Genomic DNA, 144,179 nt, shown 5'->3' with positions numbered 1-144,179 from the left:
GAGGACCCAGAACAAAGGTGTGCCCGCCCTTATATAGACATTTTAAATTTCCCGCCTTGGAGTCCAAGACCACCCCCAGAAACATCATACATACATCACAGAAAGGGAGGTCTACAGCAGAAATCTGAGTGTGTTGTTTACCTCCTGTTGTTGTTTATCTCCTGTCTGGCAGATTACCTGTTAATGCTTACTTGATTGGATACACTGGGGAGCCTGGCCAGTCTTTTGTAGTGACAAACACTTCGTTCCTGAGCCAGGTCACAGGCTCACCCTATTCATACACAAATATACCCTTAAGACAGGTTTTGTGAATGGGGAGGCTTTTCCATTTTCCTTTGACCTTGCAGAGAAAACATTTGGTCAGTTTGGGAGCCAAAATGGCTCCAGGACAGCTTTCCTGTGCTGCTTCAAACATGTGGCTTATATATTTATGTACGTGTTTGCTTGGTACATTTATGAACATTTATTATATATATAGGAACTTAATTTTTTTTAATTCCAAAGGAAACATCCCCTCTGTGCACACGGAGTTCCTGGCATTCCCCAAACTCCAAGAACTAGGGAGCTATTAATGAAAGGGATCACTGGCACCCGCAAACTGTTCCCTCGACTTTCTTTTCTGTTATCTGGGCGACATTCCACAGCCGAAGCAACTCTCCTGGGCTGTCTCTTATCAACCGGCTCAAGGGCCTGATAAAACCCTCCCTCCTCCTCGGAGGCACTGCCATGCTCGGCCTCTCAGCCGGCTTCCTGGGCTTTCTTCCTGTTTGGATTAAAAATAAAAGCCCAGCTGAGAAAGCACAATAACTCCTCGCACAGTCCGGAGAAACTGCTTTGCAGCCATTGCAGCTTCCAGGCACAAAGGTTGCTTTGTGGGAACGAAGGAGAGAACCTTCCCTGAGACAAAAGGAGACTTTCTTACCCAGAAAATCTGGCCCAGGCGACAGAGGCTCTCCGTATGCGCCCCCAAGCAAGTCCCACACAGCCGAGACCCCAGGCTCAGACCACGTGAAGTGGCTCGGTCGCACTAATGGGCACTTCATGCAGGACAAGGCTATCAGTGGCAACTGGGCGTGATGGTTGTGAGACTGCGTTATTTTAACAAGAAAATAGAAAGCTGTGTTACCAGAAAAATCCGAGGGCTCCCTTGGACAAAAACAAAGACACCAACCAGGATAACTTGGAGCAAAACAGCAGCCTGTAGGCTTGGCCTTTATTGAACTGTTGCAACAGGGTGTTCCCCTCACTCGCAGGAGAGAGGAAAGACCCAGAAAGATGGTGTGCAAGACCTTATAAAAACTTTTGAAATTCCCATCCTCTAGGTCAAGCCCACCCCCAGAAACATCAGGCATACATTACAGAAAGGAGGGGTTGACATCATGCATACATTACAGAAGGGGTTGACATCATGCATACATTACAGAAAGGAGGGGTTGAGGGAGGAGTTGTGGTGGTAACCTGAGTGTCCTGTCACCTGGCTGGTTCTTCCTTTCCCCCTGCCCATGAGTCACTTCCAGGAGACAAAAGGAGTCTGCAGTTTCCTGCCCCCAGAGGGAAGATCTGATCATTGTCCTTTGTTTCAGTCCATGCTGAATCCACTCCCATATGCAAGTTTTTTGTGATCCTGATTGTCTTCTGTCTGGGATCATCAGGGTTGGCATAGCAACTAAGCAGGGCTCCTGTGGATGTGCTGGGATGGTGAAGGGATTATGGCTGACCAGAACCAAGCCACCCCCCCCCCTTTGATAGTCCTTGTCATATGGAGTAAAATAAAAATGGAACAGTGCAAATCCGATGTATGGTTGATTTTCTATGAATTTATAACAGAAATGTGGCGTATGTAGGGTGTGAGTGTGAGTGTGTGTGAAGTTTGTACAAACAGAATGATTGGGGTGGGGGGGGGGTTCCTGCTACAGCTGCTTTATGCCACTGGGCTACAGTCCTTTCCTCTGCTTGTATTCAGCATCTAGGAACCAGAGCATTACAGTGGTACCTCAGGTTAAGAACTTAAATCGTTCTGGTGGTCTGTTCTTAATCTGAAACTGTTCTTAACCTGAAGACCACTTTAGCTAATGGGGCCTCCCACTGCCGCCCTGCCACCGCCGCACGATTTCTGTTCTCATCCTTGTTAACAGAGAAATCTGAGGGTTCCCTTGGACAAAAAAACAAGGACACCAGTCAGGAATACCAGAGCAAAACAGTAGCCAGTAGGCTTGGTCTTTATTGAAGACTGTCACAACAGGACTCCCACCTGCCACCAGGTGAAACAAAATGGAAGCCCAGAACAAAAGAAGACCCCAACTTTTATTAGTTACTAATCTCCCAAGCTACACCCCTAGAACTACATCACAACTACATCATTGACACATCACAAAAAGGAGGGGTTAAGGGAGGAGTTATGGAGGTAAACCTGAGTATCTTGTCACCTGGCTGGTTCCTCCTTTCCCCCTACCCATGAGTCATTTCCAGAGGACAAAGGGGAGTTGGCAGTTTCCTACCCCCAGAGGGAAGATCTGATCATTGTCCTTTGTTCCAGTCCATGTTGAATCCACTCCCATATGCAAGTCCTTTGTGACCTTGATGGTCTTCTGTCTGGGACCATCAAGGTTGTCAAGCCAACTGGGTAGGGCTCCTGAGTACGTGTTGGTACACTTAAGGGGTTATGGCCGTCCAGTATCAAACTGTCCCCCTTTGATAGTCCTTCCTTCATGGAGCAAAATAAAAGTGGACCGGTGTAAATCCAATGTACGGTTGATTTACTATGAATTTATAACAGAAACGTCGCGTATGACGTGTGTGAGTGTGTGTGTGTTGTGATTGTACAAACTGAATGATTGGGGGGGTTTTCCTGCAACATCCTGAAGCAAAGTTCTTAACCCGAGGTACTATTTCTGGGTTAGCGGAGTCTGTAACCTGAAGCATCTGTAACCAGAAGCATCTGTAACCTGAAGCGTCCGTAACCCGAGGTATCACTGTACTGCTATTGAAAAAGAGCCCGACCACCCCAAACTTCCTATGGCTAGTGCTAGACATTGAGAGACCTCTGATAATTCAACATTCGGTCTGTGAGCACTTAGAAAAGGGTGCTGTGATCAATAAGGTCCAGACGAATCTTGTTTCTTTTTTTTATGGAGTTACAAGCTTGGTGGATGAGGGGAATGCTGTGGACATAGTGTGTCTTGATTTCAGTAAGGCTTCTGACAAAATGCCCCATGATATTCTCACGAAGAAGCTGGTAAAATGTGGGTTGAATGAGGTAGCTGTTAAGTGGATTGGTAGCTGGTTGACTGACTGAACCCAAAGAGTACTCATTAATGGTTTCTTGTCATCCTGGAAAAAAGTGACAAGGAGGGCCTGTGGCTGTTCCACGTCTTTATAAATGACCTGGATGAAGGAATTGAGGGGACGCTCATCCAATTTGCAGATGACATCAAACTGGGAAGGGCAGCTAATGCCACAGAAGACAGAATCAGAATTTAAAATGACTGTAACAGATTGGAGAACTGGGCAAAAGCAAACAACATGAATTTCAATAGGAACAAATGTTAACATTCTGCACTTAGGCAGGAAGAACCAGATGCACAAATATAAGATGGGGGACACCTGGCTTACTAGCAGTACATGTGCAAAGGATTTAGGGGTCTAAGTAGGCCACAAGCTTAAGATGAGTCTACAGTATGAAGCAGCAACAAGCAAACAAACAAAGCTAATGCTATTCTAGATAAAGGTAAAGGGACCCCAGACCATTAGGTCCAGTCGTGACTGACTCTGGGGTTGCGGCGCTCATCTCGCTTTATTGGCCGAGGGAGCTGGCGTACAGCTTCCGGGTCATGTGGCCAGCATGACTAAGCCGCTTCTAGCGAACCAGAGCAGCACGCCAGAGTGGTACCTGTTTATCTATTAGCACTTTGACGTGCTTTTGAACTGCTAGGTTGGCAGGAGCAGGGACTGAGCAACAGGAACTCACCCTGTCACGGAGATTCGAACCGCCGACCTTCTGATCGGCAAGTCCTAGGCTCTGTGGTCTAACCCACAGTGCCACCTGTGTCCCTAATGCTATTCTAGGCTTTATCAAAAGAAGTATAGTGTCCAGATCAAGAGAAGTAATAGTCCCACTTATTCTGCCTTGGTCAGACCATATGTGGAGTCCTGTGTTCAGTTCTGGCCACCACCTAGAATCATAGAATCATAGAATCATAGAGTTGGAAGAGACCACAAGGGCCATCGAGTCCAACCCCCTGCCAAGCAGGAAACACCATCAGAGCACTCCTGACATATGGTTGTCAAGCCTCTGCTTAAAGACCTCCAAAGTAGGAGACTCCACCACACTCCTTGGCAGCAAATTCCACTGTCGAACAGCTCTTACTGTCAGGAAGTTCTTCCTAATGTTTAGGTGGAATCTTCTTTCTTGTAGTTTGGATCCATTGCTCCGTGTCCGCTTCTCTGGAGCAGCAGAAAACAACCTTTCTCCCTCCTCTATGTGACATCCTTTTATATAGTTGAACATGGCTATCATATCACCCCTTAACCTACTCTTCTCCAGGCTAAACATGCCCAGCTCCCTTAGCCGTTCCTCATAAGGCATCATTTCCAGGCCTTTGACCATTTTGGTTGCCCTCCTCTGGACACGTTCCAGTTTGTCAGTGTCCTTCTTGAATTGTGGTGCCCAGAACTGGACACAGTACTCCAGGTGAGGTCTGACCAGAGCAGAATACAGTGGCATTATTACTTCCCTTGATCTAGATGCTATACTCCTATTGATGCAGCCCAGAATTGCATTGGCTTTTTTAGCTGCCGCGTCACACTGTTGGCTCATGTCAAGTTTGTGGTCAACCAAGACTCCTAGATCCTTTTCACATGTACTGCTCTCAAGCCAGGTGTCACCCATCTTGTATTTGTGCCTCTCATTTTTTTTGCCCAAGTGCAATACTTTACATTTCTCCCTGTTAAAATTCATCTTGTTTGTTTTTGCCCAGTTCTCTAATCTGTCAAGGTCATTTTGAAGTGTGATCCTGCCCTCTGGGGTGTTAGCCACCCCTCCCAGTTTGGTGTCATCTGCAAATTTGATCAGGATGCCCTTGAGTCCATCATCCAAGTCGTTGATAAAGATGTTGAATAAGACCGGGCCCAAGACAGAACCCTGTGGCACCCCACTAGTCACTCTTCTCCAGGATGAAGAGGAACCATTGATGAGCACCCTTTGGGTTCGGTCAGTCAGCCAGTTACAAATCCACTGAGTGGTAGCATAGTCAAGACCACATTTTACCAGCTTCTTCACCACAGTTTCAGAAGGATGCTGACAAGCTGAAAGGTGAGCAGAGGAGGGCAACCAAGATGATCAAGGGTCTGGAAACTAAGCCTTATGAGGAACGGTTGAAGGAGTTGAGTCTGTTGAGCATTGGAAAGAGGAGACTGAGAGGAGATATGATCACCATCTTCAAATATCTCAAGGGTTGTCACATGGAAGAGGGAACAAGCTTGTTTTCTCCTGCTCTGGAGGGTAGGACCCAAACCAATGTCTTCAAGCTACAAGAAGGGATATTCCGATTAAACATCAGGAAGAACTTATTGACAGTAAGAGCTGTTCGACCGTGGGATGGAAGGTGGTGGACTCTCCTTCCTTCAAGGTTTTCCAGCAGAGGTTAGAAAGCCATCTTTGAGGGATGCTCTAGCTGAGATTCCTGCATTGCAGAGGGTTAGACTAGATGACCCTTGATGTCCCTTCCAATTCTACGATTCTATGATCCCCCCCCCCCCCATTTCTGGCACCTCAGTAATCTTCCATGCTCTGCTGCGTCACAGATCTCGAAGCCAGATCCTTTCGAAAACCTAGCCAGACAGTAACTAAATCAGCTGGTAATTTGTTTGCTCAGCATGCTGCCAGGCCACATGAGTGTAACTTTAGACGGTCTCCAGTTTAAACAGCAAAGAATACATATGTAAAAGGAAGAAAAAGGAACTCCCAATTATATATCTTAAGTGAACTTTATGAGCTAACAAAAACAACATTAAAAGATGTTGAACGTTCAGGGTGAGGGTGCGAGAAATCCATTTCTGGACTTTGAAGGTAATGTCTTAAAAGTTTCACTCATTTATTTGCAAGGGCTAGCGACTGCATATCTAATCCTGACCCCTAGCGGCCATAACTAAGCATTTCGTTAAAACCTCATTCATTCTGACACATAGGAGTCTCTGGGCTTAAATTTTGCTGTCTCGCTCCTGACAACCCTACAGCCACTGATTTGCCACGGGGTCAAGTTCAAGGTGCTAATCTTGGCAGGTAAAGCGCTAGTGTGGCTGCTGCCCATTGAGAGTGGCATAGCCGCCCTCAAGGAGGCCAACAGTAGGGGGAGCCAGAGGCTATAATAGGCAGAGGCAACTAAATCTAGATTTGTCCCCATCCTTTTGAGTTCTACGACTAGCAGAGGGCAGACCCAGAAGGGTTGGCGTGCCCCATTCTGCCGCCTGAGGGCTGCCCTGTCGCTGCTGCTGCCCCAACACTGTCACTGGAGAAACAGTGCCAGCATCATGCGCTCCATGAGCTCCCACAAGATTTCGACACCACTTTTCCGCCTTCTCATAAGTGAGGCGGGTCTGAGACTGAGATTGGTGGGGCCCTGCCCCACTGGGACAAAACAGAAAAGACTCCACTGTTAGGGATTGACACCCTGCTGTTTCTCCAGCCCCAGAGATTAATAATAATAATAATAATAATAATAATAATAATAATAATTCTTTATACCCCGCCCATCTGGCTGGGTTTCCCCAGCCATTCTGAGTAGCTCCCAACAGAATATTAAAAATAGAATCAAACATTAAAAACTTCCCTAAACAGGGCTGCCTTCAGATGTCTTCTAAAAGTCAGGTACAGTGGTACCTCTACTTACGGACGTGATCCATTCGGGGGTGCCATTCGTACCCCAAAAAGTCCGTAAGTAGAGCGCCGCTTCTGCGCATGCACATGATGTGATAGAGCGCTCCTTCACATGCACAAAGTGCGCAGATCGCTCCTGTGCATGCGCGAAGCGGCGAACCCGGAAGTAAACACTTCTGAGGTTGCCGCGTTCATAACCAGAAAAAAAAACGTGAACCTAACGCAACATGAACCTAACGCAACTAGAGGTATGACTGTATTTCCTTGACATCTGATAGGAGGGCATTCCAAAGGGCAGGCGCCACTACCAAGAAGGCCCTGTGCCTGGTTCCCTGTAACCTCACTTCTTGCAGGGAGGGAACCGCCAGAAGGCCCTCGGAGGTGGACCTCATTGTCTGGGCTGAATGATGGGGGTGGAGACGCTCCTTCAGGTATACTGGGCCCAGGCCGTTTAGGGCTTTCAAGGTCAGCACCAACAGGGAGCAAATGCGAGAGGTGTTTTGATTCCTCCATCAGCATACATGGCCAGCGGTGGGTGTGCTTGGCTTAGCAGGTTGTGGACTTCATGAGCCTGAGGTAAAGAGAAGCTAGGATTTCAGCCTGCTGAAGTTCCTCAGGTTCTCAGATCTGCAAAGCCTGAATATAGCAGACACCACAACCTCCTACACACTCCCTTGAGCTTAACCCCCTCCTCCCCACCCACTTCCGATTTAAACATGAAAGCAGCATGGTCTGATTCAAAAGCAAAAGGTCAGGAACCACCTAGGTGTCTACTGCTTTTATCCCCCCCCCCCCCCAGAACATCCAGGAAAACTTTTCCCATTTTGGTCGTATCTTTGAGCAGCTGGGTTTTGTAAGTCTGAAGAGAAGATTGTTGCTATTACGAAATTGAGAATCCTCCCTAGAACATCAAGACGGTGCAATTGTACAAATTCTGCTCTTTAAAGGTTCTCGGCTGAAAATGCATTTGCATGAAGAGATACGCCCCATAAGAGTAAATCAAGCTTCTTTTTGCAAGTGTATTTTGAGCCATCTTAACAGAACACCCGCAGGCCGGTCACAACAAGCAGACCGCCTTCCGTCTCTTAAGTCGTCACGGTCTCGCCTTACATCCCATGACCCGGGTTCAAGTTTCTTGGCTGCTCTCTCTGAGATCTAAAGAATCAGCGTTAGGGGTGGATCGGACAACGCAGAGGATGGAAACGTTTCCATAGTTGATGTAGGGGTCTTGTAAATGTGATGTGGAGAATAAATATAACCCTCTGCAAGGAGGGAGATCGTTGGGCAGAGATCAGAAAAATATCCTGATTCACAACCTCAGATCTTCCTACTGCAGCTGTTAAGTGAGGGCTGAAGGTCACCCAGGCTTCTAGCTGGTCACTGAGAGGACAGGATACTGGACTAGGTGGGTCTTGGGTCTGATCCAGCATCCAACTCTCCTTAGGCAGAAGGCCTTCTCGGTAGTGGCACCCACCCTGTGGAACGCCCACTCACCAGATGTCAAAGAGAAAAACAACTACAGTGTTACATACACTTCAGGTTACAGAGTTCGCTAACCCAGAAATAGTACCTCAGGTTAAGAACTTTGCTTCAGGATGAGAACAGAAACTGTGCTCTGGCAGCGTGGTGGCAGAGGAGGCCCCATTAGCTAAAGTGGTGCTTCAGGTTAAGAACAGTTTCAGGTTAAGAACGGACCTCCGGAACAAATTAAGTACTTAACCCGGGGTACCACTGTACCAGACTTTTAGAAGACATCTGAAGGCAGCCTTGTTTAGGGAAGCTTTTAAAGTATCTGGCTGGCAGCCTGTGCTGTGTGGTTTCATCATATTGGGGGGGGGGTCCTTGGGGTCCCCACTATCAGCTCATCTATCTCTGTTAACAGTACAGTCATACCTCATGTTACGTTTGTTTCATGTTACGTTTTTTCAGGTTGCGTCCTGCAGCGACCCAGAAGTACCGGAAAGGGTTACATCTGGGTTTCGCCGGTCGCACAAGTGCTAAATCGCGCTTCGCGCATGCGCACAAACACCAAATCGCGCCATGCACCTGCACAGATACAGCGCTTCAGGTTGTGGGCTTTTCATGTTGCGAAGGGGCCTCCGGAACAGATCCCGTTCACAACCAGAGGTACCACTGTATTCCCCACTCTTCTGCAGAAAAGAATAGATGCAGAGTGAGAATCAACCGATCGGCCAATTTCAGTTTCTCTCCTTTTTTCGTTTCCTGCCCGAGCATTCAGTTCCCCACATTTCCACACTTGTTTGCCGATTTTTCAATTCTGAACGAAAACGCACCAGCACTTTACTGCGAATTTCTCCTAGCACGCACATTTTTGACGCAATTTTGCCAAATATACCGGGTTTCCATCTGGGGGTTTGCACAAATATTGTATTTACATGCAGACTTCATATGCACCCTGCCACCTGGGCATTAAGGTGTCTCTTTGTCACTCTCCTGCACAAACCTTGGCTTGGCTGCTGCTGCTGTTATTGCTGCTGTTGACACAGCTGCCGCCGTTGTTCTGGGATATCCTGTCCTGAGAGAAAGGACCATGTCTGTGCAAAGAGAGGGGAACAGAGGAAGGAGGACAGTGATTGTATTCCAAAACTAAAACATCCCATGGGATTTGATTCTTTAGTAGGAGCTGGGGAAACATAAGGGCTCCCCCCTCCATTCCCTTTCTTGGTTCCCACCCAGTGCCGGATTTAAGTATAAGTGAAACATGTTGTAGCTTAGGGCCCCACTCTCTTGGGGGCCCCCAAAAAAAAAGATTAAAGGGAAAAAACCTGGATGTACATTTCGAAAATATAAGATAAAAAACCCAAATAAAATAAAACCTACATACAGCAACAGTGTTTTGTGTTGTGTAGGCTCCTATGATGTAAGTAATGGGCCCCGCCTGCTAGCCTGCTCCCTAAAATATTACTGGTTTACTCATTTCTATATATAGGGTGCCTAAATTCTGCACGTATGCAGAATATATGTATGTATGTATGTATGTATGTATGTATGTATGTATGCATGATGTATGGAAGTGAGAGTTGAAACCATAAAGAAGGGTGATCGCCAAAGAATTGATGCTTCTGAATTATGGTGCTGGAGGAGACTCTTGAGAGTCCCATGGACTGCAAGAAGATCAAACCTCTCCATTCTGAAGGAAATCAGCCCTGAGTGCTCACTGGAAGGACAGATCGTGAAGCTGAGGCTCCAATACTTTGGCCACCTCATGAGAAGAGAAGACTCCCTGGAAAAGACCCTGATGTTGGGAAAGATGGAGGGCACAAGGAGAAGGGGACGACAGAGGACGAGATGGTTGGACAGTGTTCTCGAAGCTACAAACATGAGTTTGACCAAACTATTGGGGGGGCAGTGGAAGACAGGAGTGCCTGGCGTGCTCTGGTCCAGGGGGTCACGAAGAGTTGGACACGACTAAACGACTAAACAACAACAACAAATTCTGCATGGACTGGTTGCATGGCCACATGTACAAATGGCTTTAGATACCTATTAGCTCCATAAATTAGCATATAGCATATATTCAACACAAAAAAGCAACAATTTGTTGTTGACAAAGGACAGCTGGACATATAAAGGGCCCCATTGCCTTCAGTAGCTTGGGACCTCATCAAACCAAAATCCAACCCTGTTCCCACCCTACTAAAGGTGCTGGTAAACATTCCACCTCCATGTTGTTTCTTGAATGTAAGAACAGCCTTGCTGGTTTTGACCCACAGCCTTGGGGAGAAACCGAAGAGAGTTGCAAACCCCATTACCTTAAAGTTGCTCATGACTGCAGGACATGGTGCCGGCCCTTACATTGGCCAGGACTCGGGCGGCACAGAAATGTGGCACGTGAAATGGTAACAACAGAAGTCCCCCCCCCCCAAATAAAAGAAAGACTCTGTTTGTGTATGCCACTACTAGGGCAGCCCAAACTTCTGCTTGCACAAAAATGGAGAACGGCCTTTCAAGATGTTGGAATGTGTGGAGTTAGCGGGTCTGACTAGTAAGACAAGAGAACAAGATGATCAAGAATACAAAAATGCTTGTAAAGTATTTTAGGAATCAGCATAAACAAGTGAACAGATTAACAGGACTTGAATAAATTCAGCAGTAGGAGACAAAGAGTAAGAAAAGAAGAATTTGGTAACTTAGAATACGCCGAAGAGAGGGAAAATAAAAGAAACCAGGAAGGAGAGGAAGGCAAGTCCTTGTGCGTTTTGCTTTTTGTCCTTATTTTTTTGCAATTTCTTTCTTTACAAGTCCTTTTTGAATAATATGCAAAAACACTACTACTACTACTACTACTACTACTACTACTACTACTACTACTATTTTAAAAGAACAAATGTAGCAAGTGGGCATGTTGCAGATCTCCCCGATACCCTTGGCTTTTCCTGCTTCGGATGAACTAAATTCCTCGGCTGACCACCAGAGGACAGCCAAGCACCACTTTTTCATTTAGCACCTTTCGCATTCACGCACTTGGCTTTGCAAAGCGACGGCTCTGTAAGGTAGTCCAGTTGGCATTGTCTGCATAATAATGTAACTGGGTGGGGTATGGTGAACCTGAGGACTGAAGACTTATGGAGCAGAAGTGCCCTGCAGCTGCCCAGGACTCAGTTTCAACTCACCTGTCACCCCCTGAGTAGGAGGAGCTTAACCCATTGCTTTCCAGAGTCCTTCTGCTTGCCTCCAGAAAACTAGCTTTCAACACTCAGGCTATCATATTTTCAAGGCTGGGCTATACATGCTTGATGCTCTGAGGCTTAAGATGGAACCATCACCATGGCCTACCTTCACGTGCATATAGTGGTAACAAAGAAAGTCCAGAGCAACCTAATATTGGGAATGCTCTGTTTATTATTATTAATGATCCTTCAACATCAACTTCGTTGGACTGGTCATGTTGTTTGGATGCCTGATTATTGTCTTCCAAAGCAACTACTCTATTCCAAACTTAAAAATGGAAAGCTTAATGCCGGTGGTCAACAAAAGAGGTTTAAAGACTCTCTCAAGGCAAATCTAAATATAAATGTAGCATAATAATAATAATAATAATAATAATAATAATAATAATAATATCTTTATTGTCATTGCCCCCTTCAGGGACAACAAAATTACTTGACTGCTCCATAAAAACACTAATTAAACAATTAAACAATACAGTATAATACAGCAAGAGAGATTAGATGACTTTCAAAGTCCGGGCTTCCCATTCAGGGCCGATATCGCTCCAGAGAAGAAGCTGTTCTTAAGACGGCTCGTTCTTGTCTTCATCGTCCTGTATCTCCGTCCCGACGGCAAGAGCTCGAAGAGACAGTGACCAGGATGCGATGGATCTTTTACTATGTCCAGTGCCTTCCTATGGCACCTTGTGGCATAAATCTGCTCTAAGGTGGAGAGTGGGCAACCAACAATGCTCTCTGCAGTGTTGGGAAACACTGGCCTACGAGCGCTCCAATTGGAGAACAGCCTTTATCAAAAGTGTTATGGGTTTTGAAGACACTCGAACTCAGGACACAAGGGAGAAATGTGCTAAGAGGAGGACACACTTGGCAAATCCACACCGTGATCAACTCCCACCCGAAAACCAATGTCCCCACTGTGGAAGGACGTGTGGATCCAGAATTGGCCTCCACAGTCACTTACGGACTCACTTTTAAAACCATGTTTATGGAAGGCAATCTTACTCAGATACGAGTGATCACCAAAGAGAGAGAAGAGACTTAATATTTAATACACTCATCTAGAGCACACATGGCTCTCTTGAAAAGTAGGCACCAAGTCTCAGTAAAAAGTACATTTAGAACTGCCCCATAGTGGAGATTTAAATAGGGTTGTCATACATCTGGGAGTTCCTGGACATGTCCTCTTTTGGGGGGTCCTGCATGCTTTTCCGGGGGGAATTTTACATTTTAAAGCAAATGTCCTGGATTTAAAAAAATGTTTTGTTTATTTATGCATTTATTTATTTTGTGCATGGGTGGTTCTTGGGCTCGGTGGCATATTTTCTGAATTTTTACCTTTTGAAATATGGCAAGCTTAGATTTAAGCCATCTGTTAAGCAGAGAATATTGGGGAATGCATTACTGAAGTACACTGTGTAGACCAGGAACCGTATGTGGCAACCTCAGGCTTTGAGAAGAAACCTCCTTCCTTCAGAAAGAAGCTCTTTCCCCAACCTTTTCTGGTTCATCTTCCTGTTAGGGGGAGGGCCATAGCTCACGCATAGAGCATCTCCCTTGGGTGCAAAAGATCCCAGGTAGGCCTGTGACTATATCCCCCATCTGGAATCCTGGGACTCGGCTAGACTGGAAAAGAAAAAGTGATTTATATGTCTTGTATATGTGAGTGGCTCTGTGGTCTAAAGCACAGAGCCTAGGGCTTGCCAATCAGAAGGTTGGCGGTTTGAATCCCCGCGGCGGGGTGAGCTCCCATTGCCCTGTCCCTGCTCCTGCCCACCTAGCAGTTCGAAAGCACGTCAAAGTGCAAGTAGATAAATAGGTACCGCTCCGGTGGGAAGGTAAATGGCATTTCTGTGCGCTGCTCTGGTTCACAAGAAGCAGCTTAGTCATGCTGGCCACATGACCCGGAAGCTGTACGCCGGCTCCCTCAGCCAATAAAGCGAGATGAGCACCGCAACCCCAGAGTCGTCCGCGACTGGACCTAACAGTCAGGGGTCCCTTTACCTTTATATGCGATATAACACTGTGCCGCCAGATGGTGCTGCAGAGTCCCATTTTCCCCCTTACTGGATTTCTCTGTTTAAATTTACACCAAGTTTAAGTGAAACGCTTCTTTGATGTGTCTAGATCCAGCCCTGGAGGGGTGCTGAAAATCAGTGCCAATAATCCTGAGCAGATACAGTATTGGTCTTTATAAGGTCCGTATGCTTAAAGCTATGGTTTTCCCAGTAGTGATGTATGGAAGCGAGAGCTGGACCATAAAGAAGGCTGATCGCCGAAGAATTGGTGCTTTTGAATTATGGTGCTGGAGGAGACTCTTGAGAGTCCCATGGACTGCAAGAAGATCAAACCTATCCATTCTGAAGGAAATCAGCCCTGAGTGCTCACTGGAAGGACAGATTGCGAAGCTGAGGCTCCAATACTTTGGCCACCTCATGAGAACAGAAGAGAAGAGAAGAGAAGAGAAGAGAAGAGAAGAGAAGAGAAGAGAAGAGAACAAGGAGAAGGGGACGATGGAGGACGAGATGGTGGGACAGTGTTCTCAAAGCTATGAACATGAGTTTGACCAAACTGCGGGAGGCAGTGGAAGACAGGAGTGCCTGGCGTGCTCTGGTCCAGGGGGTCACGAAGAGTCGGACACGACTAAACGACTAAACAATAACAACAAAGGCAGTTTATGAAAGTCCACTATGCCTTTTTGCTTCCTTCCCTCCCCCTGCAAGTAAACAAAATCCCATAATATTCCTTCCCCCACCCCTTTGGCTCACTAGAAGAGCTAGTCTCAAGAGGTTTCTCCTGTGATGGGGCTGAAGAAGCCTTGCAGGAGCAAGACGTGAATGTGTTTCTGATCTGCCTGGCTGAGCATCTCACGTCTTTTCTGCTGAGTCATTTCTTAAAGCAGCTCAAGATGGGATTTCCTACATTCCTCAATAACATCAGAGCGGAAAAAGACTGGGAGAGAGACCGCCCTGCCTGAAGGCCTCCAGAAAAATAACTGGTACTTGGGATCTTTTCTCTCTGCACAGCCCTCTCCAAATTTTCAGCTGCCCAGAGTGGCTGGGGAAACCCAGCCAGTTGGGCGGGGTATAAATTTATTATTATTATTATTAGCAAAAAAAAAATCCCCAGTTGCACAGCCTTGTGCAAAATTCCTTAAGCACTTCACAGTGAACAGCTATACTGTCAGAGCTGAGCCCTACGCCAGATGAAGGCCAGGGGAGAGACGTAGCTCTGTGGCAGAACATCTGCTTGGCTTGCAGACGGTCTCAGACTCAATAGCAAACATCTCTTGCCTAAAACCCTGGAGATCTCAAGGCGGTTCACAGCAACAAAATGCAAGATAAAGGGCAATGGGGTCATGGTATTGTGCAATCTGGCAAACAGTGTTATTGGAAAAAACGGTTGCAAAACTGAAAAGTAGCAAGAGGCCAAAAGAAACACAACCATTTTAATGCAGTTTGGTGTGATTTTATTGATCATAACGGTAAAAAGGTAAAGGACCCCTGGACGGTTAAGTCCAGTCAAATGTGACTACGGGGTTGCGGCGCTCATCTCGCTTTCAGGCTGGGGGAGCCGGCGTTTGTCCACAGACGGCTTTCCAGGTCATGTGGCCAGCAGGACTAAACCGCTTCTCGCACAACAGAACCCCGTGACGGAAGCCAGAGCACACAGAAACGCTGTTTACCTTCCCGCCACAGCGGTACCTATTTGTCTACTTGCACTGGTGTGCTTTCGAACTGCTAGGTTGGCAGGAGCTGGGACTGAGCAACGGGAGCTCACCCCATCACGGGGATTCAAACCACTGACCTTCTGATTGGCAAGCCAAAGAGGCTCAGTGGCTTAGACCATAGCACCCCCATAGTCACCTTTGACTGGACTTAAAAATCCAGGAGTCCTTTACCTTATTGGTTATACAAATAATGTGGCATACGGTGGAACAGGGCCTATAATTCACAGGACAGTTTGGCATACGTGAAGCATAGGTTTTCATTTTTCATTTTCTCCCTTGCTCCCTATAGATTAAAATTGTTATTGATACAAAAGACCTTTTACTAATGGTTAGCAATCTGAGCATACACCTTCTTATCATTTCATATCCCCAATAGCTATGATATATAAACTTTAACACGACTTTGTTAATATCTTCAGAAACACTTATCTGAGCGTAAAGTGTTGATTTATTTTAACTCTCATTTTGTGTAATGTTTGCATGCTGTATGTCTGAATGTCATGAATGAAAGTATATTTTAAAAGAATAATAATAAAGGGGGGGAAATGCAAGGCAAAAGCAGAGGTTAAGCCCAGCTGGAGCAGGGGACGGGAAGTATCTCTGCGCAAGTCCCCAAAGAGCTGCTGCCATGCAGTCCTTTGCTAGAGAGATGCTAAGAGGCAGTATCTTGTGTTTAAAGAGGAAAGTGTAGTGGGCAAGGAACCTGCTGTGCCCCATCATGGCCAGCAGGTGGCAACAGGGCTCTGGGATGGATCCTGCGCTCTCCAGACAGCCATCTCTTGAGTTGCATGCATGACACCAGCTTCTTACATAAGTGTAATGCCCGTCTCCCCGCCCACTCGCCATCACTTTTTCACAAGTCGGATCGGTTACATTATGTAACAGATAAATTCAAATGTTTCACGTTGCAGATAGCAAGGGGGGGTAGGTCAGACTGGCTTAGGTAACCGAGAGAAATGAATTAAGGGAGGGGGACAGAGAAAGGGGTTGCTAGATACCTTGCCTCTGAGGTTGCCAACTTTCCCCCCTGGCAGGGCTCCTGCACTTTTAACAGCTGCCCTTCAGGTGCAAAACGCCTGTCTACAACTTCATTAACATCCTTCTACAACTTTACTAGCATCAGTGAACAACACCGAACTTGTTAATATTTCCATGAACTTACCTAAAAATCTATTGAAATCAGACATTATAAGTTCATCTTAGGTTGGGTAGTTTGTAAGTCTCTGTGGCTTTGCGTAAAGTTTTGTATTTTTCTCAGAAGATTGATAAAGAATGTATAATCATTTTGGTAATTATTGTGTGTATATTAGTCGCCAACGTGTTGCATGAGTCGTACTACTATGTGGAGCAGCTGCTGTTAAGCAGCACTGGAGCCCTTCCGGGAAGAAAAAGTTGGCAACCCTGCTCAAGCCTTCAGCCTCCAACATTGCTTTATTTACTTGCTTGCTCGTTTAGTTTGCCCTGGGATCTTTCGCAGGGAGAAGCTCTTTGCTCCTATCCTGCGCTCAGGACAGGCGAAGAGGCTGGGCAATCCAGTCTTGGCATCCAATGAACTGTGGGGCACATTCAAGGGGGCACATTCCAAAGAACAGGAAGAGCAATGAAATATACTCAGAGTTGAGTGTGGAGTTCATGCTCTTTATTCAGCTCAGAGTAGTGAGGAGGAATGGAAGTTCCCCCGAAATGTCTGCTTTATATACATCCTTTGCACAATGGGCCCCACGTGATTGGCTAATTTTGGGATTCTCCTGTAGGCCAATCAGGTTGCGGATTCACTTCCACCCGGAGTTGGATTGGTCCTGCAGACAAATCAGAGTGCTGCATTCTGGATCCTATTGTTCTGGGACCAATCAGACTCCTGCATTCTGAATACCTATTGTTCTAGGGCCAATCAGACTGCTGCATTCTATATCCTATTGTTCTAGGACCAATCAGACTGCTGCATTCTGAATCCTATTGTTCTGGGACCAATCAGACTGCTGCATTCTATATCCTATTGTTCTAGGACCAATCAGACTGCTGCATTCTGAATCCTATTGTTCTAGGACCAATCAGACTGCTGCATTTCGGATCCTATTCAACTCAGTACATAACAAGCAAACTGTCTCTCGTGGACTGTGGATGTTTGACAGGGCCGGCGCAAGCAGAGGGCAGAGGGAGGCAACTGCCTCAGGCGGCCGTTGCAGCAGAGCATCTTTGAAGGGCAGAAGCAGACAGCGCTGTTGCTTATTTTGGCAATGCTACGTTGACAGCTTTGGGTGCGTCCTATCTGATCTTCTCCGGGCGAGGAACCCAAATTAGCAAACTTCATGGCCAAGGTGGGATTTGAACCCTGGCCTCCCAGGTCCCCATGCAACACTCTAACCACTACACCACTCTGCCTCTGTGATCTCCACTGAGCTTTCCCCCTCCCTAGATGGAGGCACCTTTCCTCATTCCGTCGCTTGGCTTCGCAGTCAGGAGTTGGCAGCCCCTGTGCCATCTATCGGCGAAAGCCTGGCTGAGTGCTCAAACGCAGCTTGCCTTCGCGTCGCTCCTCGCTCCTCTGCCAGCTCCCAGCAGAACAGCGGAAGAAAGCACGTAACCTGCAGCACGTCGACGCCCTTATTATATAATGGCTTTGAATTTCAACCAAGAACCAACCAAGCCACTGTTGGAGTCTTGCCATTCGCAAGCAGATCAGCTGGGGTTTTTAAAGAGTGTTAACAAGACTGATGGGAGGCAGGCCTGCCGGTGCCTGATAGTCGTCGCATTCAAAAATAGAGCCTCCATTTCCAGAACCAGTGTACCTCGTGGGGACCAGATACTGGGGAGCCAAACAACAAGAGGTCGAGAAACACTCATATTTCTTTCTCAATAAGATCTGTACTGTTTTAACTTCAAGATTATTATTATTAATCATAATAATACTCCGCCCATCTGGATGCGTTTCCACTCTGGGCGACTCCCAACAGAATATTAAAAACACAAGAAAATATCAAACATTAAAAACTTCCCTAAACATGGCTGCCTTCAGATAATTATTATTATTATTATTATTATTATTATTATTATTATTATTATTATTATTTATTGTTTATACCCCGCCCACCTGGCTGTTATTTCCCCAGCCACTCTGGGTGGCTTCCAACAAAATATTAAAATAGTCCTTCAAATATTAAAAGCTTCTCTGAACAGATGTCTTTTAAAAATCAGATAGTTGTTTATTTCCTTTACATCTGATGGGAGGGCATTCCACAGGGCAGGTGCCACCACCGAGAAGGCCCTCTGCCTGGTTCCCTGTAACCTCACTTCTCACAGGGAGGGAACTGCCAGAAGGCCCTTGGCGCTGGACCTCAGTGTCCGAGTTGAACGATGGGGGTAGAGATGCTCCTTCAGGTATACTGGGCCAAGGCCATTTAGGGCTTTAAACGTCAGCACCAACACTTTGCATTGTGCTCGGAAATGTCCTGGGAGCCAATGAAGGTCCTTCAGGACCGGTGTTATGTGGTCCCGGCGGCCACTCCCAGTCACCAGTCTAGCTGCTGCATTCTGGGTTAGTTGTAGTTTCTGGGTCACCTTCAAAGGTAGACCCACGTAGAGCGCATTGCAGTAGTCCAAATGGGAGATAACCAGAGCATGCACCACTCTGGCCAGACAGTCTGCAGAACATGTACAAACAGTGGTACATAGCCAACCCAGTTACAGAATTCCTGCATAAATCATGATTCTATAAAAATATGTGAATTGCTTTGTTTTGAGTGCCCTTGCAGTGCTTCACCTCTCTATGTCCCATCATACGAAGAAGGTGGGGTGAGAGAGTGATCCCCTTTATTTACACGATCTACACATAAACAAACCTCTCCATTCTGACGGAAATCAGCCCTGAGTGCTCACTGGAAAGACAGATCCTGAAGCTGAGGCTCCAATACTTTGGCCACCTCATGAGAAGAGAAGACTCCCTGGAAAAGACCCTGATGTTGAGAAAGATGGAGGGCAAAAGGCGAAGGGGACGACAGAGGACAAGATAGTTGGATAGTGTTCTCGAAGCTACCGGCATGAGTTTCACCAAACTGCGGGAGGCAGTGGAAGACAGGAGTGCCTGGCGTGCTCTAGTCCATGGGGTCACGAAGAGTTGGACACGACTAAACGACTAAACAACAACACACATAAACCACAGATTTATATTTTCCCAGTCCTTAATGACCTGGGCTCCCACACAACTCTCTAACCAACCAACCTGGAAATGGGAGCGGTTATTTCTCCCAGCGGTGAACCCGCCTGGTGCTATCAAGCCTTTGTTACTTCACTTTGCTTCCCCGCAACGTGATGCCGGATCCACGTGGATTATGTAATGCATTCATCCTCTCGAAAGGGAATTGGGAAATGTCAGAGGTGATTCCGCGAGGAGATACGGAGCTCTTCGGTGGTGGAAATTCTTCTCTGCAGAGCTGAAAAAAATGCCACGCCTGTTGCAAGGCAGAACAATTTGGGCCCAGGATGGAATGTGCTGATGGATAGCATGTCTGAACTTGTGCTGAGTCAGACAAAGAGGCTTGCACATGCATTCTGTTTTGGTTTCTGCCGTTGCATAAAACTGACACTTGTTTTCCGGGTTTATTTGCAACCGGTTATGGAAAGGTCCCCTCAGAGAGGAAATGTTGGATACTTTCCTTTTTGAATGGGGAACCCGTGGGCAGCGGAGTTCCACGGATACATTGGTGCACCAATCCACTCACCAACCATAGAATCATAAAACCATAGCTTTCTCCCGATTGAAGCGCAGAGTGCTTGAGGACCGGGACATTCACAGGGAAACCAAAATGCTTGTTTACAAAGCTATTGTACTACCAACCTTACTGTATGCTTATGAAACATGGACCACTTATAAACGCCATCTATGAGAGCCAGTGTGGTGTAGTGGTTAAGAGCGATAGTCTCATAATCTGGTGAACCGGGTTCGCTTCCCTGCTCCTCCACATGCAGCTGCTGGGTGACCTTGGGCCAGTCATACTTCTTTGAAGTCTCTCAGCCCCACTCACCTCACAGAGTGTTTGTTGTGGGGGAGGAAGGGAAAGGAGAATGTTAGCCACTTTGAGACTCCTTAGGGTAGTGATAAAGCGGGATATCAAATCCAAACTCTTCTTCTTCATCTTCAACTCCTTGAAAGATTCCATCAACGGTTTCTCCGAAAAATCTTACACATCACTTGGGAAAACAGGCGAACTCATGCCAGGTTACTGGAAGAAGCAAAGATCACCAGTGTTGAAGCAAAGATTCTTCAACATCAACTTCGCTGGACTGGTCATGTTGTGTGGATGCCTAATGATCGTCTTCCAAAGCAACTACTCTATTCTGAACTTAAGAATGGAAAGCGTAATGCTGGTGGTCAACAAAAGAGGTTTAAACACTCTCTCAAGGCAAATTTTTAAAAATGTAGTATAAACACAAACAATTGGGAAACATTTGTGAGTGCTCCAGTTGGGGAACAGCCTTTACCAAAAGTGTCATGGGCTTTGAAGAAGCTTGAACTCAGGACACAAGGGAGAAATGTGCTAAGAGGAAGAAACGTTTGGCAAACACTCACCATGATTAACTCCCACCCGGAAACCTATGTCCCCACTGTGGAAGGACGTGTGGATCCAGAATTGGCTCCACAGTCACTTACAGACTCATTGTTAAAACCGTGTTCATGGAAGACAATCTTACTCGGCTACGAGTGATCGCCAAAGAAGAAGAAGAAGAGAATCATAGAGTTCAAAGGTGTCCCTAGGGTCATCTAGTCCAACCCCCCGGGAATGCAGGAATCTCAGCTAAAGCATCCAGGACAGATGCCCATCCAATCTCTGCTTTGCCATCCCAGCTATGTTCCTGCCTCTTTGACGTTCTGACCTTCCTGTTCATTTTTCCTGGCTTCTTAAAAGTATGTTGTCCCATCTTTGTGTGTAGTTTCAGAACTAATCCAGGGGTGGCACTGTACTGAATAAAAAGTTTCTGTTTCCATCAGCAGGATTTTAATCTCACTTGTAATGTAACAAACGCTACGGACCATATGGACAGATAACAAAATACAGACTATGAAATAATATACCATTGAAAATGTTGACAATAGGACCCATTGTGGGGCAGGGAGTCTCAAGATTCTGAGAAATCTCTGTATTTAGTATTGTTATAAATTTGTATTTGTAAAATCAAATAAAAACAATTTTTAAAAAAGATATCCCTACCAAACAAAAAAAAAGTTCTATTTAAACATCAAGCAATAAATGTTTATGATTGATTTATGTTTAAATAAAAACTTTTTTTCCTGGTTGGGTGGTTTTGGGGAAATTAGGCCCCTCCTACACATACACAGTAGGCCAGCATTCATTCTGACTTGCCTGTAGGATAATTATTATTATTATTATTATTATTATTATTATTATTATTATTATTATTATTATTTTATTATTTATTTATTTATTTATTTATTTATTTATTTATACCCCGCCCATCTGGCTGGGCTTCCCCAGCCACTCTGGGCGGCTTCCAAAAGAATATTAAAATACTATAATACATCAAACATTAAAAGCTTCCCGAAACAGGGCTGCGTTCAGATGTCTTCTAAAAGCCTGGTAGTTGTTGTTCTCTTTGACATCTGGTGGGAGGGCGTTCCACAGGACGGGCGCCACTACCGAGAAGGCCCTCTGCCTGGTTCCCTGTAACTTGGCTTCTCGCAGTGAGGGAACTGCCAGAAGGCCCTCGGTGCTGGACCTCAGCGTCCGGGCAGAACGATGGGGGTGGAGACGCTCCTTCAGATGCTTACACACTTTCCTGTTAATCTTTCTTTCATTCAGGACTTTTCAATGCACTCCCTCGTCACTTTACTTGGGAAAAGTCTGCTTCTTGGAAAGCGGGTTGGTTTTGCCAGGGTGACAGAGCTCTGCACTTCGACTTAATTGTGCAAACCTAAATTTCCTGGTATGCTCTCGCACCTGCAAAATACTGACAGTCTGCATGGGTGCCACAAATCTCTTTGGTTTTGCCTCAGCAGATGCTAAGCACTAATTGGTTCTGTGTGCATCCTTCAGATTTTTCTTTTTGTGGCAGTTTAACCCACATTCATAACACTGCTGTAATTTTGAAATATAGAAGAATGACTGTAATGAAAGCTCTTTAAATACACTGATGTATGGCTTTGGGGGGACGTTGGGGGGCAATCTACTACTGAATATATCGAACGGAAGGGACACAGATGGCGCTGTGGGTTAAACCACAGAGCCTAGGACTTGCCGATCAGAAGGTCGGCAGTTCGAATCCCCGTGACGGGGTGAGCTCCCGTTGCTCGGTCCCTGCTCCTGCCCACCTAGCAGTTCGAAAGCACGTCAAAGTGCAAGCAGATAAATAGGTACCACTCCGGCGGGAAGGTAAGCGGCGTTTCCGTGCGCTGCTCTGGTTCGCCAGAAGCGGCTTAGTCATGCTGGCCACATGACCCGGAAGCTGTACGCTGGCTCCCTCGGCCAGTAAAGCAAGATGAGCACCGCAACCCCAGAGTCGGTCACAACTGGACCTAATGGTCAGGGGTCCCATCACCTTTATCTTTACTAGTGAATATATCCAACGGAGGGCTGTAAAGTCTGCTGAGAATCCAAAACAAATGCCGATCAATGAACAGGCTCTCCAGCAGGGTTTACAGGGTCCAAGTCGGGTGTTAAACCCCACACAAACGCACCATTATCCTTATGAAAGAAACCTCCACACACTCACCCCTGATGCCCTTATATCTCTGCAGTGATGGCTGTGGTTCTTAACTGTCCTATGCAGCTGTTATGAGTTAACTTAATAATCAGTAAATATCAAAGTGGTGGGCACACACCTACACGTGTGTGTGTGTGTGTGTGTGTGTGTGTGTGTGATGTATACACATCACATACAGTATAAGCATTAAGCTGCAAGGAACGTTCTGGGCTCATCCTCTGTTTGCTTATGCGGAGAATTCTTATTCAAATGACTTGCCCAGAGTTATTCCAGTTGACCCTCCGGGGCGTTTTTCCACGGCAGCACTGGCAACCAAATCGGAAGCCGTCCAGCCTGCAGCTGAGAAACAGGCATGAGTTGAGCCGAAAGGAATTCCACAGTGAGACAAAGACCATATGCCCCTGGAAATTAGGGGGGAGGTGCAACATCTTGTCTGCAATGGCTCCCAGCTTAAAGCATTCCGTCCTCCTTAGGAGCAATCATCTCCAGATGTTGCTCCTTCTGATCGCTGCTCATAAATGATCTAGTGCCAGAGAGACCCAGCAGGGATTGCTTGTTCTTTCCCAGAACCCAGCCTGATGAAGGATGGATTCCGGGCTGCTGTTTCCTGAGTGTTTGCCACCAGGCAAAGCTAAAGAGAATGCCCTGGAAGTCTTCTCAAAGAAGACCCCCTTTTCCCATCAGAGGTGCATATGGGCTCATCTGTACTACCTGTGACTATTAAGCTTCCTGTGCATCCATTAATTTTCTACTGTCTTCCATGCAGTGCATTGTGGGTGGCACTGTGGTCTAAACCACTGAGCTTGCCGATCAGAAGGTCGTGGTTTGAATCCCCGCGACGAAGTGACCTCCCGTTCCTCGGTCCCAGCTCCTGCCAACCTAGCATTTTGGAAGCACACCAGTGCAAGTAGATAAATAGGTGGCAGGAAGGTAAAATGCATTTCTGTGCGCTTTGGTTTCCATCATAGTGTCCTGTTGCTCCAGAAGCGGTTTAGTCCTGCTGACCACATGACCCAGAAAGCTGTAGACAAACGCCAACTCCCTAGGCCTGAAAGCGAGATGAGAACCGCAACCCCATAGTCTCCTTTGACTCGACTTAACCATCCAAGGGTCCCTTACCTTTTTACCTATAGTTAAACTATGGAACTCATGTCCACATGAGGCAGTGATGGCCACCAACTTGACATTCTCAAACCTTCTTCTTTTTGTAATATCCCTGGCATGAGAAAATCCAGACTGGAGGAGGGGGAAGTGTGAGAGCTGAGTGGAGGTTGGGGACCAAAGATGGACAATCTACCCAGACGGAACATGGCGTGTCTCCCACCAGCAGTACTGCCCCCCCCCCCCAACACAGCATACATCCCAACAACACTCTTTTAGGCTCCATAAATTGCCACAGTCATGGGTCAAAAGTACTCTGCATAGCTTAAATGTCAAATCCTATGCTTGAACCAACAATCTGCGAGAGCAACGGCATCTCTCTTTTGCATCATTTATTGTTGTGATAGAAAAACGAGGTTTATTTGTTTCATGACCTGCCAGTTACATCATAGGGTTTCAGGTTCCTCCTGCAAAAATGGATTAGAGATTTGAGGGGTGGAGATCCTTTTCAATGCTATGACCTTTTGCTCCCACTCCAGCCATGATAATATTGAAGCCTGTTCTTATTTGAAGAGGCAGGATGACAAAATAATGAGGCAAGAAACTTTTCATCCACAATTTGCACACCTTACGGGCCACCTTTAAAGAAGGGCTGGTTGCCAAATCTAAATTTATTCAGCTGCTTACCCTCTAGAAAGAAATAGCATCTATCAGAATTACCATATTGTACAGACCTTCACTGTATTTCTAGTATTTGGGGATAGAGTCTGCCTTAATTGGTTGGCTCCATAAAAAGGGAAAGAGACCCCTGACAGTTAAGTCCAGTTGTGAACGACTCTGGGGTTGCGATGCTCATCTCGCTTTACTGGCTGAAGGAGCCAGCATTTTTCTGCAGACAGTTTTTCGGGGTCTGTGGCCAGCAGGACTAAGCCGCTTCTGGCAAACCAGAGCAGCGCACAGAAATGCCATTTACCTTCCCACCGGAGCGGTACCTATTTATCTACTTGCACTTTGACGTGCTTTCGAACTGCTAGGTGGGCAGGAGCAGGGACAGGGCAATGGGAGCTCACCCCGTCATGGGGATTCAAACTGCTGACCTTCTGATTGGCAAGCCCTAGGCTCAGTGGTTTAGACCACAGCGCCACCTGCGTCCCTTGGCTCCATAATGCAGTCTAATATTTTGTATCCCCCAGAGACCTGTTAAGATAAGATTTCTTCACTCAAGCCTGTTGAGGTGCAAATATACCGTAAGCGTTCCCAAAGGTTTTTGTCATGTGGCCAAAACTTACAGGGGTGGGGGAGGTAAGGAATTGGTCTCTGAGGCCCATCTGATTCTTGCAGCCGATCTGGGGGAAGGGCCACAGTTCAGTGTGAGAGCATCTGTTTTGCATGCAGAAAATCTCAGATTCAATTCCTGGCAGCAATTTCAAGTAGGAATGAGAGACAGCCCTGCCTGAAATCCTGGAGGACTACTGTCTGTCAGTGAAGACAGTGTTGGCAATGGAGCACACCTCCAAACCAGCGGAGAATCACAGCGCCTGTTGTGGCTGCAGAGACCAGTAACTCGTAACTGCTGCTTCCCATGTTGTTTTTGCAGCAAAGTGACCTCTCCGTGGCGCCAGCCTGGGCAGCGTGGATGGAGGTCCTGGGCTGCCCAGACAACAAGACCCCCCCCCCTCTTAGCCTGGCTGAGGTGGTCCAAAGGGAAGTAGAGCAATATGTTTGGCACCAGCTTGACTGCAGGAGTTGCCAGAAGGAGGTTTACAAGATGTCTTAACTGGTTGAAGAGAAGAATACCACGCAGCAATTGCAATTTTCACCTTTTTGCACCAGGTTAGTTTGTGCACATACACTTGCTTCTGTAAACTGCATCCATGCAAGCAAGAGGCATGAACAGGGTGCAAGGATTCGCTCCAGACAGACCGAAACACTCAGAGTGCGAAGCCAGGGAGGGGTGAGGCCTGGTTAGAGTTCAGAGGGCCGGATGGAGAGAATGGGGTGGCCACATTCCTCACCTCTGTCCCACTTGAAACAGGAAGGCTTTAGGTGGGAATGCAGAGAAATTTTTAAAAAAGGGGAAATGATATATAATGAGTTGAAGAAAATGTTTAAAATGACATTTGTAAAAAAAACCAAAGCATTTTTGTTAGGGATTGTAGGACAAGACTTGCCAAGGAAAATAAAGAACTTATTTATGTACGCTACAACAGCAGCAAGTCTCTTGATAGCACAAGGATGGAAGAATGAAGAAACCCCGACAAAAGAACAGTGGCAAGAGAAATTGATGAACTATGCAGAACTGGCGAAACTGACATACAAATTGCGAGATAAGGACAACTGCGACTTCAAGAAGAATGGGAACTTTTTACAAACTACTGAAAAAGACAGCAAAATGAACTGGACTCCCTGGCAGGTTTTGAATAAACATACACAAATTTAGTGAGAGTTAACATAGTAGATAGATAATACAAGGATGTATACAATTTTACAATATGCAGAGAACAACATGAGTTGAGAAATCAGAGAGAGGAGCTGAGGGAAGTCTTGGGAGGGGAAGGGAGGGTTTGTTGGGGAGGTGGGAGGGAAAAAAGGGGGGAATAATGAACATTATTTGTTTTGATATATAAAAAAAGAAACTGGAAGGTTTTATCTCACTTCCTGCTTGGGCTCGCTCAACACTCAGTCTTGGTGGGCCAGGAGTGGCCCGTCCCATTTGACCACCTGAGGCAAGGTGGAAAAATGCCCCCGCTCCCTCCTTCGCCCCTCCACTGCAGCGTCACTTGCGAGGGTCACGTGGTAGCAGCTTCTGGCAAAAACCTGGGGAACCCTTGCAAGGTCTTGCAGAGCTCTTGAAGGACTCCTGAGAGATCTCACGAGAGTTCTGCAAGATCTCATGAGAGCTCGCCGGAAGCTGCCACTCCATGGCTCTGGTGGCGGCAGGGACAGGCAGGGCACTGGTCCTGTCTGCGGGAAAACATAGTTTTCATCAAGGATCAAGGTCAAGCTAGAGCCTGAGGATCCTGCACTGCCCAGGACACTGATTCTCAAACTTTTTTCCTCAAGGCCACACTTTCTGAATAGAAGATTGCTCACACCACATCAATTTTTTAAAAATGGATAACAAATACATTGGAAAAGGAAAAGAAACACAAAGGAAAAGAAAAGGAAATACAAAGGAAAAGAAACATGGAACACAGTATAGAACAGCGCAGCTACATAAGAGCACAAATCATTCCCGAAATATTTTTTAAAGTGACAACTAGGATTGTCCACAGTTCCACTTGATGCTCTTCATCTCATTTCTAAAAGATATTCAGCAAATCAACGTATTATTTTTATACTATACGATAGTGACATGTTTAGATTTTTGTTTGGCTGTCCTTGAATCAATCCGCCACACTTGCCTTCCTCTCCTGGCGCACCACAAACTTTGAGAACCACTGGGTTGGGTTGTTGAATTTTAGGACCTGGGTTCAAATCCTCACTCAGCCAGGCAGCTCGCTGGGTGACCTTGGGGCCCCTCACTCACTCTCAGCCTTACCTACCTCACAGGGTCGTTGTGTGGATTAAATGAGGCAAGGGAGGACCAGACATGCCACCTTGAGCTAGAAAGGTGTGCTACAAATGCAATCAGTGAAATGAAACAAACATTTCAGCCTTGACTGTTATCATTCCTTATTCATATTGGCCACACCTCTCTCCACAATGCAATGAATGAATGAATGAATGCATGAATGAATGAATGAATGAGAGATGCTTCTTTGGCCTTTTGATGAATGGCAGGGATACAGCCAACCTCTCTTGGGGGAAAGGGAGACATCACGGAAGAAGGTCAAGTACACCTGGGGCAGTTGCAGGATGAATCACCGCAAGCACGGTGCAGCCACGTCACTGCATTTTGACTGCAGTCACCGGGAAAATCCATGTGTCACCCTTTGCGCCAATTAGTCACCGAGATCTGGAGTCCATTCCCAGGATATCAAATACGGCAATTAGCCTCCAGTTCAGGAATTTTGCAACATTCTTCTGTGTGTATTTTTTTTTAAAAAAAAAAAAAACTTTGGCTAGGAGGGGAAAGGAAATCTTTTCAAAGGACACGATGTTCTGAGTCGGACAGAGGGTTGTGTTTCTTTTCTGTTTTATTTGCCGGGGCTTGGGCTTCCCGGAGGCATCCACCTACCGGCCCTTTGTTTATTTGCAAGCACTAATAGGGAAAGTCTTGCTCTTGGCTAGGACACTCTTTTTTAAAAAAATAATAATGACAACTTGGAGGGGGGAAGAGAACAAAAGGAGATAATTCAAATACATAATCGAAAGCACGTTTCTAACCACATCGATGCAGAAGCAATTTCTAATGAGTACACTCTAAGGTAAGCAGGGTTAAGGCTTGCGGCTTAACTTACGGAACTCCCTGCCACAAGATGTGGCGAGCACTGCCAGCTTAGAGCAGGACTAGATGTTCCTGTCATTCATTTCACATAAAGACAGTGCGGTGCAGTGATTAGCGTATTGGACACTGGCTCCCAGTACGTTTCCGAGCACAATTCAAAGTGTTGGTGCTGACCTTGAAAGCCCCAAACGGCCTCAGCCCAGTAGACCTGAAGGAGCGTCTCCACCCACATCATTCAGCCCGGATACTGAGGTCCAGCTCCAAGGGCCTTCTGGTGGTTCCCTCATTGCGAGAAGCCAAGTTGCAGGGAACCAGGCAGAGGGCCTTCTCGGTGGTGGCACCCACCCCGTGGAATGCCCTCCCACCAGATGTCAAAGAGAAGAACAACTACCAGACTTTTAGAAGACATCTTAAGGCAGCCCTGTTCAGGGAAGTTTTTAATGTGTGACATTTTAGTGTATTTTTGGTTTCTATGGAAGCCGCCCAGAGTGGCTGGGGAAACCCAGCCAGATGGGCGGGGTACAAATAATAAATTATTATTATTATTATTATTATTATTATTATTATTATTATTATTATTAGTTATGTCCAACATCTCTTGCCCAATCTATCATCACAGATTTAACTTGTTCGTCCTTTGTATGCCACTCCAACAATAAAGGATGGTTCCAGATCTCAAGGTGAGCCTAGCTTATCAGCCACATGCCTCATCAGCTCGCTTCCTCATTATTCCTCTCTCCTCCCCATGACTAATACAGGGAACACCATTCATGCCGATAAATCATCTGCTCCCTGCAAGATTTTCCAGAATTAACTAGACTCCCTTCCTTCACAGATTCCATTGGTGCAATGTCTCTGAAGAAATTTAGGCATGCAAACCGCAACGCAGGGTTGCCAAACGGCCCGATTGGCAGGGTTTCGGCTAGAATCTGACTACGCTGCATTCTTTCTTATGGCCCTATGCTTACATTCATTCTTCTTCTTAATCATCGGCACATTCGTTTGGTTCCCTCTTCCTTGGAATGAAGTGTGTCGGTTGTTCGGCATGCAAATAGGTCTGAGAAGAGGCTAGGGACTGGGTGTGTGGCTGCTGGCATCACAGTGACCCAAATGTTTCACAGACCACCGCTCTTCTCCTCTGCAGTCCCCTGAAAGGGGAACACATGAAACTGCTGGATAACGGATCAGGCCATTGCTCCATGTAGCTCAGTTTGGTAGTGGCTTTTCTGGGTCTCCTGTGGAGGTCTCACTCATCAACTGCTGCTTGAACCCTTAACTGGAGATTCTGGGGTGAGCTCCAAGCATCCCAAATGTCAATGTCACCCATTCCCTACCCTTCCCTCTCAGATTTCACTCAACAACAACCCTGCAAGGTAGGTTAGGCCAAGAGACAGTGACTGTCCCAGGGAACTTTGTTTCTGAGTGGGGATTTGAACCCAGCATCCCCAGGTCCTAGTCCATAATAATAATAATAATAATAATAATAATAATAATAATAATAATAATTTATTTATTTATTTATTATTTATACCCAGCCTATCTGGCTGGGTTTCCCCAGCCACTCTGGGTGGCTTCCAACAGAACACCAAAATACAATAACCTATTAAACATTAAAAGCTTCCCTAAACAGGGCTGGCGTTCCACAGGGCGGGCGCCACTACCGAGAAGGCCCTCTGCCTGGTTCCCTGTAGCTTTGCTTCTCACAATGAGGGAACTTCCAGAAGGCCCTCGGCGCTGAACCTCAGCGTCCGGGCAGAACGATGGGGGTGGAGACGCTCCTTCAGATATACTGGGCCGAGGCCGTTTAGGGCTTTAAAGGTCAACACCAGCACTTTGAATTGTGCTCGGAAACGTACTGGGAGCCAATGTAGGTCTTTCAAGACCGGTGTTATGTGGTCTCGGCGGCCAAACATAATGTTTGAAGACTGGGAAAGGTTGTGGAGGAAAGGGGTCAAATTCACTGCATGTTGTTGTTTAGTCGTTTCCGACTCTTCGTGAACCCAGACTCATGCTGGTAGCTTCAAGAACACTGTCCAACCATCTCGTCCTCTGTCGCCCCCTTCTCCTTGTGCCCTCCATCTTTCCCAACATCAGGGTCTTTTCCAGGGAGTCTTCTCTTCTCATGAGGTGGCCAAAGTCTTGGAGCCTCAGCTTCAGGATTTGTCCTTCCAGTGAGCACTCAGGGCTGATTTCCTTCAGAATGGATAGGTTGGATCTTCATGCCGTCCATGGGACTCTCCAGAGTCTCCTCCAGCACCATAATTCAAAAGCATCAATTCTTCGGTGATCAGCCTTCTTTATGGTCCAGCTCTTACTTCCATACATCACTACTGGGAAAACCATGGCTTTAACCATACGGACCATTGTTGGCAAGTTGATGTCTCTGCTTTTCTGCATGTACGGTGTTAAAGGAAAATGTTATGAAAATGATGTATAGATGGTACTTAACCCCTGTAAAATTAGCAAAGATTTACCATAAGAGTGATAATCTATGTTGGAAATGCAAAGAAGAAGAAGGTACCTTTTATCATATGTGGTGGACCTGTCCCAAGGTGAAAGACTTCTGGGAAAAGATTTATAATGAATTGAAAAAAATGTTGAAATATACATTTATCAAGAAACCAGAAGCTTTTCTACTTGGAATAACAGGTTTGGAATTGCCCAAGAAAGATGTCAGATTGTTTTTGTATGCCAGAACTGCAGCTAGAATTTTGTTGGCCAAAAATTGGAAATTACAAGAAGTACCGGTACCAACAGCGGAGGAATGACAGATGAAGATGATGGACTTTTGGGAGCTAGCCGACCTGACTGGAAGAGTCCATGACCAGAAGAGGGAGGAGTACCAAAAGGAATGGAAGAAATTGAAAGACTATTTAGCTAAATATGTTAAGATAACTTAATTGGAATTACTTGCTAGTATCAGATTGGCCTAGGATTTAAATATGGGATGTTATGGAATAATATGTTTAAAGTTAAAATGAAAAGAAAGAAAGAGGTTAATTGACTAAGTAAATTTTATGTGAAAATAGTTTTGGAAAACTGCTACAATGATACATATGGAAACTCAGCCAGGGGGCTTCAAGGAAGTCATCCAACAATATAAACAAAAGTGGAACTATTACAGTTAGGATCTATGTTTGCTTGCTTGCTTGTTTGTTTTTTGATGTTTTCTTTTTGTATCTGTTGATATGTTTGTTATAAATTTGGAAAATTAATAAAAATTTTGAAGAAAAAAAAGATATCTGGAACCATGCGTAAAAAAAGCATGAGGTGGAGCTTTGCTTGCACCAGTGCCAACTTATTCCCTTGAAACAAAGCATGAAGGATCCACTGACCATAGTCCAAGGCTCATTTCCTCGTCACTTGACAACCATTCTCTCGCTCTCATTCATGAAATCAGGAAGGGGTAAACATTTGTGCCTCCCTCAGATGAGCCAATGTCGTCCAGGTCAACCTGAGCAAAGACCCAGGGCATCACCATTGCGAAAACTCCACAAGCACCATCAGGGTGGGTCCTGTTTCTGTTCAGTTGCCTGGATTAGTGCCTTTGGGCAGCAATCCAGCCAAATGGCGCATGAGAACATAATTAATTGTCAAAAGTCTAAGCATGCTTGGTTTGCTCTTTGGGGGGTGGGATTATGGTCCAGACCTCCTGAGAAGCATAGCAAAGATTAACCACCGCTGTGCAGTGGCGTAGCATGGGTTACCTGTGTCCGGGGCATTCACGTCACCCAGGAGATTACAGCCACCGAGATAAGAAAAGGAGAGTCATTCCGTTTTCTGGAGAGGTTACTTCCTGGTTCGCATGGAGAAGTCATTTTCAATGGAGCCCAGCTACGGAAGCATTGGGTGTTGAAATTTTGTACCCCTAACAATTTTTCGCCAGGGGCAACTGCCCCTGTGCCCACTGCCCCAACGCTACGCCACTGTGGAAGCAGCTCACCTGACACTTTGAGCAACTATGCCACAGACACGATAGGCAAAGTATCTCCCCAAAATACCCCAAAGAAGGGCATGACGCACCACAACAGAGAACAGTTTGATGTTTTATAAAATTGTTGGGAGTCTTGGAAGGCCGTTAAAAACCTGTAGTGGGTGGATCTGGCCCATGGGTCTAGGTTCTAGAGCAGGAGGAGGGAGCAGCCAGACCACAGGCCAATCTTTTCCCACTAGGCCATTTCCCCCAAACTGCACTCACCCACCCATCTGCTGACATCACTGGAGCTACTTCTAGTAGGTTGTTGCAAAGGGTTTAAGAGTGTGGGGGCTGTTTTAAAGTATTTTGCAAGCTTTCCCCCCTCCCCCTTTAAGTCCCTGATTTTGGAAGCTTAAAGGGGAAATACAGGGAGACTTGGGGGGAGAGTGTGAAATCCTCTAAAATCAGAATTCAACTTAACATTTACCTTTCCAGTAATTATTATAATAAATTATTCAATTTATATACCACCCTTTATCAAAAGATCCCAGGGCAGTGTACAACAATAAAAGCACATTACAGAACAACAGTGGTAAAAACATAATAAAAAGCAGACTGACAGACAGCCTAATAATAAAATAGTCAGCATAATAACAAATATCATTCAAATATCATTCCAAAAACAGTTGACTGGCCAACCCCAGTCCAAAGTGGTTTGTGTTTTTCAATAGAATCTGCTATACATATATATTTGTTCATTCTTCCAAGATGTGCTCGAGGCTTTTCACCCTCGTGGTATTCTAATGCCTCCTAAGAAAATCTAATTATTTGTGCAAGGCAATGACTACAAAACCCATGATGCAGTGAGTGAACAACACGGGAGCAAAGGAGCTATTTACAAACAACTGATTAAAGCAAAATGATTAATGGCAACTGAACCAGATTGGGTTCAAAAGTCCTAACAGATTTTCCCAGAGAAGTCTGCTGCTTAGCATCAAGATTTTCTATTTCAAAAAAGTAGAATTTATCTTGTGGTTTCGGCCCAGCCACCAGATCTGTCATTTCAATATGGAGGCCAAATGGCCGAAATATTGGGAAATTTTGGAACAAGATGGAGACAGAATAAAATTGCAGAGCTTTGAAAAATTGAAAAACAAAGTGCGAGATTGGCTCCATTATTACCAAAAAATGGAGGCATACAATTTGGACAAAAAAGTTGGTTTCCAGGTGGAAAAATCAAAATTGAAAACAGAATTGTTAGATCCAAAAATCAAGAATTTGTCAAGAATGTATAACTTGCTGTTGAAATGGAACACTCAGGATGAAATGGTAAAATCAGCTATGATTAAATGGGCACAAGATGTTGGACATAATATAATGATGGTTGACTGGGAACAGTTATGGACCACAGGTATGAAATTCACGGCATGTAATGCCCTAAGAGAAAATTTAATGAAAATGATTTATAGGTGGTACATGACACCAGTCAAGCTTGCAAAAAATTTACCATTTGCCTGATAATAAATGTTGGGAATGTAATGAGACTGAAGGTACATTTTTTCACCTTTGGTGGACATGCCCAAGGATTAAGACATTCTGGGAGATGATTTATAACGAAATGAAAAAGGTATTCAAATATACCTTCCTGAAGAAACCAGAGGCCTTTCTCCTGGGCATGGTTGGCCAATTGGTGCCAAAGAAGGATAGAACTTTCTTTATGTATGCAACAAAAGCAGCAAGAATACTCATCGCGAAGTATTGGAAGACACAAGATTTACCCACCCGGGAAGAATGGCAGATGAAGTTGATGGACTATATGGAACTGGCGGAAATGACTGGCAGAATCCGAGACCAGGGAGAAGAGTCGGTGGAAGAAGACTGGAAAAAGTTTAAAGACTATTTACAGAAATACTGTAAAATTAATGAATGTTAGAACAATGTTGGAATGAAGTTATATGGCTTTAGCTGAAATGTTATAAGGAATTAAGTATAAATAGATTAATAGAGTGTTAAAGGAAAAAATAAGGTTAGAATGTGTTAAGATAATTATAGGATAGAAAACAGAGGAAGATGGAAAGGAATTGCTGAAACAATTAATAGAAGTGGAATACAAAAAGGGAGGTGTGAGGAGGTCGTGGAAATAAGTGAATGGAAGATAAGATATTGAAATTAATTGATGTGTTTCAAACTGTTTTTGTTTTGTTTTGTTAGTTTAATGTGTTAGTGTTATGTGTTAGTGTTATGTGTTAGTGTTAGTGTTAGTGTTAGTGTTAGTGTTAGTGTTATGTAGTGTCTTTGCATTGTATTGTATCGTCCATATTTTTTTCTTTTTTTATTGTTTAAATTGTTGGGAAAGCAATAAATATTATTTTTTTTAAAAAAAACAGATCTGTCATTTCAGTCGATCTTCTTCTTATTTTCTTAATCGTCCTTGTTAGGTTAACATGTTTGCACACTAGTCACATTTGGGTTAAGAATGGATTATGTGAGGTCTTTCAGTTCCTTTTTAAAAAAAGAAGAATCGCAACCTACAGGATATGTTTACACAAGCTAGGATGGCTTATTTGTTTTGCCTGATTTATGTGCTTTAGGGAATCCGGGCCTATTAGCCAAATACATGAGGAGCTTTGTTAATACTCCAGTGCTTATTACATCACTCACGGTCACCTCTTTCAAAAGTACCCATTCATCCAGGGCAAAGGACTTCCCCTTCGAACAAAAACAAACTGCGGACATGACCCACAGGCTCACTCTTTAGGTCAGAGTGGAAGGAAGTAGTCACACATCCTTCTTCTTTTCTCTCGGCCATTGAGATATTAATAGCCTTCCATAGTTTTTCAATGTTGCCACAAAGGGAGCATTGAGTATAGTAACATATTCAGGTCATAGAGCGCAGGTCTCTCTCAAGAAGTAAGAGCCCTGGCCGGCAGCTTGGGAATTAGCAAAAGATGCTGGCTTGATTCAGGCTCGAAATTTGGGAAAGCAGAGATTATAGGGGGATTCCCTGGTCCTGAATGGGGCAACGGTGCCCCTGAAGGACCAGGTGCACAACCTGGGAGTCATTTTGGGCTCACAGCTGTCCATGGAGGCACAGGTTAATTCTGTGTCCGGGGCAGTTGTCTACCAGCTCCATCTGAGACCCTCCCTGCCCGCGGACTGTCTGGCCAAAGTGCTGCATGCTCTGGTTATCTGGACTACTGCAATGCGCTCTATGTGGGGCTACCTTTGAAGGTGACCCGGAAACTGCAATTAATCCAGAATGCGGCAGCTAGACTGGTGACTGGGAGTGGCCGCCGAGACCACATAACACCGGTTCTGAGAGATCTGCATTGGCTCCCAGTACGTTTCCAAGCACAATTCAAAGTGTTGGTGCTGACCTTTAAAGCCCTAAACGGCCTCAGCCCAGTATATCTGAAGGAGTGTCTCCACCCCCATCGTTCAGCCCGGACATTGAGGTCCAGCGCTGAGGGCCTTCTGGCGGTTCCCTCACTGCGAGAAGCCAAGTTACAGGGAACCAGGTAGAGGGCCTTCTCGGTAGTGGCACCCACCCTGTGGAACACTCTCCTTTCAGATGTCAAGGAAATAAGCAGCTATCCTATCTTTAAAAGACATCTGAAAGCAGCCCTGTTCAGGGAAGTTTTTAATATTTAATGCTGTACTGTTTTTAACACTTGATTGGGAGCCACCCAGAGTGGCTTGGGAAACTCAGCCAGATGGGCAGGGTATAAATAATAATAATAATAATAATAATAATAATAATAATAATAATAATCGTCATTGGCTGTAAATTCCGCAGTCAGAATTACAGAACCATCCAACTCACACATATTTTTGGACAGGTTGTGCAGTTTGCATGCTTTGTTCTGACGGGTGTGGGCAGCAGAATGATCATGCAGATATTTACGGGCCTGCCTACCAGATACATTAAATCTGTAGAAGCATTTAAGCATTAGCACATTATTGTTCATGTTACCCCCTCCACAATACTCCTAAGAGGCAAGAGGGTGGTAGAGGGGTCACAGGAGGTGAATCCCTCCATCCCATAAACTCATCCCCTATGCCTCCTATCATTATTCAAAATAGCGGTTTGCACAACCCACTGAGACAACAACACAATGAAATTCAAGACAGTAACAACTGGGTGCACATTTATTGAAAATCCAGTTGAAACTATTTAGTTTAATCCATTCAACAAAACTGATGGACTTGATTCAGGAAAAGGCCACACAATGTCAAGGATACATGGAGCGGGGAGACAACTTTTCTCCGTGTGCTGCAGTGTCCCATGTGCCTTGGTGGTTAGAGTATCAGACTAGGACCTGAGAGGCCAGGGTTCAAATCCTCCCTTGGCCTTGAAGCTCACTGGGTGACCTTGGGCCACTCACTTGCTCTCAGCCTAACCTACCTCACAGGGTTGTTGTGGGGATTAAATGAGGAGTAAGGGAGAGTCATGTATACCACCTTGAGCTCTTTGGAGAAAAAGTTGGGGTGTAAACTCAATCAATCAATCAATCATAAACATTTTCTATGCCACTGCCAAAATTGCAATTTGCTGGAGCAGGGTAAACAACATATTTTTCCTCACAGTAAACAGCTGCTTCTGGGAGTGGGGGGATGTCAACAGGACTGTGGCATGGACAGCAAGGGTTAAATAACCCTCCCTATGTGCCACAGTCCAAATCAGTCCCCCTCCTAATGCTGTTTCTTTTTTAACAATTAATTGTTTGACCAGAAATTTAATTTGATGTATAGTTTTGTCATAGTTTCCTGTTTTGGTTCTAATGAAAAGCCCATTAGGACACAATAAGGTAAGTTGGTTATTGCAGCACCACGGAGAGATCCAAGTTAGCATCTTTCAGCACCACGGAGAGCTCCAGGTTGAGCCCACCTCTCCTGTACTCCTTTGCTAGACAGCTGCAGATGCTTATGAGGGCCAACATTTTGGCTTGAAGATAGCTGCTGCTCCTTTCCTCCCTGACCTCCCTGCATTGTTGAACTGCTGAGGTAGTGTCAGAGGCTCCTGATTTCTCAGGTTTAGGGTCCTGGACTCTGGTACTACAAGCTGAGACCTGAGAGGAAGACACAAGATTTGCCCACACTGGAAGAATGGCAGACGCAACTGATAGACTACATGGAGTTGGCCGAGATGACTGGCAGAATCTGAGACCTGGGAGAAGAGGCGGCGGAAGAGGACTGGAAGAAGTTTAAAGACTATTTACAAAAACATTATAAGCTGTATGAGTGTTAAGAAAGTGCACGAAAGGAAATAACATGGCATCAGCAGTTTAGATGAGAAATATATGAGAATAAGTGGAATGATAAAGATGAAATTTGAAGTAATGTTATGTATAAGCTAAGCAGTTAAGTATTTGATGAAAGCACTTAAAATATGAGGCATAATATATGAGAATTAGAAAATAAGAACTGAAATAAGGTAATAAATTGCGGTTTATAACTTTTTTATGGAAAACGCAGGAAAGGGGGATGTGAGGAAGTCTAGATAGTTATGAAAAAACAAAGTATGAACGGTGGTGACCCTTTCTGTATATTCTATGTTTACGTTTTTGTTTATTCATGTGTTCTTTGTTTGTTATCTACTGGTGATGGTGTTTTATATGTTTGGTGATTTTCTTTTGTTAAAAACTTGCAATAAAATATTTATTAAAAAAAAATACAAGCTGAGACCTGAGAGATGAGAGCTCTGGTCCCCATCCAGTCCTGAAGCTCCCCAGGTGAACTTGAGCCAGTCCTTGTCTCTCGGCATAACCTACCTCGCAGTGTTGTGAGAATAAAATGGGCAGAGAAAGAATTGCATATGCCAACCTGAGTTCCATGAAGGAAAGTGGGATATGCAAGGAATAAATGAAGGAATAAATAAAATACTATAGTGCATCACGTCCCCCGACTCAAACTAGTTCATGAAGAAAATCCCCAAACTCGGTTCCATGGGTGACTCTGGTTCATATCTATGTGGTAGCTTATCTTAAAGTTTTAAGTGTCTATATGCTTATCACATTTATAAATTTTAAATCTATTGTTGTACATTGTTTTAACTGTTTTCTTTCTGGGATTGTACCCCCAAGTGTGTTTTATAAGCTGGTCTCCGACCGTAATAAATTATCTATCATCTATCTATCTATCTATCTATCTATCTATCTATCTATCTATCTACTATAGTGCATGGCAGTTCTCCTGTTGTATTGCTATGTATACAAGCACACTCTCTTTTTGAAGGACTGTCCAGTCCAAGTTGGCTTTGAAGATAAAATAACCCCAAGAAGGGACACGTCATAATCTATATGCACTATCACATACATTCAGCTGAATGGATACTCCCTGGTCAAAGGCAGTCTACCTCTGAATACCAGGTGCTGGTGATAGACAACAGGGGAGGGTGTAGCTTTCACACCCTGCTCATGGGCTGATCGCCCTTGGAAATTTTGAGTTAGATCCCAACTTAAAGTTAAAGGTAAAGGGACCCCTGACCATTAGGTCCAGTCGTGGCTGACTCTGGGGTTGCGGCGCTCATCTCACTTTACTAGCCAAGGGAGCCGGCGTACAGCTTCCGGGTCATGTGGTGAACCAGAGCAGCGCATGGAAACGCCGTTTACCTTCCCGCCGGAGTGGTACCTATTTATCTACTTGCACTTTAACGTGCTTTCAAACTGCTAGGTTGGCAGGAGCTGGGACCGAGCAACGGGAGCTCACCCCGTCAAGGGGATTTGAACCACCAACCTTCTGATCGGCAAGTCCTAGGCTCTATGGTTTAACCCACAGCTCCACCCATGTCCCTAGATCCCAACTTAGTCATGCTTAAAGTAGACGTATTGAAATGCCAGTGCGTCCACATTTACTTTGGCACAAGTCCCACTGAATTCAATAGGACTTGCTTCCAAGTAACGATGCATAGAATCACTGTTGAATTTATCTTCACACTTCCAGAGTTTTCAGCTGTATACAATTATTTTCCATATATTCAATAAACGTTTTCCAATCTTCTTTAAACGTATGCTCTTCTTGTTCTCTTATTCTGTATGTTAAGTCCACACGTTGTGCATATTCTGTCAACTTAAGTTGCCATTCTTCTTTGGCTGGGACCTCCATTCAACAGTGTGAATAAGTTTGGATGGATGCAATAATGGAAAACTGATTGGTATAGTTTTTGTAAAATATTTAGGGACAGTGCTTTCTTCTGGGGGTGTGCAGAGGTACACATACTCCTAAACATTTTTGTGAATCTAAGTTTGGCCTCATTGAGGGCCAGTATTTCAATTAGTAGGAAAATGAGAGTGCCCCTAAACATTTTTTCCCCAGGAAAAAAAAGCACTGTGCAGGGATATAAGATATGTAAAATGAAGCATTGAAAAAGAAGAAGGGAAGTCATTGATATCGTAAGTATGTAAAATGTTTATTTGAAATAGTAAAACAGAAAATTTAATTAAAAATTTATTTATTTATTTATTTATTTATTTATTTTAAAAAATGCATAGGATCACTACCAGTGCCAGATTTATGTATAAGCTAAGCAAGCTATAGCTTTGGGCCCTACTCTCTTGGGGCTCCCAGAAAAAAATAAAGGAAAAAAACCTGGATGTACATTTCCAAAATATAAGATACAAAACAAATAAAATAAAACCCACAAACAGCAACAGTGTTTTGGTTTGTGTTGTGTAGGCTCCTATGATGTCAGTAATGGGCCCCGCCTGCTAGCCTGCACCCTAAAATATCACTGGTTTGCTCATTTCTATATATAGGGTGCCTACATTCTGCATGGACTGGTTGCATGGCAACACGTAGCATGCAGCTGCAGACTGCAGTGCAGCACAGTTGAATGTAGGTCAAGCTGTTGTACCTGTTATCTAATATTAAAGAGTGCTTGTAGACTGATAACATATTTTGTTATGTGCAAATGGCTTTAGATACCTATTAGGTCCATAAATTACCATATAGCAGGGGTAGACAACCTAAGGCCCGTGGGCCGGATGTGGCCCAATTGCCTTCTCAAACTGGCCCTCAGACAGTCCAGGAATCAGCCTGTTTTTACATGAGTAGAATGTGTGCTTTTATTTAAAATGCATCTCTGGGTTATTTGTGGGGCATATGAATTTGTTCATTTCCCCCCCCCCCCAAAAATAATATAGTCCGGCCCACCACATGGTGTGAGAGACGGTGGACCGGCCCACGGCTGAAAAAGGTTGCTGACCCCTGCCATATAGCATATATTCAACACAAAAACCAGCAACAGTTTGTTGTTGATAAAGGATAGCTGGACATATAAGGGGCCCCATTACCTTCAGTAGCTTCAAAGGTAAAGGTAAAGGGACCCCTGACCATTAGGTCCAGTCATGGCCGACTCTGGGGTTGCGGCGCTCATCTCGCTCTATAGGCCGAGGGAGCCGGCGTACAGCTTCCGGGTCATGTGGCCAACATGACTCAGCCACTTCTGGCAAACCAGAGCAGCGCACAGAAACACCATTTACCTTCCCGCCGGAGCGGTACCTATTTATTTACTTGCACTTCATGCTTTTGAACTGCTAGGTTGGCAGGAGCAGGGACCGAGCAACGGGAGCTCACCCTGTCGCGGGGATTCAAACCACCGACCTTCTGATCAGCAAGCCCTAGGCTCTGTGGTTTAACCCACAGCACCACCCTTAGTAGCTTAGGGTCTCATCAAACCTAAATCCAGCCCTGATAACTACGCTAGTGTGGCCACTTGCCGAAATTCTCATGGGTTAAATCCAGGATATGCTGTTTCCACGCACCCAGCCACTTTTGAGTTTCAGCCCATAAGCCCCCCACAAAGCGCTCTGTCGGCAATGCAGTCCCACTTCCCATGAGGCAAACCCACAGCCCATCGCTGATGCTGCTTCTGCATCAACCAGATTAGCTCTACTGACGCCAAGCACAGGGAGGTTGGTTTAAGTGGATTGCGGATTACGGTGGGAGTCAGACTCTTCCTGCGCTTCTTCGGCCTGGCAGGATATGAAGATGAACCACCAGTGATCCTGGCAAGTCAGAAAATGGGTGGGGAGACCGTTGAAATGATCCCTTCTGCTGAAAGGCAGGATTAAGAGGGTGACAGGTTAAACACAGCCGCAGCAGAAGCTAATTAAAGCAATCTGACTCACTGCCAAGCACCAGAAATTACAGATCAGGTTGGGTTTGGGTTTGGGTGAACTGGACTTCTCCACTCAAGCAGGGACCTGCAAATCCATCTATTGAAACCAGAGAGAGCTATTCCTGGCACCGGAGGGGTCAGCCAAAGTTCTGCATATTTTGTCATCCCATACAAGGGCAAACGACTTTCAGGGGGTCTCCGGTTTCATGCTCAATCATTCACAAACACGGTCGCCTGGAAGAGCCTCTGGTCACCAGAGACGACTATGTTTGTGGAGCATAGATCATCCCGGGAAAGAGTGACAAGTGTTGTTGTTCAAGGTCTTCATAAACGACTTGGATGTAGGAATTGAGGAGATGCTCATCAGATTTGCAGATGATGCCTAACTGGGAGAGGTAGAAGACAGAATCAGAATTGAAACAAGATTGTTAAAAGGATCTATTAAATTAGGAATTGTAGGTATTGATATTCCAAAGGAGCAGAAAAGACTTGTTATGTATGTGACGACAGCCGCACAGATGCTACTAGCCCAGAGATGGAAAAAAGACAAAGTCCCTACCAGAGAGGAATGGCAAACTAAGATTCTGGACTATGCCAAAATGGCAAAACTGACCGGAAAGCTCAGGAACCAAGAAGACCAAAACTTTTAATAAGGAATGGGAAAAATTTATAAGTTATCTGTAAGCAGATGAAAACATTAGCACGGTTATAATAGCACGTGTAATGTAGCAAATATTATGGACAAAACGGAGTGAGATAAATTGTGGATTACTGAATTATATGCAGCTGAAAAGGTGGACAATAGGACCGATGGAGGTGGAAAGTCTAGAGATTCAGAGTAATCTCTAAATATGGATATGTATTTGGTATTGTTATAATTTTATACTTGTAAAATCAAATAAAAATTATTTCAAAAAAAGAAAAGAAAAGCAGCCTCTAAACCAGATCTGGCACAGATTTGGCTGTCCTGTTCGAAAAGAGAATGGGAGGCTAAACAGGCACTGCTTTTCTGATGTGCCCTCCTTAGGGGAAAAAAAATCTATTAAAAATACAGATAATAACAAGAATAGAATTCCTTATTCAGATAGGAAAGGTGGCTTTTGTACAGCCGTGATGCCCATCACGTTTTGTTTTGTTTTCCAGAATTTAAGCACTGTCTGTGTCTGTGCAAGATTAGCTCAGTCTTCTTCTTCTCCCCCCTGAATTGGATATATGGAGAGCAAGAATGCAAGAGGAGGCGATGCCTAGATAACAGGCTGGCTTTTTAGGACATCCATTGCAGACTGATTGCTGTCAGCCTCAGTGGAATCAATGCCATTAGTCACTTCGTTTTCCCAGAGCAAACTGATCTATTGACATTCTGCCACCAAAAATAGTTCAGCAAAAATGCCGGCCCTGCAAAACACCCCTCCGGCATGCTGATCACATCCACATGGAGACAGAATCATGGAGCAGTGAGATCTTGGAAGAACCTTAAACAGGAGGACTGGTAGACAGAAAATATAGACAAATGGCTGTTCACTAGGGCTGGGCGATAACTGGATTTCAGTATCGTGATATATCACCAGCTAAACGCCACAATGTCTCAATATATCACGATATCTGAAATAAGGAAGGAACTACACAGAGCCAAATAGGACAGTGACCTGGGAACTGTTACTACTTAAGGTTCTAAAAACTGATAAATGATGATCTTATCAATCATCTCATGGTCACTTTTGTAGGGATGATTACGGAGTGGGGAGTGGGGTCTGGAGGGAGCACACTCCCCACCAGCAGGCAGCCACAGTCTGCCTGCACGCGTGACCTAGGGCTGCGGGGCACACCCCCCAGACAAGCCACAGCTGTCTGAACATCGTTCCCTCTGTGTAACCTTTTGCGGTCTCAGTAGTCTGTGGTGCCCTGTCTGTAACCTTTGTCTCTGAGACCTTTTGTCTCCTTCGTCATACACTGTGCAAGGGGAAAATGACGCTGTGGAACAGGTGCCAAAATAACTTTGTACCACCCCACGATCTCGGGACCGGAAGATGTGTAAAGGTCACAGCCCAAAATGTATCCGCCTGGTTTGCATATTTGTCTCAATAAAAGGAGGCTCCACAGGACTGACCGGCAGCTCGCTTCAGCCCACCTGTGCGCAGCTCACCTGCTTTATCAACTCCTGCCTCATGTCCATCACTTCACACTTTCAGTAGCTGTCCCAGATTATTTGTCGTTTATTATTTTGGACCCCTAAGTAGTAGCAGTTGCCAGGACGTTGTCCTGTTCGCCTCTGTATAGTTCCATCCTTATTTCAAACATTGTGGTGGGTTGCAATGTTTAGCTGCTGATAACACTGCAACGTTTAGCTGGTGAGCTATCACGATATTTAGCTGGTGAGTTATTGTGATGTTGAAAACCAGATATCGCCTAGCCCTTACATACATTGTGATTCACGATATATTGCCAGCTCAAATATTATGAACCAATTATCACAACGTGAACTTCAAACTGGTTTTGGATGATACATTCATACCTCAGAAGTTGAACGGAATCCATTCCGGAAGTCCGTTCGACTTCCAAAACATTTGGAAACCAAAGTGCAGGTTCTGATTGGCCGCAGGAAGCTCCTGCAGCCAACCAGAAGCAGAGAAAGCCCCCTCGACATCCAAAAATAGTTCGTAAACTGGAACATTCACTTCTGGGTTTGCAGCATTCGAGAGCCAAAAACGTTCAAGAACTAAGCTGTTCGAAAACCAAGGTACGACTGTATATTGATATACCACCCAGTCCTACTGCTAGCTATAGACTCAAGAGCTCCAGCTGTTGGCTAAGCTGCTGTGATGTCATGGAAAGTGGCATCACTGTGCGATGGAGCGCAGACAAAGGGCACAGCGTCAGCAACAGGAACGAAAGGTCAGTATGTCTTGGATGCAGCTCACGTTTGGTTTTTACACAGAAACTCCACAAAAAGGCCATGCTTTTTTCAGGAAAGGAGGACAGCGGGAGAAAGATGAGGGCTGAGAAGCTATTGGGAAGTGCTGGGCAGTAAAAGACTTAAAACTAAGGGCCCAGAGATTGGAAAAATTGTGTTTTGTTTCCCCACCTGCCCCACTCCTGGGAAGCTTCGTAAAGGAGCAGCCCCTCCAACTGTCCCAATTTTCCAGGGACAGTCCTGGAATCACAGAAACCATCCCAGTTACTGATTTGATCCTGACTGTCCCACTTTTCCTTTTTCCTCCCCTCCACGTATTGGAGAACCATTAAAAGTGTGTGGGTGCAAAAACGGAGTCCTGTTTCTATGGAAAATAAAATTCCTGCACCAAATGAAGCAAACTGTGAAGCTGGCATACAAAGCCCTTCCTATAATTTTGAAAGAAAAGGTCACCAATTCACTTTAAATTCTTTAATTGCAATGCTTCCGCGACCAGCCCCTCCTTAGGAAAATGCGGGGAGTGTTGATTCCTTTGCTGTAGACAAAGTCTTGCACTGTCTACTCAGAAGTAAGTCCCACTGTATTCAAGGTAACTGGGTAAAGACTGCGCAGCCTTACACTGCAATCCAAAGCATTTTTACTCAGAACTAAGTACCACTGTTCAATAGGATTTACTGTCTGGTGTGTTCATGATCATTCTCACAGTTTCCATCATCATCAACAACAACAACAACTCCTGCCTTTTTCCCTGGCAGGGACTCAGGGCAACTTACACTTGCAATTTTATTTCATTCCATTTATCCGTTGAAGGTGTTGTACACGATCCCTTCCCTCGCATATTTTTTCTTTGCGACAACCCTGCGAGGTAGATGGGGCGGAGAGGTTGCAATTGGCTCAAAGTGACCGACGTCGATGTTTACATGACATCTATGCGTGCAGCGAGAGATCAAACGCGGGAGCAGCTTCCTGATGTGGAATAGGACGTCGCTATTTTCATCGGAGAAATCCTGGAGGCTATGCAATAGTTTGGCTTCTGTGCTAGCTACGAAGCAACAAAGGAACAGCATGCTCCTGCAGAACACATTGTCCTCGGTGGGCTGCGTCAGCAGTCTGGCCCATTCTGTCACCGCGAATATATGTGGAAAGGCCGATAGCAACACCACAGGCAAGAGACGTCCTCCTGCCTGTAGCTCGGGGGCCCCCCACACTGCTGACTCCGTCCCCTGAAATCTCGCATGTGGAGAGAGGCCAGAGCAAGAGCAGCCGACAATCTTTTGGGCTATAACATAAGAACTAAAGCCCCCACTCCATGCACTTCGATTAAGGGTGCAGAGTAGGGATATATCAGCTGGTGCAGCCCTCCTGAAGGACGGGACGTGTTGGTCCTCTGTCCAGATGTTGGGCCATGGAAAGTCCATTGGAATGTGTTCTGCGAGACCCAACATCAAACTCACTGTGGGGTGTCACAGACCACTGCAGAAGGTGCTTTGTTGTTAGGGACCGTGCTGAGGAGGGCTGCACTGAGGAGGAATGGTGGGAGCCACAGTATAGATTTGGAACAGTGGTTTGCAGAGGGACATAGTTCAGAAATGCAGAAGCTGGGAAATACTGGATGGGGAATAGCTAGGAGAAGAAACACTGGAAGAGAGAGGGTTAGCAGATTCACAGTCTCTGGGCAGCATTCTCCAAGGCCACGGAGAGCTCAGAAAGTGGCAGGAGAGAAAGCACAGAGGGTACAACAGGCATAGGCAAACTCTGGCCCTCCAGATGTTAGGGACTACAATTCCCATCATCCCTAGCTAACAGGGCCAGTGGTCAGAGATGATGGGAATTGTAGTCACAAACATCTGGAGGGCCGGAGTTTGCCCATGCCTGGGGTACAAGCTCAGATTACAAGATGTAGAAGTGACGTAGATTAACAGGGACAGAAGGGGGTGGAGTCCTTAATTGGGAGCACTGCCATTACTAGAAGATGTGTTCTTTGTTCTCTCGCTGTGATTATTAAAGTTTCTAACTGGTAAGAAGACTCCTTTTCCTTTGTTCTGCTTATCTACTGCCACAGGGGAGGAAGTCAATTCCCTGAAGTCTGACTTTTTTGGGCTCGATGCATTTGACCACTTGGTTTTGTTTCAAACAACATAGGGGAAAATGAACCATGCTACATTGGACGTGGGGGACCTGTGGCCCTCCTAATGTTTCTGAAGTGCAACTCCGAGCATCCATGGCCATTGTTCATGCTGTCTGGGGCTCCCAGGAGGTGTTGCAGGCATCTGTCTGTCTCCAGGGGTGAAGTCAAACCACTGCATTAGCAGCATTAAAGAGCCCGGGGAGTGGTGATGGGACAACGATGAGTGGGAAGAGGAAGAAGAAGAAGAATAGGAGGTGTCAGAAGCTGAAGAGGTAACAGGACTCAGTGAGTTGGGAGACTCTGTGGCAGACAGCAGTCCAGAATCAGAGGCAGAAGCTGAAGCAGGAGAGGAGGAAGGCCCAGAGGCAGAGATGAGTCTGGTTGGTGAGGAGTCACGAGTGTCTCCTCCTGCTGCTGCGACAAGCTCCCCTCCCCACTGGTCTCCCAGAACCAGAAGAGGCATGAAGAGGACGGAGAAGTTAGCTTCACACAGTCTCAGATTGCTTGGGGGAAACCCTGGAGAGGAGGGGACTTAGGTAGCTGTGGACCTTCAGTCTCAGCAACTGCTTTATTGGGTCAAAACCTGCTAGGGATGAGGGGCTCTGCTCAGTAGGCACAACCAGGGCTTTTTTCAGCCGGAACGCACCAGAACGCAGTTCCGACACCTCGTCCCACACCACGCCTCACAAGAAAACTCTCCTTAGAGTGCAAGGAGGACATCTTGGAGAGGGTCTTCTCATGAACCAGAAGCACTGTGGGGGTTTAATGAGGCTCTTCAGCCTCCCGGGCTAACAACTGATGTGCGGGAAGAAGACTTTCCTGTGCCTCAGTTCTACAAGCTGCCCTTGTTATGTACTGAAGTTCTCACCCTGGGCCAGCAGGGGGATACTGTAGATAGTTATGCAAATAAGGGATCGAAAGTGACGTTCAGTGATTGGATAGTTTTAGAAAATTGTTACAGTTACATTGTACTGGAGCTCTATATAAGCAGGCTGACTGAACCCTTCAGTTCAGTTCTGTCCTGGCCTGTGAATAAACAAGAGCTGTTTGAAGAATCACTGTGTCATCTGATATGATCACCCACAACTTAACAGTCCTGCCTCTCCGGCTTGCAGGAGGGACAGGGCAGAGTTCCTGCACCTTTTTTCTAGAAAAAAAGCACTGGGCCTGACACTCCAGCAAGTCTGTGCAGATCACATTTTTGCTCACAAAGCGTTAACGCCAACTTGCACAAGGTGATTTACTGCCAGCTCTCTCCTGACAGCAGAGAGGGGTGTGTGATTAAATTAACATTTCTTGCTCTGCCCACTTTTGCTCCTGATTCTGCCCACCACTGGGATGTGGCCCCTGGAAGTTGGCCTAGGAGAGAATGTGGCCCCTAGGCTAAAAAAGAGGTTCCTACCTCCCCACTCTCTAAACCAGCCACGTTGGGAAGCATCCAGAGTTGAGCTACTGCTGGAATTGACCACAGACGACTGTTCATGAAAACAGCCTTTGGGAAAACCCCTCTCCTTTCTGGGCAGGGGATTCCCACAGGAGTAATAAGGTTCTCATTAGGACCAGGCTGTCTGGCTGTTTGGCCCTGTCTCATATCGCTCACACATCCCTCCGGCCAGAAAAGCCCTGTTTCCAAAATACAGCAATAAGAGGGAAAGCTGCTTGCGTCGTTCACAGAGACCAGTTAAGCTGAACCCTTAAGAACGGCGCTCTCCAAAATCCTGCTGATTCCCTGGGCTTAGGCCAAGTGCCGTCAGCTTACCTGTGTCAAAATCTCGGGGAGAGTTTGCGAGCTCTCCCAGTCGCTTATTACACAACAATGCACGGGGTTTTATTTTCCTGGCACAGAGGGCTTTCCTGTCATCCCAGATTAAAATGATGGTGGCTGAAAGGCTGAGAATTACACAGCAAGCCCAGGTGCTGATTTTGCACACCACTAAGAAGGGCTTGCAAAACTTTTGGCAGCAGAGTGCTACCCTGGATCTGTGACAGCGGTGGGAACTGCTGCCCGTATCCCTGTCAAATGATGTCTGAGAACAGGGACGGGCCATATTTTTTCTGCGTTCCTTGCAGTGGCAGCTAGGGCCATAACTCAGAGGTACAGCAATTGCTCTGCATGAAGAAACTCCCAGGCTAGAGCTGGGGATGTGTTTGTTTTTAAACTCACTTGCTGGTGCCCCTTGTAGAATCATAGAATTGCAGACTTGGAAGGGACCCCCAAAGGTCATCTATTCCAACCCCCTGCAATGCAGGAATCTTTTTTTTAAATGATATTTATTAAAGTTTCAAAAAAGGTTACAAAAATAAGAAAAAGGAAAAAAAGAAAAGAAAAAATACAAAACACAGAAAAATAAAAACACTTAAAAACAAATCAATCTCTCCATGTCTTGTCTTTCATTTACTTGTTTCCCTGACCTCCTCACACCTCCCTTTTTTGTATTCCAGTTCAGTTAGTTAATTCAGCAAATCCTTTCCCTCTTTGTTTTTATCCTAATCCTTTAACTTAATATATTGTAACTTTGGATTCTCACCTGTTAACAAACCATTTTTACATACTCCTTTGTAACATTGCTGCTTAAACCACTTAACTTCATTCTGACATCATTCTAACATTCATTAATTTTGCAGTATTTCTGTAAATAGTCTTTAAATTTCTTCCAGTCTTCTTCCACCGACTCTTCTCCCTGGTCTCGGATTCTGCCAGTCATTTCCGCCAGTTCCATATAGTCCATCACCTTCATCTGCCATTCTTCCAGGGTGGGTAGATCTTGTGTCTTCCAATACTTTGCAATAAGTATTCTTGCTGCTGTTGTAGCATACATAAAGAAAGTTCTATCCTTCTTGTTACAGATACTGTAACAAACTTTTTATAGAAGAATGGAAATGGTTTATTGAATATTTACAGATGAATTATAAACAGATAGAAACATTGGCAGGGTTATTGTAATAATCTGCAGTTCTATAAGAGTATATATTTAAAGAAGATGAATAAATGAGCAAATTAGGTCAATTTGGATATGCAGAAGATATTAAAAACAAATTTAAGGAACCGCAGAAAGAGGAGGATGCAAGTCAAATTTTGAAATGTTAAATTGATTGTAAAACTAATGAAATGTATAAACTTGAAAAGTATAAATAAAAACTTTTTTTTTTTTAAAAAAGGAAACATTTCCACCAATTGTGGAACTGGGCTTACCTTTTGCGTGTTTCCAGAGATGTTCTTCGTTTAGTTCTTCATTCCCCAAAGCTCTACCCAATGAATCACTGCCTTTGACCTCCAGAACCCTGGATCCAGCCCCCGGGTGTTGCAGGAGTTGACTAGAAAGGTTTGTTTTGAAGAGCAGACATGGGCTTCCGCCATTATGCAATGGCTTGCATAAATCACGGGAGTTGGCAGGCATGGAGTTCAAGCCTGTGATGCAACGCTATTCGCTCACACAAGCCAGGCTACCTTGAACTACCTCTGGAAGCCAACGCACGTCACGATGCGTAAAGCCAGGAGTCCACAGAGCAAATATCTTGAAGCGACATTTGCTGCAGAACTTTCGGCTTGGATCTGCGAGCATGAGAGCAGCAGCAAAATTCCTCGCCAGGCTTTTGGGGGAAAATTCAGGGGCAGTCCCTTCCACAGGAGGCCATCTCCTGGCAGCCACAACCCCCCTTGCCTTCCAAAACATCAATCTGTGCCATGGTCTGGCTGGACACAAAGGAATGGTGGGAGGCAGCAGCTGGGGAACCCCCAAGGGAACCCCCAGGGGGAGAAGGCTCAGAGCCCAGGGATTGGTGGTGGGACAACAATATGTGGTCAGAGGGAGAAGAGGGAGAAGAATGGGAGGAGGAGGAGGCATCAGAAGCTGAGGAGGGAACAGGGTTTGGTGAGCAGGACGAGGCTGTGGCAGAGAGCAGTTCAGAATCAGAGGCTGGAGAGGAGGTTGGTCAAGAGGCAGAGATGAGTCAGGCTTCTGAAGAAGCCAGGGAGTCTCCCCCTCCTGCTGCAACCCACTCCCATCCCCACTGGTCCCCCAGGGCCAGAAGAGGCATGAAGAGGGCAGAGCAAAGGCAAGGCACGTCGGCAAAGTCTCAGGTTGCTTGGGAATAGGGTTGCCACCTGTATAATACAGGATTGTCCCGTATTTCGATGTAAAATGCTTCGTCATATAGAGTTTTGTCCTGTATTTCAGGTTTTCTCTCTCTCTCTGCCAAGTTAGGGATTCCCTATGCATGTGTTTGAAAGGGCGCATGAAAGGCCATGTATTTAAGCTCTGAGTAGCCAAGCACTGGTGGCAACCCTCCTTGGGAAGGACCCGGGGGATGAGGAGATTTACGTAGCCAACTGTAGGAATCTGGGGACCTTCACTCCCCACAACTGCAAGATCTACCGGGACAAGTTCCTGCACCTCCTGAGTCAATCATGTTTCCTTGAATAAAGAGTTAGTTTCACTGATACCGGTTGATTTATTGCTGACCTGTTTCTGACTCCTGCTCCTGACGCTCTGCTGCATCATCATCCTGAGGAGGAGCAAAATGCAGTCCATACCCTCCAACATTTCTCCGATGAAAATAGGGGCGTTCCATTCCACAATTTACTATTTATACCCCATGCATCTTATTGGGTTGTCCCAGCAGTCTGGGCAGCTTCCAACATATATAAAAATATAATAAAACATTAAACATTTTTTAAAAACACCTCTTCCCCAGACAGGATTACCTTCAGACGGCGCGGGGGTTGGATAACTCCATACCCTCCGACATTTCTCTGATGAAAATAGGGACATCCTTTGGAAACACAGGACATTCTGGGATCAAATCAGAAACTGGGATGGCTTCTCTAAATCAGGGACTGTCCCTGGAAATTAGGGACACTTGGAGGGTCTGGCTCACCCCAATAAAACTGAGCCCAGGGCGACTGCCCCACTGCCACATGCAACACCACTGTGTGGCACCAGGAAAAGATGGTGAATCGGACTTTGATTTACCGTATTTTTCGCTCTATAACACGCACCTGACCATAACACGCACGTAGTTTTTAGAGGAGGAAAACAAGGAAAAAAATATTCTAAACGAAATAGTGGGTGTATGATTTTTTGTGGTTCATGCTGTGGCCACAGACATGTGATCTGACAGTGAGTTTGGAGTAGCCCAATGCAAAAATCCTGAGGATCCATGTGGATCCATGCTTTGTAACCACGTTTTTGCACCACTGCGGCCCCAGACAACAGTGGGTGCGTGATTTTTTTGGTGCAAGATGTAGCCATGGACATGCTATGTGATCTGATGGTGAATTTGGGGTGACCCAGTGCAAAAATCCTGAGGATCCATGTGGATCCATGCTTTGTAACCACGTTTTAAGTGGGGAGGGAAGGAAAAGCACTCAAGGGACAAGGAGCACGCATGGGGTGTGTGGAGAAGGATGCTGCTAATAATGAAGAAGGGGGGTATAAGGGGAGAAGGCTCCTCTCCTCTCCTGCTGTGCTCCTTTAAAGCAAGCAGGCTCTCTGTCCCTCTCCTCCCCCCCCCCCCACTCAGCGGCTCTTCTCCCGCTTTGCTGTTTCAAAGCGAGCCACGGAGGAGGGAAGGAAGGGGAACCATGGATCCACTGCTCACGACTGCAGCAGATCCCCACCACCACCCATAGGCATTCGCTCCATAACACGCACAGACATTTCCCCTTACTTTCTAGGAGGAAAAAAGTGAGTGTTATGGTGCAAAAAATACGGTATTTCATTTTCACTTTCTTGCTGGGGACATTTAAACTGCATGAAGCAATTCCATAGACCTCGCCGCCTCTAGCTGTTTCCACCATCTCTGTCTTGTAAAGGATGCTCTTCCCACCGTGTTGGGTGCCCCCTGGCACCCTCACCCCCCTAGACATGCAATAGAAGTAAAGTATGCTGTTCCAAAGGGACGCGGGTGGTGCTGTGGGCTAAACCACTGAGCCTAGGGCTTGCCGATCAGAAGGTCGGCGGTTTGAATCCCTGTGATGGGGTGAGTTCCCGTTGCTCGGTCCCTGCTCCTGCCCACCTAACAGTTCAAAAGCATGTCAAAGTGCAAGTAGATAAATAGGTACCACTCCAGTGGGAAGGTAAACTGTGTTTCCGTGCGCTGCTCTGGTTCGCCAGAAGCGGCTTAGTCATGCTGGCCACATGACCTGGAAGCTGTACGCCGGCTCCCTCGGCCAATAAAGTAGGATGAGCCCTGCAACCCCAGAGTCGTCCGCGACTGGACCAAATGGTCAGGGGTCCCTTTACCTTTTTATGCTGTTCCAAGCTTGGAGACCAATTGGATTTTAAAATGCTTTCTTTCCTATTCCAGCCACATTCTTTGACAAAGTCCATTCTGGGCCATCTGGCCAGTGTTAGGAAGACACGCCAGTTTTAGAGGCCCACTGTTCACCATACCCCCCAAAAGAGAGGAAGACACTGGACTTAGCAGCCCAGTTTTGCTCTCACTGATCTGCTCGCTGAAAGTGCTCAAAAGCAGATCCCGTATTTTGCATGTGGAAAGACCCTGGACTCAAACCAGTTTAAAAGGGAAGGATCTCAGATAACAGGGTTTGGATGGAAAGATGCTTGCCCAAAGCTGCAGAAATTATTATTATTATTATTATTAACCTCAACATGTGGGTGCTAGACCCTCCAAGTATCCCTATTTTACAAGGACAGTCCCAGATTTACAGAAGCCGTTCTGGTTTCTGATTTGATCCCAGAAGGTCCCCTTTTCCTTAGGACGTCCCTATTTTCATCGGAGGAATGTTGGAGGGTATGGAGTTATGCCACCTCAGAGCCAAGGAGATAAATAACTCTACACCCGTTAGAAGACATCTGAAGGCAGCCCTGTAGAGGGAAGTGTTTTTTTTAGAATATTTAATGTTTTATGATGTTTTTATATATGTTGGAATCTGCCTAGAGTGGCTGCAGCAACCCAGTCAGGTGGGCTGGGTATGAATAATAAGATTATTATTAGGGAGTAGAGAGTCCCTAGTTTCATCAGAGAAATGTTGGAGGGTGTGGGGGTCCCCCACCCAATTTGAAACTCTCCCAGACCCTGACGTATCTTTGCAAATGTGCTAGTAGTTTTATTGATGACACTGTGAGACTAATAATTTGCTGTTTGCATTGTTTTATGCTATTCTTAATCACTGCATTTATTATGTTCTTGATGATCATTTATTACAATTATATTATATTGGCTGTGATTAAAACAAGAATTTGTTTCTAAATGGGAGGTTTTCAAAGAATATCTGAAAAATAAATATAGCAGTTTAAATTCTGTTGCAGCATTCGAGGAACTTCAGTGATAGTTGCTAGGTAGATAGAAGAAATTAGATTTATTGAGAATAAGTTTAATTATGAAAAAAAATGTGTATTGGCAATACGTAATATGAATTTGAAATATGGAATAGACGGGAAGTTGGGTCTTTAGTGTTAAGACCAATAGATGTTTTATTGTTTGCCAAGAAAATTATGTGTCTATGGTTATTTTGGTAATTTGTGTGTAATTTGGTATTTGTGTTTTTCTGTGTGTGTTTTTTTCTTGTTGTATGTATAAATAAATAAAATTATCTAAAAAAAACAAAACACAAAAAAGAGACTAATAATTTGCTGTTTGCATTGTTTTATGCTATTCTTAATCACTGCATTTATTATGTTCTTGATGATCATTTATTACAATTATATTATATTGGCTGTGATTAAGAATAGCACAACATAAAAAAGAATAGCGCAACATTATCATATCATATCATATCATATCATATCATATCATATCATATCATATCATATCATATCATATCATATCATATCATATCATATCATATCATATCATATCGAGTTCCCACTGTCTCCCTGTGCGAAGCCTGCTAAAAAAAGGCAGCAGAATCGCGCCTGCGCACTACGGAGCGGGAAGCCACGCCACGGGGCGCTTTTTCCTTGCCCTTCGACGGGCAAAGCCTGTGGGCGGGGCCTGAGAAACGGGGCGGGGCGGGGGGTGAAGGGAGACGCTCGCGGGGCGGAGTGTTCCAGCATCCGGGTCCCTTTCCCGCTGTTGTGTGCCTGCGTTCCATCCCGCCTGGCATTGAGCGGCGCCTGTGCCTGTGAAGCGGCTGCCAACGTTCGGAGCAGAGCAGACTCTTCCGCCGGCGCGCAGGCAGCAGCATCTCCTCTGGGTGAGTAGCTAGTCCTGCGTGTGCATTGACCCCCCAAAAAACTCACCCCTCTTCTCCATTCAGGCTGGGGTGGGGTGTGTGAGTCGGGGTCGTTTCCAGCCTGCCATGCAAAAATGAGGTGTCTGGGTATTTTCCCTTAAGGTCTCCAGCCTTCCGTGCAAAAAAATGGGGTTTTGCAGCTTTCTGTATCTCGTGCAATAAAAAAATAAAATTTTGGGGGGTGCTCTGAGGTGTTTCTCTTTGCCCCTGCCTGCCTGCTTGGCTGCGCAGAGAGAGGGCAGTCCTGTCTGTGACTTACAACAAAGAGAGGAGAGATGCGCGTTGGGAGAGGGGTTGCTGTCTGCGCTGTCTTTCCCCTTCCCAGTGGCAGCATCTATGGGGGATTTGGGGTGTGGGGAGAGACTAGGAAGGGAGGAGGTGGGGGCCACCCGCCTGTCCTTTCTCTCTTCCCTCTTTGCCCCCAGTTCCCCAAGGAAAAGAGCGTCCGTCTGGGATGCCTTTGGCTCCAGCTACTGGTTGGGAGAGAGGCGGGTGGTCTGTCCTTGTGCGTCTCTGTGGGGCGTCCGAGTGGGGCGTCCTTTCTCCAGAGATGCTGGGTGGTCCTCTCTGCGCGCTCCCTGCTCTCTGTCTTCTTATGGGGCTGAGATGGGTCGGAGGTCTCTGTGAAGATGGCCTTCCCTGGGGGCGATGAGGGGGTAGCTGGGTCTTGGGGTACGGTTGGGGGTCCCATCTATAGGGCTGTGAGAAGATGCGACGGGGCAGTCTGTAGGGTAGTGCATACGGCTCTTGCCAGGGGGCGCTGTAGAGCCGTGGGGAAGGAATCTTGTCTCATCTGTGGGGCTGGGAGGGAAGACATTTGGTGGGGGGGTACCTGGAACTTGGGGGGTGGGATAGGGGGCCCTGACCTCGTATGCTCCCTGAAACTGTGCCTTTTTCATTCTCTGTATGGGGCTAAGCTAGACTTGGAGTCTGTATGGGGCTTCTGTGGGGCTGAGGAGGCATGTCTCCCCCCAGAGCAGCTGTGGGGCTTGCCATCCCCTTGGAGCCAAGAAGGTGTTTTCTATGGGGCCGTCCAGAAACGGGACAGCTGTTCTGCACAGCACACCTGTATTGCCATCCCTTCTGCGGAAGCATGTGATGCTGGCGTTCTCCGGATGATGTCTGGGTTGTTCCTGGGAACTGGGAGGTGGCCGTGTCGTGCGTTCCTTTCCTGTCAGGTTGTGGGGTGTGTGGGGTGTGTCGTTCCCTAAGGGGTTATTTGACACGTGCACCGCAGTTTGAGGCTGCTGTGGGGTGTTGTTCTGTGGAGCTGAGAAAGCGAGGGCAGGTGTGTTTGGAAATAATGTGGTATCCCTTAGGGGAGATGCCAACACGTCTTGGCAGCGTCGCGGCGGTGGATATATATATATATATTAATGAGTGTCCCGAAAGGGCTGGATCCGTTCTACCCACCTTGGCTTTGGGGGAAAGGCCAGGTCCCCAGGGCAGTGCCCCAGTTTCTAATTCCGTTGTTGCTGTTTTGTTTGGCCGGCCTCGCCAGGTTGCAATGCCCAGTCTCTCTGCTAGTCTGTGTTGAACTGGGTTATGCCAAACAGCATGAGCACCACTGAGTGGCTGCATGGATTTTCCCCTCTGGGTCCTGGATGACTCTTCCTCTGTGCTGAGCGCAGGCCCAGATATCTGTGGATGTGCATGCACTTTAAGCTGTGTTGGTCTGCCATAGTCAAAATAAAAAAATTCCTTCCAGTAGCACCTTAAAGACCAACTAAGTTAGTTCTTGGTATGAGCTTTCGTGTGCATGCACACTGTGTGTATCTGAAGAAGTGTGCATGCACACGAAATCTCATACCAAGAACTAACTTAGTTGGTCTTTAAGGTGCTACTGGAAGGAATTTTTAAAATTTCACTTCAAGCTGGTCCAGCCAGTGGCGTAGCGTGGGTTGTCAGCACCCGGGGCAAGGCAAGTAATTTGCGCCCCCTAACCCGTGGATTTGCGCCCCCTAAGCCTAGCCCCCAGATGTTGCGCCCGGTGCGGCCGGCCCCCCCTGCACCCCCCACGCTACGCCACTGGGTCCAGCTCCTCTTTTAAATGCGAACCATCCAGCCTCCCGTCTTTCAAAAGTTGACAGGAGGGCAAGTTCCCTGGCTTGTTTAAAGGCAGATCAGACAAGATTATAAGAGTGTCTTTTATATGTCTGGAGAGGAAGTTGCAGCAGTTCTCAGCGACTCCCCTCCTTTGCAAAATAGCCTTTGATTATAGAGTGAGCCAGCAGAGCACAGGAAATTCCTAACGCTGAGTAGAAGAGAGTCTGAAAGCACAGAGCTTAGGTTGTGGGGAGTAGCGGGGGGGGGGGGGGGAGCACCAGAACGCAGAGATTGCCAAAGTGGTGCACTCCAGATGTTTGCATGGTTAAAGGGGAATCGGAGCCCCCCCATCAACATCTGCAGGGCTTAGCCAACGTTAGAGACCAACCGCTGCCATAGGCAAAGCGTAAGAGTGTGGAAATTTACCCCGGGGTGTTTGCAGAGCAGCTGGTTTTGATAGCTTGAGGAGCCAATGTAGTTCTCTGGCCCCCTGATGCTGGCCTCTGCCACTCCCTTTTGCAAATATCACAAGAGATGCCAAAGATTTCCTGCGTGTGTGTGTGTATTTCTAAAGAAACTTTGGCAATTCATTTCGATTGCATATTGCTTCTCTCCGGCCTTCCCTTTTTCATCAGTAGTTCCTGATCGCGCCTGCAACGTGCTTAGCAACACGGAAAGCTGGCTTAGTGGCTCTGCTTGCTTGCAGGACTCCTTCGAAATGCAGAGTGCGCTTCCTACTGTCTTATTATCCTTGATTTTGGGTGTCTGCGATTCCCACAGATTCCTCCTTTTTGCTAAGTTGCCTGTGTTCTGCAAGTTCTGTTCGCTCTCTCGAAGTCCAGTAGGTGTACATTGCTGGAAATTTCCAGCTTTTTAAGAAATAACGTCATTCTAACAACAACAAAAGAGGCTTGTGGTTTTCTCTGGGGGAGTTGTGCAAAAACGCTCAGTGTTGCCGTCTGAGACCTCTCTTTCTTTCTTCTTTGATGATAGCTGTCTTCTCTGCATGGAGCCACATGGTGTTAATTTGAGACTAGATGTTTTGGTGAAATTAAACATTAATACATAGTACGTGGAGTAGATGTGTAGCTGTTTTAACAGAGCGGCGAGTTAATTTTCAAACACCAGCCACACTCTGGGGTGGTTTTTTGTTTTTATAAGTGTCGGCATCAATCGTTGGATGTTTTTATGGTAGACTTCTGTGGAACTGAGAGGTTCTGGAGAGCTGGTGTGGCCTAGAGGTTAAGAGGCTGAGCTGATATTTCTCTCTTCTCTGCCATGAACTCACTTGGTGGTCTTAAGAGAACCGGGCTCTCTCTGCCTCAGTCCCCCCACCTGGAAAATGGGAAACAATATTTTTGTACACGCAAAATTTTTGTGACTCAAAGGTGGAAGGTGGTTTACAAGTAGTCATATAAATAAAGAATGCTAGCTTACCTGACAGGGATGATGTGGCATCACAACTAGATGATGCATGTGAAATCCATTGAACACCTTGAAAACACTCTACAGGTGTTAGACATTATCGCCAACATGGTTGTTCTGATCTAAAGGAAACTTGGATTATTGAAAAAGGTAGAGAAGCAAACAGTTCTGTGTGCTTGGATCTACAAATGGGTTTTAACCGACACGAGTGGCACTGTGGTCTAAACTACTGAGCCTCTTGGGCTTGCTGATCAGAAGGTCGGCGGTTTGAATCCCCGCAACGGGGTGAGCTCCCGTTGCTCGGTCCCCACTCCTGCCAACCTAGCAGTTCGAAAGCACCCCCCCAAAAGTGCAAGTAGATAAATAGGTACCACTCCAGCAGGAAGGTAAATGGCGTTTCCGTGTGCTGCTCTGGTTTCGCCAGAAGTGGCTTAGTCATGCTGGCCACATGACCTGGAAAAACTGTCTGCAGACAAACACCAGCTCCCTCGGCCTGTAAAGCAAGATGAGCACCGCAACCCCAGAGTCATCTGCGATTGGACTTTACTGTCAGGGGTCCCTTACCTTTACCTTTTTATTTGCTTAATATTTGCATTGGGAACCAGAAGACCACATCAGTGCAGCAAAATACTGGAATGTCTCAAGACAAATGGGAGGAACAGCTTGCATTTTAAGTTCTGCCAGATTAGAGAGCCTGGATAGGTTGGTTAGAGCGTGCTGCTGATAATGCCAAGGTTGCAGGTCCGATCCCCGTATGGGTCAGCTGCTTATTCCTGCGTTGCAAGTGGGTTGGACTAGATGACCCTCAGGGTCCCTTCCAATTCTACGATTCACTCTGACCCTTAGCATAGAAGAACCGGGGTGGAAGATCTGACAGTCTTCCAAATGGGGCTCATGCTCCCACAACACAACAGAATCAGGAGTGAGACCTTTTCTGTGTAATTGGAACATTAATTGCTCCGTTGGGTCGTCTTTTCCACCTGTGCGCTTTGTAAGAACATCCAAATGACTTTCTTTGTGCCAATGTGCCGTCCACATGGCAGGTGGCAAAGCATGTGGATTGGGAGAATGCAGCAGTGATTGTGTACAAAACCCCTGTCTGGAGTTGTGCATGGCTTTTCCCTGCAGGTACCACTTTGGTTATTTGCCTAAGATCCGGCAGCCCAGCCACTGCTCAAGCGATGCTTGGTGTCCATATCTGGCCTTGCAAAGGGATATTCTTCCAGGTCACATTTGTGCAGCTCTGTCCCTACGGCAGTCGTTGCACGTCCAATGTCTCTCCAGCTTGCATTTATTTCCCTGCCAGACAGAACAGCTGACATGCTCTGTCCTGGTCCTCTTCTCTTGGCACGCTGCAATCTGCATGACGATGGCTAATAAATTAGGAATGTTTGGTTGCAGGGAATCCTCCCTCGGAGTTGAAGGCTAGGAAAGCCGAGCTTGCCTTCCCTTTCAGCCGTCTGATTACTGGACACGAGTTTAATTTCAGCTGCTATATTCTACACAAACAGATGATCACATGGCAGAAGTGTTCCTGGACTGTACAACTTCAAGCTGCAGGAGTGTGGGAGCATTCTGCTCCATTAAAATACATATATACTCCCTGCACATAGAAAACTAAGTGTCAGGGAGAAGCGTTCTAGCCTATCCTTCTGCCTGGCATGCTGTGAATGAGCGCAGGGGAGCCATTCAGACATAAATACATTTTCCCCCGACCTACAGCCTGTAGTGTAAAGATGGGTTAGATTCCAGATCGTTGGAGGTCCAGAGCTGATTAGAAATGGATCTAGCTTGGGTGCTTTTAGAGGGTATATGGAAAGGACTCTGTTCTGCTGCATGAATTGGACCATGAATTGCAAGGAGCTACAACTATTCACCCCCAACCAGCATTCGAAATTCGCCAGGAGTCAGGCGCATTTTGCCTCTGACTATCGCCCATTTGTGACCAAGAGAAGATGCCTGGTTCACCATCTGGAGGCACACGCCTGGGGATCCTTGAATCTACACACCCAGTAGAATTCTGTCCGTGATACTTTATCTGCACAATCAGAATGAATTTCAGGGACCAAAAAATCATGTTGAAAAACACGACTTCTGAGCCGCCTGGCCCAAGAATGGCAAGTGGACATTCCGTTTTGGCGACTGTAACCCAGGTTTAATGAGCCATTGGGCACCTAGCTTACATATCTGAGTTTCTAACACTATACCCTCAATACACACACTTTGCATTAGTATACTTTGTACTAGCATATAGAAGAAATAGGTAGCCTCCATTCTGTCCCCTAAGGAGTGGTGGGGAGGGGAACCTGTGGTCTTCCAGATGTTGCTGTATTGTAGCTCCCATCAGCGTGGTTGGTGATAAGGGATAATGGGAGCTGTAGTGCAACAACATCTGGAATGCTGCAGGTTCCCCACCCACTGTCCTAAAGGAAGCAGCACAGCATCTTGGCCCTTTGGACCTTCAGGGAGCCATGGGAGACTTCAGTTCCCATGCATCCCAGTTTTGCAGAATGCAATGTATATCCTATGAGAGCCAGTGTGGTGTAGTGGTTAAGAGCGGTAGACTCGTAATCTGGGGAACCGGGTTTGCGTCTCTGCTCCTCCACATGCAGCTGCTGGGTGACCTTGGGCCAGTCACACTTCTCTGAAGTCTCTCAGCCCCACTCACCTCACAGAGTGTTTGTTGTGGGGGAGGAAGGGAAAGGAGAATGTTAGCCGCTTTGAGACTCCTGAAGGGGAGTGAAAGGCGGGATATCAAATCCAAACTCTGCTTCTTCTCTTCTTCTTCTTAATGCTATGCTGCTGAGGAAATCCAGGCTGCAAGTAGAGTCTTCCGGAAGTAACGCAAAGAGACGTGGAGCAGGATACAGTGGAACCTCGACTTACGTACGGCTCTACTTACATACGATTCCAGTTATGACCTTCAGTAGGTGCTTCGGGGCAGCGCTGGGGCCTCTGCTGCCAGGGAGAGGGCCCCCATCCCATCCCTGAAGCTGTGGAAGAGGTGCCGCCTGCAAGAGGCACAGCAGGGCGCACTGAAGCCCCAAACCCGCCGAGGAACTAACCTGAGGAAGTCCAGAGAAGAACCTGGCCTGGCAAGGAAAAAAGTGACCCTGGCTGAAGTGAATCAGCTATTTACTGACCCTTGCCCCTCCCCCAGCTTGTAGCCAGGTAAGCCCACCCACCCTCAGTGCCTGTAAGAAGAAGAAAAAGTTTATTTTTTTCACCTACAATACTGTCTTATTTATTTTATAGTACAGTACATTGATTATAGGGACACGGGTGGCGCTGTGGTCTAAACCACAGAGCCGAGGGCTTGCCGATCAGAAGGTCGGCGGTTTGAATCCCCGCGGTGAGCTCCCGTTGCTCAGTCCCTGCTGCTGCCAACCTAGCAGTTCGAAAGCACTTCAAAGTACAAGTAGATAAATAGGTACCGCTCTGGCAGGAAGGTAAACGGCGTTTCCGTGCGCTGCTTCGCCAGAACCGGCTTAGTCATGTTGGCCACATGACCCAGAAGCTGTACGCCGGCTCCCTCGGCCAGTAAAGTGAGATGAGCGCCGCAACCCCAGAGTTGTCCACAATTTTACCTTTATATTGATTATTGCCTTAATTTTATGGGTCTATGGTCTTTTTAGACAGTAAAATCCATGTTAAATTGCTGTTTTAGGAGGTGTTTTTCATCATCAATTCACTTTTCCATTACTTTCTATGGAAAAGTGAACCTCTACCTATGTATGTTTCTAGTTATGACCGGACCTCCGGAACAGATTATGGTTGTAAGTAGAGGTTCCACTGTAGATTGCTTTGATGCTTCATTAGGGTTCCCTGGAACATGGGCGCTGGCATCTTCCCCCTGTGCCACTTGGGAATTAATTCCAGTTCGAGCTGAGAGGATTCCACTCAACCCTATGATGGACCATGCCATTGCTGCTTTAGGCTTGATGTGAAGACCATCACGACTTGCTCTTTTTCTGTGACATGACTGAAGGAAACAAAGGCTTCCCTGCCGTTGTACCAGTGGATTCCTTGACAACTTGCATCACTGGTTCGAACGTGTATTAAAGATTAACTAAGGCTGCGAGCATCCTTGCACCATTGAAAACAAAGTTATAAAACGTGCTCTGAGACCTTGTTTCGGAATGCAAGAGGTTTTTGGTGTCTCGCTTCCTTTGTGTATACAAGAATTTGCTACCCCTTTGCTGTGAGTGAGATATATATTGCATGTTCGGACACCAGTTCAGCTCTGTGCAAACCCCAACACACCTGGGTTATGGAAATCTTAGGCTGTGCACCTTAGCCCACAAACATGGTAATTTTCATTGGCCTCTATGTGGCTTGCTTCCAAGGAGATGTGCTGGGGAAGAACTGTAACTGAGTGCTAGGAAACATGCGAAAATTCCAATGTTCAATCTCACATAAAACCCCAGAGCTGTTGGCTGTTAGTGAAGACAAAACTAACTTGGATTGCTCCAGTGGTCTGATTCCACATAAGGCATCAATCCTCTGCTGGAGTAGGCACAAACTCCACTGGTCATCTCTCCTAGCGCTGCTTTAACAGTCTCAAAAGTGCCAAAGAAATTTCTTCTTTCTAGTATTGCAGTGGAATTGGCGCGCACGCCAGCATGCAAGTAACCATGCTTTTGTTTTTTAGCAGATATGGCCTTTAACGGATATGGTGCCACGGAGATTTCTACAGAGGTACCTTGGTTTACGAACTTAATCCGTTCCGGAAGTCCGTTGTTAAACCAAAGCGTTCTTAAACCAAGGCGTGCTTTCCCATAGCAGCAGGGGACTCAGTTTCCAAATGGAACACACTCAACAGGATAAGCTGGTCTCCGACCGTAATAAATTATCTATCTATCACTCAACAGGAAGCGAAACATGTACTGCTTCCAAGGCAAAGTTCACAAACCAAAACACCTACTTCCGGGTTTGTAGCGTTCTTCATCCAAGTTGTTCATAAACTAAGCTGTTCTTAAACCAAAGTACCACTGTACTTAAAGAAAGCACGGTTTTCCAATTGGAAGCAATTGCACTTGCTGTTTGTCATTGCATCTTGAGAACTGGTCCTTTCGCCCGGCATTAGGCACATACAAAGGTGCTTTCCATCAAGTCAGTGACTCTGCCGGATTTCAGGAAGTGGTCTCTCTCCCACTTGGAGATGATGGGGATCGAACCTGAAACCTTCTGCTTACAAGGCAGAAGCTCTTCCACTGAGCTATGCTCCTTCCCAGGCATTCCTGGACTAGACAGATCTCTCATTTGATTCCCCATATGGCAGCTTTCACCATGTGTATTATTAATTTTATTTTTGGCAAAATGTACCTGCCGCTCGACCGACAAAATACCTCCAAGCCGTTTGCATAAAATGCTGTGAAACAGATATTTAAAACAGCGGCGAAGGTGGACTTTAAAAACAAATAAAATTGTAAAAATAAAATTTCCAAACGAAGATAAAATGATTAGATTTTTTTTAATGTCCATAAATAATGTTTAGATTGCTTAAACAACAACAACAACAACAACTTTTTGGCAGGCATCGAACAGAACAGAGAAGGCAGCTGCCTAATATTAACATATTGATACTAATAAGGCAATATAATTGTAAACATGATGGGAGAGGGAAGAGGGAGCTCTGAGGAGCAGATGGTTCCCTGGTTTTTACTTCCTTTTGCCAAACCTGTTCTGGCAGGAGAGTTGACACGTGGCCATTGTGTGTTGATTTATCTGCAGTGCTTTCTTAAAATGTTCCTCCACGTGGCTTCTGTAACTCTTTCAAGTACTGTTCCATTGATGCATCACTTCCATCTATTCCCTTGTATCTCAGATTGCTTGCAGGACTTTGGAATCAATTCTGGAACTGGCGCTTAGACAGCTTCTTTTGCCGCATACTATGCGCTCGCTCACTCACGCAGTCACAACCCTTACGAAGAGACGTCATAATACATGTCTGATTTCACACCGGCAGAGGTCATGCTTTGGTTTAGTGGCGGGGTGAGGTTGACTAAGGTTTGCCTCGCATTTGACACCTTGTTCTGTCCACATTCTTTGTGTGTTTTGAATTATGTTGGTGGCTCGGGCGCAAATCAGCGGATCGGATTAACATTTGCTGTGCGCTGGTCTAACACCCGGCCCTGTGATCTTTCCCTGCTTTTCAGCAGCGAGGTCACAGATGGGGCTGTGCCCCATATAATCCGACATCCTGTTCTTGCAAGCAGGACCTTAGCCCTCTACAGTCCTACAATCTCCCAGTGTCTGATAGCTAGATAGGTTTATTGTACAGTGGTACCTTGGTTCTCAAACTTAACCCGTTCCGGAAGTCCGTTCCAAAACCAAAGCGTTCCAAAACCAAAGTGTGCCTTCCCATAGCAAGTAATGCAAAATGGATTAATCCGTTCCAGACTTCTAAAAACAACCCTTAAAACAGCAATTTAACACTAATTTTACTCTCTAACGAGACCATTGAGCCATAAAATGAAAGCTATAAAGAGTGTACTGCAGTCACACAATAAATCAATCAGTAGCTGAACTGGGTTCTTCCACACAGTCGCAAAAACAAAAAAAGAGAGCTGCAAAAACGAAAACGCAAAATAAATAGCAAAAACAGACAGACCTCAGCGTAACACTCAAAACGGAAGTGTGGCACTCAAAACGGAAGCGTAACACTCAAAACAGAGCACGTTCGGCTTCTGAAAAAAGTTCACAAACCGGAACACTTATGGTGTTTGGGTTCCAAGTTGTTTGAGTACCAAGGCGTTTGAGAACCAAGGTCTCACTGTATTGTTAGACGTAGGTGACTGGCGGCTGCTAGCCGTCGCAAAGATCCCACCGTCCTGTGCGCAGACTGGAGGGAAAGTTTGTGAGCACTGGCAACAAACTGTTGTCTCGCAGCTTGAGGGTGGTGCCTTTCAGATCGTTCAGACTGCAGCTCCCGCCATCCTTGACCACTGGCCATGCTGACTGGGGCCGATGGGAGTTTGGAGACCAACAATGTTTAAGGGTGTGTTATGGGAATCTCTGTTGTTTTTCCTGTAGCTGAGTAACATGGCTGCCCATGTGGAAATTAGGGTCCACGATGGAAGGAGGTGGATGTTTCCTGTTGCATTTGTGCAAATGGTGTCACCTTAGTAGGTAAGCACTGTACGTTTACCTGCTTTTCACTGCTCAGCTTGTTGTTGAAATCCGTCTGTCTCGGGAGACAATGGAATATATTTATTTATTTATTTATTTATTTATTTATTTATTGCCCCCCCCCAAAAAAAACAGGAAGAAAAATCATAACCAAATTAAACCATAAATTTTGGTTGACTTCCAACCACTCCCCCTCTTGGTTCCACTATAATATACCGTATTTTTCACTCTATAAGACTCACCTTTCCCCTCCTAAAAAGTATGGGAAAATGTGTGTGCGTCTTATGGAGCGAATGCAGGCTGCACAGCTATCTCTGAAGCCAGAACAGCAAGAGGGATCACTGCGCAGCAAGAGGGATTGCTGTTCTGGCTTCTGGGATTCAGAATATTTTTTTTCTTGTTTCCCTCCTCCAAAAACTAGGTGCGTCTTATGGTCGGGTACGTCTTATTGAGCGAAAAATATGGTACTTGTTTATGCACATCCATAAAACCTTATATAGTTAACAATCCAATTTTAAAACCTTCTTCATCTTGGCTGGTCTTGGCCTGGAATCCAATCTCCAAAGTCTTTCATTCAAACAATTCATCAAGTCCTGTACATCTCAAAATCATAACTTCAGGGTTTTTTAACAACAATCATTTCCCACAATTTCTTCAAATCTTTATATGTTTTTTACCTTTGGGGGTGAAGTCAAGTGGTTGGAACTTGCAGCGCCTGCTGTGGCTGCGGAGACCGAGAGACATGTTTTGTTGCAGCTGGGGCAGAAGAAGGCGTCCGGTTGTGCTGCTGCAGATGCGCCGTGACATTTCTTCTCCCTATTTTCCTCCAAGTGCTCGTTCCTCCTTTGGTCAGTGCTGTGCGTGGATAACCTGATGATCTGCCTCCAGGCCCTGCGGTCGCCTGCAAGGGGTTGACGTTGCCAGACTTCATGTCACGTTTGCAGGCATCTTTGTAACGCAGAGTTGGTGCCTGAAGCCAGCTCCCCATAAAACATATCCTTGAGAATCCTGACATCTTCCATTCTGTGTGCATGACCAAGCCAGCATAGATGTCGCTGAGATGGGAATGTGGACATGCTGGGAATGCGAGTTTGGGAGAGCGTGACTCAGTTTGAGACTCTGTCCTGCCATGTGCAAGTGGGAAATAAACAGGTACAGTCAAACCTTGGTTCCCAAACGCTTCCGTTTTGGAACGTTTTGAATGCCAAAAACCCGGAAGCAAGTGTTCCTGTTTTCGAACATTTTTCGGAAGCCGAACGTCCAATGCGGCTTCTGTTTGAGGACAGGAAGCTCCTGCAGCCAATCGGAAGCCTCACCTCTGTTGTCGAACATTTCGGAAGCCAAACGGGCTTCCGGAACAGATTACGTTTGACAACCACGGTTTGACTGCATCCTGAAAATGCCATTTCTCTCCAGTATTCTTTCCTCAGTGGGAAATGGACTCAGCTTACGTACAAAGCTATCCTTGCAACTTCCTCGTGATCGGAGGAGTGTGAAATGCAGGGATCAAAAACCGCCTCATTGCCGGTCCTTTCGAATGGAAATCCTTTTGCTGGAGGAGTTTTCCAGGTGTGCTTCCAGCTGTTCCTTGTCCTCAGCATCTGCAGATCCCACGCGAAAGGTACATGTTGGAAGGGAAGCGGCACATTGATTCATGCAGTCCATTGATTCGCTTTCCACTGTCGGCGAAGTATTGACAGCAGTAAATGGAAATTGTATCCTGTTGGGGATATATTAAATGCAGGCACATCATAAAATTCACACAAATGAACCAGCTCGACTTTATCTCTCTTCTTTGTTGACAAAAAGATTCTGCGGCAGGTGCTGTTATTATAAAAGCTATTCTGTTGTATATAAAAGTTAAGCCTTTCCCTTCAGCGGCGCAGAGGAAGGAGAGCGCGGTTTATGGAAAATCGGCTGCTTGGCAGATCGTGCTCAAAAATCTTGAAAGAGAAGTTGGAAGGCAATGATGGCATAAACCTCAGGGGAGAGGGTTTTTAAGAAAATGTTGTTTTATTGAGTTCTGAACAATCTAAACGGTACAATAAAAAGTAACGATGGCAGCAAAGCAATCGCAGCTCTCTTGCAATTTGTTCCATTAACTAAGACATTCTCTGAGAAGACAGAAACAAGGAGCGGAAACAAAGATGGACTCAGATTAGTTCATCCAATCTCCCTGCATGTGAGGCTGGGGCTTTGCAAGGTACAGATGAGGCACTGATAAATAGAAACCACGCAGTTAAAAACATATCTGGTTTAGCCTGGCCGTTGGTTAATCTGAAAGGTTTGTTTTTCTAATTACATAATGCCTTAAGGCCGTGGTTCTCAGACTTTTCAGTCTTGGCCTTTAGCCGTGGCCACACTTTAGAATCAAAATGTGCTTGCACCACATCAAAGTTTTTATGGATAAGAAATACGTCGGAAAACAAAAAGAAGCAACTCCTAGCCGTGCTTGATTTCTGCCATGGAACACAACTGCTTTATGATATGTTCATGGGACAGCCCTGAAGGCAGTCCTGTTTAGGGAAGTTTTTAATGACTGATGTCTTAATGTATTTTTAATCTTTTCTTGGAAGCCGCCCAGAGTGGCTGGGGAAACCCAGCCGGATGGGCGGGCTATAAATAATAAATTATTATTATTATTATTACTTATTATGGGACACCCAGAAAGTACAAAACAACACAGCTAAAAAAAGAACATGAATCATTCCCAAAATATAATTATAAACAAGCCTCTTACATACATACCTGAGGTATGTATAGAAAACACAGTGAGAGGTGTGAGCTTGCTTTTGCCAGGTAACCTCTGTATTGGGTCTAATTAGATCAATATAGGACAAATTAGACTTAGGCTAGGTCTAATTTGAGACCTGCTCATTTCTGATCTTTCATGTTTGTCAGAGTTGAAAATCCCTTTTCTCAATTTCCTTGGTATTCTTTGATGGTCTTGCTCTCATTTTGAAAAGGTATCTACCCATATTCTGCAAATAAAAAAAAATATTATTTTGATGCTACACTGAAATGTTTAAATGTCTCTTTGATTGTCCTTGAATCTTCCTGCCACACTTGCCATCCTCTCCTGACCCACCAGTGTGGAGTGCCATACTCTTGGAGAACCACTGGTTTACAGCAAAGGGATCCCGTGGCCATACAAATGTTTTTGGGACTGCAGCTACCATCATCCCTGCCCATTGGCTGAGTTGTCTGGCTAGGGCTGATGGGAGTTGGTAATCCAACAACTAGAGCAGGGCCAAATTTGGGTATCCAAGCTGTTTTTGGACTACGACTCCCATCATCCCTAGCTAGCAGGACCAGTAGTCAGGGATGATGGGAATTGTAGTCCAAAACAGCTGAAGACCCAAGTTTCGGAAACACTGACCTAGAGAGTCACAGGTTCCCCATCCCTGTCTTATAAAGAGTAGACTCAAACTCTGGCCTCTTGTGTCTCAGCTACGCATGAGAGTCCTGGGTTCAAATCCCAGCATCTCTAGGCAGGGCAGGGAGAGATCCTGCTCTGAGCTACACGGACCATTGTTCTGGCTTTGTATAAGGCGGCTTCCTAGGCTCCAAGCGCTGTTGTGTTGGCTTGAGCTTCTGTGATGTCATGGAATGTTCACCAATATCCCAGATGAAAGGGAACAGTGTCAGCCACAGAAATCTTAAAAGCAGACGCTAATGAAATGGGCAAGACCTGGAAGTGGGAGATGGGCTGGTGGCTGTAAAGTCAGGACAGTGGCAGAGATGCTGGTGGTCGGGGAATCAAGTAGGAAGAGGATCAAGTAGATGCAAAGGGACCCCGGGTGTGTGTGAGAGAGATTTCGCTGAAACAGCGCCTGGGAACAAGAAGGCATCTCTGCAATGTGTAAAGCAACAAAGATGCTTTGAATGGGATCTTTTGTTGTTGTTCTTTATAAGATATTTATTGAAATTTTACAGACAATAAAAAGTTACAAGATTAAAAATAAAAATAAAAAAGAATAACAATAATAAAAGAAAAAGAGATACAAAAATACAAAAACAAAGCACATAAAAAGTAAGAAAAAATTTAAAAAGAAATCAATATTTTCATGTCTTATATTTCATTTACTTGTTTCCTGACCTCCTCACACACCCCTTTTTTGTATTCCAGTTCACATAGTTAATTCAGCAAATCCTTACCCTCTATCATTTATCTTTACTCAATATCTTAACCTATTATAACTATATATTTTAAACCATTATCAATCCATATTCACATATTCTTATTAATCTTTTTACCAATACCGCTTATTTTCAATCCAACATCCCTTTAACCTTCGTTAATTTTACAGTATTTCTGCAAGTAGTCTTTAAATTTCTTCCAGTCTTCTTCCACCGCCTCTTCTCCCTGATCTCGGATTCTGCCAGTAATTTCTGCCAATTCCATGTATTCCATCACCTTCACCTGCCATTCTTCCAGGGTGGATAAATCTTGTGTCTTCCAATACTTTGCAAGCAATATTCTTCCTTTTTTTGTTGCATACATAAAAAAAGTTCTGTCCTTCTTTAGCACCAATTGGCCGAATGGGATCTTTTGGACTGGAGAGCCCCGGGTTTAAAGAAGCAGAGCGAATTACGTTTCACATATTAATATAATATCTGTGAAAGCTGATGCCACAATAGAGTGGTTAGTGCTTAAGATGCAACAAGGCTCTCTTGTTTATATTAATAACAATTCTTCGAAGTGCCTTTGGCTGTGGGTCGCTGGTTATATAACACGTGCATCAGCCTTGGCAGTTCACCTTGGGACAAGGAATCCAACAGAATGGATCTCTGCGCCTGGCCAGAATCAGCTGAAATAAATCCAAGGAAAACCCCCTAAGCTTCCTCAAACAGCGTTCAAGAGTCAGGCTTGCATCAATGCTCTCCAGGGACTGAGATAGGTGTCGTGTCGCCAGGGTGGATGTGGGGTTTTGGCAGATGTCTTCCCTCAAAAGAGTTTGCAAAACTGAGTGAGTGAGTGAGTGAGTGAAAGCTTGATGGATCCAATCTGGGAACTCACCCCTCTAACCAGCTACAGTCCCTTTGGATTCAAAGGCAAGGAGGGTGGCTGTCTTGGTTTTCAATACCGTGAGCAAATCCACCTCTAATTATCCCTGCAAGTAGAGATTAAATATCAACGGAGCAGGTGCGATTGCTGCTTGGAACACGCAGCTGGGATCTGGGATAGATGACCCATCTGTTTTTTTTTGCCAGGTAAGTCGTGGAAGCAGATGGCCCAACTGCCGTGAAATTGCCCAGCCTGTCTCTGCTAACAACAGAAACATCTCGGAGGGATGTCGTTGGTGGCTTGGCGCACAACTTGGGCACAATGCCGCACGTTCAGCCCTTGAGATCTTGGGTAAAGAGCCCACTTTCTGAAACTTTGGGATGCCCTTACCTGAGTAGATGGGACTGGTTTGATGGGCCAAAGTCGAAGCCATTTCCCAGAATGTCTAACCCTCTTTTAAAGCCATATAGGTTGGTGAGTGGGACGCGGGTGGCGCTTTGGGTTAAACCACAGAGCCTAGGACTTGCCGATCAGAAGGTTGGGTGTTCGAATCCCCACGACGGGGTGAGCTCCCGTTGCTCGGTTCCTGCTCCTGCTAACCTAGCAGTTCGAAAGCATGTCAAAGTGCAAATAGATAAATAGGTACCGCTCCAGCGGGAAGGTAAAGGGTGTTTCCGAGCGTTGCTCTGGTTTGCCAGAAGTGGCTGATTCATGCTGGCCACATGACCCGGAAGCTGTACGCCGGCTCCCTCGGCCAATAAAGCGAGATGAGCGCCACAACCCCAAAGTCAGCCACGACTGGGCCTAATAGTCAGGGGTCCCTTTACCTTTTTTAGGTTTGTGAGCATTGTTGTTTAGTCGTTTAGTCGTGTCCGACTCTTCGTGACCCCATGGACCAGAGCACGCCAGGCACTCCTGTCTTCCACTGTCTCCCGCAGTTTGGTCAAACTCATGCTGGTACCTTCGAGAACACTGTCCAACCATCTCGTCCTCTGTCGCCCCCTTCTCCTTGTGCCCTCCATCTTTCCCAACATCAGGGTCTTTTCCAGGGAGTCTTCTCTTCTCATGATGTGGCCAAAGTCTTGGAGCCTCAGCTTCAGGATCTGTCCTTCCAGTGAGCACTCAGGGCTGATTTCCTTCAGAATGGAGAGGTTTGATCTTCTTGCAGTCCATGGGACTCTCAAGAGCACCATAATTCAAAAGCATCCATTCTTCGGCGATCAGCCTTCTTTATGGTCCAGCTCTCACTTCCATACATCACTACTGGGAAAACCATAGCTTTGTTGGCAAGGTGATGTCTCTGCTTTTTAAGATGCTGTCTAGGTTTGTCATTGCTTTCCTCCCAAGAAGCAGGCGTCTTTTAACTTCGTGACTGCTGTAACGAAATTGGTGAGCATAGTTTAGCTGTATGAATAAGTCATTTCTTTTCTATGTGCCAGATCTTCCAACATTCAGCTTCATGGGATCTCCACCAGTCCTAGTGTTATGAGAGAGGGAGTGAAGTTTTTGGAGAGCCTCTGCACACTTTTTGGAGGAAGTGCTTTCTCTTTTGCCTCTCCTGAATCTTCCGACATTTTGCTTCATTGGACATTCCAGTTTTATGGAAGAAGGGGAAGACACTATTCTCTAGCTGCCTTCTCCACATAACTAGTACACTGAATTCTCTTTTCTGCTCTTATGTACAAGTTATGCGGGTGATAAAGACTGCATTATCTGTTGGCAAAGCTTTTAGAAACCGCCGCGCATTTCATTGAGGCCTAGTGTGTCAACAAACCCTTTTCCGGTTCCAAGATTTTGCAGCTTGCTCTCCGACGTAGGTAAATTCCATTTTGTCTTGCCTCCCATTCTTTCTACTCTAAGCCATGATGATGATAATAATAATAAAAACCATTCATTGTTCTATTTATGGCTGAGCCGTGCCTGTGCTTATTGGCCAGCCTCCAAAGGAGTTTCTTCCAGGTGTGCCCAGTCTTGGCTCTCAATTCCCCCCTTTCTGGAGCGATAGACGCCCAACCCTTATCACAAACTGCTTATGGGACTCCCTCCAATTTCAAATGCCACTTGCCATCTGGCACGGGCACCTCCTTTTCGAAGAACTGCGAGCCCGGCCTCCCTTGGATGTGGTTGCATGGTTCAGCAGATTCAGTTCATGATACAGCCGTACCGTGGATCCCCAACGCCCTGGAACTCAGACGTTTTGGCTCCCGAACGCCACAAACCTGGAAGTGATTGTTCCTGTTTGCGAACGTTCTTTTGGAACCCAAACGCCCAACGGGCTTCCACAGCTTCTGATTGGCTGCAGGAGCTTCCTGCAGCCAATCAGAAGCTGCGATTTGGTTTTCAAACGTTTTGGAAGTCGAATGACATCTGAAGGCAGCCCTGCTTAGGGAAGCTTTTAATGTTTAATAGATTATTGTATTTTAATATTCTTTTGGAAGCTGCCCAGAGTGGCTGGGGAAACCCAGCCAGATGGGCGGGGTATAAATAAATTATTATTATTATTACTATTATTATTACTATTATTATTACTATTATTATAATAATATTCCGTTCGACTTCCAAGGTACAACTGTATAGAGAAGTTTCCTTAGCTTCAGCCTTGTGGCCAACCTGGTGGCTTCCTGATGTTTGGGCCTGCAACTCTCACTAGCCATAGCAGGCACAGTTTTGTTGGCTTGGGCTACTGAGAATTGCAGTCCCAAAATACCCGGAGGGCAACAGATTGCACGAGACTGGTCTACTATTATGGACTGGCTGGATGCAGAACAATGGTGGTGGTGGGGAACCCCCAACAGAAAAAGGCTCAGGGCCCGGGGATTGGTGGTGGGATGGCGATGAGTGGTCAGAGGGAGAAGAGGGAGCAGACTGGGAAGAGAAGGTGTCAGAAGAGGCAACAGGGTTTAGTGAGCAGGAAGAGGCTGTGCCAGACAGCAGTCCAGAGACAGAAGCAGAGGCTGGAGAGGAGGCAGGGAGTCAAAGAGGCAGAGATGAGTCAGGCTGCTGAAGATGAATCCAGGGACTCTCCCCCTCCTGCTGCAACCAACTTCCCTCCCCCTGGTGTCCCAGGACACGGAGAGGAATGAAGAGGGCAGAGCAAAGAGAGACAAGGCATCAGCTTCTGAGGAAGAGAAGGGCAGATGAGAGGAGGCTTTAGCCTAGTTGCCACTGAGGTGGCCAGCCTGTGCTTGGGCTGTACCTGCTCAGGCTGCACTTAGGAGCTTGCATGTTGGACTTCTTTGCCATATAAGCAAAAACATTGCATGCAGAAAAGTAGCACATCATGGAGAAAGAGCCCTGACAGGCTCTCTTTCTGTGTGCATGGAATGTGTATGAAGAAGCAACCAACTGTGTGAGCCTATACTGCACTTCTGAATAGTACTATTTAGACGGAGGTTAACAAACCTGGGGGAGAAGGAAATATGGGGAAGGGAACTGGCGGAGGTGAGGAAATCTTGCATCGATTCGGAAACAGGCAGCGTAATCTTTGGCTGCTTGCCTCTAGTCATGTATCTTAATGCTTAAATGTGGAGTTGGAAACTGGGTCAGTCATGTCTAATGGTCATTACGGCCTCTAAAATATCCTGCCCAGCAGCTTCCTTTGTTAAAAATAGGATGGACTGTGGCTTAGTGGAATGTACATGCGGAATGTGCATTCCACGTTCTGCAGGTGGCATGTCCCGTGTTCAGTTCCTGGCATCTCCTGCTACCTGATCCTTCTGGCAGGCGATGCCAAACACCTGTGTCCCAAGGCTGTGGGGATCGGCTGACAGTCAGACTAGGCCAGTATCCTCTAGGTCAGTGGTTCCCAACTACGTACTGCAGACCACCCACTTTTCAAAAGCCAAGCCACGGGCCCCCTACTTAGGAAAATGTTGATATTTATGGTAGAGGGACCCCCCGGGTGGGTTATGTCCACCAATTGGGACCATTGCTCTAGATGTTGTCGACTCTAGCTCCCATCACCCCCAGCCGCTGGTCACTCTGCCTGAGGCTGATGGAAATTATAGTTCATTAGCATTTTGGGGGAGGGTGCCATTTCTGCTACTCCTGGTTGCATTGGGTTAGAATGATGGGACAATGGCTTGGCTTGTCAGCTTCCTGTGGTCCTAAGGCATCTGGGTGTACCTAAACAGCCTCTAAAGGAGCGTCTCCATCTCCATCGTTCAGCCCAGACACTGAGGTCCTCCTCTGAGGGTCTTCTGGCGGTTGCCTCATTGTGCAAAGTGAAGTTACAGGGAACCAGGCAGAGGGCCTTCTCGGTGGTGGCACCTGCCCTGTGGAACGCCCTCCCATCAGATGTCAAGGAGATAAATAACTATACAACTTTTAGAGGACACCTGAAGGCAGCCCTGTATAGAGAAGGTTATAATGTTTAATGTTTTATTATGTTTTTGTATATGCTGGAAGTCGCCCAGAGTGGCTGGGGCAACCCAGTTAGATGAACAAAGTGTTGTTGTTGTTGTTTATTTTGCCCCCAGACACACAGTTTTGTAGAAGAGTTGTGCTTGGGCCCTGCTTAAGAGTTTCCCCAGGCAGGCCCGTGCAGAGCTTGTCTGAGGCCAGAGATGGGAGTCTTGTTGCAATAAAATTGTAAACTCAAACAGAAAAGCAGCCGTTCCGGTTACATAAGAGGGCAAGGGAGCTCGGATAAACCAGTTTATTTTGCAACATCTCCACCGCAATATCCTTTACATAGCTGTTTATACACAAGAAGCTCAAAAGTTAGCAATCAACTGTACCTGGCGACCTGCTCCAACCGACTCGCAGTCCTTGGGACATGCCACCTCAGCAGCAGCCCCTAATCTGGTTTAATTTCATTTATTATCTATCATCATCATCATCTTTTATTATTATTAATTAGCTTTTCATTCACACAAATCGCAGAGCAGCTCACAAACGACAAACACATAATAGAGCATCACAAATGCAACTTGAATCACGTAGAATAATAAACAAGTCATCAGTAGCTCTGTTGGTTAGAGCGTGGGGCTGATAATGCCAAGGTTGCAGGTTTGATCCCCGTATGGGGCAGTTGCATGTTCCTGCATTGCAAGGGGTCAGCCCCGATGATCCTCAGGGTTCCTTCCAACGCTACGATTCTGATTTTTTTTTGGGGGGGGAACACTATTCACAAAACTACTAAAATCACAAGCTGAAGAGTACATGTTTCAGCAGAAGTTCGTATTGCTAGATTCACAAAAGTACTGCATCATTCATAATCTGCAAAGCAATATTAGCAACTTTAGGAAGCCAGCAACCAAAAATAAACCAAGCGTTGCCAAAATCGTACACTCAGCCTTCCCACCCCCATGACTCATAATCTTACACACCAGTTCATTAAAAGACACATGCGCCTAAAGGCTGGTGGCGGCAGCTCCATTCTGAAGGTTCCTCAGGCTGGAGGGCGGGTGGGAAAAGCCTTTGCCTGATCTGACGCAACACACTAGTATGCAGTAACGCAGCTGCAGATTTTACCATCAGAGCCTTGCAGTGCATACGGACAGACAGGGCGTTTGGCCCATTAAGACCCCGGTCAGCTGGGAGGCAGGGGGAAATCTTGGCACAACATTGTAAGTCCAGCAGGCCCCTGGCAGGGCACCCAGCCAGCTTAGATCTCCGAGGCCCGGGGCAAGTGTACCTGACTGCGGGCGTTATTTCTGCCATAAAAATAACAAAACAAGAACAGCAAGGATTGGGTGGCAAACCCAGTCCTCGCTGACCCATTTGCTACCTACCCTAGGCAGGTTACGGAGATGAGGAGAAAGCAATTGCCAATATTTTCATTGCTTACAAGCGACCTTTGTTCGGATGGTGGTATTTGTTTTATTTATAAGTGATTGTTCTGGTTTGCAAACGTTCTTTCAGAACCCGAACGTCCGACGGGGCTTCCGTGGCTTCTGATTGGCTGCAGGAGCCGCAGTTTGGTTTTTGAACATTTTGGAAGTCAAATGGACTTCCGGAATGGATTCCATTCAACTTCCAAGGTACAACTATACTTCAATTTCATTTTAAAAAATCAAATCAGTTTACAACAGGTATAATTGCGCGCGCGCGCGCACACACACACACACACACACACACAATTTAATATTGCAGATCACCAGCTAACTGAATTTTTTATTGATTGTCTGTGTAAGCCCGAAAGGTTTTCAGCAAATGTGCACAGGTTAATAATAGAGTGTCCTGCTGTATATTATGCTGCTGAATCCCAGTTCCTGGAAACTGCAGGAGGGGAGAGTGCTGGTTGGCCACTGCAGGATGATGGAGCAGGTGGACTGCTTGTCTGATCCTGCGAGTCTCTTCCTATATTTTAGAAGGCGTCTGCTGAAATCTCTGTTGGAGGATTGCACTGGGCAAGAGTGTGTCATTGTCACTGTCAAATGAGCCTCACCAGCTTAGGGAGCACGGACAACCAGCAACGATCCTGCAGGAGGTCTTGGGGATTAAGCTAGGATAGAAAGGGTAAACGACCCCTGACAGTAAAGTCCAGTCGCAGATTACTCTGGGGTTGTGGCGCTCATCTCGCGTTACAGGCCAAGGGAGCCAGTGTTTGTCCACAGACAGTTTTTCCAGGTCATGTGGCCAGCATGACTAAGCCGCTTCTGGTGAACCAGAGCAGCGCACGGAAACACCATTTACCTTCCCGCCGGAGCGGTACCTATTTATCTACTTGCCTTTTGATGTGCTTTCGAACTGCCAGGTTGGCAGGAGCAGGGACCAAGCAACGGGAGCTCACCCCTTTCGCAGGGATTCGAACTGCTGACCTTCTGATCGGCAAGTCCTAGGCTCTGTGGTTTAACCCACAGCGCCACCCGCATCCCGATAGAAGGGTTAGGTGGTCCCTAAGGCAGCTGGACCTAAGGGCCTCCAGCCTGGCTCTGTACCCAACTTGGTACAGTGGTACCTCTAGTTACTAACTTAATTCGTTCTGGAGGTCCATTCTTAACCTGAAACTGTTCTTAGAGGCGTGTTTTCGCTAGTGGGGCCTCTTGCTGCCTCTGCACCACCGGCACACGATTTCCGTTCTCATCCTGGGGCAAAGTTCTCAACTAGAAGTAACTCTTCCAGGTTAGCGGAGTTTGTAACCTGAAGCATTTGTAACCTGAGGCGTTTGCAACTCAAGGTACCACTGTATATCTTTCCTGATTGATCAGAGACTGATGCAAGTCTCACTGCATCCTGTGTCCACTTAGACAGCGATGACCCTGGTTTGGAGCACATGTGCTTGTCAGTCAACGGCCCCTTCTTGCTTCGTCAGGGCTCTTGCGCTCTGTATTAATTTCCAGCCTCGTCGCAGCTGCCCATCCTTTCGCGGCCAATGGGATTCGGGGTTAGTGGAGCTCTCTCTCTCTCTCTTTCGCCGCTTCTGTTGTTTTGCGCTTTATCTTTGAGCCGTCATTCTGTTTTTATTTTGTTTTCGAAACGCTGTTTCAATGTCCTCCTCCATTCAGATGTCCAGCTTTCTGTAAGTCGGATCTTTAACCAAAGGCAGGGAGGGCCAACGGAAGAGATTGAAGGAATTGTGCTTGGGGATCGAAAAGGTTCCTAATTCTGGTAGAATCGAGGCTTGGTTGGGTGTCTGGTCAACTTTAAAAGCGCAGGCTCTGCCAGGTTTATTATAACTGCAAAACACATTTGGTTTTTTGTGCAAAAAAAGGGGGGGGTGTTTTTGTGGGTCAGGTTTAACTTGGTGGTGCTACTGACTTTTTCACAGAGTGGTGAATGCTTGAAATGTTGTTCTCTTTATAACTGCATTTCCACTTGTACCTACTCATTCAGAAAGTGCAGTGCCTGTCTTCTTATATAGATATGTAGATATAATACATGTTTCAGGTGCTTTTTCGTACCGTATCCAGTGCTAGCCTTTTCCTGCTACTTGTATTTAATTTGGCTGGCTCAGTATTGCGTATCTTGAGATCGGGATCGCCTGTCATAACTGGCGTGAGCCGAAATATTTAAAAATTTGGACTAGGTGTGGGTAAAAAAAAAAAAAGCAGGTTTAAAATGAAATCTGGATTTATTTAGCTAAGTCATACTAAGAACTGAGCTCTTGAAATCTGTGGAATTGTCTGACTTAAAGGATCTACTCAGAGTATGAGTTATTTGGATACAGCCAAACACATTAAAAGTCTACACTTAGAACTTCTTAAGGTATATCAAACAGATTGAATTTAAACTCTTAGATTTTTTAAAAAAGGAAGAGAAAACTAGTCTGCTAACCTTCTTAATGGAGTGCTTTCCATTTTATAGGTAGTTCTGAATTCTAGGTTGATTTTCCCCCATTTATCTCCAGGAGGTTTCTGTTGCCAAATCTGCAACAAGAGATGTGTTGGGTTGGCTCGCTCTGCACATCATGACACCCTGGGTTGCGTAACAGAAAGCTGGTGTATCTGTTTTCATCTGGCACTATCCTCTTGCAAGTGGAGGGTATCGGGGTTATGAAAATTGCAGGGTTTTCATGTTTGCTGGATCAGGCAATGATTTTTTGGCGAACGCTTGCAAAAGACCACCGTCCGCCCCCATTGATGATGGAATTTTTGGCCGGGGTATCCCTGACTATCGATGGAAGAGCTTAATTCTCATTTTCATAAGAACCTCCCTCATTCACACTTCCATAAATAATATGCAAATCAAAGTGAAGCAATCTTCTGAAATATCACGCTTCTCTGAATTTTGCAAAAAAAAAATCATAATTTATTCAGCTGCAAAACGTGTGTATAAGGAGGAAGCCTACATATAAATGTATAAGTTAGTAAAAAAAATAACAGCATGGAATTCATTATGCCAGGAGAGATTGCTTGGGGGAAATGTGTGTCGTAGGCAAAATTGCATACAAAAGCATATAAATTTGAGGGAAAGCACACTAAACTCGTGACTTTTTAAAGAGTAAAATAAAGACCTTAAAGAAATGGCAGGAATGTGGTGACTGAGTATGATTGCAAAGGGGAAGAAACTGAAACAGATTTATCCATCCCTATCCCAGACCTATAGATTGTGGCCTTGGCTTGCGAGTGTTCAGGTTTTGTGCTAAGGTACAAATAAATGTACGTTTATTCTGGAGCCTCTGTTCTTGCGTCGGTGTGTAACCTGGCCAGCTGTGACTATTGCGCCCTTGCCACCTGGTTTGCGTGGGTGCTTTTCGGCTTGTGAAAGGCTGCTTCACCACATCCACCTACAGTTGGAAGTGCGACAGGGTGCAAGTCTGTAAGTGTTTGGGAAGTGAAACTGATTGTTCTAGCTGGGATTCTTGCATATAAACGTTTTGACTTGTCGACTGCACGTGCTCAGGTCGGTTATGTAATTTGGTACGATGCAACAAGAAAGTAAGTGGATGTTGTTGTGTTGCAATGGCGTCTTTGTTTATGTTTGATTTGGTCACACATCTCATTATTATTACTGTGTTTCTTTCCATGGGGTGGGTGGCGGGTTTGGCAGAACTACTGTGTGCAAATGGAATTTAATTGATGCTTGTCTTGGGGGGAAAAGTCAACAGTGAATACTTTTTTTGCAACAGCATTAACCTGTGTGCATTTTGGACACTCACACTTCTGGGCCAAAGGATTCCCCTTTCTGCTTCACCCTTCTTATTTATTTGGTGCCATCAAATGCCAAGGAAATAAACAACTATCTGACTTTTAGAAGACATTTGAAGGCAGCCCTGTTTATGGAAGTTTTTTAATGTTTGATGTTTTACCGTGTTTTTAATATTCTGTTGGGAGCTGCCCAGAGTGGCTGGACAAACCCAGCCAGATGGGTGAGGTATAAATAATATTTAAAATATTATTAAATTATTATTACGAACACTAGACTAAGATTGAGGAGCCTGAGTTTCATGTCCCACAGAGCTTGCAGTCTAAATATTTGATGCTGGACTGGTTAGAAATTCAGATATATAAGCTAGGTGCCAAATGATTCCTTAAACCAAGGTTGCAGCCACCAAAACGAAATGTCTAGTTGCAATTTTGGGGCAAGACGGATCTCAAATCTTCTTTTTCAAATGATAGACTGGCTGTGATTGATTCTCAGTTGAACATCTGGCTAGTTCAGATGACAACCTTGAGCTGGGTTAAGAGCTTTGAGAACTTGAAGAAAAGTCACTTGAACCAGGGACAGTCTACGTATATGTTGGCCTTCTTAACGGTGACACGGATCATTCATAACATAAGAATATTCCTCACAGCTGTGAGCAGGGCAGTGGGGCAATTGTCGTAGACGAGCTACAACAACTAACTATACCATTGTTCACTGCTCCTGCTCAGGCTGCACAGAAAAAGCAGTTTGGCTCCAGAAATTCATTCCAATTGTGCAGATAAAATATAACGGATGGAATTTTACAGGATGGGGTGTTAGTGTGTGAAAACAGTCCAGATCCAAGGGTCTCCAAATGTTGGAGATTTCAGGCACCTTCCTCGAAAGCCAGGTGTAGCCTGGTGCCCAGGTACCGTAATTTTCGCTCTATAGGATGCACCCGACCATAGGATGCACCTTGTTTTAGAAGGGGAGAACAAGAAAAAAAATTCTCCCCCTCTCTGCTCAGCGCCCCTTCAGCGAAGTGGCAGGAGAAACGGAGCCCCTTCCATTTCTCCTCCCGCTTCGCTGAAGGGGCGCTGCGCAGCTCTCCCTCTCTGCTGAAGCCAGGAGTCTTGCTCTCCCGGCTTCAGCAAAAGGAACCCGAAGCCTCCGGAGCGCAGCGGGACCTCTGGTGCACACCGACCCCTCTCGCTCACCAGGCTTCAGCAAAAGCAACGCGAAGCCTCCAGAGCACGGAGGGAGTGCTCCCTCTGCGCTTCGGAGGCTTTGCGTTACTATCGCTGAAGAGAAGGAGCTTGCATTCGCTCCATAAGACGCACACACATTTCTCCTTAATTTTTGGAGGGAAAAAGTGCGGCTTATAGAGCGAAAAATATGGTAATTTCAAACACTGGAAGTGTGGGTTGGTAAGGGACATACAACAATTGCTAACTTTATTGTAGCACTTTGGGGGGGGGGATGCATGGGTTTTTTCCCTCCCAGTCATCCAGAGCCACACTAAACTCTCCTGATTTTTGAAGCCAGAACTGTTTTTGGCTGAGGTCCTTCTGAGCTGGAACTGAATGAATACTTCCATATTGAATCTTTGTGGCTGGCCTAGAAGCTCCTATCGAGACTTGCAAACTTGGGGGTGAATTCAAGTGAAGGTTGGTGTAGTGGTTAAGAGCGGTAGTCTCGTAATCTGGTGAACTGGGTTCGCGTCTCCGCTCCTCCACATGCAGCTGCTGGGTGACCTTGGGCCAGTCACACTTCTCTGAAGTCTCTCAGCCCCACTCACCTCACAGAGTGTTTGTTGTGGGGGAGGAAGGGAAAGGAGAATGTTAGCCGCTTTGAGACTCCTTAAAGGGAGTGAAAGGCGGGATATCAAACCCAAACTCCTCCTCCTCCCTCCTCTAAAGTGATCCAAGTGCAGTGCTAGCTAAACAGAACTTGGTGATGGCAGCTCCTCAGAGCCGCAGCGTTGCACCTGCAAAGCACAGTTGCAATTTGCTTGTTTTGGTACTCCTGCTCCACTCGTGTGTAACGGTACCGAGAGAGAAATCTGGATGCACACAGACAACTTTCAAGGCTCTTTTTGGAATTAACTGCTGAGAGAGATAACTTGGCAGTGAAAAAGCACTTGCTATGAGCTGTTTTCCGTGAACGGCCTAAGTCTTTTATCTGTCCTCTTGTGGTTTATGTCTTGATGGCTTATAAAGCAGCTGTTTCCAAAACGTCTGATAGCTGAAGCACAATCCTCTGCACCGCTGGATGAAAACATCACTCCTTGCAGCCAAAAGTTGTTTTATTTTTAAAGTGTGTAACGCTTGGCCCATCCCCTTGGAGCATCCTCTGTCTTAGGAAAGGAGTATGCAGCTGCTCGTTACTAGTCTCTGATGAATGGCAGCGGCTGTCCACAGCCTCAGGCAGAGAACTCTTTCCAACATCAGCCACCAGGTCTCTCTTAACTGGGGGTGTCGGGGAATGAACCTGGAGCTCTCAGCATGCCAGGTCCATCCTGTTCCACAGAACTGTGGCGTCTCCAAATTTCTGCACGAATCACTGATGTGGATATCCCTGCTGCTTAGAACAAGGCAAACCCAGGGCAGGAAGTCATGCAGAGATGCAACAGCCAGTCTCCTCTGTGTGCATCCAATTCAGTGTGTGTGTCCTTGGTACCTGTAAAAAGCGTTAAGGCGAGTTGTAGGTCAAGCTAGGGAGTGGGAGACCGGAGCTGTGGGAGAAATTCCCCACGCAGTTTGCAGAGTTTGTAAAACCCTAGGCTGTTGTTTAGTCGTTTAGTCGTGTCCGCCTCTTCGTGACCCCCTGGACCAGAGCACGCCAGGCACTCCTGTCTTTCACGGCCTCCCGCAGCTTGGTCAAACTCATGTTAGTAGCTTCAAGAACACTGTCCAACCATCTCGTCCTCTGTCGTCCCCTTCTCCTTGTGCCCTACATCTTTCCCAACATCAGGGTCTTTTCCAGGGAGTCTTCTCTTCTCATGAGGTGGCCAAAGTCTTGGAGCCTCAGCTTCACGATCTGTCCTTCCAGTGAGCACTCAGGGCTGATTTCCTTCAGAATGGAGAGGTTTGATCTTCTTGCAGTCCATGGGACTCTCAAGAGTCTCCTCCAGCATCGTAATTCAAAAGCATCAATTCTTTGGCGATCAGCCTTCTAGCCGCATCATTAAAAGTCCCTTCTCAGAATGACGGATGCTTGGGGAAGACAGCCCAGCAGAGCTTCCCGGGGTGTTCGCATTGCTGCCACCTTTGAATGGTTTCTGAATTGCCTGGATCTGATGGCACGACGGCTACCTGGGACCTCCATTGTCAGAAAGAATGCCAGCCGCTGGAGAACACCTGTGGCAGAGAGCTGTTGCCTTCATGCCTCGCTCGGGGGCTTCCCAACAGCATCTCTTTGCTCATGGTGCAAAGCAGGATCAGGCCTTGGGTCTGATGCAGCAGGGCCCTTCTTAAGCCTGCTGAGCTTGCAGATCTGTGAGTGAAGCAAAATCCCGTTTTCGTTGGGGCTGAAAACCCTGAATCATTTAATTGCGACTCTCTCCTGCCTCTTCTCCCATACCTCTCGAGACAGCATGCATGGAAGATATTGGGTGGCCTCCCACACAGGCGCTGAGCAAGATCCCAGACCTGGGTGCCTTCAGGCTGTAGACTTGCAACCGGATCGTCATGGAATGCCGAGTCCCTGCTGTGTTGCCAGGCGCCCAGAACGTTCTCCTGGCATGTTTTCTCCTAAGCACTCGCCTCTATGACGCTGGTGAGGTTCTCAAGCTACCCCATACTATGGCAGGAATTCACCTTGGGCGCATGCTTGCACATCTCCTCTTCTTCCCCTGCCTTCCTCATTTATTTAAGCCAGGCAGCTGCGTGGGGATCCCAGAAGCTGTACCGCGGTGTGTGTGTGTTGTGTGCCAGTAATTTCAAAGCAGTGCAATAGATCATTCACTGCCCTAACTGCTGCTATATGTCTTGGGTCACGTCTGATTTCCTCAAAATAACTAGTCACAGCGTCTGTGCGTTGCCTGAGGTTTACACACACATTTCACAACGATCTTTTGTCCACAACATCTCCTGTTCCATATACAGTAGTATCTTGGTTGTCGAATGGCATGGCTCCCAAACAAATTGGCTCCTGAACGGCGCAAACCCGGAAGTGTTCTGGTTTGCAAACATTTTTTGGAAGCCGAACATCCAACGCAGCTTACACGGCTTCCAATTGAGTGCAAGAAGCTCCTGCAGCCAATTGGAAGCGGCGCCTTGGTTTTCAAACGGTTCCGGGCATCGAGTAGACTCCCGGAATGGATTAAGTTCAAGAACCAAGGTATCACTGGATAAACATCCAGATAGAGATTATTGCAGCCTCCCACAAACTACTGCAGCCCTCCCAGGTGCAAAGTTAAGAGAGAAGCCTGTCTGAAATCCCTGCGAGTCAGTACATACAATGCACCAAGTTAGTATTAAGACCACTTCGTATGTTCCTGTTGTCTTCTTTGTTGGAAGACGCCCAGAGTGGCTGGGGAGACTCAGCCAGATTGGTGGGGAACAAATAAATAAATTATTATTATTATTATTATTATTATTATTATTATTATTATTATTATTATTATTGTCTCTAGCCACCAGCAGGGACTGATGGACTTTGGAGTCCAACGTCCCATAGAAGGAGCCCTGCAGGGTGGCGAAAGGATAATTCTTTAGCTGTGGATTGTTACGCTGTAGGATCCTTTTGGCGCCGTTGATCATGGGAACGTTTGTGTGTGGCAGGCTAGCAGGGTGTGTGTGTTGTTTTGCTTTTTGGCTGCAAAGTCCTCTTTTTTAAAAAAAAATGCTGGCAGAAGAATGAAGGCCTCTAATTCCTTATAATGAGATCAAGGGCTTAATGGCTTAAAATGCTTAGAAAATTGTGGAGATTATCTTAGTCCCCTCGCCCCCTCCCTAGTCAAATATGACAGTGCAGGGGTGTCCATGCAGACAAAAATCCTGTCTTGCAAATTCTGCTCACCGGCAGTAAGGCGGTTCCCCCACCCTCAACCAGTGAGCGGAAAATAGAAAATTGTAATAATACCCTCCACCCACTCAGTTTTATGCTGCAGAAGGATGCAAAGTCCTCTGGTGCTGCAAATAACAACAACAGCAACAATTATAATAATAATAATTTATTTTTTGTACCCCGCCCCTCTGGCTGGGTTTCCCCAGCCACTCTGGGCGGCTTCCAGCAAAGATTAAAAATACATTAAAATGTCACACATTAAAAACTTCCCTGAACAGGGCTGCCTTCAGATGTCTTCTAAATGTCAGGTAGTTGTTTATCTCTTCAACATCTGATGGGAGGGCGTTCCACAGGGCGGGCGCCACTACCGAGAAGGCCCTCTGCCTGGTTCCCTGTAGCTTTGCTTCTCGCAATGAGGGAACTGCCAGAAGGCCCTCGGCGCTGGACCTCAGTGTCTGGGCGGAACGATGGGGGTGGAGACGCTCCTTCAGGTATACTGGACCGAGGCTGTTTAGGGCTTTAGAGGTCAGCACCAACACTTGGAATTGTGTTTGGAAACGTACTGGGAGGCAATGTAGGTCTTTCAGGACCGGTGTTATGTGGTCTTGGCGGCTGCTCCCAGTCACCAGTCTGGCTGGATTAGTTGTAGTTTCCAGGTCACCTTCAAAAGTAGGCCCACATAGAGCGCATTGCAGTAGTCCAAGCGGGACATAACCAGAGTATGCACCACTCTGGCGAGACAGTCTGCGGGCAGGTAGGGTCTCAGCCTGCATGCCAGATGGAGCTGGTAAACAGCTGCCCTGGACACAGAATTGACCTGCGCCTCCATGGACAGCTGTGAGTCCAGAATGACTCCCAGGCTGCACGCCTGGTCTTTCAGGGGCACAGTTACCCCATTCAGGACCAGGGAGTCCTCCACAGCTACCCGCCTCCTGTCCCCCAAGAACAGTACTTCTGTCTTGTCAGGATTCAACCTCAATCCATTAGCCGCCATCCATCCTCCAACCCTGCCCAGGGCTTTGCTTTGGAAAGGGTTTGGAAGCCAAGCCAAGCCATTCTTCCTGGATGCATCATGGACTGCAAACTGCAAACTCTTCTCTGTTGCAACTGCACAGGAAGCAAACATATGTTGTCACCGAATTGCATAAACGCAGCGGAGGCTCTTTAAGGGAGGCACAGAGAGTTGCAAGCCTTTAACGGGGGGGGGGTGGCTTTTGTTCGCTTGTAATGTTTATATGTCACTTTTCTGACAGTACCGGTCTCCAAGGTAGTTAACAATCAATCAATCAAATCTTTATTACAGTCATAGACCAGCATAAGTAGAGTGAAGTGCAATCATTTAAAATCTGTAAAACGTTTTGGAAAGCTAAAATTATTAAAACAGAAGGTATATATAAAAGACTAAAAGAAGGGTTAGGAGCATTAAACGGAGAATGTGGAAGAGCACAAAAGGTTAGTATATAAAAGGCTATGGCTATCAATTCACAGAGCTCTCTGATATGAGTGTTCATTAAATCTCTTTTGTGGCACAGGTCATCAAAGGTAGTTAATGAAATATCAAAGCATAATCCAGATAGCAGGCTAAAGTTTATTGTATTCTGTTATAGGCCATCAAAACAGCTATGTGAGAGCACTTGGAAGAACCCTAAGAAGCAATAGTTAACAGCAGTTAAAGGGGAAAAATTATTATTATTATTATACCACCCTTTATCAAAAGGTCCCAGGGCGGTGTACAACATTAAGAACACATTTAACGGAGCAAAAAAAATAAAAACATAAAACATAATAATAAAATTAATCATGATAACAGTCCCCCCCTCCAGCTTTAATGTACACATCAAATTAAATTACTCTTCCTTTTAAAAGAAAAAGGACAGAAGTTGCCTGACATCGTTCTTATATATCACTGCTGGAAAAGGATTTCTCAATAAAGATTTTGTGTTCCTCTTTGAGAAGCATGACTTGTATGCATGTCTCAAAAGGCAGAAGCTGGACTGTGTTGCACCCAGAATGGAGATCTGCAGTTTACTACAAAGGGCATCCTGAGCAGGGAGAGAGTAAAAGGGAAAGTTCATGTGTGTGTTCAGTGACCGCACACGAGGATACTAACCGTTGCAAAACTCTTTTTCAGTAGATCTTGCCTGAAGCTCCCCACCTCCCCAGAGCTGGCTATGCCTCCTCCTCTTCTGGCTCTTTCCCAAGCAATCTGAGACTGTGTCTGCTTGTTAGTACTACTACTACTACTAATTTATTTATTTATACCCTGCCCATCTGGCTGGGTTTCCCCAGCCACTCTGGGCAGCTCCCAACTGAATATTAAAAACACAATACAGCATTCAACATTAAAAACTTCCCTAAACAAGGCTGCCTTCAGATGTCTTTTGAAAGTAAGATAGTTGCTTATTTCCTTGACATCTGACAGGGCAGGCACCACCACCAAGAAGGCCCTCTGCCTGGTTCCCTGTAACCTCGCTTTTTGCAGGGAAGGAACCGCCAGAAGGCCCTCAGCGCTGGACCTCAGTGTCTGGGCAGAACGATGGGGGTGGAGACGCTCCTTCAGGTATACAGGGCCAGGGCTGTTTAGGGCTTTAAAGGTCAACACCAACACTTGGAATTGTGCTCAGAAACGTACTGGGAGACAGTGTAGGCCTTTCAGGACCGGTGTTATATGGTCTCGGCGGCCACTCCCAGTCACCAGTCTAGCTGCCACATTCTGGATTAGTTGTAGTTTCTGGGTCACCTTCAAAGGTAGCCCCATGTAGAGCGCGTTGCAGTAGTCCAAGCGGGAGATAACCAGAGCATGCACCACTTTGGCCAGACAGTCTGCGGGCAGGGAGGGTCTCATCCAGCGTACGAAATGGAGCTGGTAGACAGCTGCCCTGGACACAGAATGGACCTGTGCCTCCATGGACAGCTGAGTCCAAAATGACTCCCAGGCTGTGCACCTGGTCTTTCAGGGGCACAGTTGCCCCATTCAGGACCAGGGCGTCCTCCACACCCGCCCTCCCCCTGTCCCCCAAGAACAGTCCTTCTGTTTTGTCAGGATTCACCCTCAATCTGTTAGCTGCCATCCATCCTCCAACCGCCTCCAGACACTCACACAGGACCTTCACTGCCCTCACTGGTTCTGATTTAAAAGAGAGGTAGAGCTTTTGCTGCTGCCACTTCATGCCTCTGCAGGTTCTTGGAAACTAGGGGAAGAGGAGACCTTGTTGCGCCAGGATGGGGAGACAGCTGTGCCTCTTCACCACCTTTGGCCTCCCCCATGGTTAAGGGAGCTGGGTATGTTTAGCCTGGAGAAGAGGAGGTTAAGGGGTGATATGATAGCCATGTTCAAATATATAAAAGGATGTCACATAGAGGAGGGAGAAAGGTTGTTTTCTGCTGCTCCAGAGAAGCGGACACGGAGCAATGGATCCAAACTACAAGAAAGAAGATTCCACCTAAACATTAGGAAGACCTTCCTGACAGTAAGAGCTGTTCGACAGTGGAATTTGCTGCCCAGGAGTGTGGTGGAGTCTCCTACTTTGGAGGTCTTTAAGCAGAGGCTTGACAGCCATATGTCAGGAGTGCTCTGATGGTGTTTCCTGCTTGGCAGGGGGTTGGACTCGATGGCCCTTGTGGTCTCTTCCAACTCTATGATTCTATGATTCTATGATTCATGCCCCTCTCCTGCTTCGACTTCTGCTTCTGCTTTTGGAGTTATTAGAAAAAACATTATCTCCATGGATTTGGTTGTGCGAAAGGCCTAAGGAACAGAGCGGCTGCTTCCCAGTGGTCTTACTCCATGAAAATCAGTTGCCGAGACTGAAATTCCAGACACATGCTCACAGCCGTTCCCGTCCTCTCCAGGGCTTTCCCCATGCAATCGGAGACCGTGCCTGCATACGGACAACCTCTCCTCCGCCCTTTTCATGCCTTTTCTGGTTCTGGGAGAGAAGTGGGGAAGGGAGCTAGTTGCAGCAGGACGGGGGACACCACTCTTCTGCGTCCAACTCATCCATTACATCCCATCGCCCCCTAGCCAGCATGACAAGCAGTCACAGATGAAGGAAGTTGTAGCCCCACAAGATCTGTAGGGTGCCATGTTGAAGCACCCCTGGCGTAGCCAGGGCAGAACTAGTTGGGCCATTGGTCTGCTGTGGAATAAGACAACTTCCTGTGTTTACCACTGATCTCTGGCGGCAGTCTCTCCTGGCACCCTTGTTTTGCACTGTAATTCCCACCAGCCAGCAGTTGTAGCCAGAAACATCTCCAAGATGGCAAAAGCTGCTCTAGGGCGTGAACGTGTAAAAGCGAAGATTATTGTGGAGATTGTGTGTACTCTCCTAAACTTCCCCATCAAAATGCAGAATCTTGCTGGCTAGCGAAGGGGGGGAGGCGGGAATCAAACCTGCCCGTCTTGTTTGATATTTATTCTGAGTGTCGTAATCTTGGCTCTGACTCGGCCGCTAGGTGTTTCTCATTGGCAGAGGAAGGAAAACCATTCCTGCTGCCCAGGATTTTCTAGACATGTGGCGTGTGGGGTTTTCAAAATGATACGTAACAATGAAGGAGTCACGTTTTCAAACACGCAGTGTTGCCTTTTGTAGACAGGCTTGTGCAAAGTCATCTGTAACCCTGCCAACAATAGCTACCGTGACAGTATTTTTAGCAAGCTTGTTCCACGAGTTCGGTTTACAATGTCAAATATGTCAGTCTTACTGAAGCTGAGATGCCTCTCTGATTCAAGGCAACTCTTTTGTTATTTATATATCTATAATAAAGGTGGGGGTGCGGGTGGCGCTGTGTTCTAAACCACAGAGCCTAGAGCTTGCCGATCGGAAGGTCGGCAGTTCAAATCCCCGCGACGGGGTGAGCTCCCATTGCTCGGTCCCTGCTCCTGCCAACCTAGCAGTTCGAAAGCACGTCAAAGTGCAAGTAGAAAAATAGGTACTGCTCCGGCGGGAAGGTAAACGGCGTTTCCGTGCGCTGCTCTGGTTTCGCCAGTAGCGGCTTAGTCATGCTTGCCACATGACCCTGGAAAACTGTCTGCAGACAGACGTCTGCTTCCTCGGCCAGTAAAGCGAGATGAGCACCGCAACCCCACAGTTGTTCGCGACTGGACTTAATTGTCAGGGGTCCTTTATCTTTAACTTATGATAAAAGTAGCTAAGCTTGTTCATAAAAGAAAAAGGAAACTCCCAAATCCTGAAAGACCTACGTTGGCTCCCAGTATGTTTCCGAGCACAATTCAAAGTGTTGGTGCTGACCTTTAAAGCCCTAAGTGGCCTCGGCCCAGGATACCTGAAAGAGCATCTCCAACCCCCTTGTTCAGCCCAGACACTGAGGTCCAGCGCCGAGGGCCTTCAGGCGGTTCCCTCCCTGCAAGAAGCAAAGCTACAGGGAACCAGACAGAGGGCCTTCTTGGTAGTGGCACCTGCCCTGTGGAACGCCCTCCCATCAGATGTCAAAGAGATAAACAACTACCTGACATTTAGAAGACATCTGAAGGCAGCCTTGTTTAGGGAAGTTTATAATGTGTGACATTTTAATGTATTTTTAATCTCTGTTGGAAGCTGCCCAGAGTGGCTGGGGAAACCCAGACAGATGGGCGGGGTACAAATAATAAATTATTATAATATTATTATTATCATTATGGTTGGGCAACACCTGTCCAAGCAAAAGGTCTCAGAATAGAATCGCAGAATCATAGAATTGTGTAGTTGGAAAGGGACTCCTAGAGTCATCTATTCCAACCCCCTGCAATGCAGGAATCTCAACTACAACAGGGTTCCTCTCTAAACTTTGACCGTTACAGTAAAGAACTGTTCCACAGTAGATGGACCTTCATTGGAACTTATATGAGAAAATAAAATATTAAGCACAACATTAAAAAGAAAAAAGAAAAGTGCAAAAATTAGACTGGACATTGCAGGCATGAAGTCTCCATGTAGACTCCTCTCCAAGTTGGAGACTGCAGACAGAATTAGGCCTCTGGCCGATGCTGCAAGTATCAGGTTGCACCTAGAATTCTTGGATCAAGAAGCAATGGCTGATCCCCGTTTCTGAAAATATAAAGGCTGGCTGTGTCCCAGAACCTTGCATGTAACTCGAGACCTTCAGCGCCAGAGAGTAATAATTCAGCCGGCGCTCTCTCCCTCTTAGAACTCGGTGTTTATTAATTGTTTTGATGCTGCTTCATTTTCCGAAATACACACAGCAGCGCGAGGGCCAGGGGTGGGCTTGTCACTTGAGAGCGATCGCTAATTGACTCCGAGGGCTGCCCCCCATTTCTGTCCTCATTGAGTGTCGTCAGCTTGGAAAGTGGGGGACGCCAAGACTTGCGGCAAGGCATTTTTTTCAGTGGCGTTGATTTCTGTCCGTCGTCATCTCATTATTCCGTCAAATCAAAGTACAAGTCTGTCAAACTATTATTACAACTAAAGAGAAGGCGCAAGAGATAATGCGAATGACACACTGCAGAAGATTAATGATAGCTCCTGAAGTGAATGAAGACCTGGTTTCAAACACCTCAAGGGACATCGATTAGCCATCCCTGGTCAAGTTCTGCACTCAGGAAAGATTCTGCGCCTTGTGTCGTTTCTTCGTCATCCGTGCTGTGCTGCGTTTGCCATTGTGTATTATTGTCATCTGTGTAATTCTCTTTGGCTTTGTTTAGTCACGGCAAAATGCTCTGGAAGGTGCTGGCATCTTGCCCCCGACCTCTGAAAGTCACCAGCCGCTTCTTAAACTGTACCGGACGTTCCCCACGCATTCTTCACGCGTTATCTGAGCTACCGTAAGAGTTAGGGACTTCCTATTTGAAACAAAGCACGGTTGCCAGGAAGCCGTCCTTTTGTGCGTCACAAAGCCTTCGGTGTTCTTTCTGCAGTTCCTCGGAATCGCAACACACCTCTGGGGACACATCGGGGCTTCCTTCGCTATAATGGGCACAGCGCTTAGTGGTTGGGGCAGATTTCCTCTTTCGCGTTCCTCTTCTTATTTTCTTGCATTCTACGTTAGAGGGAACAGCTGCTCAGATACAGTCTCAGGAAAGGGAGGGCTGGTTCCACAAGCCCTTAAACGTAAGGACACCAGAAGAGCCTGCTGAATCACGCCTGCGGCTCTTTCTCCCTGTGGTTCCCAGAAAGTGATATTCAGAAGCGTTTCTGCCTCTGACCGCAATGGCAGAGCGTAGCCACTTGGCCAGGAGCCATTGGTAGCCATCCCCATCTCCATTAAATTGCCCAACCCTCTTTTAAAGCCATCCCAGTTGTTGGCCGTTGCTGCCTCCTGCAGCAGGGAGTTCCTTAGTATTTATGGGACCTCCTCTCCTGGTCTGCCCGCAGAGGACCTTAAGGTCCATGAATAATCATAGTTTAGAGGTCCTGGGCCCTAAGGAAATCAGATTATCCTTCACCAGGGCCTTCTCAGTGATGGCTCCAACCTGGTGGAATGCTCTGTCCCATGAGACTAGGGCCATGCAGGACTTGATCTCCTTCCACAGGACCTGTAAGACAGAGCTATTCCGCCTGGCTTTCAATTTGAACTTAGCCTGATCTTTTGTTCCCCTTCCTTCCCTCTCCCTCCCCTTTTTATGAAGATTACCCGCTCTGGGATCCCACAGCTAATTCCCCCCTGGTCTCCTCGCTGGCCCAAATAGGACTAATCTAGCCAGCTAGCCCTGGTGATCATCCAATGTTTATTGGGTGGATTTCCCCCCTAAATTGATTTTTGAATTGTGAATTTATTGTTATTCATGTTTTATACTGTATTTTAAGCTGTTTTTTGTTGTATCAATTAAAGTGTTTTAAATTTGTTGTTAGCCGCCCGGAGCCTGGTTTTCTGAACTGGGAAGGGCGGGGTATAAATAAAATTATTATTATTATTATTATTATTATTATTATTATTATTATTATTATTATTATATTATATTATTATTATTATTATTATTATTATTATTATTATTATTATTAGTTTAACCATATACCGTGTGAAGTATTTTCTTTTCTCCATCCGGAACCTCCCGAACCTTTGATGCCCACAAGTTGCAGTGTTGCAGACTACATCCATCTTCATTGCAGTGAAAAAGTACTTCTATTTTTCCCAGTCAGCTGTAGCAATTGATTTTTTCATGCGGCACCAACTTCCCTTCCACTCTGTATCTGCCCTGTCAGCTGCAGCGGCTTCTACTTCTCTGTTTTTTTGTGCTCTTTAAAATACGGGTGAATATTTAAAGGGGGGGGGAGGTAAGCCAGCTGTTTTTAATGTGTGTTTGTTGTTGAAGCAAATCCAAACATCTTCCTACGTGCATTTCTAAGCTGGAAAGGCTTCCAGTTTGTTTCATGTGTAAGTTAATATTTTTCTCCTTAGGTCAACATTCGTAGTGTCTAAAATGAGGTGGGACAAGGAGGAAAAACATTGATGTGAAACATAATCTAGTTACTTGAAAAGAGGAGTTAATGTTTGGACTGTGGGTCAGTTTCGCTTGCTTGAGGGACCATCTCTCTCTCTTATTTTAGTTCCCTCAACAGTATCCACCTTTCCTGTGTCATCAGTGGCATAACCCAGAGGTTTTCCAGATGTTGCCACGCTATAATTCCCATCACCCCTGATGGATGTCGGAGTCCAGGATTTTGTGGAAGGTCACTACCTCCCCATCCCTGGCACAGCCATTTCGTCCTTTCCCCCAACTATAATCAGAATAAAAAGCATGCATTTGTGTACATTCAATCTTTGCGGCATTTATTTTCCCCTCTCCTTGTTGTCTCACCCAGGGCTTTCCCAAACTTGGGTCTCCAGCTATTTTTGGACTACAACTCCCATCATCCCTAGCTAGCAAGACCTGGGATGGTCAGGGATGATGGGAGTTGTAGTCCAAAAACAGACCCAAGTTTGAGACACCCTGGTCTAGCATGTTGACCTGCTTAACACATACAGATGTAATGCGTTCCTGTTCAGCTTCCAAAATGTTCAACAACCGAGGCGTGGCTTCCGATTGGCTGCAGGAGCTTCCTGTGCTCAAGCGGAAGCCACGTCGGACATTCAGCTTCTGAAAACAGGAGCATTTACTTCTGGGTTTTCAGCATTCAGGAGCCAAAACGTTCCAAAACAAGAGGTGTTCAGGAGCCGAGGTTTGACTGTAACAGTAATCCATGGTTTGTTTAACAGACCATCACGTAAACCACCAATTGTCCTACAGATGATCAAAGAAACCATGGTTCACCTTCTCCAAAGTTTTGTTTTGCTTTGTAGCTGTTTGTGCCTTTGTAGTCAATAGAGCATCCAAGCTTGGGTTAGCCAAGCAAACTGTAGTTAAGAAAGGAAGCTGTGTGCGCCCATGACGCCAAGCCATAGTTAAAACTAGCCAAGGTTCCTAGTTCAGCCACTGGGGAGGGTTTTCGCATAACACCAAGCCATTGTTTAATAGACCAGGCCGTTTTTAGACTGCAGAGTCTTTCGAGGACAGAGACCTGTCCCTCTCTCTCGGATGAGGTTACTTCATACCGTTCCCCCATACACAGCTGACCCTGTAGAAAGAACAATAAGTCTTCTTGGTTTCATTCGCCTTCCTGTATGTTATATAATCTCCTGTCAGTTCCAAGGATGAGAAGTGATTCTAGCAGTTTAAAATCAATACTCCCATCCCTTTGTACGAAGAGACCCAAATTAATTTGTTCGGTTCCTCCCACACCGAAGAGGGTGTACCAAGGAAATTGCAAGTTATGTAAGCCCCCAGCTTGCAGGAGTGGTGACCTTCTGCTGATCACGCAGAGCAAGGGGAAGTTTTCCTTGCCCGTTATTCAGTATTCCTGTCAATCCTGACTTCTTCTGAATGGCACAAGCGGTGCCGTTCCCCGGCAGGCCTGCGATAAATGAAAGCAAAACACTGGATATGACTGTTTGATCTCTTCCTTTCCCACCAATCGCCAGAAAACAAAGAAAGGGAAAAGTGAAACCTTCAAGGGACAGAGTGGGAGAGGAATGGAGTCTGAGTTTGTTGATTCCGCTCCACATTGCAAAGCTAGGATGCATGATTAAATACCTTTTCCTGGGCAGATGGAACGTTTACCCTTGCTAATGGCAGACCATGCCTTCAGATCCTGCTTTCTGACCAATTCTGAATTATGGCTCAGGTTCTGGGTGGTTCGTGGGCTAACTGTGGCCCTCCAGGCATTCCCATCTGGCCCCCAGGGCTCTGCAGGCCACACCTGTCGCCAGCCCTGCCTCTCACTCTTGAGTTTCTTTTTCCTGTCTGGAACGTGCCTTCAAACTCTTACTAATACCTCTTCCGGAGAGTACAAGACTCTTATCCTAAGGGTCGTGGATTCGAGACCCAAATTGGGTGAAAGATTCTTGCATTTCAGGGGGGGTTGGACTAGATGACCCTTGTGGTCTCTTCCAACTTTACAATTCTGTGATTCCTTGTGTGGAGAGGGGTGTTTATAGGAACTAGCCTACTGCTGTTGTTGGCATCCATCCATCTCAAGAGACAGTGGAGTGACCTTCCAGGGGTGAAATCAAACTACGGTCATACCTCGGGTTACAGACGCTTCAGGTTGCGTTTTTTTGGGCTACAGACCCGCCGAAACCCGGAACTACCAGAACGGGTTACTTCTGGGTGACAGCGCTCGCGCATGAGCAGATACATTAAATCGCGTTTTGCGCATTCGCAGAAGCGCTACCCGTGCATGTGCAGACGTGCCGCTGTGGGTTGCGAAGCCCCGTTCGCATCCGGAAGCAAACGCAACCCACATCTGCGCGGGTCACGATTCGCCGCTTCCGCACATGCGCGTGACATCATTTTGACCGTCCGCACATGCGCGAGCGGTGAACCCCGGAAGTAACGCGCTCCGTTACTTCTGGGTTGCTGTGGAGCGCAACCCAAAAGCGCTCATCTTGAAGTATATTCAACCCGAGGTATGGCTATACTGCATTAACAGCACTGAAGTGACTTCCCCAGGGTGCAAGCCTGGGCAGGGTACATGGAAGTCCTGGGCTGCCCAGAAGACAAGGCCTCCCTCTCAGCCTCACTGATGGGGTCCAAAGGAAAGCAGAGGAATGCGTTTGACACCAGGAGTTGCTGGAAGGAGACGTACAAGGCGCCATCCAACCGCCTTAGGGACTTCAGATTTGTGTAGAATTTACTCCTCAGCATTTTCTTCTCCTGAAGATGTCCTGCAAGGCAGTGAAAGTTTAGGGTGAGAGTTTTCCTTCACCTAGATGGGCTACTTCCCCAGGTTGATGAGGAGATTTCACCCCTCCCATACCCAAGAATCTCCTGATGATCTCCTGATGGTCTCTGCTGACTCTCCAGAGAGGAGGAGGTGTGTCCTGCCTATCTACTTATTCTGCCCAGCAACATATCAGTCTGTGTGTGTGAGTGAGAGACAGTCAGTCAGTGTATCGGAGAAAGTGAGAGTGTTAGAGATTCTAGAGATAAGATTGCTGCTAAGTGCAGCTGCAGACTCTCAGTGTAGCATTGATTTATGCTTAGAATATTCAGCTCTGTATATAGTTTTGTATCATAGTTGTAGTTACAGAATAAAAGGAAGATATTTTACAGAGCTGCTCTCCGAGTGGTTTATACTCCGCAAGACTCTGCAAAACTCTGCTGCGCAACGACTGAAGTATTGAGACAGTGAATCCGGTGCTCTCAGCTCTGAGCTGTGAGTCCACAGCACTGTGACCTGTTCCTGTGAGAAAGGAGGTCTCTGGCGGTGCTACCCAGCTCGCCTAGCCCAGTCGGGGTTGAGGTGCATGAGTCCAGTTGGTGCACTGGCTTTCCAGGGCGATGCTGACAGTTGATAGTTCCCCATCTGCCCCTCACTTCCCTCTATGGGACACGCAGAACTGCCTTCTTGACCGTTGGACCCATTCTTGGTCTCATCTGGTCAATCCGCCAGGACCCTGTCTTTGCATGCAGGTAAATTCCCTAGCTCCCTGAGGGTTTGAGACCCATCGGCTACCCTCACCTGGTTTAGCCGGCCAGTTGAAGCCATTCCCTAGATGTGGCTGCTGTCGCATGCTGGCAGCTTCCAGGAGCCACAGGTGAGACCTGAGTGCAGGGTAGGCATCAAAGTTAGACAAACTACCCTAGAAGGCGCATGATGTGCCCATCACCAGAGTTGCTACCCCTCCTCTAACACCCTTTATTCCCCACTGTACAGTAGCCTACTGTACAAAGGTAAAATTAACACCTCCACCCACTTTTCCTCTGGCCCCATCCACTCTTGACATGCAGCCCCCAGAGAATTACCCAGAAAGGGAATGTGGCCCATGGACATTGCAGGGGGTTGGACTAGATGCCTGTTTGGGGTCCCTTCCAGTTCTATGATTCTAACTGAAAAGGGCTCTCCATCCCCGGTTTAGGTATTCAGGCACAGCCCTCAACCATTACGGAAAACAAACCACGGTTAAGTGTTACACCTCTTTGATTTTCAAGATCAATATTAGTTTATTGTGTAAATAATGGCCATTGCAATCGGACTTGGGTCACAGGCTGTTTAAACAGACAAACATATTCAAATTAACTCTTATTTTCTTCCTGGAAATTTCATCTCTATGTTTTTTCACTGCCACGGTGAAGCTGACCTCTTGCCATGCGGTCAGTTGTCCTTGAATGGTCAATTTTATTTTCATCACCGGCTCTTCAGCTTGCGTTGCCTGAGCAAATAAATCAAGTAGGAATTTATTCGTAGATAAAGCATGAGCTGTTCAAGGGAGAGGTTTTCCATCACTAGTACCCAAACTTTTTTCCTCCAGGGACCACTTGAAAATTGCTAAGGGTCTCTCTCAGTGGACCACTTAAAGGGATTTTTTGGTAATGCACTGCTGTGCTAGGTACTGTGGGGTTTTTAATTGTATTTCTGTTTCTTTTGTTATATATTGCATTACCATTCAACTTCCACAGAATTCAGATTGTAATACGATAAAATACAGTTTTAAGAACAAAGAGGAGCAGTAAAAATACCCCTAACAATGTGAATATTTGTTGCAATGGATGTGCCGTTTTCAACCATGAAGCATGTGGAAACAGTGTGGGTATTCCTGGCCCAGATGTTTCAGCCTTTCTATCCCATGGAAGTGAAGCAGTGTGCTGCAGTGGTTAGAGTATCAGACTAGGACCAGGGATAGTTTGTAGTCTCTGTTTCAGAAGGGTCTTTTTGTAATGTCTGAAATATTGAAACTTTTGAACCATTAAGGCTCGTTGCACAGAGATAAGCAACGCAACCCTAACTTTGTCTGCTCAGAAGTTAAGTCTTACTGAATTCAGTGGGGCTTACTCCCATAGAAGTGGGTCTGGGATTGCACCTCTCAGCATGGAAATAGCTTTCCAAAATGTCTAATACTAATGTGCCAAAAAAAGCCAGTGAAGCCTGGCTCTGTTCCATATCTTACTCAGTATTTTTTATTTAGTTATGATTAATTAAGAGCTGTTTGTAACTTTCCAACAAAATATCCATGACACAAATATCCTGCAAAGCACAAACATTTCCTTTATTTTGGTGACTCCTATACGCTTTTTATAAAAAGGCTTTTCCAGATCTAGACCTACACTCCAAAAGCTGCCTTTTACAACTGCATTTGGATTATTATTATTATTATTATTATTATTATTAATACCCCGCCCATCTGGCTGTGTTTCCCCAGCCACTCTGGGCAGCTCAACAGAATATTAAAAACACGGTAAAACATCAAACATTAAAAACTTCCCTAACCGGGGCTGCCTTCAGATGTCTTCTAAATGTCAGATAGTTGTTTATTTCTTTGACATCTAATGGGAGGACATTCCACAGGGCGGGCGCCACTACCGAGAAGGCCCTCTGCCCGGTTCCCTGTAACTTCGCTTCTCTGCCGCTGAGACCATATAACACCGGTCCTACATTGGCTCCCAGTACGTTTCCGAGCACAATTCAAAGTGTTGGTGATGACATTTAAAGCCCTAAACGGCCTCAGTCCAGTATACCTGAAGGAGCATCTCCACCCCCATCATTCAGCCCGGACACTGAGGTCCAGCGGCAAGGGTCTTCTGGCGGTTCCCTCCCTGCGAGAAGCGATATATTATTGTTGTTGTTGTTGTTATAGTGACATCATAGTGCTTTAAATGCACCGCGTGACTGTGGCCTTAAATTGATCAGCTGTTGGGTTTGCTGCGCATGCGTTTTCGGGGGTGTTGGAGGTGGATGAACGCAAACGTAGAGTGTGATGCAAAACCAGCTTCCAACAGGGCCAAAGTTGCCCTGGAGATAGCCTTTTGGTGAACTTGTCATTCGGAGGTTTGGGGTGGAGATAGTCGTGCCCTGCCTGCGTAGGACATTGGCCAATGCGTCCCCTCCCTCCCTCCTCCTCTCTCTCCCTCGCTATTTGCATTTCGTCAGTGCGGCCGGACGGTGTTGCAACTTTTACAGCGCCGTTTCCAAATCGGCCAGCTGGTAAATGGGTAACTTTTCTGTCCTGGTTGCATAGTCTCTCCTCCTGATCATAAGTGGTCAAGGCAGGAAGGGGGGCGGGGGGACGACAAAGAAGGACCACACACACAGGCCAAGTGTGTTTGAATGTAGTTGGCTAAGCAGTTGGCTCCTTACCTCTCTCGCCCTGACCTAGCCACTGTGATCCACGCGACGGTCACCTCCAGACTTGATTATTGTAACTCGCTCTACGTGGGGCTGCCCTTGAGACTGACCCAGAAACTCCAGCGGGTGCAGAATGCTGCAGCGAGACTCCTTACAGGGTCCTCACCGCAGGATCACATTCACCCGGTGCTATACCAGCTACACTGGCTCCCGGAGGAGTACAGGATCAGGTTCAAGGTGCTGGTTTTAACCTTTAAAGCCCTATACAGTGGTACCTCAGGTTACAGATGCTTCAGGTTACAGACGCTTCTGGTTACAGACTCTGCTAACCCAGAAATAGTACCTCGGGTTAAGAACTTTGCTTCAGGATGAGAGCAGAAATTGTGCTCCAGTGGCACGGCGGCAGCATGAGGCCCCATTAGCTAAAGTGGTGTCTCAGGTTAAGAACAGTTTCAGGTTAAGAACGGACCTCCGGAACGAATTAAGTTCTTAACCTGAGGTACCACTGTACAGCCTAGGACCCTTGTACCTGCGGGACCACCTCTCCTGGTATGTCCCATGGACGACCTTACGGTCTTCAAACAAAAACATCTTGGAGGTCCCGGGCCACAGGGAGGTTAGGCTGGCCTCAACCAGAGCCAGGCTTTTTCAGCTGTGGCCCCGATCTGGTGGAACGCTCTGTCACAAGAGACTAGGGCCCTGCGGGACAGAGCTGTTCCACCAGGCCTTTGGCCAAGGCACAGTCTGACCCCCTCCTTTGGTAATCCTCATAGAAATCTAGCCCAATGGTTGCCATTAATTTGATTCTGAATTGATTTTAGAATGAATTGATTTTAGAATGCTGTGTTACTTTTATTGTAGTTAGCCGCTCTGAGCCCGGCTTCGGCTGGGGAAGGCAGGATATAAATAAATTATTATTATTATTATTATTATTATTATTATTATTATTATTATTATTATTAACTCAGCTGTATAAGCTAGGTGCCAAACAGCTCTTTAAGCCAGGCTTACAGTCACCAAAACGGAACGCCTAGTTGCCATTTGGGGGCCAGGCAGATCTCAAGTTGTATTTTTCATTCTGCGTGGCTTTTGGCTTCCGGAAAGTCGTTTAACTGGACACTGAGTGAAGAAGCTCTCCCTTTGTCCGTCTTCCGCCGTTTCCCTCGGTTCTTGCCGGCACTGCGTTTTGTGAAACCACGCTGAGAATCTCTCCTCCTGCTTCCCCCTGGGGGAGAGAATAGGATCTGGGTCTTGGCATCGACCAGTGGGAACATAACGTAGCATTTTGGGATGATTGAGGATTAGATATTATTAGCTCTGTTCTGGGCATCCGTTTCGCCCTGGCAGAAATCCCATACATGAACCCCATGTTGAAACCTCATGTTGTTGCCGTGTTGCCTTTTTAACCGGGGAGTCTCCCAACCCCCCCATTGAAAACCTAAAAATTATATCCTAGGACGTGAGCCGACTTAAAGCCTCTCTGCTGCCTCTCCTCCCATACGCCCCTTTTGCTCAAGTTAAAAAATAGTTACTTAGAAATTGCTACCAGCTGGAGCTAAGCCTCTCTGAACTTTCCCCTTCTTCTTTAAATAACGTTTGTGGTGTATTCTTGGCCAGCGTTTTGACATTTCTTGGAACCAACAAATCTCTCTCTCTCTCTCTCTCTCTCTCTCTCTCTCTCTCTCTCGCACACCAACACACAACACATGCACAATTATTTCCTTTTCACAGAATTGTAGAGTTGGAAGGGACCACGAGGGTCATCTAGTCCAACCCCCCTGCAATGCAAGAATCTTTTGACCTAGGTGAGACTCGAACCCATGACCCTCACATTACAAGTCTCAAGCCGGTTCAAATGAGGTACATTTCATCTCTGATTTCCCTTAGACTTTCCTTAGTTTCTTTCTTATCTTTTCCTTCTCCCGTAATTCTTTTGGGTTTTGAGACACTCTCTCTGTCCGGTGCTAAAAATCTGAGGAAATCCTACATGGAAAACTGTATTTCCCTGTGCACAACAGCTGTTCCTTTCCAGTTTTCTGCAAAAGCAAAGGTTGGTATTCAGCTAACTTGTATTCAGAGAAGACCCATTGAAATCAATGGACCTAACTTGTTCATTCATTTCAATGGGCCTATTCTGAATTCTAAAAACTTAGTCAATTACCTCCCAAACTGTTTAGGCAGCTAGGGGGAGCGCACTTTGCTGAAGATGGGTCACTGCACCGATCCTGCGTTGTCATTTTGTTTTCCAAAGGGATAGCCATGTTAATCTGTGACAGCGAAACAAGCCCAGAGTCCTGTAGCACTTTTAAAGATTAATTTGTTACGCCTTCAGCTTTTCTGGAGTAGATTCTTGCCTCCTCAAAGGAACGTCCCTCCTTCATTTGCAGGTTTCTGTGTTCATCGAGGAATGTTATTTTTAATGTTTTAGCCAAAGGTAGGGTCTGTCTTTACTCTCCCCTAGGGCTGAGAGTGGGAAATGTGGTTGGAATTTGGCTGGGGATTTTTTTGTGGCAAAGTGGTTTTCTTTCCCTTGTGTCTGTGATTTGCTTTCCTTCAGATGGACAGGCTTGCTTTTGCATGCATTTAATTTGCTTGTGCTTTTTCTTCTGGAGGAGAAGAAGAGCTTGGATTTGATATCCCGTTTTATCACTACCCGAAGGAGTCTCAAAGCAGCTAACAATCTCCTTTCCCTTCCTCCCTCACAACAAACACACCGTGAGGTGAGTGAGGCAGAGAGACTTCAAAGAAGTGTGACTAGCCCAAGGTCACCCAGCAGCTGCATGCGGAGGAGCGGGGAATCGAACCCGGTTCACCAGATTACGAGTCTACCGCTCTTAACCACGACACCACACTGGCTGTCTGGTGGTCCAGAGCCAGACCAACCCTGGGCTCCCAACTCCCATCATCCAGTGTGGCCAATGGTTGGGGATGATGGGAGTTGTAGTCCAACTAGATATTGATGAGCGTCAAGTTGTCCACCCCTAATGCAGATCTAACATGGGATACTAAATGGCAGAGAAACAGGCATGCGGACCCTAACAGGTGTTTTCAAGCGTTTTCATCAAACCGCTAGGTTCTGAGGTTAATGTTGCCTCCTTTCCCAGGAAGGTACCAGTTCCTCTGGTTTGGGCTAAGCAGATGCATGTGAATTTTGAAATACAGAAGGTGTTTTGCCCAAGCCTGCAGAGAATTTGGCCCCACCATCAGCCTGACAAAGACCTACCTCAGGACATCTCTAGCCTTCCACGCATCAGCATTGTTGACCACACGCTTGAGGTGGTCAATGATTTTCTCTTCCTCTCCATGGATGCTGAGCTGGACAAGCAGATTGGCAAGGCAGCGACAGCTCGCATCTCCAAAAGGGCATGGGGGAATGTGATGCTAACGTCCAATTCCAAGATGAAGGTCTACCAGGTTTACATGTTGAGCACGCAGCTTTATGGAAGTGAGTTGTGGGCAGATTAGAACCGCCAGGAGCAGCACATGGCAGGACAGAGTCCCCAGCAAAGATGTGCTCTCCAAGCCCGGCATGCTCACACGTCTGTCTCAGCGACATCTGCGCTGGCTTGGTCATGTTCTCAGAATGGAAGATGGCAAGATCCCCAAAGATGGGCTCTTATGGGGAGCTGGCTTCAGGCACCAGGCCTGTTGGCAGACCAACTCTGCGTTTCAAAGACGTCTGCAAACATGACAACATGGCTGGCAACATCAGCCATGTGAGAATCCCTTGTGCGGTGCCTGGAGGGAGAGAGTCAAGTCGGGCAGTGACCGGAGGAGGAATGACCGCAGGGAGGAGTGCAGAGAGAATGAACTCCCTGTTGCATCTGCGGCAATACAACCGGTCCCCTTCGTCTGCCCCAGCTGCAACAAAACATGTCTCTCCTGTATTGTTCTCTACAGCCACAGCAGGCGCTGCAAGTTCCAACAGTTTGACTTCACCCCCAAAGACGCACTCCTCTGTTGTCTCCCGAGACAGTCGGATGCCAATCAGAAGGTGGCTGACACTCAGTTGTCAGGTATCTTTTTAGCGTCATAAGCTAAGTTTCCAGGGTTCGACGCTGACCACGATGGAACCTCAAGCCGGGTTTTTGAAAGCAACCGCAGGAAATCAATGTTAGGGCTGTGTATATCCCAAACATTCGCCTCGGGCACCCCCGACTCTGTTGTTGTCTCTCTGTGTTGTGGTTCAAGCAATATGGCTTTCAGTGTTTCTTACTTCTTGCAGTCTTGCACCCTGCTGTAATTTTCCTCTCTGCCACTGTTGAGCTGTTTTGGTATCTTTCTTCCTCTCCTTTTGATCTTCCTCATAGGCCAGCAGTCCTATCTTTCCTGCAGAGGTGTGTCAACTTCCACTGAAACAGATTGTGATCCGTGGAGGTTTCTAAGGAGAGTTTGGACGGCCACCTGTCATGAATGCTTTAGTTGAGATTTCTTCGTTGCAGGGGGTTGGAATAGATGACCCTTCCAACTCTGGGATTCTGTGACTGCTGACTTTCGCCCCACCCACCCCAATAGTCATTTGCTGACATACAAAGCTGAGGGGAGCCAAGGAAAAAGAATGGAGGCAGTTTGCAGGGTGGGGGGACAGATGACAGGACTGGAGGCAAGGAAGGGAAAAAAGAGACATTTTGAGTATGTCAACGGCTGACCACTGTTGGAGGCAGGATACTGGTCTCCTGTGGGTCTTGATCTGATCGAGAAAAGCAGTTATTGGGGTTCGAATCAACATCTTGAGACCTTACGCAATGTGAGTTCAGTCCTCAAATCAGGGTTTAACTTTGAGCCTCTTTATATACTGTTGACATATTTCCAACACGTTCATTCTGTGAAAAGTGCGAAGGGGAGCTGTGCTTTCACTGGTCCCAAGTATTAAACTACAGTGGTGCCTCGCAAGACGAAAAGAATCCATTCTGTGATTCTCTTCATCTAGCAGTTTTTTCGTCTTGCGAAGCTAGCCCATTGACGGATTAGCGCTATTAGCGCTTTTAGCGGCTTTTAGCGGCTTATCTGCTGATCGGATCAGCTGATAAGCGGCTTAGCGGCTTAGAAAAGGGGGGGAGGGGGGGAAACTGCAGGAACTCGCAAGACATTGTCGTCTTGCGAAGCAAGCCCATAGGAGATTCGTTTTGCGAAGCACCTCCAAAGCGGAAAACTCTTTCGTCTATCGAGTTTTCCGTCTTGCGAGGCATTCGTCTTGCGGGGCACCACTGTATTGATTTAAACTATTGGTGGATTGAAACACTGACCTTCTAACAAACGGATTACATTTATTTTCCTGTTGCTCAATCTTCAGTTATCGGTTTTGTTGTTGAGATCTCAGAGGACTTGTTAAGACGATTTGCAACTTCGTAATAAACAGAAGCCGCCTTTCCCTGTGTGGTGGTGATAATGACATCAGAGCGTGGGTGGTTGGTGATGACATCACGCTGTGTAGGCGGTGCTTATGGCAAAAGTGGGTTGGGCTATTGCACAGCCTCTTGGCATTAGGGCAGCCTTCTCTGGCCTGTTGCTTCCCAAATATTTTGGATCAGCCGCAGCCAGCATAATAGAGGGCAAAATTCCACCCTCCAGTCATTTGTTTTCTTCTTCTAAACTATTAACCATCAAGAATATAGCCTCTTCCACTTTAAATCTCTCCTTTCTCAACAGCTGCCTTGCAGAGGAAAAACTTGGAAAAGTTTTGACTCTTCAGCCAGTAATGTGTGGAAATATGCTTTCTTGTCGGTATCTGGTGGTTGTTTTTTTTAAAAAAGCCTCTTAATCTCTTGCCTCTGGCCAAAGGCAAAATTATCTCTGAAATGGTCGCAGAAATATTTGGCTGGTCTTTCTCCCGGGGCATTTTGGCACTCTTTATTTAAACGTTATCTCCTAAAGAGCATATTGAAGAATGTGACTCAGAAGAGAACGATCCCGCAGGTCGCAACGGAGTACATTTCCGAGTGTTTCTTTCATTCTCGGCTTTTTAAAGCATATTTTAAGAAGCATTTTTTTAAAGGGAAAAGAAAACATGTTTCAGAAGGTGGGGCAGGGTCTCCCTTGGGAAGAACTCCTGACAGCCTGTGTTAGAAGACGATAATCGGGCAGGAGGTTTATTTTTTGAGGGGAGCAGACAGACACTGCCAAGGGTTAATTTGTCCTAGTGAGAATTCTGCCTTGTTTTGTGTTCAGAATCTGGAAATCCCTGCTGTTCATAGAACAGCTGAATGGATTCAGTTATTAAAGACGCTTTACTCTGTTTGCCGTTAATGCCTAGATATTTCCTGGGTATAGGCAGTATTTGTGCCCCACAAACAATGTCTGGGCATGTCGCAAGTATATTTTCATTTAGATTTTGCAAAACCTAAATTTTTCTGACTTCTCCATCATAATTCTTAGTGTTTATGGAGCACTCTAGAGTGCTGTACATAACATCACTTTTAGGTAATCCTCACGACAGGCCGGCGATGTAGTTTAGTAGTGGTATTATCTTCCCTGTTTCGTTTTATTGTTATTATTTATTGGATTTGTATTCTGCCCTATACCCAGAGGTTTTGTAGGGGGTGGGACACCTTGCCCGAGGATCGAGCTCTGTGCTGCAACATAAACGCATCTCACACAACTCTGGAGGCAATTATATCGAGCTTCCCAATGACAAAATAAGACATCTACATTCCACCGAGTGTCCGTGTCTTTAAATAGAGCCTTTGCATAATTGCAGACAGAGTTGTGCTTCTTGATTTCTCTGTCTTCCTTTGCGTGGTGTTTGGCTGACGACGGAAACACGTGGCCCGTCTAGCACCGAGGGCTCGCCGGCACTCCCGCTTGTTCCGTGCCTAGAAAGCATGTGTCCAAGATCTGTGTCTTGAGACCTTTTTTCCAGTTGCCTCTCGGTGCTTTCCCCGCGAAAACCTGCTCTTTAGTGCGGAATTGGAACAAATGTCCCCTTGCGGAAAACCCGGCTGACGTTTGCTCAGATTCAGCGGCAGAGAGTGGGTGTCCCTCCCAGGGAAAGCGGTCAGACAGGCGTCTTTGTCTCATGATCTAAAGGAAAGAAACGGGTTGTTTGCTGGAACATGAAGGTTGTGGTGGCAAAGTGGGATGTGCTGGTTGTCTGGAACCTGAAACAGAGGACCTTAAGGTCCATGAATAATCATAGTTTAGAGGTCCCGGGCCCTAAGGAAGTCAGATTATCTTCCACCAGGGCCAGAGCCTTCTCAGTGATGGCTCCAACCTGGTGGAATGCTCTGGCCCATGAGACCAGGGCCCTTCAGGATTTAACCTCCTTCCATCAGGCTTGTAAGACAGAGCTATTCTGCCTGGCCTTTAATTTGAATTCAGCCTGCTCTTTTATTTCCCTTCCCTTCCCTCCCTTTTATGAAGATTACCCACTCTGAGACCCCACAGCTAATTCTCCCCTGGTCTCCTCGCTGGCCCAAGTAGGACTCATTTAGCCAGCTAGCCCTGGGGATTATCTAATGTTTATTGGATGGATTTCCCCCCTAAATTGATTTTTGAATTCTGAATTTATTGCTATTCACGTTTTATACTGTATGTTATGCTGTTTTTTGTCGCATCAATTTCAGCATCAATGTTGAGCCTTGTGGAAAGATAACTGCCTAGGTAGGAGAAGTGAAATATGTACATCATATAGGAGCCAACACAACACGAAACACTGTTGCTGTATGTAGGTTTTATTTTATTGGTTTTTTATCTTATATTTTGGAAATGTACATCCAGGTTTTTTCCCTTTACATTTTTGGGGGGCCCCCAAGAGAGTAGGGCCCTAAGCTATAGCTGGTTTGGCTTATACATAAATCTGGCACAGCCCACTTCATAAAAGAGCAGTGATAAGGCTGCAGGGATGTATTATGTGGAAGATTAGGCAACTGAGGTGAGCAAACACCAGGCCGAGCGCACACAAAACACACCTTTGCCCCACCTTGAGCAAAGTATTCTCGCACCCCTGGCCCCAGCCCCGATCCTCCGCAGCTGCTTATTCCTTCGGAAGCATGCCACAAATGTGGGTTGTTTGCAGTGTCAATTTGGCTTTTCGTTTTTAAAATGTAGCTGTTTCAGTCTTCATTATCATCATCATCATCATTGTTTTGTTTGCCGCCTTTCCATACTTGGAACTATGCTCAAAGCGGCTTAAAACACGACAAAATTTACATAATTACCAACATAGCAGAAGTCATAAACTATAAATAAAGCACATCAAAACATACACAACCAAATGGAAACAATTTCCACGTAAATCATAAGATTTAAGATACAACAACAAAAATAATAAATAATAATAAATTTTTATTTATACCCCGCCCGCCCCAACCAGAGCTGGGCTCAGGGCAGCTAACACCAGTAAAATTACAACTTAAAAAACCCCCAATTTAAAATACAGGTTAAAATATAATTTAAAATGCAGCCTCGTTTTAATAGTAGCCCATAGATCAAAACCATAAGGGGAGGGAAACATAAGGGTCAGACTGAGTCCAAACCAAAGGCCAGGCGGAACAGCTCTGTCTTGCAGGCCCTGCGGAAAGATGTCAAGTCCCGCAGGGCCCTAGTCTCTTGTGACAGAGCGTTCCACCAAGTCGGGGCCAGTACTGAAAAGGCCCTGGCCCTAGTTGAGACCAATCTAACCACCTTGCAACTTGGGGCCTCCAAGGTGTTGTCGTTTGTGGACCTTAAGGTCCGCCATGGGGCATACCAGGAGAGGCGGTCCCGTAGGTACATGGGTCCTAGGCCGCATAGGGCTTTAAAGGTCAAAACCAGCACCTTAAACCTGACCCTGTACTCCACCCGGAGCCAGTGCAGTTGGTAAAGCACTGGATGAATGTGATCCCGCGGCAAAGACCCCGTAAGGAGCCTCACCGCGGCATTCTGCACCCGCTGGAGTTTCTGGGTCAGCTTCAAGGGCAGCCCCGTGTAGAGCAATTTACAATAGTCAAGCCTGGAGGTGACCGTGGATCACTCTGGCCAGGACAGGGTGAGAAAGGTAAGGGACCAACTGCTTAATACGGCGGAGATGGGAAAATGCCACCTTTGCTGTGGCTGCAACCTGCGCCTCCATGAAAAGGGAGACGTCAAAGGTTACACCCAAGCTCTTGACAGAAGGCGCTGGCACTAATTGAGCCCCTGCAAGAGATGGGAGTTGGCCCCCCAACCCCATGTCATCGCAACCCAGCCAGAGGACCTCTGTCTTCGAAGGATTTAACTTCAACCGGCTCCCACGCAGCCATCCAGCCACAGCTTCCAAGCATCTGGTCAGAGTGTCCGGGGCCGAGTCAGGGCGGCCGTCCATCAACAGATAAAGTTGGGTGTCAATAATATCAATAACAGCAACAAGCTCTCTCAACACCCCTCTAGTCCAAGAATCTGTTCGACAGCCTCAGCTTTTGTAGCTGGAGTCAGTCCGCACTCCACTCTCCCAGGCCAGATGGGAAAGGGCCAGCCAGGCAAGGCGCAGGGCTCACAGCCAAGATGGTCTCATTTAAAACAACACAGATAAAAATTAAGAACAATTTAAAAGAGGAGCCCACCCCAAGCCAGGTGGAGAGAGGCAAGGGCACGACCCTTCAGACCCACAGCAGGCAATCCTCCATTCTTCTCGAGCCGTGTCTGAGGTTTTCGTGCCAAGTTTCCCTTCCTTTCAGTTTTTTCCTTGTTCTCCTGCAACTTCCAACAGATGCAAAGTGCAGAAAAGAGAATCCCGTTTTGTCTCCTCCTGGCTGCCTTCAAAGGAGGATTAGCCCAATTCAGGGGGAGATACAGCTGTCAATGGCTACTAGTCATCGCAATGGCTTTGTGTTCCTTCCAAGATCAGAGCCGCCATGCTACAGCAGGTGACCCCGAGGTTCCAAATTTCAGTGGCGCCTTGTGCGATGCCAAAGTTCAGTACCCCCCTCCCTCTCATGCACCATTCTAAACAGGGTGGATAAAAAATCAATTATTATTTTTTAACAAAATAAAAAAAATCCAGTTTTTTTTAAAAAAATTAAATTGGATTTTTTAAATTTAAATCTGGGTTTTTAAAATTTAAATCGGATTTTTAAAATAATATGCTTTTGGAGGAAAAATCTTTCTAAAGATAGTTTCCTTCTTAAGTTACATTATAGTGCAAAGGCTATTCATCAGGAAATAAGGATTTGTTTTAAGTTCTCCGTGTTGCTAAAACTCAGTCTTAATGTTGTTGTTGTTTTTTAAAAAAGATTGTTTAACCACATCAATTAACAAACATGGATACATATGCTATAACGTTATTGTTTTAGTTAAATAAATTGTTTAAATTGTTATTAAGTAAGTGATTATTTTTCTCCTTCCAATAAAGTACAGCAGAAAAGTTGTCTGAATATAAACAGTTAACTTATTAAGCCTCACAATAATTTCATAATCATCTGTCTATGTGTTTCTAATAGCGTAACCAAATCAGTATTTTTGGATATAACTGTAAAAACTGCTCTGAAAATTTATTATTCCAAAAATGAAACCTTCATCTGGTTGTAAATATTAAGATTATACCAGCAAGAATGACTCTTTCTGTAAAAAAAAGAAAGAAAAAAGATTTAAATCGTTTTGTAAAACCTTTATTGGCATCACATACAACATCCAAAACAAATCAATACAGAATTACCACTTCCCCAGTGGAACAAAACATTTGCTGAAAGAAAGGAGGCAGAGCAGTCTTATTGACTAGTGATTCAAATTGTGATTCAAATTGTGATTTCAATTGATTTGGTTTAAATCAAATCCACCCCGATTCTAAATCATAGCTGTGGCGTCCCCAACGACATCCCCGAGGCTCTGTGCCCAGGTCAACCGAACCAGGTAAAGGTAAAGGGACTCCTGACCATTAGGTCCCGTTGCAGACGACTCTGGGGTTGCGGCATTCAGCTTGCTTTATTGGCCGAGGGAGCCGGCGTACAGCTTCCGGGTCATGTGGCCAGCAGGACTAAGCCGCTTCTGGCAAACCAGAGCAGCGCACGGAAATGCAGTTTACCTTCCTGCTGGAGCGGTACCTATTTATCTACTTGCACTTTGACGTGCTTTCGAACTGCTAGGTTGGCAGGAGCAGGGACTGAGCAACGGGAGCCCACTCCGTCACGGGGATTCGAACTGCCGACCTTCTGATCGGCAAGTTACACACCCCTAAACACCCCTCTCTACATCCTGCCTCTGAATACTAACTTCTGGGTCTTGCAAGCAGGGAGAGCGTTTTGGCCCTCGCTTGACCTGCGTGCGGACATCCCATGGGGGCACCTCACTAGACCAGACATTCTGTCGACACACAGCCAAGTGCCAAGGTATGACCCGCCACGGAGGCCTCGCCCGGGTTCCCCACCCTCCTCTTTAACTTGGCACTGCAGTCAGAACCTGGCAACTTCTTGTTTGCATCCGTCTGTCTCGTGAGACAACGGAGGAGTGCGCCTTTGCGGGTGAAGTCAAGCTGTTGGAACTTGCAGCGCCTGCTGTGGCTGCAGAGACCGATACAGGAGAGACATGTTTTGTTGCAGCTGGGGCAGAGGAAGGTGTCTGGCCATTCTGCTGCAGATGCACCAGGGAGTTCATTCTCTCTGCACTCCTCCCACCGGTCATTCCTCCTCTGGCCACTGCTGTGGATGCATAACCTAACTGCTTGTCTCTAGGCACTGTGGCCGTCTGCAAGGGATTCCCACATTGCAGGGGTAAAGTCTGCTTGGGAGGCCCCCACTTCCTGCTCAAATTTTTGCATTGCAGTGGGGTTGGACTAGATGACCCTGGGGTCCCCTCCAGTTCCATGATTCTAGGACAGGCTTCCTCAACCTCAGCCCTCCAGGTGGTTTTGGCCTTCAACTCCCATGATCCCTAGCTAACAGGACCAGTGGTCAGGGATTATGGGAATTGTAGTCTCAAAACATCTGGAGGGCCGAGGTTGAGGAAGGACATGTTGTCTTACTGTGAGTTGAATGCATGCCAAGTAGGGTGCGTATTCCTGTGTCAGTAGACACAGAAACCCCCCCCCTTCCCCCCCTTTTTTCACCGGTCAACTTTATTCCAGGAGGTTGGGAAGCTGCAGAACAGCTCTGGCGAGAGATATTTTGCTCGAGGACTCCTAAAATTTGCCTGTTGGTTCCACCCAAAAATCACATACGTGCGCATTCCCTCGCACGGGGCGTGCAGCTAATTATTTGTTAACCAAGCTGCATTTATAATGTTTACCTCATTCATCCTCCTAACGAACTTAAGCGAAGTCAGGACACAGCCACTTGCCCAATTCTGACAAAGGAGCTAGGCTCTGAAATTGGATTTTCTCCAAGTCCAGACCTAATACTCCGACTCGCTTGTTCCCAAACCTTCTGCCCTTGCATTCCTGTAGGAGTTCCCTGTCCTGAAACAGATAGATTGATTTAAAGTCTTTATATACTTCTTTTCAGGCGGACCTCTCCAGTTTGCAGAATAATAATAATAATAATAATAATTTTATTATTTATACCCCGCCCATCTGGCTGTGTTTCCCCAGCCACTCTGGGTGGCTCCCAACAGAACACTAAAAGCAGAATGAAACTTCAAACGTTAAAAACTTCCCTAAACAGGGCTTCCTTCAGATGTCTTCTAAAAGTCAGATAGTTATTTATAAAAATTAGGCGATGAGACAAGACACGGAATTGTTTCTGCTGTTCCCTGCCTTTCAGGGGGTTGGTCTAGATGCCTCCTGGGGTCCCTTCCAGCTCTGTGGTTCAGGGCAATATTCATCTTCAGAAGCCCCTCAGTTGGAAGAGGGAAGGGAGCGGGAGGTTGACCAGGGATGGGATTTCACGTTTACAGGTGAACCCATCAAGTTCACATTTCCCGAAGCAATCTGAGACCCAAACCGCAGCAGTCCTTCAGAATTTGCACTTGTCCAACCGTTACGTGCAGTTCTCCCACCGGGTAACATGCGCAAAGACGCAAATGCTGGGGAAAATCTTGCATTGTGGGTTTCCCAAATGGATTTGTTAAATTAGGGGGAAGGGGAATTGCTTGCAAGAATGTGCACATTACGCAAGGTTGCACAAGCGTGTGTGTCCAATAGGACATGGCCATGCTAAAATGCCACTACGTTTTCAGTAAGATAAGAGTATATATATATATATATTTTTAAGCGATGATCGCAGACTGATGTGGAAATGTGGGGAAATGAACCTAAAAGATTGGAGAAACGAAAAGGAGAGAGAAACTGAAATTAAACAGGTTTGCCCAGGCTTCATGGTGGCAGCTCCCCTGACTATAGCTGTAAGTCTTATTAAGTCAGAAAATGGATCCAGGACAAAGTGAGGGGGGTCCTCTGTGCGTAGGTGACACTTGTTTTGCACACTTCGCTGTCAGGAAAGCTCTCACTCCCATCAGCAATACCCGGTGTGGCCGGTGGTCAAAAATGATCAGAGTTGTGGAATTGGCCAACGACTCTGTGAGGTAGGTTAGGTCGAGGGGCAGTGATTGCGGAGGGGGGGCCCTCCAGGTTACCCAGCGAGCTTCATGTCCCGAGTGGGCATTTAAACCCTGGTCTCTCATGTCTGAATAATAATAATAATAATAATAATAATAATAATAATAATAATAATAATTTATTTCTACCCCGCCCATCTGGTTGGGTTTCCCCAGCCACTCTGGGCGGCTTCCAACAAAGATTAAAAATACATTAAAATGTCACACATTAAAAACTTCCCTGAACTTCTAAATGTCAGGTAGTTGTTTATCTCTTTGGGCACCACTACCAAGAAGGCCCTGTGCCTGGTTCCCTGTAGCTTTGCTTCTCGCAGTGAGGGAACCGCCAGAAGGCCCTCGACGCTGGACCTCAGTGTCCGGGCTGAACGATGGGGCTGGAGACGCTCCTTCAGGTATACTGGGCCGAGGCTGTTTAGGGCTTTAAAGGTCATCACCAACACTTTGAATTGTGCTCGGAAACGTACTGGGAGCCAGTGTAGGTATTTCAAGAATTCTGACGCTCTAACCACAACCTCCTCCCCACTGGCTCTCTAGTACAGGAGGCTGATATAATAATACAGTGGTACCTCGGGTTAACTACTTAATTCGTTCCGGAGGTCCGTTCTTAACCTGAAACTGTTCTTAACCTGAAGCACCACTTTAGCTAATGGGGCCTCCTGCTGCCGCCGCACCGCTACTACACTATTTCTGTTATCATCCTGAAGCAAATTTCTTAACCCGAGGTAATATTTCTGGGTTAGCGGAGTCTGTAACCTGAAGCATATGTAACTTGAAGCGTGTGTAACCCGAGGTACCACTGTAATAATAATACTAATAATCTGAAATACAAAGTTGGGAGGAGATACTTTGACATGCAGGCTGCAGCGAGGGGGCGTTGAGGGGAGTGTGGGATATTCTGAATACCTGCGTAATAAACGTAAGACAGGTAACGAAGCTGGTGGCACACCTTTGGGAGTGACCGTCCGGCGGCTTCGTGGAATTTGAAGGGACCCTGTGGGTCATCTAGTCCAACCCCCCGCAGCGCTGGGAAAGGCTCTCCCCAGAGAAGTATTACTCGCCAGAGTTTGTTTTGCGAGAGAGGTGTGTGCGCGCGAGAGAGAGTTGTGCTTGCCCATATCTTTGTTTGCCCAATTAATTAATCATCCCTATCAGTTAACCCACACCACAACCTTTTCATTACTGTTTATAAAGTGCAGGGAATTCAGGCGGCAGTGCTAGTGACCTAGTTTTTCTCTTGGTAAAACTCGAGTGAAGCAAACATGTAAAAAAACGTCCGCTGAAGCACTGTGACCTTAACCCAAACAATCCCGTAACTCGATTCCGCACCTTTATTCTCATCCAGTAGCAGCAGCAGCACCCTATCCTTGTTTCAGGGGGAATGGGCCCGGATCCCTGGTGGCTGCAGAACAGTGTGAGGGGCAGGCGAGACCCTTTCCAATAATGGCATCACTGGCGCCGTCCAATAGGTAAAGGTAAAGGGACGCCTGACCATTAGGTCCAGTCGTGGCCAACTCTGGGGTTGCGGCGCTCATCTCGCTTTATTGGCCGAGGGAGCCAGCGTACAGCTTCCGGGTCATGTGGCCAGCATGACTAAGCCGCTTCTGGCGAACCAGAGCAGCACACGGAAACACCGTTTACCTTCCTGCTGGAGCGGTACCTATTTATCTACTTGCACTTTGAAATGCTTTTGAACTGCTAGGTTGGCAGGAGCAGGGACTGAGCAACGGGAGCTTACCCCGTTGCAGGGATTCGAACCGCCGACCTTCTGATTGGCAAGCCCTAGGCTCTGTGGTTTAACCCACAGCGCCACCCACATCCACTAATGGCTTTCCACTAATGGCGTCACTGGCACTGTCCAATATCTCCATAGCCCATGCTGAGTTTGTAATCAGGATGGCATAAATCTCACTTGCCCCTCAGCAAATGACCCTGTTTCCAGTCTCCAGAAAAGGTAACGCTCGCGTAACAGAAGCACTCCCTTAAGATAGTATCTGAATCCCAGGCGTTAAGCAGGAGAGGCAGTGTGGTGTAACAGTTAGAGTGTCAGACTATGGCAGTGAGAGACCAGGGTTCGAAACCCCTCTCAGCCATGAAGCTAACTGGGCAACCTTGGGCCCGTCGCTGTCTCTCTCCCCCCCCCCCCCCCGCCCCTGGCAACCTACCGCGTAGGGTTGCTGTGAGAATAACATAGGGAGAGCCAGGAGGAAAAGGTGACGTAGATGCAATAAGTAAATAAACAATTCTTTGTTCTATTTATAATAAAAAGCATTTATATGCCGCCTCCTCGCGAAATACCAGGGCATTGTACAGCAACATTTTTAAAAAACCCTTTATGTTGAGTATTTGTCTCAATGAACCTGTTTTCAGCAGGGTAGAAAAATGCTTCCCGTGTCGACAGCTTTCTCAACACAGCTTGAATAAGCAAATCTTTCCGCTTGAGTTCGTCATGCCGTCAAATGATTGGCTTAGTAGCAGCTAGGCAACGTCCTGTTTGATGCTTGAACCCTCCTTGCACAGGAATACCCCACGCAGCCAATCAGATACTATTAAAAAATAATAATATTCCAAACATGCTTAGGGTCTTATTTCCTCCTTTACCTACCTGAAAACCAAAAGTGACACGTGAAATATCTACCTCTTTTCCTTTCTTTCTCTTTTGCGCAAATTGGCCTACAGATAAAGTCGCCAGCTTTCCCCTGGTAGAGTCCCTTCAACCATGAACTTGCAGAAACCTTAGCAGGTGAAGTCCCGGAATTGGGCATGAACGGCTAGGGGCATGTTTGCGTGCTGAATTTCAGGAAATTCAGGAAAGGCTCGTTCGTACAAATGTAGTGGGTGTGTGAATAAGCTTCAGGAATAAAAATAGAATTCCATTATACAGGCTGTTTTGTTGGCTGCCAGGTGAAACATTTCCTCCTTTTTTGCTGGGGGCATGCGGGTCCGTGCAGTTGAAAGCCTTTTCAGCCCACTCGTTGACGGAAAAGGCTCCCAAAGGTCAGTAACCAATAAGCCTATTCTAGGCTGCATCCAGAGAAGTAATATTCCCGCTGTATTCTGCCTTGGTCAGACCCGGGTAGCTCCATTGCTTAGAGCGTGGTGCTGATAATGCCAAGGTTGCTGGTTTGATCCCCGTATGGGACAGCTGCATATTCCTGCATTGGACTGGATGACCCTCAGGGTCCCTTCCAATTCTACAGTTCTGTAATTCTATGACCACACCTGGAGCTGTCGCTCTAACCACTACACCGCACTGCCTCTGCGCACATCACTTGGTGAGCCGCCGCTTTTTTTATTTGTTGTCAGTTACATTTACAGCCATACCTCGGGTTACAGACGCTTCAGGTTGTGTTTTTTCGGGTTACGGATTGGAATGGGTTACTTCTGAGTTTCGGCAGTTGTGCATGCGCAGAAGCACTAAATCACACTTTGCACATGCGCAGAAGCGCCAAGTCGCAACCCGCATGTGCGCAGACGTGGGTTGCGAACATGCATCCCACACGGATCACTGTATATACCATCACCTTTCTCTTGCAAGGACCTTAAGGAGGGGCACATCATTCTCTCCTCTCGCTGCTCACCCTCACAACAGCCCAGCTTCATGGCTGAGTGGGGATTCGAACCCTGGTCGCCAGGGTCGTAGTCCAACACTCTAACCATTACACCACACTGACATGTGGGCAGAGTGGTCTGTTTGGGAGCCAGTGAATGTGGTGCTGGAACTCAGGATGTTCATTCCTGGCATCAGCTCTCCAGGAGTCGAAACAAGGTTCTCCTGCAGGGTGCAGAGATTGGGTTCTTCTGCATTCAGGACAGGTGTCCCACGACTGAGCCACCCTCCATCTCAAGGAACAGTTTTTAAAGTCACAAAGCTGTCCACGGCACAGATTTTGCGTAAAATCTGCTCACGTTGGTTTGTGTGCATAGATACAAGCTAAGGCGGGGCGGGGCGGGGGTCTCACAAGCTCTGAGCTTTGCAACATGCCCAGCAGCTCTGCTGTCGCACGAGGATTTGAACCCTGGTCTCCCAGGTCCTCATCCGACACTCTTACCCAGGCATAGGCAAACTCGGCCCTCCAGATGTTTTGGGACTACAATTCCCATCATCCCTAACCACTGGTCCTGTTGGCTAGGGTGCATGGGAGTTGTAGGCCAAAAACATCTGGAGGGCCAAGTTTGTCTATGCCTGCTCTAATCCAACAGTTCTCAAACATGTTTCTCTGGGCCACGCTTTCAGAATGAAAATTTGCTCACGCCACTCCAGTTTTTTTATTGATAAGAAATACATTTGGGTGGGGATAACCAGTTCCTAGCAGTGCCTGATTTAGGACACAGAACACAACTGCTTTAGGATACGATCGTGCGACATCCAGAACGTAGAAAACAATCCCGCTAAAAAAATAACATGAATCGTTCCCAAAATATAATTATAAACGAGCCTCTTACATATGTACATTAAGCATGTGTAATTCCATGAGAAGTGGGAGCTTGCTTTTGCCGGGTAATCTCGTTTATCCAGTGCTTTACCAACTGTACTGGCTCCCCGTGGAGTATAGGGTCAGGTTTAAGGTGCTGGTTTTGACCTTTAAAGCCCTATACGGCCTGGGACCCTCGTACCTACGGGGCTGCCTCTCCTGGAATGCCCCGCAGAGGACTTTAAGGTCCACAAATGACAACACTTTGGAGGTCCCAAGCCTCAAGGTGGTTAGATTGGTCTCAACTAGGGCCAGGGCCTTTTCAGTACTGGCCCCAACGTGGTGGAACGCTCTGTCACAAGAGACTAGGGCCCTGCGGGACTTGACATCTTTCCGCAGGGCCTGCAAGACAGAGCTGTTCCGCCTGGCCTTTGGTTTGGACTCAGTCTGACCCTTATGTTTCCCTCCCCTTATGGTTTTGATCTATGGGCTACTTTTAAAATGAGGCTGCATTTTAAATTGCATTTTAACCTGTATTTTAAATTGGGGTTTTTTTCCCTATTATGTTTTTGCTGTAATTTTACTGGTGTTAGCCGCACTGAGCCTGGCTCTGGCCAGAGAGGGCGGGGTATAAATAAAATTTATTATTGTTGTTATTGTTATTATTATTATTATTATTATTATTATTATTATTATTAAGTTGCGTCTAATTTGAGACAAATCTCTCATCATCAACGCAAGCCTTTCTCCTTTCTGATCTTTCACATCTGTCAGAGTTGGACATCTCTGTTTTGGATCATAACTACGATTGTCCTCAGTACCCCTTGATGTTCTTGTGCTCATATTGAAAAGATACCCTCCCATCTTTTGCAAGTTTTTTTTATAAAAGTGCTTGAAAGCTGCCAAACAGCTGTGCAGCCTCCGCACTGGGGTGTCGGGGGGGGGCAAGAGCGCTGTGTGAAAATTGCAAAAAACCCCATTCTTGTGACGCTTGTAATTTTCCTCTCTCCCTGCCACATGCTCAATGGAAATCTCCTCCCCTTGAAAGCCAAACATAATAAAAGCCACGATAGGGAAGCCACGCCTGGGAACCAAAAGGGGAAACGTCTCTCTGCCTATAGGATCACTCTGCCGGACCAAGCCAAGGCAGGGATCAACTCAGAGCCTTGGAGATCTGCCAAGTTGAGCTGCGGAGGCTGGAGCTTCCAAGAGGGAATTTCTGCCGGATGAGAGGGCTGTTTCTCGCTTCTGCCAAAAAGCATTATTCATCTTAAGCCAGGAGCCGCTTAGAAGGAAACTTTCTCCCCGTCCGTTTTTTAACCATTTTGCTTTCGTGTCCGACCCGCCGCTCCGATGCCGCACAGCATGTGAGTCCTAATTGTGCTTGGAATTGTCCTAAGCGCCTCTTAGAAGGGCTGCTTGGGTGAATGTCTGGGAAGGGAAAGGCAGAATCGAGAAGATCAAATAAAAAAGAAGGTGGCAGAAGTTTTGCCACTCTGCTTTGTTTGGTCAGTGTTGCCTCCGCGGTGCAGGGCTTGGCCCTGGAGTCGTGAGCCTTTCTCAAGGTTGACAAACTCGCTTTGCATTTAGCAACACTTTGGAGGTCCCAAGCCTCAAGGGCTTGCCTGGTGTTTTTACATGAGTGGAGTGTGTGCTTTTATTTAAAATGCACCTCTGGGTTATTTGTGGGGCATAGGAATTCGTTCATTCCCCCCCCCAAAAAAATATATATAGTCCGGCCCCCCACAAGGTCTGAGGGACAGTGGACTGGCCCCCTGCTGAAAAAGTTTGCTGATCCCTGATCTACACAAACCATTCTGTCTCTTTTTTGGGAGTGGGGGGCAGGCTGAGGAAGGGAGGGACTTGGTTAACTCCGCCTTGTGGCAAAGTTATGGCGAAGGTAGCTTGGAAACTGCCTTATTTCTCTCTGTGGGCTCCTCCAGGCTTATTCTCTGTTTATTGAGCATTTGTCCTGATTTGCTTTGCTTACTCAGTTAGACTACATACGGACTTTATTGAGCATTTGTTCCAGTATGACTGCGGGACAGTTATACAGCCAGTGCTTTTTTTCTTTAAGAATGTTTAGGGGTACTCTCGTTTTCCTACTCATATTGAAATACTGCCGCTCAATGAGGCCAAACTTAGATTCACAAAATGTTTAGGGGTATGCGTACCCCTGCGTCCCCACCCCCAGAAAAGAAGCACTGTATGCAGCTTGTTCAAATCTAGCTTATCTCTAGGAGCAACAACAGCGGAACACTGTTACTGGTCCTGAATTATTATTATTGTTGTTGTTGTTGTATTTGTTTGCCGCACATCTAAACTGGGTGCGCCAGCCTCTGTGGGCGGCTGCCAACAGAATATTAAAAACACAACAAAGCATTAAAAACTTCCTTAAACAGGGCTGCCCTCAGATGTCTTCTAAAAGTCAGATAGTTTATTTCCTTGACAACTGAAGGGAGGGTGTTCCACAGGGTGGGTGCCACTACCAAGAAGGTCCTCTGCCTGCTTCGCTGTAACCTCACTCCTCGCAGTGAGGGAACCGCCAGAAGCCCTTGGCGCTGGACCTCAGTGTCCGGGCTGAACAATGGGGGTGGAGACACTCCTTCAGTTATACTGGGCCGAGGCCATTTAGGGCTTTAAAGCTCAGCACCGGCCCTTTGAATTGTGCTCAGAAACGTCCTGGGAGCCAATGTAGATCCTTTAAGACCGGTGTTATATGGTCTCAGCAGCCTCTCCCAGTCTGGGATGGGGATGATGGGAACTGTAGTCCAAGAAACAGCTGAAGACCCAAGTTTGGGAAACCTTGAGTTAGACTATAGCTGGTCTTTATTGAGCATTCGCTTTGATTTGTTTGCAGAGAGGTTATACAGTGATGAGACAGTTATACGACAATGAGCATTTATGATGATTTGCTTGCTTGGTGTGATACTACAGAGGGCATCTTCTTGCTAATTGCCCATCCCACGCTTTTCATTGCGTTTCTCCGTCATTTTTTAAAAAACAATGTTGTAATCCGCTTTGGGATTCGTTGAAATCAAAGGTATATTGTTTCCAGGAAACAACAATTCAGAATTCTCACCGCCTTGTTTTTTGTTTCGTTTTTCTTGCCAGACCATCCATGAGCTCAGATTTCCAGCACTACAGTTTCAGGATGCCAAACATTGGATTTCAGAACCTGCCTCTCAACATATACATTGTGGTCTTTGGCACGGCCATCTTTGTCTTCATTCTGAGCTTACTCTTCTGCTGCTATTTGATCAGGTAAGGACGTAGAACAGCAACAGGTGGGCAAAGGCCGCTTTATTTCCAGGCTGCCAGGGGACTGTGTGGCGGGAGGTGCCAAAGGCTAGAGGACACCCACCTTGGTGGCAGAGGCCGGCCATTCGCCATTCGGAAAGATGGAGGTTGTGTTCAGCTCGGCAGGTGCAAGGAAATGTCTCAGATTCCTGTGTGTAAGGCACCCACTCTGTGAGGCTGGCTTCTTGCCAGGGGGTTCCTTTTAGTCTTCCCCAGTCTTCCCCAAATCCTGCTGCCTTTAGAGAGAGCAGGCGATTTTTGTCTCCCAACTCCCTTGCTTAGGAGAACTTTGCTCCGAGGTTTCCACTCGCAGAGTGGAAGCATTCCTTTGATGTACGCAGCTCACATTGTGCCATCCTAATGTTGACAGCTTCCAGTTCCCATCACTCCTGGGCCTTTGGCCAGGGTGACTGAGACTGATGGGATCTGGAGTCCAGGAACATCTCAGAGGGAACCATGCTGTCTACCTCTGTTCTAAGCAGTCCTGAGGATCCTGGTTCAGAAAAGCAATTTTCTGGTTTTTGAGAAGATTCATTTTTTGTGAATGCGTCTTTTCCTGGTGCACAGGGGAAATAGTTTCCATTTGGCGATTCGCGCATGAACCTGCCATCTCCCTTTCACAGCTGTCGGGATGCGGAAGCGAACTTTTCAAGGAATTTGCTCTTTCTAACACTTCAGGGCATCTATCTCTCTCTCCCTCTCCTGCAAATAACTTGCATACTTGTGGTTAAGAAATTGTCTGTATTTTTTTTCCCCCGCCCACCTCTCCAAAGTGTCTTGCATGCCAGCTGCTCTCCCAGCAGCGCGGTTCAGAGGTTAGTCGGTGAAACAGGCTCAACTTGTTAATCTGAACAAAGTGGGAAAAGGCAGCCCTTTCCAAACCAATTGCCACTTGGGAAGTTTGAATATTCAGTGGCGCAGACCAAACAGGCTGGAGTAGGATATTTGCAGGGTGTGTGTTTAGCTTTAAGAAAGTCTGTGTGCCGGACACCAAAACAGCAGGCTAAGTCCGGCGGGTATTCATTCAACGGACAATATTCTGGCTCTTGGCAGCAGTCAGGAACAAAGGGATTTTATTGTGTGGGATTAGCTCCTATTGTGACACATCTTGCACAAAGATTGGTTTTCTAAACTATCAGCTCAGCAGTGATGGACTGTATGTTTTGCACCCATCAGAGAGAAAGACACTATTTGGCCACCGCTCCAAGCTATAGTTTAGTGTGACGAGAATGAGTCGCACTAACGCATGCCTTTTTCACACCCCACCATGTCTCCCTCCCTCCTTCGTGGCCACAAAGAGGAGTTTGTACTTCCATTCTTGTTGAATCGTACTGTTGTGATACAAACCGGTAAACTGCGGTTGATCCTTTTTTAATATATATATATATATATTTGATTTTTCAAAGTAAAATTTTAGAGTCACATGTACAACATAAAAACAAGATTCCAAGGGATCTCTTGGACTTCCCTCCTCCCCTTTGTGGGTCCTAATGTTAATCATTTCCTCCTGCATCTTTTATAATAATCCAAATCTTTTATCTTTCCATTGTATCCAAAATTCACCATTAAACTACAAGTGATATTCCAATCCTGCTGTTTACCATGGTCTTTAGGTTAAGCTATAAAATTTGGTCTTCCTGATTTCTGATTCTTCCGGTCATTTTAGCCATTTCGGTGTAGTCCATCAACTTCATCTGCCATTCTTCCCTGGTAGGGACTTTATCTTCTCTCCATCTCTGAGCCACCAGAGATGGTCCAGAAACTGTGCTTGATCTTTCAAACAAACCATAGTTTACTTGGAACGATGGGCTTTAAAGCTGAGTCGTTTAAAGGAACGACAGTTAGCATTTGTTGTAGCCGAGGTGTTGGAACAAAGATTAATCTGTGGCTAATTGGAAGTGAAAGCTTCAGAACTCACTGGAACTTGGTTCTGGCACCTCTTGATACAGAATTGAGAGTAGGCTTGATAAACCCAAAAGAGCATGCAAGTATAATAATAATAATAATAATAATAATAATAATAATAATAATTTTATTATTTATATCCCACCCATCTGGCTGGGTTTCCCCAGCCACTCTGGGCAGCATCCAACAGAATGTTAAAATACAATAACCCATTAAACATTAAAAGCTTCCCTAAACAGGGCTGCCTTCAGATGTCTTCTAAAAGTCTGGTAGTTGTTTTTCTCTTTGACATCTGGTGGGAGGGCATTCCACAGGGCAGGTGCCACTACCGAGAAGGCCCTCTGCCTGGTTCCCTGTACCTTGGCTTCTCGCAGCGAGGGAACCACCAGAAGGCACTCGGCACTGGACCTCAGAGTCTGGGCTGAACGATGGGGGTGGAGATGCTCCTTCAGATATACAGTGGACCTCAGTGTCCAGGCAGAAAAATGGGGGTGGAGACGTTCCTTCAGGTATACTGGACTGAGGCCGTTTAGGGCTTTGAAGATCAGCACCAACACTTTGAATTGTGCTTGGAAACGTACTGGGAGCCAGTGTACGCCTTTCAAGACCGGTGTTATATGGTCTTGGCAGCCACTCCCAGTCACCAGTCTAGCTGCCGCATTCTGGATTAATTGCAGTTTCTGGGTCACCTTCAAAGGTAGCCCCACATAGAGCGCATTGCAGTAGTCCAAGCGGGAGATAACCAGAGCATGCACCACTCTGGCCAGACAGTCTGCGGGCAGGGAGGGTCTCAGCCTGTGTACCAGATAGAATCATAGAATCATAGAGTTGGAAGAGACCACAAGGGCCATCGAGTCCAACCCCCTGCCAAGCAGGAAACACCATCAGAGCACTCCTGACATATGGTTGTCAAGCCTCTGCTTAAAGACCTCCAAAGAAGGAGACTCCACCACACTCCTTGGCAGCAAATTCCACTGTCAAACAGCTCTTACTGTCAGGAAGTTCTTCCTAATGTTTAGGTGGAATCTTCTTTCTTGTAGTTTGGATCCATTGCTCCGTGTCCGCTTCTCTGGAGCAGCAGAAAACAACCTTTCTCCCTCCTCTATGTGACATCCTTTTATATAGTTGAACATGGCTATCATATCACCCCTTAACCTCCTCTTCTCCAGGCTAAACATGCCCAGCTCCCTTAGCCGTTCCTCATAAGGCATCGTTTCCAGGCCTTTGACTATTTTGGTTGCCCTCCTCTGGACACGTTCCAGTTTGTCAGTGTCCTTCTTGAACTGTGGTGCCCAAAACTGGACACAGTACTCCAGGTGAGGTCTGACCAGAGCAGAATACAGTGGCACTATTACTTCCCTTGATGGAGCTGATAAACAGCTGCCCTGGACATAGAATTGACCTGTGCCTCCATGGACAGCTGTGTATGCGGGATCTTTAGCCCTCCAGCTGAACTACAACTCCCATCAGCCCCAGCAAGCATGGCCAGTGGCCAGGGGCGATGGGAGTTGTAGTCTAGCAACATCTGGAGAGCCAGAGATTCCCTCCACCTAATTGAACTTTATTTTCCCAGTATTGCCTGGGGGCAGGTTCCTTTACATAGCTGTGTTGGCTGATTTAAACAAATCTTAGCCAGTTGGTTGTGTGGGTTTTTAATTTAGTTAGCGATTCTTCCAGGAAGCTTATGGTGGTGTACTTGAGTTCTTCCCACAGCCCTTTTATTCTCACAACAACTTTCCAAGGTTGTTTGCATCTGGCCCAAGGTCACCCACTAAATTTCATGGCCGAGGGAGGAATTGAACAGAGTGCCACCCTAGTGCGACCCCACACTGCCTCTTGTCACTTAAAAGTACATGTGAGGGGGAAAATGATAGTTCTAAAACAAAAGGCATTCTTCCTTTGGTTTTTAGATTTTGCACTGGTTTGTCGCAGTCGTCATCACCTTAGAGGTGGGTTTTCTTCTGATTTGGAGGGCAGGTTGATTGGGGGAAGAAGCCGCTTAAAATAGACCTAAGTATAGTTTTCTATTACTATTTCTTTTTTAAAAAAGCAATTTAATTAATTGCAGCACCTTTCTAGCTGATGAAAATGTTTTTAGACCGATTAAGCGAACCAACTAATTGATGTAAGCGTTGTCAAGTAGAGACATTCAACATCCAATTTTCCCTTGAAGAAGGGCACTGTTATGAAGTCCTAACTGCTCCACTCGGGGTCTTGAGCTAATTTTGAATTTGTGCTGCGACCCCAGTGGCGATGCTCTCTTCCAGCTCTGTGACATTCGCATGTTGCAGCTAACGCCTTTTTGGCCAAAGCATAGCCAACAACTGCATTTTAGAACACAAAACTATTGGGTGAGTGTCTTTGTTTTCAGCTCAGATCCAACAAGTCGTTTGTTGTTCCTCTTGCGGTATCTCTTCGTCCCACGATGTACATAGATGCCGTTTCTATTTCCCTGTTAAATCTAGTTATTTATACATAATTATGCGCTGTCGCGGCACCGAGGCTCGGGCGACTCTTGTCTACAAAGATTGCATTCTGTTCATTCGTATAGAAAAAGAGCGTCGTATCTGAAAGCACTGCACAGATCTCCATTCTTCCTTTCGGGCTGCAGATTTGTCCGTCGAGTGCCACCGTGGGTTGTGAATGGGCTTTTTGGAGACATTGAGGGGCAATGCATGGCACAGACTTCGTGAGATAGCTCCACCACATCGTGTACCGGGAGGCTCGCTTCCTTTTGTCAATAACCCCCTGCATTAGAAAGCTAGCACGTCAGCAAGAAGGCTGGACCGGTTGTTTCACACAGAGGAAGATTTTGATATGTACACTGGTACCTCGGGTTACATACGCTTCAGGTTACAGACTCCGCTAACCCAGAAATATTACCTCAGGTTAAGAACTTTGCTTCAGGATGAGAACAGAAATCGTGCTCCGGCGGCGCGGCGGCAGCAGGAGGCCCCATTAGCTAAAGTGGTGCTTCAGGTTAAGAACAGTTTCAGCTTAAGAACAGACCTCCGGAACGAATTAAGTACTTAACCCAAGGTACCACTGTAGTAGCATGGATTATTCCTCTGTGTCTACTGCAGAGCTGCCATCCTCTGGGGAAACCTAGTCAAATGGGCAGGATATTATTATTATTATTATTATTATTATTATTATTATTATTATTATCCTATGATGAGCTCGACCTGTGCATGCCCTAAACTATTTTGACTCTAAGCCAGAGCTGTCAATCATGAGTGCTAGCAGGATTTGGGATAAAGGAGGCCGCTTGGGTCCTTTAGCATTCTTGTTTAACTCAGGGATGGAGAACTTGCAGCCTTCCAGATGTTGTTTAAAAAGAAGCCCAGCTGACATCATCCCTGACCATGGACCACACTGGGTTGTGGCTGATGGGATTCAGAGTCTGGCACATCTGGGATGGCTAAGGGTTCCCCCAACCTTATTTCAACTGGTTCCAAGGAGAATATCCCTAGGGGCAGGATCTGTCCGTGGGAATCTCAGGCCCCTGTGATGAGCGCCACTGGGATCTGGTGGGGTGGAAAGTGTAAAGGGAATTGGGGGTTGCTTGTGCGTAGAGGGTGCGGATGCTCTAGGCAACGTTCCCTGGCTAAAACGTTCCCCTGGCTGGACAGCCTTTACTCCGTGGCTGTGTCAGTCACTGGCAGAATCCGTCAGTGGGCGTTTCCTGAACTTCCTCCAACATAAAAATTCCTTGACACCAAGTCTCCGCCTAGACTCCCTGCGCGGAAGTCTTCTGCGCAGAGTGGGCGTGGCCAGCGGAGGTCCTGGACTCTCCCCACTGGTCTCTGTGGAAGAGTCTTGGAGCCATCTCTCCGAAGTCCTTCCCTGCTTCTCTTCCTCCCAGGTGTCACGCTGATTTCCTTCCCCAAGGGAAGCGTTTTCTCTCCCTCTGCTGGTCCCTTCTCCCGCATCGTCGGAGAGCCTTACCTCCCCTCTTGGCTCCGATGGCAGTTCCCTGACAGAAAGACAGCGGGTTCCTCTTTTGTGTCAAAGCGAGGGCTGAAGCAGAAACGTTGTTTTTTTAAAAAAAGAAAACAGAAGTACCAATTTGAACACCAATCTGCATAGGTCTTTTTTCCCCATTAGTTATTAAAAAAAACCCGCAATCGAAACAACCACCCAGGAGTATTTATAGCAGGAAAAACAAGTTCCTGGTCTTAAAACTTGTTTGCGGTATTCTTAAGAATTCAAGAGCCCATGGGAGAAGGAGAGAGGATAATTATATCAGGCAGATGTTTAGTTTAGTTTTTCTTTTCTTTTCTTTTTACCACCTTTACAAGGTGGTAAAGAGAAGGGGCACTGAGCTAGCATTTCCACCCTGGGGTGTTGTGTGTGTATTAGGTGCACAGAGACATACTGCCTCTTTAAACACACCCCTGTTGCAAACTATCAGGTTCCTATGAGCTTCCTTTCCTTCCAAACTGTGCTGCCTGTTTGCTTACAGATCTCTGCCTTTGAACTCGGAAAGGGTTGAGCGTGCTATTAATGGAGGCAAATCTACAAAAACGTTATCCATTTTTCTTTTGCATTTTTGGATAGCGTTGGCAACTTGCAAAGTGTTCAGTTTCCTGCGTACGAGTGGCAGAGTCCAGTAAGCCTTTCACTACTCAGTTTTCATTTGGGCAGAGCAGGCCTAAAAGGGACTGTCTGGTGTGATCTGTTCCCGAGGGTGGCGATTCTGATGTGCTGTTAGAGTCGTAGAATTGTAGAGTCCAACCCTTTGCAGTGCAAGAATTGTTGTTCCATTTTGTGTTTTTTATCTACTGTACATCTTCATATTCAATATTCTTCTTCTTTATTTTCTAGGCTTCGACACCAAGCCCACAAAGAGCTTTATGCCTACAAACAGGTAAGCTTCTCTTTCTCTTTGTCCCCTGCCGCCGATGTCGCTACCACCCGGTCACCCTGACAAATTTCAAATCAGGGCATAGTTGAAAAGCTTCCCTGAGCTTTCACTTGCAAAATTGTTTTCAGGCTGCAGGCAAGTGAGCAAAACATCTCAGGTGCTCTCAGCCCTTTGCAGACAAACCAGCAATAAGATTTGACCCCTGCCCCAGGGAGCTTCCAAATTAGAATTCACCACCAAGGAAAAAAAACCCTATAAAGGCAGGGCTAACTGGGAACGACTCTGACACACCCATACCTGATTTATCCTTCCCTGCCCAAACCACAAACTGTAGCCGAGGTTTGTTCTGTAAACTGTAGTTTGACATAAAGCAAGAGCCTGAGTTTGGACGTAACACTTAGGCCAAACCATGGTTTGGCTGCCAGCAGCCGAGGAGCCGCCATCTTGTCTCTGGGAACCTGGGGTTGTATCCAGTGAAGACGTCCAGCTAACTTAATAATTTCCCCAGCCAACGCAATTTTCATCTGGAGTGTTTGCGACAACCCCAGAACAGAACAGTGCACCTTCCGTGGAGCAGGGCTGGGTGATATATCGATACATCATCCAGTAACGGTTTCTAGACCACATCGCGATAACCGTTTCAAAAGAATTGGCCTGGCAATGTATCACAAATCACTGTGTGTGTGTGTGTGTGTGTGTGTGTGTGTGTGTCCTTTCTGACATCGTAATATGTTGGGGTTTAGCTGGCTATACATTACGATGTTGGAATGTATATATATATATATGGTTCTTTCAGGTTACGTCCCGCGGCGACCCGGAAGTACCGGAAAGGGTTACTTCCGGGTTTCGCTTCTCGTGCATGCGCATGCACATGACGTCATTTTGCGCTTCTGCGTATGCGCGAGATGCAAAACCCGGAAGTAACCCTTTCCGGTATTTCCGGGTCACCGCGGGACGTAACCTGAAAGAATGTAACATGAAGCAAATGTAACATGAGGTATGACTCTGTGTGTGTGTGTGTGTGTGTGTGTGTGTGTGTGTGTGTATGGAGAGAGAGAGAGAGGTTTTTGCGGGAGGGAAGCAGTGGCACTAGCTGCAGTCCATATAAGCTCAATGTACAAACAGGGCCTTGGAATTGCTCCTGAGCAAAACATGCATAGGATTGCACTGCACCTTCTCTTTCATGATCCCATGGAAATGTGTGTGTGTGTATACATACATATATATATATATACACACACACACGCACACAGATATATATATATATATATAATTTTAAATTCTTCAGTAACACCTTAGAGACCAACTAAGTTTGTTCTTGGTATAAGCTTTCGCGTGCATGCACACTTCACACGAAAACTTATACCCAGAACTAACTTGGGTGCTACTGGACAATTTGTTTTATTTTTTATATATATATGATACCATGAAGGCAGTGCTTTTTTTTTCTAAAAAAAAATGTTTAGGGGTATTCTCATTTTGACTCAAGAAAATCACCATTTTATAGTTCAAATCAGGGAAAATAAATGCAGTAAATGGACAAAAGTACAAAGATTCACAAAAATGTTTAGGCGCATGCATACGCCTGCGTGTCGTCCTCACGCCCCAGAAAAAAAGCACTGCATGGAGGCCATTCAATGCATTAAACTCCCCCCTCCCTTTCTGTTTCTATAAGTTGATGATATATTTGTGGGGGCCTTTTTAGCATGCCCAGTGGGGCAGATTTCATTCTGGTACTGCTTTACAACCTTTGCAAGTCAAGGCTTTGAGAGCAAAGGTCTGCTGTGTCGTCCGGCTTGCGTGCATCTTACAAGAATTCAACCCCTCTTTTGCAATGTTTGTTTTCGTTGTGTGGGGGGTTTTTTTTGCACAAGTACAGGCACCTCCGTTTTCTAACACACCCCCTCTCTCTCTCCTTTTTTCCCTTTGCAGGTTATCCTAAAGGAAAAAGTTAAAGAACTCAACCTACATGAGGTAAGCTGACTTTGTCACCCACGAAGAAAATCAAACTGATGTGGAAACAAGGAGAACTTGGGGGGGGGGGGAGATAAGAAATTGAGATAACTGAAATGGACAGATTTGCCCTTCACTAGCCACCAGGCAGATCTATAGCACAGCCCCAGTTTGCCTTAATCTTGATTCCGCCCCTCCAAGAAGCTCTGGGAACTGTAGTTCTGTGAGAGATTGGCTCTCTCCCATCAAAGAATTCTAAACAACCACTCCAGATTCCAGGATATATTTGGGGGGGGGCGTTGAAGAGGAGTCATGGCAGTTAAATAGATATAGAACTAACTTTATCATTAATAATATTTGATTAAGAACATTTCAGTTACATCATACTGAACAATATGGAATAATTTAAATCTTTGTTTTGTGTTGGTTGTAAAATGAAAAGTATAAAGAAAAAGTTAAACAAAAAAGAAAAGAAATAATTTCAGTTATAGAAACTAAGGTGAAAAGACAGAAAAGTGCAAATGTAAAGATATATATATATATATATATATATATATATATATATATATATATGCTTTCGTAGATTTTCACGGGTATAGGAATGCAGGTTTTGGTGTCTTCGGGTGTCTTCCCGTGTAAGAGTTGGGGTGTCTAGGCGACGTTTCGTCGCCTAGACACCCCAACTCTTACACGGGAAGACACCCGAAGACACCAAAACCTGCATATATATATATATATATATATATATATATATATATATATATATTATTACACTAAATATACAGTCTTACCTCAGCTCCTGAACGCCTTGGGAGTTGAACGTTTCAGCTCCCAAACAATCAAAAACTGGAAATGAGTGTTCCGGTTTTCAAACTTTTTTTGGAAGCCGAACATCTGGCACGGCTTCCACTATTATTTCTGGCGTGCCTGCACAACTGGAAACTGTTTGGAAGCTGTGGCTTGGTTTCTGAACATTTCGGAAGTCAAACGAAATTCCAGAATGGATTCCGTTCGACTTCCAAGGTATGACTGTAATCGGAACCAACTTAGTGCCAACAAAGACATGAAACCCACCTAATTTTCAGAACTCTGTCACATAAGCTGTGCTCTTCCTTTGTGAATAATGTAGAGCCTTCTCCAAAAATAAGTAAGGGGCTCTCTTTTCCATCCAGAGAAGAGCCTTGTGAAGTCTGGAATCTTGCCTCCTTCCTTTGCCGGTGAAATTAGGCATCACTTGGGTCACCTTCCTTTCGACTTTTTCCTGAGCTCAGCAAGGATGTTTTCAATCTCTTGTAACTCTTGAAATCTGGCAAGGTGGGAGGAGACATCGAGCCGATGAGGGGCAGAGAAGTCGAAAGCCTCCTCAGTTACTGTGGCGCCATCGGCGCTGACGGAATGAGTTACGGGGCTCTAAATTTAAATTTTGGAGGGAAATGGGGAGTGTGCTGGGGCCCCTGGTATGCGTGCTCAGAAGGCCGGACTTTCAGCAGCACAAACCTGACACCGTTATCGCTCTGCTCGGAGGAAATAAAAGCCAAAAAAGAAAAAAAAAGCAAGTTTGGTTATGCAACTGCCAGTTGCCACACAGCCGGAGAGGTTATTTTTATAGGCTATAAATCCTTACTGCTGGGTGGAGAGTCCCAGCAGGCCTTAGAGGAGGCTGGAAAGTTCTGTACCTTTCTCAAAAGAATTGGCTCTGACTCGGGCACATTTCCCTCCCGTCCTTTTTGTAGAATTGAGGAGTCCCTAAAGAATTAGGGGTCCCTAAAGGTCCTCTATTACAACCCCCTCTCCACAGTGCAGGAATCTCAGATACTGGAGACAAAGGTGTTTTTTTCTGAACTGGGATTGTTCTCATTTGTGGTGAATTTCAGCTTGAATAAATCAGGACAGTCCAGGAGCCAGCACAGTTATGGGTGCCTTCAAAACGATTTCATTTATTTTTATTTTACCAAAATTATCTCCCACACAGTCCCTGGCATCCTTACCTTTTGTTTTATTTTTTATAAAATATTTATTAAGATTTTACACAAAACATACAAAACATAAGTTTGTTTTTTTAACAATTAAAAGTAATTAAACCAACTATTACACATACAAAAAAGAAAAAAAATAACAACAGCTAAAAAGAGAATTACCAAAAAAGAGACCTAAAAAACCGGTAGTTGAAAAAATAAAAAAGAAGAGAAAAACGAAAGAAAAATATCTTTAAAAGAAATAATCCATTTTTCAATATCTTTAAGTTCATTTGCTTATTTCCTTGACCTCCTCCCCTTTTGTATTCCCGTTTACAAAATCCTTTCAGCAAATCCTTACCCTCTTTCATTTATCTTTACTCTATAATCTTAACCTATTATAACTATATATTTTCATCCAATTAACTGTCTATATTTACATATTCTTATTAGCCTTAATACAAAAACCACTTATTTTCAGTCCAACATCATTTTAACATTCATTAATTTTACAGTATTTCTGTAGATAATCTTTAAATTTCTTCCAGTCTTCTTCCACCATTTCTTCTCCCTGGTCTCGGATTCTGCCAGTCATTTCTGCCAATTCCATATAGTCCATATAGTCCTGGCATCCTTACCTTTTAATCCAGTCGAAAACATTCTCGCTTTGTAGCATCCAAACTCTTCTTCCAATGCAGCAATAGCAATTCAAACACATATTTTAAGAACATAAGAACAGCCTGCAGGATCAGGCCAGTGTCTCATCTTGTCCAGCACCCTGTTCTCAAAGTGGGGGGACAGTTGTCTGTGGGAAACCAGAAATCGGGATTCGAACACAAGACCAACTCTCTCCTCCTGCAGTTTCCAGCAACTGGGGCTCAGAAACCTTGCTGCCTCCAACTGGCAAATATAAATATATTAGCTGCAGCCAGTAGGGCTGTTCCTGTGCACATAACGTTTCTTCTTTTGAAATCTATCTGAGTCCATCATCCTAGTATGCCCCACGGAGGACCTTAAGGTCCACAAATAACAACATTTTGGAGGTCCCAAGTCGCAAGGTGGTTAGACTGGTCTCAACTAGGGCCAGGGCCTTTTCAGTACTGGCCCCGACTTGGTGGAGCGCTCTGTCACAAGAGACTGGGGCCCTGCGGGACTTGACATCTGGGCCTGCAAGCCAGAGCTATTCCCCCTGGCCTTTGGTTTGGACTCAGTCTGACCTTATGTTTCCCTCCCCTTATGGTTTTGATCTGTGGACTACTTTTAAAATGAGGCTGCATTTTAAACCGCGTTTTAACCTGTATTTTAAATTGGTTTTGTTTGTTTTCTGTGCCCCCCCCCATTATGTTTTACTGTGATTTTATTTGTGTTAGCTGCCCTGAGCCCAGCTCTGGCCGGGTCTGGCGGGGTATAAATAAAAATTTTTGTTGTTGTTATTATCCCTGGATAGCTCAGTTGGCTAGAGTGTGCTGTTGATAATGCCAAGGTTAGAATCATCAAATTGTAGAGCTGAAAGGTACTTTGAGAATCATCTAATCCAACCCCCTGCAATGCAGGAATTTGCAGCAGCATCATTATTATTATTATTATTATTATTATTATTATTCCCCACCTATCCGGCTGGGTTGCCATTGCAGGGGCTTGGACTAGATCCTCAGGTCCCTTCCAACTCTGTGGTTCTGAATGCAAAATGCTTCCTTCCCCCCCCCCCCATCTAACTGACCTTTCTTCTTTCTCCCCCTGTTCCTTTGCCCTACTCCTTTCAGATCTGTGCTGTTTGTTTGGAGGAGTTCAAGCCCAAAGATGAGCTGGGAATCTGCCCATGCAAACACGCCTTCCACAGAAAGTAAGTGCGCAAAAAAAAGACTGGGGAGAAATGTTTGCAAAGGCCTCCCTCTGGCCTCTCTTGGAAACCCCTGGGGCTGCGGCAGCCTGTAAATTTGGGGGAGCAGCGGAGGGGATGGGCCTCGGCCGTGAGGACGGTGCCGCCTGATTTCCCTAGAGGTTTGCACCCACCATCTAAGAGCCGGGTCCCGTCATGGTGGCAGCGGCAGAGGAGAAAGCCTTCCCTTTGTTTCCAGGCCATGGGGACATCCGTTAGGCGCATCCCTTGTCATGTACGATAAACAGAGCCAGACCCCATCCTGCAGAAAGTGCCAGGCTCCTTCCCCTGGCAACGCCAGTCCAAAGGATTGTGGGTGCCAGTACTCAGCCAAGCCAAAGAGGCTGGCAGTCTGATGCAGTATAAGGCAGTTTCAAATGCAAGCAGGGTGGGTTTACGATTATTGAATTTATTAGGGTTTTTCTTTTTGCCACAGGCAACTCAAAGCAACTTACCAAAAAAGACCTTTGCCCTTGTGGAGTGTTTCCTCAGCCTCCTCTCCTCTCCCCTCTCCTTGGGAGTCCTCTGGGCAGCCACTGCTACCATCCCGGGTCTCTGAGCTGCCCCCAGAGAGAGGTGCCTCCTCACGCTGCCCCACAGGGGCCTGGGACTTGTCTGTCCATTCCCAAGAGCAAGGGCTGGCAGACTGGCAGACTCGACTCCCGTGTCCGCTTTGAGGGCACCTCAGCTCCTGGCAACCAGCACCCCCTGGCTAACCCCAGAGGCACGATTCGCCTGGGGAGATTCTAGCCAGGGCTGCTGCAACAAACAGCCACATAAGCCTTTGGGAGGCAGAAATGGGAGAGGGCATCAGAGGAGGGAGGGAAGGAAAGAGGGATGGAGGCCAGTGTTGCCTGCGGCACCCCTGACCATCATTCAAGGCCCCCCAGGTTGCCGCGGCATACTGGTTAAAAACCACTGGTTTATTTGGGTTACTACATTGGCTCCCAGCACATTTCCGAGCACAATTCAAAGTGTTTGTGCTGACCTTTAAAGCTGTAAATGGCCCTGGTCCAGTATACCTGAAAGAACGTCTCCACCCCCATCATTCAGCCTGGACACTGAGGTCCAGTGCCGAGGGCCTTCTGGTGGTTCCCTCACTGCGAGAAGCCAAGTTACAGGGAACCAGGCAGAGGGCCTTCTTGGTAGTGGCACCCGCCCTGTGGAACACCCTCCCACCACATGTCAAAGAGAAGAACAACTACCAGACTTTTAGAAGACATCTGAAGGCAGCCCTGTTTAGGGAAGCTTTTAACGTTTAACAGACCACTGTATTTTAATAGTCTGTTGGAAGCCACCCAGTGGCTGGAGAAACCCAGCCAGATGGGCGGAGTATAAATAATAAATTCCATTCTATTCTATTCTATTCTATTCTATTCTATTCTATTCTATTCTATTCTATTCTATTCTATTCTATTCTATTCTATTCTGCTATATTCCTAGCTTGAAGTCTGCCTATATTGAAGGGGCTGCTTTCTTTCCCCGCCACAGGTGCCTCATCAAATGGTTGGAGGTGCGCAAAGTCTGCCCGCTCTGCAACATGGCCGTCCTGCAGCTGGCACAACTCCACAGCAAGCCGGATGCCCACGGACTCCCCCAAGAGCCCCTCCCTGGGGCGGCCAACATCGTATAGCTCCCCGCGAGCCTCTCTGGGGCGCAGCCTGCCGCCCAGAGACGTCCCGCTCTCTGAACCTGCTGCTTACGGCCTCGGGGTCTTCGCCGGGGCTTCTTCCATCTCGCGAGGAGCTCCCAGGACACACTTGAAGGAGGGGGAAGGTGCTTGGACCGCAGAAAAACCCTCAGCGCCGAGACCACCGCTGGTGCGACGAGAAGAGGCCATAACGGGCTCGGCCTTTTCCTTTCTTCCTTCCGACCCCCTTTTTCTTTCCGTAAGAGCACTTTACGAAGGACACGCGCAGGTCCGGCGCCTGCGTTTGGACTGAGCTGCACACATGCCGGAGCGAGGGATGTGAGTGGCGCACCCTTTGCGCCTCGGGATCGTAGAGGCCCCGCGTGGTCCTTTTTCTGCGGGTGGAATGGGAACCGTGCCCCGAGATTCTGCCGCTCAGCGGTTACCTCACACCGAATTGCCTGTGGCTTCCAGAACAGAACAAGGCAAGGGCCTGGCCTGTTTGCAGAACGATCCGCAGCAGCAGTCCGTGTGACTCTCTCGTACGCTGTGGGACGCAGAGCAAGAGCACAGCACAGCTCTCCAAAGGAAGAGTGGGTGCTTAGAGGCCTAGCGGCGACGCACAGATTATTTGGTTACCGGTCAGGCCCACGTCCACCAGGGTCCTGCTAGGCGCTTGAGATCCACACTGGCTTGATTCCTGCCTCAGAAAATGATTCCTTAAGTGCCCCGGGAGGGAGGCGGGGGGGGAGCAAACCACGCAGATTCCTGCCACGTTAATGGACAACTCTGAAGCCAAGGAAAAGCCAGGAGAGGCATCTTAGCAGCCTTTTGGATTCGGCAACAGGGGAACGTCCCTTTTTTAAATCCCGCAATGCGGCAAATCCCATTTTTAACCAGGTTTGAGTGCAGAAGGGCATTTGCCTGCGTAGAAGCTAGACCCGATTGGAATTCAAAATAAAAATGGCAACTATTACGAACCCTGGACTCTGCAAGCTTCTTAGCAGCTTTGCGTAGAGTTGAGTGCAGACTTTTGGCGGGGTGGGGATTCATCTGAAAAAGAGGCCTGCTAGATCAGACCAAAGACCCTTCTAGTTCAGCTTCCAGTGTCCCACAGCAGCCCCCCCAGAAGCCTCTGGGGAGCCGTAAGGGTGATAAGCCTCTCTCCCATTGCAGTTCGTGAGCAACTGGGGAGCCTCATTGGCCCTCCTGCCTCTTGACCCAGAGGGTCTCCCATCATGGCCAGTAGCCATTGATGAGTCTCCGTTTTCCAACGGGTGTTTCAATTCCATCCGCCCAAATCTAAACTTTGTCAACCGCTAAGGCACCAAGCGAATATATTTCGATGTATCCGAACATAGAGAATTCATTGGATTTGTTCAAAAGTAATTGTTTTCGGTTCCACTAGATAACTGGTCAGGGCAGGTTGGAGTCCAATTCATGTTCCATTATCGATTTGTGAAAATAATGTTTTTTAAGCAAGTTTCTGGCCAGAGGAAGTTCTGACGGTGGAGAGGTCCATTTCCAAGATTACCTGCGCAGATTATTTCGGGGTCAGCTAAGGAGGCAGGATGCTATCCCCAAACCCCCTTTTGGGCAGTGTGTTTTGTTTCTGTGTCCGCACTTGTTCAAAAGACACAGGGAAGGGATTTTGCAGTATTACGTTGTACAGCGCGAGGTTCCCTTTTTGCTAAAAATAAAATAAGATGGCACAGACTGTTCTTCCCAGTCCTTCCATAATAGGGGCAAATTTCCAATAGCCGGTTCTTAGTATGGCATGACTTTCAGAAGCCTTTTACTGTTTTCGTCCATCCGGGTTCAGCCTGATCTCTTCCTGCCCCAACTGCCGCGGTCTTCTTTTTGTAAATAGCGTGTGACTCGAGAGAGAGTTTATGAACCTTAGAAGTCCTCCTGGAGGAGACATTTGTACACTAAAATAAATAAATAAAATTCTGCAGCAGAATTTTTTTTTTTTTTAAAGAGAAAAGACACAAAGAAAACATGCTGGGTTTTTATTTTGTAAACTATATTTTTGTATATTTAATTGCCATTTTAAAATTCTAATGCATCTTTTTTGCTAATCGCTATTCTTAAATGCGGGGTGGGGGTGGGGGGAGGGGAACGTTTGCATGTGATTTGACTTGAACTGTAAATAAAGGCAGATTTTGGAAATAACAGCGGAGTGGTGGAATCTGTGGTTGCTTATCTATATATCCATTCGGAAAGTCAAAGCCAGCTTTGGGTAATCTCTTAAGGGAGGAGAACACATGCAAATTGCAGTTTTCACAAACCCCTGTAGCTCTTTTCTGTAAGAACTCTGGTTTCAGTATATTGAAATGAGTTTGCCAAGGAGCCATGCGTGGAATGTTTATGAACATTCTTAGCTGCCTGGAAGTTTTGAAAAAGAGCTTATTGCAGGAACGGAGTATACTTTTGGGGGGAAGGGATGCAGTAGGCAACATTACCACAAATGTTTGCCCATTGTCAGGAGTGAGCAGGCAGTAAATCACACCATGAATGTTGGGACTTTTCATTCGCAAGAACACGATCTGCACAGACTTGGATGACTGTGAGGCCTAATGAGCAGAGCACTTCATCCCCGGTAGGTCTTGCCCCATGGGTCAGTTGCCCAAGCAATCAGAGACTGTGCCTGTGTGCAGCCAACCTCTCATCTGCTCTTTTCATGCCTCTTCTGGTTCTGTGAGACATGGGGGGGGGGGAGAGATGTTCACAGCAGGAGAGGGAGACACCTGTGACTGCACCAGCCAGACTCATCACTGCCTCTGGGCCTTCCTCTCCTTCCACTTCTGCCTCTGATTCTGGACTTCTCTCTGCCACAGACTCTCCCCGCTCACTAAGCCCTGTTCCCTCTTCAGTTTTCAACACCTCCTCTTCCCAGTCCTCTCCCTCTGACCACTCATTGTCGTCTCACCACCAACCTGGGCTCTGAACTTTCTCCTCTTTGGGGTTCCCTTGCCAGTTCCTCCCCTCACTACTTTGCATCCAACCAGTCCATTGCACATTTGTGTGTGTGTGTGTGTGTGTGTGTGTGAGTGAGTGAGAGAGAGAGAGAGAGAGAGAGAGAGAAACTATGAAGGCGAAACAGATGGAACATAAAGCTCCATGCACAAAACACACCCGTGAATTTATGTAGGTCTGTACCCACTCTGGAAGAATGGCAGATGAAGGTGATGGACTATATGGAACCGGCAGAAATGACTGGCAGAATCCGAGACCAGGGAGAATAAATGGTGGAAGAAGACTGGAAGAAATTTAAAGACTATCTACAGAAATACTGTAAAATTAAGGAATGTTAAAATGATGTTGGACTGAAAATAAGGGGTTTTGGTAGTAAGGCTAATAAGAATATGTAAATATGGATAGTTATTTGGATGAAAATATATAGTTTTAATAGGTTAAGATTATAGTGTAAAGATAAATGAAAGAGGGTAAGGATTTGCTGAAAGGACTTTGTAAACGGGAATACAAAAGGGGAGGTGTGAGGAGGTCAAGGAAATAAGCAAATGAACTTAAAGATATTGAAAAATGGATTATTTCTTTTTAAGATATTGTTGTTTCTTTTTTCTCTTTTATTTTTTCAACTATCGGCGTTTTAGGTTTCTAGGTTTTAGGTTTGTGCAATTATTATTAACTCTTTAAAAAAATTATGTTTTGTATGTTTTGTGTAAAATCTTAATAAATATTTTATATATATAAAAAAAGAATTTCTGTAGGTCTGCACCTCTATTACTCCTGTGAAGTGTCTCACAAACACCCCTATAAGGTTGAACACATCTGGTCCAGCTTCCTGTTCTTGCAAAGGCCAACCAGATGTCCCTGGCAGAACCTGAGTGCAACAGCATCCTTCCCACGGTAAATGGGAGAACATTGCAGCTAGGAGCCATTAATAGCCACCTCTTCCATTAATTTATCTCATCCTCTTCACAACCGCCCAAATTGGTGGCCATCACTCCCCCTTGCAATAGTAAAGTCCATAGTTTAATGATGCTCAGTGTGCCTACAGTTCTTTTGCAGCTCCCAGATCATTCAGCTTCTTGGGCGTTCTCAATTTCTACTGTTGCAAGGCAGACAGAATTCCCCTGTGCACACATGTACACTTTTCGGTAATTTTATACCCCTTTATCGTGTCTCCTCTCACTCGCCTAAACACAAAAGCCCCTGCAAACTTGCCTAAGAAGTGAGTTGCTCCACTATTATAAACTTAATGAATGTTAAAATGTCGTGGTTTTCAGACACAAGGGGGTACAGGGGTATATGGTTAGAAGATTGAAAAGGACTAAGTTGACAGAGAATTGAAAGTAATAATTGGGAGTTGCTAGTTGAGGTATGGACATTGGGATGCAGAGAGGGGGGGTATGGGGAAGTCCAAGAAAAGTGGTCTATAAGAAAATATGTATGAAACTATGCGTGTTTGTTTGTCTTTTTCATTGTCTGTTTGTCTTTTTAAAATGTTGTAAAACCAATAAAAATTTTATAAAAAAAAAAAAAGAAGTGAGTTGCTCCATCCCATTGATCATGTCGTTTGCCTTTTTTTCCCTGAACCTTTTCCAAATCCACGATGCTTCTTTTGAACTGGGTTGAGAACTGCAGAAAGCATCCCCAGGTGGCAAGGGGGAGACAAATGGCAGCTGCTTCTCCCTCATTGCTCGGGCATTTGGGTTGCCCTTTCCTGAGCTGCGTTTGATCTTTTGCTAATGCACCGCTCCCACTGTTCAGGGCCTGTCAGCTGAGCATTGATAGAAAGCAGCTCTTGGCTGTGGGTGACGGCAGCTCAAGCGTGATGCTAGCTGGGTACATTATGAACAAGCTGAAGGGGGGGGGGGTCTGCCAGGTACCTTCCAGAATATCCAACGGGTGCCAAATGTGGTTGGCAGCGAGAGCTGTTCTCTGCAGGTGCACAAACAGAGATTTCAAAAACAAATAAATGTGGTGCATGCGAGGCGCAGATATGGGAAATCTGTCCCCGGAAAGTACAGCGTATCTCTTTTTGTGGTGCTGCATATTTTAAAGAAAAGCTGCTGCGTTTGGCCTTGCTGGGGGAAAGTATGCATTAAAATGTGTATATTTTGCAATACTTATTTATTTATTGAATATATATACTCTGCCCTTCCTCCCCCAAGGAGCCCAGAGCACCAGATGGACAATTTTAAAACAAAAAACAAAGGTACATTATTCTGAAACCATTTAAACAGCCTAAAAATAATGCAACATTTCTGCAATTTGCAGGGTTTTTGTTAATAACAACAATTAAAATATATATATATATTTAAAAACCTAATGAAAACTCGCCAATATTTAGGCGTGACTTTCTCCTAATAGCACAATTTTTTTTTTGCACATGATTATCTATAATCAAATGCATTACAAGTGCTGTTTTCTCTAATGTATTCATCTTTATGTACAGTATACTTGTCCCGATCATATGTAATTTTTTGTCAGTCGGTTGGTTAGTTGTTTGCGATGCTACATTCCCAAAATTAAGAGAAGTGCAAATTTCAAAGGATGGCTACATTTCAGTTCTCATATTGTTTCAGAATGTGCAAATTAGGTGGTTTTGCCTTTAAATGCAAACGGAATCAAATTACACCCCATTCCTAATACAGTGGACGCTTGGGTTGTGAACGTGATCCGTGCGGGATGCACGTTTGCAACCCGCAGCTGTGTGTCTGCGCACGTGCAGGTTGTGATTCGGCGCTTCTGCGCATGCGCAAAGCGTGATCAAGCGCTTCTGCGCAAGCACGACTGCTGAATCCTGGAAGTAACCCATTCCGGTACTTCCGGGTTTCGGCAGTCCGTAACCTGAAAAAACGCAACCTGCTAGCTCAGAGATGGAAGCAGGAGGAAACTCCAACGGTGGAAGAGTGGAGAGAAAAATTGATAGAATATGTAGAATTGGATAAATTAACAGGGAAAACTAGATATACCAAAGACCAAAAGTTTATTCAAGACTGGGGGAAATTTGTGGGGTATCTGGAAAACAACTGTGATGTAAATACAACGCTAGTGGGGTTTAAAGAGGCACTGTAAAGAATCAATAAGTATTGTCGATTAGAAATAATGAAGGGAGGGAGGGAAAACGGCAATACGTAAGAACGGAATGCGTATGAAAGGGAAAACTACGAATGATTGTCAGTAACGTTGAAGGAAGTCTAAAATGGATAAGAATGTTATGATATGGATAAAAATGTATAACTGGTTGGAAACCAATAAAATTTTAAAATGCAAAAAAAAAGAAAAGAAAAAACGCAACCTGAAGCGTCTGTAACCCGAGGTATGACTGTACCCACCTGTTCCCTGCCCCTCCACCATTAAATCCAGATTGACCATTTCCGAGGGAAATTTAGCAAATTAAAAAACAAACACTGCCCATGACCCATTTGTGATATATCTCAGCAACCTCCTTAAAAGAGTAAGTCCTCTTCTGAAACACCCTAAGATCAGAACCACCTAGAAGGTGATGCCAGCCTCTCCTCTCTCTCTCTCTCTCTCTCTCTCTCTCTCTCTCTCTTTCTCTCTCTCTCTCTCTCTCTCTCTCTCTGCTTGCAGGAAACCTCCTGTGTGTTCCACACACAAAAACAAAAGGCCCCTTGGCAATTTCTTGCAGCAACACTTTGGGGAAGACTAGCAGGCCCAAGGGATACGTGCTTTGTTTTCTCTGAATACTGTGCTTCTCTGGCTTTTCCGCACACCAGCCTTTTAAAAGTCGCTTTCCCAATGTGAGTCGCTATTCCAGCATTTACAGCCAGTGTGGCACAGTGGCTGCAGTGTCGGAATAGGACCTGGGAGACCAGGGTTCGAATCCCTGCTTGGCCATGATGCTCACTGGGTGTGACTCTGCACCAGCCTCTCGCTGCTCTTGTGCTCGGCTCCAGCTTGCGCAAGCATCTGGGTGGCCACAGTGAGAATAGGCTGCTCAACAAGATGGCATTTGGCCTGACCTGCTCCTAACCCACACCAGTTTTCTAGAGATGGCCTTTGCGGTCCTCGATGGGCAGAGGCAGAGTGAGCAGAAGCAGGTGAGAGAGGCCTGATGTTTTCAGCAGGTGTTCCCAGCCATATCGGTGCTTGTTTGGTTTTTTTAAAAAACAGAGAGTCATTTATTTTGTCTTATCAGCGAAACGTGTTCCTACATGAAAAGGTTCCCAGCATGAAGGCTGCCTTTGCCTCCTCAAAGAGCTGATCAGTTGCGCTTCTGGGTAGGTGGACGTCTGCAGCTGTCCTCCTGGGTCCTCCAGTTTTCCAAAAGTGAGAAGACTGATCTGCAAACTCAGTGTCAGGAGCGAGCCAGCAGTAAATCACACCACACAAGTTGGAGTTAACTCTTTATTAGCAAAATCACTATCTGCACAGACTTGGTTGAGTGTCAGGCCTCCTGAACACAACAGCTCATCCCTGCTAGAATCAGTTGCCAAGACGGCTGTGCAAGGCCCCTTGTCTCCAGGGTTTACCCCCAAGCAATCTGAGACACCACTTGTGTGCAGCCAATCACTCCTCTGCTGATTTTAGGCCTCTGCTGGTGGTTCTGGGAGACCAGGGGGAGGAGAGCTTGTCAGGAGGAGAAAGACCACTGGACTTCTTTGCCTCTGGGCATTCCTCCTCTCCTGATTCAGCTTCTGCCTCCGATTCTGGACTTCTCTCTGCCACAGACTCTCCCAGCTCATTAAGCCCTGTTGCGTCTTCAGCTTCTGACACCTCCTCCGAGTCTTCTCCCTTTGATGACTTCTTGTCCCACCACCACCCCGGGCTCTGAGCTTTCTTCCCTGGGGGTCCCCCAGCTGGCTCCTCCCTCTGATCCTACCAGTCCGTGACACTCAGCTACCCCATTCGGTGAGTCTGCCACACACCCAGTGACAAAACTTTGAAACACTTTTTTCCCAGGCACCACTGGCACTGCCATGGGAGTTAACATACATCACAACATGGACCGGAAGGTTTGACACAAAGAGCCTAAGAGCCTAAGAGAAATCTACCTTCACCTCCTGGTCAAGCTCTACAGATTTATTGCTCAACAGACCAATGCAAAATTCAACAAGGTGATTCTGAAACGGCTCTTTATGAGCCAAACCAACAGGCCTCCGCTGTCCGTTTCCCCCATGATCCGTAAGATGAAGCTCCCAGGCCGGGAGAACAAAACTGCTGTCATGGTGGGTACAGTGGTGCCTCGCAAGACGAAATTAATTCGTTCCGCGAGTTTTTTCGTCTAGCGAATTTTTCGTCTTGCGAAGCACGGTGTCGGAAGTTTTGGAAAAGCTTCAAAAATCGCCAAAAACTTCAAAAAAGGCTACCACACCGCGTTCTATGAGTTGCTCCTCGAAGTCAAGTCGCAACTGTATTAACGGTGTTAAGAAAAAGGAAACAAACTTGCAAAAAACGCAAGACGTTTCCGTCTTGCGAAGCAAGCCCCTAGGGAAATTCGTCTTGCGAAGCAGCTCAAAAGCCGCAAAACCCTTTCGTCTAGCGAGTTTTTCGTCTTGCGAGGCATTTGTCTTGAGGGGCACCACTGTACAGTGACCGATGAGGTTCACATCCAGGAAATCCCCAAACTGAAGGCTTGTGTCCTGAGAGTGACCCAAGGAACCTGTACCCACATCCTGAAAGCTGATGGCCAGATCATGACTTTTGACCAGTTGGCCATGGCTACCCCGAAGGGCCAAGGAACTGTGCTGCTTTCTGGACCCTGGAAGGCTCGCAAAGTTTACAGGCATTTTGGCAAGGCCCCTGCAACCCCACACAGCCGTACATCAGATCCAAGGGCGGCCAGTTTGAGCAGGCTCGAGGTCGCTGTGCCAGTCAAAGCTACAAAAATTAGATTGGGTCTTGAAATATTTGAAGGCTGTGATGCGCTGGATTAAATTTGCTAAAACTTTGAAGCAATCAACCACATTTTGGACCATCTCTCCAGAACAGCAGTCTATAGATAACCTTAATAAAATAAATATAAATAAATGAGAAGGTGGTTCCATTGCCAGGCATCACTCCTCAATTCACGTTGAAGGCTGCATTGATCACTTTCGCATGCTCTTTTCGAAAAGAACCGCAGCGAAGGCCTTTTTTCTCAGCAAGTGTTATTGGGTGGATCTGTGCTGCCCTCCAGTGACTCCGATGAGTAACAAGCAAAGCTTTGGAAGAATTGGCTTTCTCTTTCCACCTCCGTGACAGGTGAGCACAAGCTAGCCAATTTTTAAACAGGCCTCAACGAGGGTTTTTTTGCACAGGTTTCAAAAGATAGGACCACATCCCCTGTACAACATGCAGAACAAAGACATTGGATTCTTATCTCATTATACATGACTAAGCCATTTCTCACCTTCTCACCCCTTGCCTTTTCCTGTAAGACCTATTGCAGTCGTTAAGAGT

The 144,179-nt window shown here is 46.2% G+C and overlaps 1 protein-coding gene, 1 long non-coding RNA gene and 1 pseudogene across 8 annotated transcripts; 2 read left to right on the top strand and 1 right to left on the bottom strand.

The window, feature by feature from the left end:
* Positions 1 to 448: 448 nt before the first annotated feature.
* LOC310686061 lies at positions 449 to 21,142 on the bottom strand. Its single transcript, XR_014515692.1, has 3 exons — positions 19,512 to 21,142; positions 9,339 to 9,429; positions 449 to 763 (listed from the first exon to the last, which is right to left on the bottom strand). It is a non-coding gene; the product is annotated as an uncharacterized lncRNA (long non-coding RNA).
* Positions 21,143 to 54,576: 33,434 nt separating this feature from the next.
* RNF24 (ring finger protein 24) lies at positions 54,577 to 136,976 on the top strand. Of its 6 annotated transcripts, XM_083459117.1 has the most exons (7): positions 54,617 to 54,733; positions 101,192 to 101,320; positions 120,427 to 120,576; positions 127,345 to 127,387; positions 129,317 to 129,358; positions 133,056 to 133,135; positions 134,663 to 136,976. In XM_083459117.1, the coding sequence occupies exons 2-7, from the start codon at positions 101,244 to 101,246 to the stop codon at positions 134,802 to 134,804; spliced, it is 534 nt and encodes a 177-aa protein (XP_083315243.1). In that variant the 5' UTR covers positions 54,617 to 54,733; positions 101,192 to 101,243; the 3' UTR covers positions 134,805 to 136,976. The 6 variants fall into 6 exon arrangements, with proteins under 6 accessions (XP_083315244.1, XP_083315243.1, XP_083315245.1 ...); XM_083459118.1 differs by lacking the exon at positions 101,192 to 101,320 and having other exon boundaries at positions 54,577 to 54,733; XM_083459119.1 differs by lacking the exons at positions 54,617 to 54,733; positions 101,192 to 101,320 and adding an exon at positions 66,786 to 66,995.
* Positions 136,977 to 142,702: 5,726 nt separating this feature from the next.
* Positions 142,703 to 143,646, top strand: LOC310686214 (large ribosomal subunit protein eL18-like; annotated as a pseudogene). Its single transcript has 2 exons — positions 142,703 to 142,978; positions 143,333 to 143,646. The product of its transcript is annotated as a large ribosomal subunit protein eL18-like (transcript).
* The last annotated feature ends 533 nt before the right edge of the window (positions 143,647 to 144,179 follow it).

Source organism: Podarcis liolepis, assembly GCF_965112155.1.
Source record: "Podarcis liolepis genome assembly, chromosome: 9".
Lineage (NCBI taxonomy): Eukaryota > Metazoa > Chordata > Lepidosauria > Squamata > Lacertidae > Podarcis > Podarcis liolepis.
Note: the sequence above shows the minus strand (reverse complement) of the source record. Positions and strands in the feature narration are given on the sequence as shown.

What these genes read in the sequence shown, in the direction of transcription:
- RNF24 (XM_083459117.1), top strand. Translation starts at nt 101,244, where the DNA reads ATGCAAGAATCTTTTGACCTAGGTGAGACTCGAACCCATGACCCTCAC. An exon ending in TTCTGCTGCTATTTGATCAG is followed by an intron (nt 120,577 to 127,344) that starts GTAAGGACGTAG and finishes TTTATTTTCTAG; the next exon opens with GCTTCGACACCAAGCCCACA. An exon ending in AGCTTTATGCCTACAAACAG is followed by an intron (nt 127,388 to 129,316) that starts GTAAGCTTCTCT and finishes TTCCCTTTGCAG; the next exon opens with GTTATCCTAAAGGAAAAAGT.